This window comes from Patiria miniata, unplaced genomic scaffold (genome assembly GCF_015706575.1).
Source record: "Patiria miniata isolate m_02_andy unplaced genomic scaffold, ASM1570657v1 HiC_scaffold_19, whole genome shotgun sequence".
NCBI classification, from domain to species: Eukaryota; Metazoa; Echinodermata; class Asteroidea; order Valvatida; family Asterinidae; genus Patiria; species Patiria miniata.
In genome coordinates this window covers 16594313-16714829 of record NW_024037057.1, presented here as the reverse complement: position 1 = coordinate 16714829, position 120517 = coordinate 16594313, and the positions used below count along the sequence as shown (strand labels likewise).

Genomic DNA, 120517 nt, shown 5'->3' with positions numbered 1-120517 from the left:
ACAGATGTTTTAGCATTATGGATGCAGGCTAGTAAAATAATAGGCCCCAAATTGCCTACGCCGGCCAAATCACGATGTGCATGCCCTCAATTCCTTTGTTATTAGAGCATTTTGTGGGCCATGAAATTGAAGTTAGTAAAAAGAAGATTGGAAGCCGTGAACAGGACATGTCGACAGCGAGCTCGTGTTTCTGTGAAATTGACATTGGGCCCTAAAATTGCTCTATTTTGCAGTGGAGCGCAGGCATCATTTTTCAAAATGGCGATGGGCTTCAGGATTACTCTTAGGAGTGATCAACTGTGGATGAAATGTTCTCCCACAAATCATTGGGTATCACCCAAAAACTGGAACCCACAATAAAAGACGATGAAATAAGCTTTAAATTGTTGTGTCTCAAACACCTGGGAGAGTTGTGAGTATTTTCCCCAAATTTGGCAGGTGGTCGTAATTATTATAACATTGGGGTCTGTGGCAGTTTGTGTATACTAGGCTGCAACCCCACGACATACCTTCTTTCAGCCTCTGTTGAAATAACCAGCTGGGAAAGGCAAACACTATACCAAGATCGCCAAAATAAGAGCTTGCTCTCATATAAAAATACTACTGAACTTTTACAAGGGGTTTCCATCACTATTTACAAAGTCTGTGTGTACTTATAGTCGTCCGCGTTGAGAGCGTAAAGCAATCTGAGTATTACAGTTCAAGTGGTTAGCCAAACATGTAAACACCGAACAGTTCATGAAACACGCTGCATCTAACAGGGTATTCGTTCCTGAAATAAAAAAACCGCCACTTTTTCTTGTTTTGCCCTGGAACATATCAGTCGGCTATTGGGGAGGCATGTTCATATCTGGTGTTCTGTTTTAATAGCAGGTCTGGTTAGCTATTCCTCTACATCTCTCTATCCTGGGCAAGGCGTTTCAGTAACTGCCACCCACTTCCCGAGTCAGATTGTCTAGTGCTGCTGTTAGATTGAGAGAAATAGATTGAAATATCATTAAACTCCATTCTCTCTCCTAAAATAATCGCCTCTGAAATTTGCATTTGATTTCCATGTGAACATTAGCCTTTCATTTCCAAAACGCTCAAAATACAATTCTACGGCCTGGAATACGCTAAATTGGGCTACAAAATGACGCGTTTTGAACACAATGATGTTTATCTGCAAGAACATTCAAATGAAGGATATAAACAGCCACACTTAAAAAGTGGGCGTTTTATGTTATTCTTGTGTTATTCGTGTGAGAACGAATTTCGGGGTCCACTTTTGCGACCCCAAGAATTCGGGCTGCTCAGTGCTAGTTGTGATACCAGCCGTAATTTTTTACTTTGCCTTCTGCGGACGTGTAAGATACCGTATTTGAGCATTGGTGTTGTGTGTAATTAATGTGACACACACAACGTGTATCGTACATGATAAGAAAACGACAGGAAAAACGAACACGTACTCGGTCATGTCCGATGTAAACAACCGAGTTTTTTATCGTCTTTACTCGGGAACGGTAATACATTAGGTTTGTTTCCTTTCAACTAGACCTTTTAACCCTAAAGGGGCCGTGTTATTTTGACTATCTCTCAGCCGGGGGGGGGGCGGATTCTGCCCCCCCCCCCCTAAGATCTCAGCCATCGAGTTACGAAAATTTTTGAAACTCAGCACATGCATAGAGCAACTCTTCCTAAACATACCCAAGAAATTTCATGACTATAGGTCAAAGGGTTTTGGAATTATGGCTAATTAATTATTCATATGTACGAATGGCAATTCTGCTCTGTTTACACGACGTATATGCGAAAATTCATTTTTCACGGCGTGTAGCGCCGGAAACTTTTTCGCTACGCGGCAACCCGTGGTCTGATTTTTATGTTTTGGGTATCAAAAGATGCGCAAAGCTCGAGGCTAAAAATTCATAAAAGCTCGGGTCGCGAAAAAAAATTGTTTAGAGGCTATCACGGAAAATGTTGAGGGGGGGGGCCGATACCGCCCCCCGCCCCGGCCCCTTTAGGGTTAAGTAGTGTAAGTATAGTCCAAAACATGAAATTTTCAGGGATTTCAGGTCGTTATGCCCTTTAATATGCCATGTAGAATGGACAAAAACTTATTGAAATTATCTCTGCAAATTTGGGAGTCTTGTTTAAAAGAGTGAAAAACTCCGTATGTATTCCTGACAGGTAACGGCGAATACGATATCTGCAGTTCATCAGGTGAAATCATAGTAAAACGTCAACAGCAAACCGCCGATAATTACTTTCCAACATTGAGGGCGCTGTCCTGTTGACGGTGCCGGCGGCCTTGTCAGTAGCAGAAGCGAGGTTTCTTTTGAAGTCTAAGGGTAGGAACGCTATGGCCACTGATAGAAATAGAGTGTAGGAGTAAAAGGTCTCGATGGGTTCTAGAGTTTGGGCTGGCTTGCGCAGATCATAGAGGCCGTCCAGTAAACGGTCAATTTTAGAGTTTTTCTTTATACTTACAAATCATTTGAGTTTATTCACACAACTTCAACACCTTAAAAAGACATCTTGATCTTCCATTTCGCCTTCAGTTTTCAGCTAATGACCACAACCTTTATAGACCTTCTCATCTACGTAGACTGACGTAGAAGGGGCGTGCATCCGCCAGTGGCAGTAGTGTGCAAGCGGTCAATTTTTGACATATTTCTCTTTCCAATCAGGGGATTTATGATATGCTTTTAAAAAGGAACTTTTTTCTTTAAAAATCAATGAACCAAAAATAATTGCATAATTAATCTTTCCCATTCAAGGCTCCCGGATGCGCGCCACCAGGGGTGAACCTCGGGTTCAATGAAGCAGGAGCTAGTGGCCCCTGTGACATTGAATTTCTCCTAGGATGCAGTGGCGTATCCAGCGGGTGGGTGTGGGGGTGGCAAGAATGGCAAGTTCAAGCAATGTTGTAGTCAAGCCCATCACAAGTACAGTCAGAAGTCTTTTATAAGTCCAGTCTCAAGTAACTATGACAAAGGAGTGTTTTTGACAGAGTTAATCTGAAGAGCTATAGTGACTTGACTTGAGACTAAAGGACTTGTGAAAGACTAGTTTGTAGGAAGTGACACCATCAGCTGACAATGCTTAGACGCGAAGATCGTATTTTACTGTGCAGTGGGAGTAGCAACACACACTTACGACACTTTCCTTCTGCGAGACAATTTAAATCCCTTTCATGGGAGAAGGAACAAAATGAGCAAACTAGACATGGTGCCCCCCCCCCCGAAAAAAACATCCCTCAAAACGCTCTCCTCTTTTTCACTTACTTTAAAAAAAAATACATCTCTAAATCTTAATTCAGTTTAGCTAGTTCATTAGCTTTTCAAAAAGAAAAACAAAACAAATCGGAAAAGTATTCATTGAGTGATGTCCAATACTAAGAAAAGTGCCACCTTTCACTTCGTTCACCTGTGCTTTATTGTCACTTTTATAGGAATGTAATGGATTTGAGGTTAAGGGTAATTTTGATTTGTTTTATTTTCTTAATCTTTTTTTCTTGGTTACTTGATAATATGTCTTTTTGGAAGAATTGATAATCCTAAAACGAACTGTTTTGTATAACATCATCGATGCTTACTGTTCTGCTCCGCCTTCTTCCAAAAGGTGGCGGGCTCTTCAAAACCGGCCATTATGCAAACTACGAATTATGTTTGGGTTTGGGGCTTGGTTTTAATATTCCTTGTTCATATCAGAACTCTCTAAAACATTTTGGGAAATGGTAAGTGACTAAAATTATCGGAAATTTTAGGGCCACTTTCGTTTTCATCTCGAGGGGACACATTTATGTTGGGGGCACTTTTTTTCTACAAAAGAGGGGCACTTGGGAAAATCAAGGGTCCCCTTGGGCCCCCCCCCCCTTCCACCGCCCCTGTCCCGTGTTAATTGAATAGCGCCACTTATTGTCTGTCATTGACCATGATGTTAGTTTTCAACTACGTCCCCATGGCCATGTGAATATGGTGTTCCCCCCCCCCCCAACCCCACCTCCCTCTATTCGTGTTTACGGAGGCCAGGTGTCCTGTCTACCTTTCAGGATGAAATTGGCCGCCCCTCACTGTAACATCCAGCCCCCCCCCCCCACTTCCCCACCCCCTACCCCAGGATGAGAAACCCTGGATACTTGCTGCTTGGGGCAAAGCCAGAAGCGAGGAATGGGGGGGGGCTCCCGCTGAAGCATATTTAAGGTGCAGAATTTTACAAAATTGTATCGTAATAATGTCACGATAGGTACACAAGACTCATATTCACTTTACATTTTTTTTTTTTCTTTCTCCAACCCCATCATCAGTAACCAAAGATTCACAATCAAGGGTCAGGTCCCGTAAGGTCCCGGAAATAGCGCGCATGCGCATAACCAAGCCTTCATAAGGATATTTCACTTATACAATTACATATGTTCAATAGCGGCAATCATGGCAATGTTAGTTTATCTATCAAGCGAAAGGGATACAGCATGCAGTCGATAAAGACTTTGTCAAAAAACACCGGTTGTCAGCAAGCCTAGCTCTATAGAAAGCGCATCATGAAAAAATATTGCCAACTGCAAAATTTAAAAGTCAATCAGGCATTTTGCTGGAGCAAATATATTTGAAAATTGAATTTCCTTTTAAAGAATGCGAAGGTTCTTAAAGTGGAGGAGGCTTGTATTCCATTTCCGCAGTGCAAGACTACTCAATGGCTATTTCTGTGATTTTTTTACTCAACAATTTCCTGCCGGATTTCCGCATTGGTTCACGGTTAAACTTTCAATGGTGAAAAAGTGAAGTTACTCGGGTGGCGCTGTTTACCCTGTATCAGCCAGTCCGGAAAGCTCCGCCACAATTATCTGGAGAGAGAGAGAGCGAGTGAGGGAAAAACGATATTATAATGGTGTTCTCCGGCCCAGGGAAAGATGTCGTCCATTGAATTAGATGAAACAATTAACACAGGAGCAATATATTACGCAACATGTTCGATTGAAGTGTACACAAACTCCCAAAGTTCCATTCAAGCCGATTACCGATGGAAACACTTTGAGTTTATTTTAAAACTCCTATAGTCATCTTTTATTTAATTTTTCTCATTTGCAACTCTCTGAAGGCCACTCAAATGTTCTAACTAACCAATTCTACTTCCAGATCATAACTTAAATTGGAGGAATAATTTTACTGTATTTAACCCGATAGCGGGTCCAGCAAACTGTGTATGAGGGGTTAATTCTTAGAAGTACATACTAAGCAGACGTTATCCAACCAGCGAGGACGGTGACGCAGATGGTAATGAGGCCAAAGGTCACTGAGGATGCGCCGTTGCACCTGTCAGATGTGCAGCAATAAATGCAGGCTTCCACACCGGCAGCACTAGCACAACCCTCTGCGCATGCGGGTGCGCAACTGCGGGCAATGACTGTGACGTCACCTTGCGTACCAACGGTTTTCTGTGGAATAAAGAAAACAATTAGGGCTACACAGACAACAAAGATCGTTTAAGAAAAGTAAAAATTTAAGTTCCTATTAAAAGTAAGGTTATCAATCATTGATAAACAATTAAAAAACGTAGAAGAATAGTAAAATGCAAACAAAAAAGGGCCTAATTATTATGTCGCTAGCTTGCAAGCACACCAATGATGCAAACCAACGATAGCAGGAATTCAAGACACTCATAAAAAGTTCAACCATTTTCAAGGGGTGTTGGGTGAATAAGGCTTTGCAGACAGCAGATAAATAGATTAAAGTGCTAAAGCAAATAATCAATTTGCAATACCGAAATGAGTATTCAGAAAACTTCAGGGCATTTTTGATTTTTTTTTATTATGCAATTGATCCGTCGAGGGGGTGGTTGGCAACCCCGACCAGCCCCTCTCATCCTCTCTTAAACACGCATGAGAACAGATAATCTCTAAGCAATCCAAAAAAATATTGAAAAAAACACCGCAACATACATCACCGCGTTCTGACGCTAAAATCATTTTCAAGAAAATTGCATTGAAAGGTTATAATGTTCCCCTGCGCATATTATGAATCCAATGTTCTCCCACGCGTGTTATAAATCGTACGATTTTGATATTTTTCACACGTATCAATCATACGTTTTGGAACAACTCGTGTCAATTTCTGACGAAAATCTTTAAGCTGCATTAAAACAGAGGCACTTTCCTGCATATGCCCTTTTGCTGGGAACATTTTGGTAATTACGCGTTATTGCAGTACGACATATGTACATATGCCCTTCTGCCGTGGCTTGATCAATGTATGGTTTCCACTCCGTGCAATAAGAACTGCCAAGGATCATAGTAAGACGTGCCGGGTATGAACGCTCAAATATGTTATACTCACAGTGCATTCGCCAGAGCAGGAGGTGGTTGGTTGGCTAGTCGCGTTGAACGGATCCAAGCAATTGGCGTCACCGGCTGAGGTAGTCGATGCACAGCTGTAGCATTCCACCGCAAACAGTCCAGCTGTTGGTCCAAACATAGAACAGTTACCGATGAACCACCGTTCCCTTGGCTGGTGCCCAAGAGAAAAGCGGTAAGCAACGGATAGCCTACACACGCCACTCTATTGGTTTGTAGTGAACATGTGACATTTTTAAGATCTAATGTGGCAAACTTTGACTCAATTTTGAAACATTATTTATTGCTTCAAACAATCTACAACATAAAATAAGGGGAGTTTCAACCGTAAAAAAAGTAAAAAGCTCTCCTGGAAGCCAGAAGGAAAACAAAAGCCGTCGGGAGCATCTGCTACATGCCCATTTTGATGACGACAAGGTATGGCTCTACAATCAAACGACTGTTTTGTGCCATACTTCTACATGCGCATAGTTAATGCATATCACACATTTTGATTTACGATTCGCTCGTGTATTGAAACAATTTAGTACTTTTGTCTGACGGTGCTTCGATGGTGTAACAAAGGAGGAGAGCGGCACAGTTTTTACAAAAATCTTCTCCCTGGCAGATTTAATAGAATGTTGGGGAGGTTGGGAATTAAATCTTCAAAATTAGTCAATGTTTGCAGCATTTATGTGAATTAGCGAGCCTCACGCCTTGTTGTTTTGATTCGTGCCGTTTGCCCATATTTATGTTGACATGTTTATTGATCTTTGTTGACTGTTCTTTTTCGTTCTGTTTGTGTAAGTTTGTTTTATTCATCGATGATTCACCCATCGATTTCTTGACGTGCAAGACATCAGGGCATTAATGGTTATCATCGGAAACACTTCTCTTGGGTAATTTCTAAAATGTTTTCTTTGGCCACTTCCATAAGACGATATAGGTTCATTCCTGTTTAGTCTGTCTGAACACTTTGTTAAAGGGCCCATGCAAGGTATTTTTAATGCAATCCTTGAAATGCATCTTTTTTTTCCATTTTGAAGGGTATTTTTGGTGCCTTCTTGGTTTTTATGCAAAAGCAAATTTCCATATTCATGAGCAAAACTGTGATGTCGTATCGCTTAGAAACGTCAATGTTACAGCTATTTCAGCTCAAAAAAAGTCGCTAGAATTTTGGATATTTTGCTGTCATAAATTTTCTTTTCTTTGGGGATTCATTTTAGCGTAAGTGCGTGGCAGTAAACCAATGAGCAACCCTTTCTCGCAAATGTTTTCAATGAGCACATTTGGGTTCAAAATTTGAACAGAAACCCCTAACTGAACAGTGTCTTCCTCAGTAGTCCGGAAAAGGATGGAAACTTTTAAATGTTTAAAGAAGTGTACTTTGCAATAAGATTAACCAAAAAAGGGATATCAAATATATAGTTTTTATACATTTAAGAGGATTAGAAAGTTGAACAACTTCCTAAGAAAAATTGATTGCAAGGAACCAAAGAAAGAGAGGTGTGCATATAGGGATTGATGACGTCATATTATGATTTGCGCTGGGATAATTCAGAATATTATAGGAATACGAACATTTCAGGAAGTCTAAAAAGATGCTTGAAATAATGTAAAACATGTTTGCCCATTAATGAATATGAATGCCCCATCAACCCCTAACAGCTGGTTCAGACAATATTGAATGAACAATATATACGACACTTTAAATTTGAATGTATCCTTTACAGGGACGAGTGAAGCGAAAAGACCATAAAATGCTCGGATAGTGAAATTGAATGATTCTTTTTGATTGTCGAATGACAATGTGCGTGATCTTTCAAGTTCAATCTAAATTGAATGAGCCAGGCGTTAAATTGCATGAAAACTTGGTGAAACGGGCCGGGTGTTTACAGGTACGCGTAAATGCCACAAATCACAAACTAACATGCAATGACTGGATATGCAAGGCCCAAAATTCTGATTACTTTGGGAGTGTTTTCATCTTCCGCAAAAAGCAATATGTAACCTCCATGTGAAAGGAATTACGTATATTTAAACTTGAATAATCCGAAAATTCAAGCACAAAATGTATGGCAAAATTCGTAGGGTGTTGCACTGTATTCAAGGAATACCTGAAATAAACGCGATTCTTACATGTTCATTTTCTTATTTACGGTGGATATTTAAGCTTTTACAACTTGAAAGCATGAAATATATCTGATTCATCTAATTCACCATTTCAGTAATGAAAACTGCCGATACCATGAAATGGGAAACCAGACTTTTCTTTCGAATGAAATAGACAACGCATAACTTTGTTTGTAGGCCAGTTAAGGAACGATTAGTTGTAAAAAAAAAAAAAAAAAAAATCATGCCTTGTAATATTCCCAGTGACATTCCAAGGCTTTGGTCGAGGGGATGTAGGTATTTACTTCCAATTTAGCAGAACTTTATACAATCACCGATGCACAACATCATAATATCATTCCATATTTAACAAAAACATCCACTCAAAGGACAATACTGTCTGTCTGTCTGTCTGAATGACAAGACTTCTTGAGGAGATTGACTGCAAGTAGAATTGGTGTCTAACATAATCCTCTGTTTTACAGAGGGCAAGCTATGCGTTGTATTTCCCATGACCTCGCAGACAGAGGGGTAGTTCTGTGAGCATGGGATACAAGGGAAAGTATTTTTCTGTCCCAAGTCTCGATAAAAGCATACTGATAAACAAATACATCTATCTCGTTTATTGTCCTTGTTTCAACACCGTTCGTAGCATTTTCCCCACTTCTTTTCCTATCAATTCTCTCTTTGCAGCACTTACCCACACACGTTGCCAGAACAAGTGCGCACAGAAGGCCCTTCATTTTGCTGTTAATGATGATAACTGATGAGCTGAGCTGATTGACTGTTAGCTGATCTGTTGATCGCTTGCCGGTCATCAAAAAAATAGCCAGGACCTCGCGCCCAGGCGCTTTTATACGATCGAACAAGGAAAATTAACTTTTGTGGGCGGGTCTGGTCACATGGCCTGCTTTAGCTTTTTGACAACTGTTGCATGTTTGATTTAAAGATGAATATTACGATAACGCGCCTGTTTGTGGTGTACGTCGCGAACGCCTACTAAAACGATGGATTTGCAAGTCGTTCGTTGCAATCATTGTATAAAATGAAGGCAGTGGAATGATATCTACAATGAAGTACATGTTCCACAATTACAAGGACAAAGGAAAGAAACAACCAGCTCGTGTAGGCCTTCTTTTTTCTAACGAATTTTAGAACGTGTAAGCAATGAAACAGTTTCAGATCAATCGAGGCTATAGTTTTCGGGGGGGGGGGGAGTCAAGACCGATGGGTCTGATTCTTGCTTAGATTCAAGCAGATATCAATGTAGGACAAGGTTCAGCTACAAATGCTTTTCTGCTGTGGACAATGGTCCTAGGTTTACCGTCATGCGGATGTTAAAATTCTTTTAAAATAGTCACAGACAATTCTTTTAAATTATGTATAGGCCTGTTTGTAGCTATAAAACAAAAGCCCATGCGTTTTTTCTTTGTGTCTATAGTCCTAATGTTTTGAAAGCTGATGTCTAGCGCACGCTTGATTGCAATAATTTTAAACACGTCGTTCTTGCAACATGTTAAACTTGACAGGGTTGTGAGTGTGATTGTCGTCGTGGATGGGTTCTTGAGATTACCCATGGTGTTTGTAGGAGGGTCTAAATCGGAAGACACGTAGTGAATGTTACAAACCTAGCTCCACATTAGCACTAAAGAAAGGAAAACACGGACTCGAGTCATCAACAGTAATACAAACCACCGATCCAACATTGCTATTCACTACAGGGTGAGTTAAAAAAAAAAAAAAAACCCAAATGTCGGGACTATTGTTTTAGTGAAGTTCTGCATGTAGCACTTTCAAAATCCAGGATATAAAAGCCCATTTCATAAACTTTGTTGTGGTACTAGAATCATTCAAATCACTCATGTACTTTTCAAGTTACGGAATTTTAAACACATCCATCGTTTTAAGGTTCTGTCCACGGATCACAAAAAAAGTTCAGTGTTCAGCAAAACGAAAACAAATCACATAGGGATGTGTGTGAATTGGTTTCGTTTTGCTGAAAGAACAGATACCTTTTTTGTGATCCGTGGACAGAACTTTAAAACGGTGGTTGTGTTTAAAATTCCGCAACTTGAAAAGTACATGGGTGATTTGAATGCTTCTTGTACTAAAAGAAAGCTTGTAAATTGGGCTTTCATATCCTAGATTTCAAAGTACTACATGAAGAACTTCACTAAAACATAAGTGCCGACATTTGGGTTTCGGGTTTTTTTTACTCAACCTGTACAAATATTAATTCTTTTATTCTTGCATTGGAGCACTCTAGCTTCTTTTGAGTTGTAAAAAATAGAATTCATTCGGATGAAATAAACAGAAGGGGAATCAGAAACCCCAAAACCCAAATAGAATTCTTTCGGATGAAATAAACAGAAGGGGAATCAGAAACCCGAAAACCCGCTTAAACTGCCTGAGACTTTTATTCGATTTAAAAGCATGTAATCATTTGCATTAATCCCAAAAGTAATCTACCAAATTGTTATCCAAAAGCTGACTTGAATTAAAGATTGTAGTGGTACTAAACTCCCCGTGAAACTATTCCGGCTGGTTTGTTGTCATTTAGAACTTATGGTGATTTCCAACGATCGGTCAATGGGCTGATTTTGGAATAAGGAGTTCTATCGACGCAATCGTGTGTCGTGATCAATTTGTTTTGCATGGTTTTCACTGTTTTCTTGAAAAGAGTAAATATCAACTGCATTGAGACTGCACAGATTAGCTTTTGATCGCTCTTCTTTGGATTTTGAGTGGTGTTATTATTGCAAATAATATGCATGAAAAACAAATGATCATATATGCCTATTTCAAACAAGATGTTTTTCCTAAACGGAATGATGACCAATAAGCACAACCAAACAAGAAACATCGAAACGTGTGCCCTGTGGGCCGAGTGTCGAACAAAAATGAAACTGTAATATTTTTCTATGAATTAGACAATTGAAAATCACAATTTTACGAGAAGGAAGCTTAATCGAAAAATTGGGCATGAATGAATTTCGATGTGAATTTTACAACTGCACAAAAAGATTTATCTATAGTGCTGGGCAATTGAGCAATTTAGTTATTTTTGTTCGATGCCAGCCCAGACTAGCTTGGCCATACCAACTCTCAGGTGAGAGTAGTTCAAACTCAAAGTAGGTTGCAATGGTCACGGCCGTTATCATGTGAACTTGGACTCCCATGGAATTTGCTCTCATTTACCCCCTATGACTCTGAGCCTCGCACGTGACCCGTTTAGTCTAATTTGTCCACTGAGGCCTAGATATGTGTGAGTCTGTATTTTATAATTACTACACCAACAATAACACAGTCTATGGGAAGTGTATTCAGTAAATTTCATAGGCGCATGTCATTGCCATGTCGCCCGTAATTCACATCCAAGCTGTATGCACAACGTGGCTAGGGTAGTCCACACTCAGACTCGACTCCGGCCTCCAATACATTTATTTTTGACTCATGACTCGGCTCTGAGGACAGAAAGACCGACCGACAGACCGACCACCAAGAGACATGTAGAAGCTCCTGTCAGAGCTTAAAACAGTCCCGTGTCTGTTGTCTAATCGCTTTTAACTCTTGCCTGGGACAATCGCCTTTATAATCGCAAGACGCCAATCAGACAGTCACTAAATGCTCAACGTACTCTTGCGCGCACGGACTCCATCATGGACTCACATCGGAAGACCCGTCTTTCTCTTGTTGTGCCGATCATCGTTCTACTATGGACGGATGAAAATATTTAGATTCTTGCATACACACTTGGTCGATGGTGTTACGACTGCATTCGGACTTGGCTCGGACTTGACAATAATTTGGTCCTGCACTTGAGCCGGACTCGGACAAAAATGAACTCGGATTCTTCTGGATCCTGATCGTTACACTCAGACAACACTTGACTCTGACTCGAGCCTTCGTGGACATGGGCTGGCTCGGACTCGGATGAGGTGGACTCGGCTCGGGGATGTAGTCAAGTCTATCACAAGTCCAGTCACAACTAACAGTTGATAAGCAATAACAACGGAATTCCGTTGCCAAATCTTATTTGAATAGGTTGTGAGTTGATTGGGACTGGAGGACTTGCGATAGACTTGCAAGTACTTGTGATGGACTGGACTACATCTCTGGCTCGACTGCGTCACTTGTTCATCTTTTCATTTTCGCCCGTTTAAATCCAGTATTGTTCAATCGAGTTGCTCGCTGGGACTGAAGTCGCCATTTTTTGACTTCAGATTTGACTTGACTTGGAAAAAAAGAGATGACTTGTGGCTTGGCTTGACTTCATTAAATTTCACTTGCTGAAATTAAAACTTTTAATAAAATAGACGCACATTTTTGGGCGTACGCAAAATCGGTTTATCAAAAAGCCAAGGAAATGATGTACGTACATGTATAGCGACCTAGGCTTCCTGCATGGTGAAGAAGGGGCTACTGGACCCGTTAAGCACATTTCAATTCTTACAAATCTAAAAAGGATCCAAGAAACAGTTGAAATCAATCACATTCATTAGACACATGAATATTAAATAATTAATAAATTCAACCAAAAGTAGGCCACTAGCTCCACTCCTGGGGAAAGTGGTCTGCATTATAAAACCTTAATATTTGTCACCAAAAGTGTAAGAAATAAATATACTAAGCAAGAAATGGATAAATAGCAACTGTGAATATCTTAGAAGCGCCAAAGTGTTCAATACATTGTTTAAATGCCATTTGAAGAGTTTCTACTTTTTCTCAGAAAAAAATCCTGCAATAGGCCCCTATGGAGTTGTTTGTCATAGGCATTTTGTATTCACTTAACCATGATTAGAAGATTTTTCAAGTGTACGTATCTCACACGGGCCTCACTTTACGCATGCCTTTGCTTTTGAGAAAATTCTTAAGCAACTGGAGGAACCGCAAACATATTTTTCTGCTTAAACGCTATCTAATTGTATCATAGCCGGAATGAACAGTAGTAAACAACTATACTCTTATAAAGCAAATGAAATAATATGGAATTTCATGTACACCGTGTGTCGGGGCAACTGACCCAGGCGGTCAGTAGCCCCGACAAAATGGCGGTCCAGTAGCCCCAAACATTTCATGTGGAATTAATAAATCAATTTTTCTAAATATTTTAGCATAATTTGCATTCATATCATTGGAAAATAATTCTTAAATTACCTCTGAAACATAAACAAAACTATAAATAAATTGGCTATAAATCCCTTACTAAAGAAAACATAAAAGAGTTTTATAACTCATTACAAATACTGGCAGCCATTTTGTTATCTTAAAACAAAAGAACTTTACGTTGCAACATCCAGTATTATTCATCCAAAAATACAGGCTTCCAGTGCACACAAAATTACTGAATTTAAGGTCAAACTTTCATGTCCTCCTTAATTGAAATGAACGTCTAATTACCTTCAAAGGGTAAAGGTACCTTGTAAATTGTGACGTAATACGTTCACAAGCATTGAAACAATTGACTTGAGATTTGTGACTCGACTCGAAAAAAAATGGACTTGCGAGGGTACTCCGGAGCAATTGACTTCCGACATGACTTGTGAAAATTTGACCTGTAACTTGACTTGTGAAAAATGACTTGGTTACAACACTGTTTAGAGTGCAGGGATATTTGGTCCCTCCCCACTCCCACACCCACTTCTCATCTATTTCAGGTGCAAGAATAATCTTGAGGTTACCTGTCAATATTTTTGTCATTATCCCAAAAACCTCATAGGCAAAAAAATATTCACCCATGCATCTTAAAAAGATTAATAAGAACGATATATCATTAATAAATAAATTTATATATCATAAATCAAGAGAGGAACCGTTTCCGTCTGTGTTATGATGATAATTAAGTTCATAAGACAAAAAATTCTTTTGCAAGATTATTTCCAATATTTTCTTCAGTAAATGCTGTCAAAGTTCGCGAGGTTGCTGCTAGTGTGTTACGCGTTGAACTCGCCTTTTGGCCTCATGGCGATCTAGCATTCCGGCTGGAATACGGCAGGTTCAGATTACAGTATTTCAAGGTTTGATTTCTCGGGTTCAGTAGACCATGCATACAGAGGTCAAATCATCATCCGCCGGAACGTGTATACGTGCAGCACGGGATAAGTGTCATAAAACAATGTATACGAGCTAGGATTTCAAAGTTACTGGGTGCCCATTCTAACAACTTCCATGTACATCACTACAGGATACTACGGAAGCCCGTTAGGGCCAGGTACCTCTTTCTCTTTCACACAGCGGTGCGTTCAAGTTCCTCTCTCTCTTTCATGGAAGCTGGCCTCTCTTCCAGAACGTATGTCTCTCTCTTCCTAGGGGCAAGTCCATTTTCACAGGGGTTGTATTTCTCTCCAAGCTGTAAGATCATTAAGTCGCGGCCGCGACTCCCCAACTCGCGGCCGCGAAATAATTAAGTCGCGGCCGCGAGTTAAGTTGGGGAGTCGCGGCCGCGGCCGCTGTTTCGGAATTTCGTTAACATAAATTCAGGTCATGATATGGACTGATAGTTCGCACATAGCACCAAATGAAACCTGTACCTCTGTTGATACAGGCCTTCCAAAATTACTTGATTACGTCTTGATGACGTCAATGTTCGGCACACATCTTCAGCTGATGGTCTAAGTGTGTGCCAAGTATAAAGGCAATCAGATTAATTTTAGTGCCCAAAGTGCCTTACATGATAAACGTGTGCAAATGCTAAGGGGAATGGCTGAAAAAAAACAGAAACATAGGCTGTTTCGGCAGGTTGCCGAAAGTTGCCGAGACAGCCCCCCCCCCCCAAAAAAAAATGCATGCGGAAAATACTTTATCAACCTATATATATAGGTTGTTTTTCGACTCCCAAAATGAAATAGCAGTAGCGAAAGTTAGAGGGTGACGTCATGTGCGAAGGGTCTATCCCCCCCCCTTAAATATTGGATCTAGAACCGCGCCTGACTTTCCCCCTAGAAAGAGAACGAAATACGTTCTGAAAGAGAGACTAGCTACCTGAAATAGAGAGACACGCGTTATGAAAGCGAGGCCAGCTATCTTGAAAGAGAAACGCACCACCGTGAACAGGCCCGGATTAAGTGTTTCGTACCCTAGGCACCAGTGTTCTGTAGGTAATGATATTAAAATACAAAACACTGTACAAATCAAGCCAGGCCAAACTCAAAAAGCCAGGTCCTATAGCTCTAAAAGCCTGTTGGCACCAAGGGCGTCAATCGGTCCTCAAAAGTGGGGGTGGCCCGGGTGGTATATACATGTTTATCTTGATCAGAACTAATGCGAGTGCGAAGCGTAAACGGAAACGGCGTGGGCTCGGGGCCCGCTTAAGGGTCCCGAAATAAAAATGGAGTCTATGTGGATCTGTGGTGCGATCTGAGGCAATTTCTGACTATTGGCAAGGTTTTAGCAAAGAACATCATTTAGACATTATTTTCGAGTTTGGAGTCATTGAACCAGCTAGTCTGAGCTACAGAATCAAATTTAGGCTACAATGTTTTATTCAGGCGGAGGAAAATAGTTGTGTGGGGGGACGACATGTCCCTCGTTCCCCACCGATCGACACCCATTGGCGCCGTGCTTCAGAACGACAGACTAATACGCGTATACATTTTATACGTAGGGCCTACATGCATACATGTACATGCTGTACAGCGTCACTTGGTGAAATCGAAAATTCTGAGAGAGACTCTAAAACCTTTTTAAAAACTTCCCTCTGTGCGTGGGTGTGTTTGTGGGTAGGCCTATTATGTGTTTTATAGCACACTGCGGTATTTTCGTAGACCCCGAATTTTTCGTAGGCCCTAGGCACAGAGCCTACTGTGCCTATTGAGTAGTCCGGCCTGACCGTGAAAGACAAAATCTTGAGAGAACTCGGTACCTGGCCCTAACGGGCTGCCGTAGGATACGGATATGCCTGCACTCAACTGGCGTAAACGCGTGAAGAAGAAGAGAGCAGGGAAATAGGAACGGCACGAGCTCCCCATGAAACCCAGCAGATCGGAGACTCCTCGATTGGAGTGGAAAAAAAGACTTGAATGAGCATTAAACGAATGCTGTGGTCACTCATGCGGAGCGTATAAAGACATTGTGGCTAGCTTACCTCCACGAAAATTGCGTATACTTAGATCGGATACCTTATGAAAACAAGTTGAAAGTCTTATAAACACTAACTTTTTAGATAAAAGCTTCACAAAACGTCTTTTGAAAAAGTAACAGTGATTATGGGGATGACAAAGCGTATATTCAAGTTAATTCGTGCCATTGTTATTCCTGGGGGAGAGGAGGAAACTATTTACATAAAAAGTCGCGATTCAAAACAGGATTTTACCCTACTCACTTGCACTTTCTGAAGAGTATTGGAATGATTCCTGTTTGACAAAGCTTATTAATTTGATTGATTGTCTTTCGACAACTTGCACGATTGATAACTTGAATTGATTGATATCATTGATTGAAGGCTGGAAATGGGGAATTTTATTGCGGTAAGAATTCCCCGCGGGGTTTACTCACGGCAGTGGCGTCGCCAAGGGGGGCCAGGGGGGGCACGTGCCCCCCCCTGGAAAACCTAGTGCCCCCCCCCCCCCGAGTGCCCCCCCCATCAAATGCTGGTGTCCCCCTATCCTCTGCAAAATTCTGCGCGTTGTTAAAATCATTACCTCAAAAATAGCAATTTCTTGAGATATCTTCAGATCGAATTTAGCATCAAATGTGGCACCATTTTGCATCTAGCCCATCCTCCCTATGCGAAAATTTTCCAAAGGGGAGGGGGGCACCCCCTCCCCTTAGACACCTCCCCAGGACGGCGATCCGTATCCACCTAAGTGCCCCCCCCCCCCATCAAATGCTGGTGCCCCCTATGCCCCCCCCCCCAGACTGAAAAGTCTGGTGACCCCACTGACTCACGGTCGATTTTGAACAAACTAAAACCAATAACTTAAGGACATATTCATAAAGTAAATGTAGAATCCTCTGGTAGCATACAATTCCCCGAACCTCATTATTCATTTTCACTGTTGCTCACTGTAGCTATAATGTCTTGCTTTATTATGACTACCTCACAAGTTAACTGAGTTGAAACTCGGCCCCCAAAATTCATCTTTAACAACCAATAACATGAGCAATATTGCAACTAAAAGCATTGCAGGTGCCGTCATGGGCGTCGCGAGGAGGGGGCAAGGGGGGGCACTTGCCCCCCCCCCCCCCCGGAAAAGCAAAAAAAAAAAAAAAAAAAAAAGGAAGGACAAAGAAAAGAAAAAAAAAGAAAAGAAAAAGAGGCGCGAAGACAAAGTGGTGTAAATTTAATGAGTGGGGGGGGGGAAATGTCCCTGCCCCCCTCTAAAACTGATAAATCAAGAATGTGTTGAGAAATACAAGCATTTTGGGGCAAATTTTTTTTTGCCCCCCTCTATAAAAAATCCTGGCGACGCCCATGGGTGCCGTAGGGAAAAGCAAATATAACATTTGGAATGGATCATACGATTGTTGTGTCTAGTTTTGACATGTATAATACATACTACCCATTATGCCTTCTAATGATTTTCGGTAAATGTGTTTCATAATGTTTTTTTTTAAACTAAACTCACTCTTTGTGAACCTGTTTCGATTGGTTTTTCGTTTTCGTGTTTGTTCAGTACTTCCTTCTGTGGAATGGCCAAAGTTAGCTATTAGTTTGTTGTGGACAGTGACACCTCAAACTGTTTGCAAATGACTACTTCCGCTCCTCAGGGCTACCGAGAAGTTGTATGCCACTGAACCCGGACACAGAGCCTCCTGGACTTCCCAAGATTACCTGATCCAAGCTGACCCATTTGGCAATGCGAAGGCGGAAAATCCCTGTGGGTAGCTCAGAACGCGAGGTCATATTTCACGTTAAGTGAACAAGTTTCCATATTTATTTACCATTACTTTAATTTAAATATTGAAAATCGTAAGAATGTAATTTTTGGAAGCTATTAGTAGTACGTCACTGAAAGTGAATTCACGTCTGTTTGTATAAAAAAATGACATCATTTAAGCCCCCCCCCCAACAACTCAACGAATAAGGCAATGATTATTGAGGATTCCCAGTCATATTACATGTAGCTCGATATTGCTTCAAATTTACATCTTATAATCAACATTAAAAAACAATCCCCCCACTGGGCATCCCCCCCAAACCAAGGGCAGATCTGGCTTTGAGGATACGAGGCGTTGGTATATAAAGGGGGAACATATTAACATTTCATTTATTATTGTTGGCCCCATTTTATACTTAGTATCATTACATTAGTCAGTGGCTGCACGAGGGGAACCCCCCCCCCCCTCCCGATCTGCCACTGCAAACAGCTGATGAGACTAAAATGATCTACTCACCTACACCAGATTGTCGAACTTGCGAATGAGGCTAGAGGAGGCTTACAATAGCCTGCGCCACAGCCGACCGACGAAGATGGTATTCGAACAGCAGCGGCGGAACGGTTTTCAAACTGGGGGCATCACCAAAAAGGGGTTCTTGCTCAGTAAAACGCATCTTCCGTCGGTGCAGTATAGTTGCGTATCCAGCATTTTTTTTGGCAGGAACATCCGTGCTGAAATGTCGACACGTTTTTTCAACCGGACTCTTGGCCTCCGTAAAATCAAAAAGTGTGTGTGTGTGTGGGAGGGGGGGGGGTACCATTTTCCAAAAAAGGGGGGGGGGGGCTCTTCAAAACCGGCCAATATGCAAACTACGCATTATGTGCCCATTTTCAGGGCGCATTGTAAGGTTTTGCGGGCTTGGTTTTCATATTCCTCGTATATCAGAACTCTATATACCATTTTGGGAAATAGTTACTGAAAACAAACTATCCGCAATGTTAGGGCCAGTTTTGTTTTCACCTCGAGGGGGCACATTTATGCTCGAGGGGGCACATGGGTAGATCTGGGGGGCAAGTGCCCCCTGCCCCCCCCCCCCCCCCCCTCCCTGGTTCCACCGCCCCTGACTGCAAATGATTTGATTTGTAGCCATGAATCTTATGATCAGCTCGGAACACAGAATTAATGGTTCTCTAAGATACGCAATGTGATAACAATATGTAAGTTGCACAAAATTCATATTATCTTCCAAAGATTTATTTTTTAAACGCGATAGCACATGGTTTGAGGTGCAGACCAGTAAATAGGGCCAAAATTGCCTACGCGGGCCAACTCACGATTTGTATGCCCTCATTTGTCTTTACTATTACTCTCTAAATTCCAAAGAGTAAAAATTCACTCCATTCGAGTGAAGATTCACTCCCACAGTCGGAAACTAGGGACTAGACGTTTTAGAGTGAAGATCGAGTTTTCACTCGAGCTTCAACTGAAGTGGTTCTTTTTTCAGACTATTTCAATCAAAAATGAGAGTAATTTTCACTCTAAAACGTCTAGTCCCTAATTTCACTCTTTGGAATTTAGAGAGTACAGTATTTTGAGGGCCATGAACTTGACGATTTGTTTAAAAAAAATGGTGGAAGCCGTGAACATGACTGCGAGCTCGTATTTTTGTGAAATTCGGACAAAATTGAGCCCTAAAGTTGCTCTATTTTGCAATGGAGCGCAGGCATCATTTTTATTAAATGGCGATGGGCCACAGGACTACTTTTAGGCGTGATCATTTTTGGATGGAATTTTCTCCCAACAGTCATCAGTTTACCACCCATAAATTGAACAGAAAATGAAACATGAAGAAAAAAGCTTTAATTTCATGGGTGTCTCTAACACCTTGGAGATTTCTAATAATTGTTGGAAGTGCGAGTAATTATCACTGAAGTCCATGGGAGTTTATTTGCTGGTCTGAACCCTTGAAAGTTCTAGCTGATGCAACCCCATCGTCCGATCCGTGCAGTTCAAGTTGTGGTACGTGGTCAGGGAAGAATAGGAAGGGCCCTGGTGACTATTCTTTGCGGAAAGGTGACCGCGTTATTTCACAAACACCTTGATCAATGCTCGTTTTCATTACTTCCCGGATACGTACCTCCGTTTGCCAGACGATCAGCGAAACTTGGCATTTGAACACTAGATTCTATCTTTGCAAAGACTTGAAGGCTAAACTTGCAGTCGGATCCCCCCCCCCCCGCTCCACCCATTGGATGTCGGTGCCTCCTGGTGCCCGCTGTTTAAAATATTGAATTGAAGAAGATTAAAGAGGGATTGCCTTCAGTGCCCCCTTGAAATGCCTGTGCATCCCAGGTGCCCTAAAAGTTTAGTCCTATTCACGCCACTGCTTGCAGTATACTGTTTCGCGTCCTTTTATAGGTTATGTCATTTGTTCATACGTATAAGAATCCAGCTACAGACATTTTGCGTAGCGGCCATCTTAGAGGACAAGTTGTTCCACTGGGATGTCTGGAAACTTTTCTGGAAACACCCTTGAAGTTCAACTCGTTTTCTGGGTTTGATATTAAGTTTGGTTTATACTAAGCACAAAATCATCAGCCTGTTTCTGTCTCCTTAGTTGGAAGAAGCTAGTTCTTCCTACGAAATAATACTGTAACTCAATATATTTCCAATTGTACGCGTCATTATAACCTCACGACAGTGGCGAATCCAGCGGGTGGGGCGGCAATCTGCCACATCCCCCCCCCCCCGGCTTTTTATCACTTTGAAGAACGGAAAAAAGTGGCCACTTTTTCAGGAAAAAAAAACACTCATTTTGCCCCGGACCCAAATCCAATACACTATTGATGAGTTTCTACATCAGCGTGATATTGTTTGTTCTTTTTCCCTGGGTTTTTAATTGGCAATCGACAATCAGGCTAAAATACATTGGAGTTTAAGCCGCATAGCGATCACATTGTGTGTGTTTCGATTTTTGCAAGTCCGGTCTGAAGTGATAATTCGGAATTAATTGAAAAATAAAAAAATAGTTGCACATGTCGCATCGCGCGCCCAAGGCCTAGGCCCATATAAGGATAAAGGCCTAGCGAAAGTCGAACTTTGCCATGGCACAGTCATTCTTTTACAAAGTCAGGGCTTTTGAATAATTCATGGCTTTGACTCGGCCAATAGCAAACCACATTATGAAAATGATGACCCGAGGCTCGACCAATCCAGAGCCCCTATACCGAAGGAAACGGCGACCATACCTAACGGCTGTTGTATGTTTATCATGCGAGACTATAGTTAAGGTATAATCCATGCACGTATCCACGGAGCACACCCCCTTCGAACTCGGAGCTGATTTTATACTATAACGTGACGCAATAATGGTGAGAAAAAACATCGAGGCTGTTGATTGGTTGATACTTGTCCGGCTGTGTTGCCTCATATACCGCAATATTTCAACATGGGAAGGTGTATACTTACATGTGTGTGTTCGTCAGTGTTTATCTCCAAGAACCATTCGACTCCGCAACGTCGAAAACAGCTTGAAAAGGGTGCATGCCTATGTTCCCCAATACCAATGTTCCCCGATACCGATGTTCTCCGAAATCTTTACCATATGACCCGAACCTAACCCTAACCTAACCCTAACCCTAACCCTAACCCTAACCCTGACCCTAAAATCGGAATTCGGGGAACATCGGAATTGGGGAACATAGGTATTGGGGAACATCGGGTAGACCCCCTTGAAAATTATGAAACTCCAAGCATGACTTGGATTAATAACTGTTTCCATTCCCGACGCCCTATCAACCAAAGACATGACCTCTAATTGCTTTGAGGCATCGTTGGATACATTTGGCGACCCAACGTGAGCACTAAAATTATATGGAAGTGTATTGGCTATACCATGTAAGCCAGGGTTCGAAATTAGCGGTAGCCCGCTAGCCAAATGCTAGTCAAAACTGCGGCGGGCTAGTCAAACTATTCCTTAAGTAGCCCGGCTGGCAAGTCAAGAAATTATTGGGATACGACAAAGATGAAAGGATAGGTTAAGGAGAATACACGAGAAAGTGTGGATTCGTAATTTAAGAATTCACGAGGCGCGAAGCGCCGAGTGAATTCGTAAATTAAGAATCCACACTTGCGAGTGTATTCTTCGACTTAAACCATTGCGTCAACAAAGGATGCTGCAACCAGACGCCAATATTCTCTTCCTTCATATATCATCTCAATGAAGGTCATTTGTTGCAAAAATGATGATAGTACATGAATCTGGGACTGAGAAATGTTTCAAATTTTGTTAGGAAATACTTGAAATGACTCTCCATAGACTTCGTACACAAGCGCGGAAGTGGCGTCAGGTTGCAACATTTGTCCCTGGCATGTTTAGCATGTGTATCGCCACACCCGTACAACCAAGCCATTTTGTGTGTATAGGCTCCTTACGACAAAATGGATAGTTCAGACGACGATTTCTTTCTGATTTAAAGTAGTTTTTGCAGTGACGGCGGCGAATGTGACAGTGATGATGCATTGGTAATTTTCGGAAAACAAATTTTCACGCAGACGGTCCTATTCAGGCTCATTATGGGGAACAATTATTGTCCGACATGTTCAAAGTGTGGATTCGTAATTCCGAATCCACACTTTACGAAAGATTCTTCGTTCCGAATCCACACTTTGTGACCAGTGTAAGAGATTCGTAGATCCGAATCCACACTTTTAACAATAGTGTGACTTCATAGCAATGGTTTAAGCAGAAATAAATCATTGGATTCAGAAAGCAAACCCAGTAGCGTATCCTGCTTTGGATGTCGGGGGGGGGGGCAACCGCACATCCGCGCCGAAATGTAGACATATTTTTTTCTCCGGCCTCCGTCAAATCAAAAAGCGGGGGGGGGGGGGGGGGGGGGGGGGCTGGTGCCAACATTCCAAATGAAGGCGCTCTTCGAAACTGACCATTATTATGCATACTGCATTACTGCATTATGTATCCATTTTCACGGCGCATTGTGATGCTTTTTGAGGGGGGTTTCGTTTTGGGGATTTATGTCAAAACTCTTCAATCATTTATTGAAATAATATTGCCGAACAAAAAAAATGTGACAAAAATCTGCCGGGGGGGCAGACTGCCCCCTCCCCCCCCCCCCTTGGATATGCCACTGAGCAAACCTGTATTAATTTGTGTATAATTTTATCAACTCTTTTAAACGGTTAAATGATAAGATCTGTTTATTCAAAACACTGACAAAATTGGTTCAGAATAGATGAGAAATCAGTTGGAAATGGATAAAAACGCATTTTACTTACGACCTATTTTTGTACATTATGTTTCCTTGTTCGATCGCGTCTGTTTTCACATCACGTACTTGCGTGAGAACGAAAATAACAACGACGCGGAGATTTACATACCTACATCGGTTGCATTCTAGATTTGTTCAGGCTCGTTTGGATTACGTTTTAATTCAGTTCTTATCAACGGTCATTTTAGATTCGTTGGTAAATGAAAATAAATCCTTCAAGTTTGTTCAAAAAAATTGTCCGCCACAAAATTATTTTAAACTTTTTCATGCTTGAACGAGTGATAGAGTTCCAAGAGTCCACACGGACGTTTTCGGAAGTGAGAGGTCTAATAGTCTTTCACGTCAAGCGATTTTTCAGTTTCCGTAAACTTCCGAGGGGGATATTTTTTAAAGAAATCAATTTACTCAAAACTAATTTCCAAAACGTTCCTGTTTTGGAGGGGCCTTGAAGCGCGCCACCAGGGGTCAACTTTGTATGCACATTGTTGTTTATGAGACACTCTATAAAAGAAAAAAACATGTGGCTTGTGAAAATGCCCGCGGGCTAGTTAAGAGTCTGTTTCAGCAACCCGACTGGCTAGTGAACAAAAAAGTTAAGATCTGGTCACGTGATCACTGTACGCACATGAGGCCCCCTTCAATGACGGATTATCTGTACAATAGGTAGCACACTACTTTCCCCATTAAAGGAAACTTCGTCAGTTAGCTTATCCAGCTTTTCGGGGGGGGGGGTTGCGCAACTTAAGACTTTCCTGTATCGACGTCTGAACCGTCTTAAAAAAATGCCGCCAAGGGGGCACCCCCCCCCCCCTCCCCTCGCTGGATACGCCACTGGCCTTTGTAATATAGAATTTGAGCTGGATAGGGTTTAATCAAAATTTCGGGAACAAATGCCCTGATTGTCTTAAAGCATACTATCATCGACCCTGATCACAGAATGTAAAGTCTTAAGTTTCGCTAGATCAGACAAAGGCCCATTAGCGCCATGCCAAATGAGGCCAATTTTGCATTTAATCAAAATGTTGTGAACAAGAACGAACCGTATCATTTGATAGCTTAACACTTGTGGAATATGACAATTTAACTTCAGCGTGATTTTAGGTCAGACTATTTAACTAATTAGTCCGCAACCCCCCTCCCACGTACATTTTCGCTTATATCGTCGCAATGCACTTTGTTAATTGTGCCAAGCTTATCTGCCAAGTTTGTTTGATGTATTGCGGTTATTTTGACGCCAAATTTATAAAAATGAGCATACCTTCGTCACAAAACGTCAATTTTTCAACAAGTAGGCCTTAATGTTAACTTTTTTCCATTGAAAATGTACAAGTACATGAAAGCGCGAATGAGAGTGCCGTCTAACAGATTGAAGTTATATTTCACAGATGTACAACATTTAAAATGAGAAAATGCAACCATTTTTGTTGGCGCCTTGGCAACTTCAGGAACATGAAAATATAACTGAGGAGTGATTTAAGGTCAGCCAAATTAACTTAAATAGGCGCGAAAGTGTAAAGGGGGCGGGGCTGCAACCCCCCTCCATGAACATTTTAACTTATATCATCGCAATCTCTTAAGTTTAGCCTGACCTAAAATCACTCTTAAGTTATCCACAAACTACAAGTGACAAGCTATCAAATGATACTGATTTTCCATTTGGCATGGCACCAATGGGCCTTAGTCTGATCTAGCGAAACTTAAGACTGGCCATTCTGTGCTCAGGGTCGGTGGTACAATGCTTTAAGACAATCAGGGGATTTGTTCCTGAAATTTTGATTAAACCCTATCCAGCTCTCATAGAATTGACAGCGTTCCGAGATTAGTATATTTTGTGCGTATGAACGAAACTCGTATATAGCGTGTTGTGTGTTCCTCCAACAACACGTAATATTTCACCAACAGCACATGTAGATGCCTGCTGATTGGTCAGAATCTGTAGAGGTCTACAAGCGACTGTCATGCATAATTCATAGCTGGATCTGCGTGCAGGAATCGTGTTCCGCAATCTGCATGCTTGAACAATAGATGGCGCTGCGTCAGCAACTCTCGAAGACGCACATAACGTGGAACAATGACCAAGGGTTCTGGTCTCTCGTCTGTTTTGGCGCAGAGTACACACTGGTAATTTTAATCCATGTTAGAAATAGACTACAAACACAGAATAAATTGGGGATTGTTTATCCCGTTTCTCCTATTTCGTTGAACAAAACAGTGGTTGCTCAAATAATTTATTATAATGTGGCTTTTGTGCCATGTATTGTTTACTAAAAGTGTCTAAAAACAGTAAAATTCTATAAAAAAAATCTTATTTTGTAAATAGTTTTCAAATTTGCACATGTGTAGATATAAAGAATGACGCACGGCCTGTGACAGGTTCTCGAAAACTTTGCTTCGTCTTCGGCTTCGGCTTTACCTCCGACTTCTGAATCACCGAGAGGCAAACTAAACACAAATATTCCAACTTTTGGCTTCATGTCAACCGATTGAATGTTCCTGAAGCATAACTGGCACCAAAATATTGCTAGAGTTCCAGAAATTGGGGCCTAAAATGTCAATAAGCCGAAAACGAAGCCAAAGCCAGTCGTTTCGAAAACGCCTTCCAGGCAGGTTTGCGAACAAACGCCCTCTCTTGACACGTTTTTAATTTTCCGTAAACTTTGGCTGATGCATTCGATTCAAATACGTAGAGGTCACGGTTGAGCTCTTTTATAGAAGTGCTTATTTATGCTGGCTGTGCTTTGCTGAGTAGTTTTGGTTTCATTCACGTCACCAAACAATCAATAAAACAATGAAAAGAAAATGAAAGTTTCATCACCGGATGTGAGCGTGTGTTCAAACAGCTTCGAGAAAATAAGGAAGTATTGATGTTGAAATCATCGCTGTGCTCTACATAAAGGCTATGGACAAAGAAATAATAGCGACCTATTCATACAATTGGGAATACAATGTTTCCTTTAAACTATAGGCAATGCTATCCTATTTCAAATTCATTGAAAACTGTCTATGAAAAAATCTTAATATTACTGGTCTTTGTGATTCTATTTTCGATGTACTCCTTTAAAAAAAAAAAAGGGTGGGCCCTCCATCATATTTTTTAAATTACAAAGGACAGATTTTAGAACTTGTACTTTATTGTAGATATAGTTTCACTGACCTCTTTAGTATTTTGTGTTGATGCCAAGGGAAAAATAAGAAAAGAGCAGCACGCTGAATTTTTCTTTCAAAAAACCACAAAATCAATGATCGAAGATCACGCCTTCAATGTGTTATAGTTTTGATGTTATTGCGGGAAGGAGCGCACAGTCGTGGTCAATAGCCGGCTAGCGCACGTAAAAGGATATACATGCAGTAAGAAAAAGGCCAAGCTATCATTGGACAATTGCAGAAAACAAATCCTCTTTTTTTACCAGGCGCTATAAATTTACATGATGCTTCAAACTATTCACTTACAACCAAGTAAGTATTTTCATAATACTTTGGGTTTATCGGATTATGCAAAATGTTGCGCCCCTCTGTAAGCGTGTATACTGTTCTACTGCATATAGGATCGAAATAGTCATGCCGTGTGCATGCAAATTAGGTTTCGTACGTAGACGTTTAATAATACATGTAATAGCTTCCTGGCACTTGCTGCACCCTCATGTGTTGTGTTTCACAATGTGTGATTATATTTGGTGGTAATCAATCATTATGAGGTTAACACGCATGCGCGTAACATCAAAACAATCTGGCGATGACAACATTGTTATTTGGAAGAAGTCAGGGATATTCGCATTTGTCACGTCAAGGGTAAAGAGTACTGATTATTACAATAGCATGGTGGCCCTGAAGGGACATCGCATATCGCAAACGTGTGCGCATACGTATGCGATGTCGCGAAATTTATCGCGAATGTGTGCACACACGTATGCGATGTCGCAAAATTTATCGCGAATATGTGCGCACACGTTTGCGATATGCGATGTCCCTTCAGGGCCACCATACAATAGGGAATCATTCGACTTCTGTGGTGAATATGCTTCTCGAGCTTTGAAAGACAGGTTTTCTGTTCCTCTTGCAGCCGGGGAATTCCCCTTGTAAATGAAATGATCGATCATTATGAAAGTAAGTGGTCTGGCAGAGATTGTTATGCTAATTACATATCCGCAGTTAAATCTGACACGGTAGTTGTTAAAATGATTGTTAATATTCTACGCTTCGGTCCTTAATGAATTAGTGCGTTTTCCTATTCACGGACACAAAAAACATTGGATTTTAGGTACCCCGCAAGAGGGCTTTGACATGTTTTGCGAGCCACGATGGGGCTTAAAGGCATGTAAAATCATTTGTACTTCATTCGTTTCCAATAATAACACCACTCAAAACCCAAAGAGGAATATGTTCAAAACCTAACCTGTTGAAGTTTCAGCTCAGTTGATATTACACTTATACAAAGAGAAAAACCATGCACATCCCTTTGATCACGAAACACGATTTAGTTAATTAGGCCCCTACTCTTCAATTCCAACGATCAGTCAATTGACTTCTATAAATGATGACACGCAAGAGGGCTGGGGGACGTGCCCCACGTGCCGTGCCGCCCCCACCCTCTCCTCTCCTCAGTTACGCCAGTGACTTGGACCTGCAAACATGCATGTAAGGTGGTGGATTCCAGTCCTCTGGCAATTTTCAGGGTCAAAGATATCCATGTACTCAGCAATTAAAGCGATCTGCAAATATAGATTAAGGGAAAGTACAGACTTTGCTGATCGTGAGACTGTTTGAAACAATTCAAAAGAAAACAAGGAATGCTATTGCAAAATGTATATATATAGCGCACATTCCTGTGATTGCGAGAGTAGAAACAAGGTGAAACTCTTTGCTTAGTTTAGTTGACGTCAGCAGGGGACGAAACGAAAAGTCCGAAGATGTGCCTCTGCGTTGATATATGAAATTTCATTTGAGATACGGTATACTGATGCTTGGCACATGAATTGAGAATCTCCTCAGCGACAAGGAGAGATCTGCATTAAAAAAGGTATGTTATTTGGAGATTCTTCAATTTCGGAATTGCTGTTGTTTAACTTCTTGTCAAGGGCTGTTTGGGAATTGTGTATTATATTTTTCTTTGAAACTTCAAGCAATTGTGAATGCAACGCGTCATCGTCTTTGCTGATTAATAGGTTAAAACCTCAATAATCCTCAAACGTGCAGTGTGAGCTTCAGGGAATGGATGAGAGTGGGACTCAGTGAGATTGTGATCATATTGTTCTTCACCGGTTAACCCAATCATTCCTTCCCTTGTTTCGAAAAAACTGCGAATATTAGCTGGAAAATTTGGGGAGAGTATTCAGTATTAGACAGGGGCTAAAGTAGGAATCTTAAGGTAAGGGTGGGAGATTATTTACACTTAAGAATTAGTAATTGCAAAATAAGATCAAACTGAAGTAAATACAGCCGGGAAAGAGCAGGGAAGCAATCATCTATGTCAGCGATCAACCAACATGAAATCACTTGCTCTGAGGACTCGATTTTCATAGAATTCGGGAACTTAACGATAAGATGGAAAATGTTTTTAAAAACCTTCAGGGGAAATTGGGAAACTCGTTCACCGGGTTTCCATACAGTTTCTGGTAAATCCGCACATTTTGTAAAAGCACCTATCCCATGTAGAAACCAATTACCCAAATAGCGCCCTCTTACTTCGTTCGCAATATTTAGAAAAAATGCTGCTTACTGCGCTCATCGGGGATTATTAAACAAAACATCACAAGAATAATTAAGAGCTTACTCTGCTGTAGCCTGTAAAGACATTTTAAACTCATTTAAACATGTCTTTTTCGTAGTGCAGTATACATAATCCTTATATGGTCCAACATACTATTTTTACATGTGAATATTTCTAAGACTGAACGTTCATGTCTAAATTTGCCAAGGAGGATCAGGACTAATCGGGGCATCAGCGGTTCCTCTTCATCGCAGGCTTCTTCCGTTTCCTGCAAGTACACTTCACTGTAGGCCTACGACAGGTGGAATCAGAGGGAGTCATGCCATCCCCACCACCATCACCTCAATTCCGTAAGAGACTTGACTTCAGCACCACAAAGGCCTTGAAATAACATGTTTGTCTGGGCTCAAAATGATCATGGGCCTCGCCATGGGCAAGGCCCCCAAAATCATTGTAGCATATTCTCAATTTATCATTGTTTTCGAGGGTGGGCGGGGGGACATTATATTGTCCACCCCACCCCCATTAACACCCCATTTTGTTTAAAAAAAAAAAGTTCCTCCTTTTTTTTTCTTTTTGTTCGGGGGCAAATCGGTAAAGCGTTGCTTTAAATGCAGTGTGTTAGTTCATAGTTATGTGACTTTATTTCCGCCTTCACTGATTTGTCACTGGCTATTCGTCAGTGATCACTTCTCGACAGGATAAAAGAAAATCAATAATTAAATTAAGACATTCTCTGTATGTTTGTTCTTTCTTTGGATTTTTTAAAAGAGGGTGTTGATTTTTTTAAATTGAACTCTACTATCCGATGTTTGAGTTGTGCCATGAAGTTGAGCAATTGTTATTCCCGACAGCTTACAATATGTTAGACGAGACTGGAAAAAGAGACAGCTTACCTAGACCAGGGACTTTCTTCGTTACCACTCTGACCACGCCCACTGGTGACATGAAACCTAGAGACAAGTCAGCCAGTGCAGAGGTAAGCAATGCACACACAAAGAGTGATGGAGCAATAGAGCCCCCCCCCCCCCATAAAACCTTGTCCCCCCAGTCGCCCCCCCCCCCCACTGAGATTTTGAGTATTAAAAAAAATTATCATTGATCTACATGACGCCCCCCATGAAATGTTCCAGCCCCCCCCCCCCCCCAGCGCTCCCCCCCCCCCACCCACTGAAAAATTCCTTGCAACGCCACTGTCTACGTGCCAAAAAGTGAATGTGTTTTGTCTTATTTGACTTTCACAGAGAGACAGGTCGGTGTTAGGGTGTGTTATTACGGGGTCCACCCCTTAGTCCGAACGTTCCATAGTCCAAAGGTTTATTGATCCCAAGGTTTGATGATCTGAATTAAGAATAAAGCTAATGAGTCGGAAGGTTCAATAGTCCTTAGTAAAAACAAGGTTTAATAGTCCGAATCGATAATAATGTTCAATGCTGTCGATTCGGATATCGAACTTTATCGTGTATTCGGACTATCCTCTTACTCTATTTTCGGATTAATGAACACTTCGGACTATCGAGCCTTTGGACTATTAAACCTACGGACTATTGAACCTTCGGATTAATGAACCTTTGGATTATCGAACCTTCAAATAGTGGCGCACCCAGGATTTGGCTTTGGGGGCTCACAATTTTTTTTGTCTTTTTTTTTTAGACATTTTTTTTTTTTTTAAATGTTGCCCAAATTTTTTGGCCGTGGAAAAAAATTGGCGCCATTTACACCCCTATTATACTACTCGAAAATAGGCCACATACAAATCACCACGGTCAAATCGTGGGACTAAATAAATTAATTTACCCGCCCAAAAAATTACAACCTCCTGGGGGGCTCAAATCCCCGAGGGCCCCCCCCCCCCCCCCCCCCCTTTGGGTGCGCCACTGCCTTCGGACTATCGAGCGGTCACCGTAATTAAATCAGGTTTGCATGATACCGGTTTCCCAAGCGCACAACCGGCAAGTCTTTAACCCGCGAGTACAGGGGCGTATGGACTCGACAACATCGTGATGTAAACGACGTGATTCCATGATGGCGGCAGAGTTAGCGTCGCCAAGCTTCTCAAAGGCTACAAGTCTTTCTTAGACTATTACTGCTGTACTTTCTAAATTTCACCTTTTGCCTTTATTTTTTTAGATTTGTAAAATTTTCAACTATATTCAGTTTGTCGTTCCACATTAAACTACTTTCGGTCACGAAAACCTGCCGAACAATATTGCGGAAGCCATTTTGTGGATGACAAATAACACCACGAGCACGTGAATGTGTAATTCAAATGGACATTATATACGCATTGAGTAATGTACCAGTGTGTGAATTTGGTGGACGAAAAAATCCAAACTATACATCTTAATCCAAATTATACATTTAAAATTGAGTTATGAAAGTCAGATCGTGTTTTCCCACGTGCATTCTTAAAGCCCCGTTGTCAAATTCACATTCACGGTAGCCTATCTAGACAGCTGAGAAAACTGGATGGAAATTGAGACTAATTCAGATCGAAGTGTGATGAAGGAACTGTAATAATATTATTATTATTAATCAAATAATAATAATAATAACAATCTGTTTCTCCTCAGTATTAAAACGTATAAAATCCGCCACATTTTTTACTTGATCGTTTGCAGTCTGGTACCGAGGCTGGCTGTGAGGAACCACAATGCGAGATCATCGTACACACGGCCCAGCAGGATCCGCCTCCTACCCAGTATGCCTCCGATCATTGCACACTCTCACTCTTTGTCTTCCTCTGCTGCTTCCTACCATTCGGCTTAGTGGGAATGATCAAGAACCATGAGGTACGCTACCACACACTTAGTAGTCCTGAAAAACTTCCTATCTGCATAAGTTCAATGGTTCGGTCGTTATTAATCGTCTGCGTCATTTACTCACGCGCACTGCTACATTATGTACCTCTTTCTTTGACAACGATCAAGGTATCCGAGGGACATAGTGATGATGTGCACCATGATTAAAGTCGCATGATTAAGGTCGCAGTGGCGAACATCCGTGTCGGCGAGTGGGGGGGGGGATGACCATACGGCGAAATCTTTAAATGCCCTGCCGTGGCAATTCGAAAAGTGGAGGGGAAGGGGGGCTCGACACCTCGTGACACTAGGAGGCGCTGTTCATGATACAATCTAATGTACATGTTGCGCGCTTGAAAGCTTTTGTACTGTTTGTTCTCCTCTTTTCCTAAAACAAAGTAATACATTTTGACCGTTGGAAAGTAACAAGACAATCTTCAAATCATCTTTTTTTTCTCACAACATCAATCTGGGGGATGATTCAATTCTAATGGCCCATCTTCCGGTCCACTTTGGGGATATCACCCTCCCCCTCTCCCAGAGTTACGTCTTTGGACGTTATTGTTGGATGCTTAATTGTGTCGTGTGTCCGCTTGTATCTGAACAGTCTCGTGTGAAGGCCGTTGCAGGTGACTATGACGGCGCTGTTGCTGCATCAAGAGTGGCCTTGAAGTACGCTGTAGCTGGCTGTATCATCGGCACTGTCTGCTACTTGGCATTCGCTGCATTCGGCATGGCTGTCTTGGTCTTGACATTGACGGGTCAGGCTTGATAGCGTCCATAAGTATCGATTCCGAAGCTTGCGATCGCTGAGTATCGAAATCGAATTGATTGCTGTTACATTTCATTGTGCTTTAATAATGCGGTCAAACTAAAGTGAATGGTCAAGACACGAAATTGCAAATAAATTGAAGCGCGCCTAAAGCCCGGTTCGTACTTTATGCGAAAGCGAATGCGAAGCGAAGTTGACGTCATGAAACATTCGCTGCGAAATTCGCCCGAGTTGAAATTCGTTCCACTTTTAAGAATTCGCAGCGCGAATACTTGCCTTGACGTCACAAATTCGGGTTCGCTTTCGCTTTCACGCCGAGCATGAACCGGGCTTAATAACAGTGTTATAACAGTGTGAATTTCAAGTCCGTGGAAATTCATTGCCAAAGTGTTTCAAATACAAATCGACCGTTTAAAAAATTATAGCGTACTGTACAAAGAATGTTTTTGTGATGAAAGTGTGTTATTTTATTTTTTCTTCTTTATATATTTATATATTAAATGACAAGGAGCATATATTGTATTAAGAAAGTTGAACCAAAGAAATGACAAGGCAGCTATCGGAAGGGTTGCGGTTCAATCCCCGCTCCTGTCAATTTCTGTGCTCGATTTTTCAATTATTTTCTCCATTAAACTGTAACATACTTTTTAATCGAATGTTGTTTGAATAAAATGCTCAACTAATCCTTCGCATGTAATAAATGATATATAGGGTTTTGCTCTTCGCCGACGTATTTCTATAAACACTGTTTGTATACTTTGTGTTGTCTCGAGTGATTTTGACGGATGGGACTCGAACCCACCCGAGTGATTTTTTTTCTCACAATCACTCGGGACAGCACTAAGTATCCAGTGTTTATAAAATACGTCGGTGAAGGGCAAACCCCAATATTGAATTTAATCACCCCGACGCACATGCATCTTATGGATAGTTTGACTTATGCGAGCTGGGCGTAGTTTGACTCAAACACGGCGGCTGCTAACGCCTTCCCATAGGGCCTCCTTGCACAAGTGAACATAAATGGTTCATACTCTTATGTGATGTCATTCGCGCTGCGAATTCGCAAAAGTTGAACACATTTTAAGTTGAAGAAAAACTTGAAAACAATTTCGCAGTGAATGTATTGTGACGTTAAATTGGTTTGGCATTCGCATGAAGCATGAACATGCCTCAGGGGGTCTGACGTCTGGTGGCATTTCCGCCATGGTGTTTGGCGCACACGCCAAGACGTATACGGGCTTGATTTGTGCACATTGACATGAAAATAACTTCAAGCGAAAGCGAAGCGAATGTCATGACGTCGACAATTGTGGTTTCATTGCAACGTTTACTGCTTCGCATTAAAATTCGGGTGAAGTACCCATATGGACTGCCCATTGGTCTTGCGTACTTTGCGTCGAACACGCACCATCTATACTGTTTATGCACGGAATCCAAACTGGCATTCAATGCATCAAACACCGATAATCGCAGCACATGGCCCTGTATCAATATGAATTAGACATTTATTGCAGCAAAAGTTCCTTTAATGCAGGAAATGTGAGATGTTGGTGCATGGAAAAATGCTGATTGTAAAATAAAATATATTACCAATATCAATGTAACAACAAACGCTTACATAATATATCTACCATAGGTTTACCGAATTATTTTTTCTTCAAGTAGTTTTTAGAAGTAAGAAACACAACTACATGTATTTTAAAACGCCGTAGATATACATACACAATTATTGCGCAACAGAAACACACCTACCGAATCGATTGAGGATTACTGATTTAAGTATAGGATACAACTTGTGTAAAACCTGCTTGCAATGTTATCTGTCTGCCAAAGTCAGATCCTAATCAGAGTGAGATCCTATATCAGCAAGTTTATACTTCGCCGGTCGGTGCATTAAACTTGTTGTGTACCAAGTAACAGTATATTGAGCTCAATGTCTTCACGGTTCCTCAATCCTATTGGTTTATATGGTGGTAAAAAAAAAGTTTAAAGTTTTAAAGGACATACTGTACAAATTATCGTGAAGGTTACTATATCTTATGTGCATATACGAGGTCCAATCTCTCTTCTTTCAACTTTATATTTGAAACGTTTTGTTTAGAATTTATTAAGCTAAATCCTCAAAATGCGTACCATATTTATCCACGAAACACAATAAAGTGTGAAGATAATGAGTTGAATAAGAGTCTATCTTTACTGCTAAGAGTCTAGATTGCCCCCAGCATCGCTGACATGCAGCCAGTCTGGTTTGACGTCATGCCGCAAGAGGTCTGTGAACACTGCCTTTTTACCTAACGCGCAACAATCTTGCATAAACTTTTCTTTATTTGTTTATTTCACCTTTTCTATAAGGATATTCATAAGAACCGCCCAAATGCAACATATTTCCATGTACAAAAAGGCTGCATGCCCCATATCTGGCAAAACTGCCCTTTCCTTTACGCAAAGCGTGGTGCAGACGAATCCGGGAGGAGGGGGGGGGGAGGCTAGACACCCTCTTTCCAATGGGGCGCTGTTCAAAGCAGAAGATCATGGGCACTTTCGGGCAATAGGTGGCGCTTTTCATGACGGCACAATTGCCGACTTTCGCGAAACGTTTCAAAAAGGGTATTGTTAAAAAGGGCGCTCATGAAGAAAGGATACTCGTTTGAAAAAAATGAAAGCGTTCCAAAATATTGGGCGGGGGGGTAACTACGAGGGGTAACACAACACCCCCCCCCCCCCCCCGATGCTGCCACTCGGAGTGTTAGCGTCCCTGGATTGACCTATCAATCAGGCAACGGTCGCAATGGAAATAGTTTTATTGAAAAAAACATCTCACAACAAAATCCACGACGCGCAAGGTCTGAAGCGATCAACACAAGCGCTGTACCGCATATCAGAGACTTAACGACAAAGATGGCGGAGAATGATGCAGATAGGCAATCTCAACTGAGACGTCTCATGTGACGAGTTTTGACGCAAGAGCGTTCATTCAGGTGTTATTTTTATTTCACTCATCTCTATATATTCAGCTAGTTCTCAATCAGTTAGAATGACTCCTTAGATATTAGGGTCAGGTTCAAGTAAATGGGAAATCGTCTCCGTGTGCATTGATAAATACAGAAGTCTTGAGAACATACTTTTTTGCAGTCTGACTATGTTTTGCATATGAATCGAGGACTCAAATCGGACAATGCTAAACGAAACCATAAGATGGCGCTGTTTCCAGTAAGACGTTTAAGTTTTGGTATGACATAAGTTCATCAAAGTGTGTGTGCTTTAAAACGAAAGGTACGTCCCGTTTGCAGTGATGGGCATGTAATGATCTAGTCTTCCAGTCTGGATTCGAAGTAGGTGCATTTCTGATTAGTGTACTGTGTTGCCGGGTTGTTGATGTTGTAGTAATTCATCTGGCAGTCTAGATTCCTCGCCAAACTGAAGGACCGGCAGTTACACTGCTTAGCACACAACCAGCAGCACTCCATCACGTTCTTCAAATTGCTCACGATTTTGAACGGCGTGGCATCGGAGCCTCAGGGGGCACACCGCCGGCTCTGCTGGGTCCTCGCACATGCTCCACTTGGGGATCGTGGTGTCGCATTCCGTCGAGTCCCAGTCTCCGTTAGCCAGCATCATAGCGCACTGGTTGACCAGGAGGGGCTCCGTAGCGGGCCAATTACGGTACTTGTGTACCGGGGTGTCTCCCATGGATGCCCAGCTCCCAGCGGTGCGGTTGCATCCTAGCCAGAGCTTGTTAGGTGAAGAGGGAATCCCTGCCATGAACTTGGCCCGGATGTACTCATTCTCAGCGGTGGTGTTTAGGACTGTGTAATCCGCGCACAGCACCTTACAGGTGGCCCATCCTCCAGCGTATTGGCGCTTGATTTGGTTGCGCAGTAGGTAACAGTAATCTCCCTCTTGAGTCTATAGGTAGCTGTCCTGAAACCGTGAACATGTTAACGTTGCTGCATGTACATTACCACACATAAACATCCACAATACAGCAAGGCAAAGCATCATGGTTGTTAGGGTACACTCCATGTCATCCAATTTGCTCGGAATACTGCGTGTTTCGTCCCCACCAATACGAACAAACATGGATTTACAACGATTCTTTTACTCGCCAGAATATATATCTGCAAACAAACGATCGCAACTCCTACATGTTGCATCCAAATAAGTAAGTTCAGTATTCCAACTGCGCATGTGCCAACAAGATTTGACAATATTAATTTTCGTACAATCACAAGCTAGGAAGAATGGAATTTAGCTCGTAAAGGCCTACTAAAGAATGTAGAAAACAGCAAATTCAGCAAATTTCAACTAAACTTTTTGGAATTTATTCATTACTTGAGAACAAGATTTTTTCTTCAATTGCGTTACACTTCCCTATGATTGTACGTAGACACATATTTTTTTTACCCCCAAAAGAAAAAAACTTGCGATTTCGCAAACAATGGAGCTAATTATGATTTTCTTCCAAAAAATGTTGTTTTTAATACGAATGTTTACCCAGTGCAGTGGATTGCCGCGATAGTCTCAGAAGACATTATTTTGTTTTCTGGTTGTTTTCGGTACTAAGCGTTTACTTGGTGTTTGGTGGTCTCGCAAAATCAAAAGGTAACATTTTACAACAAACTTGAAATTGATGAGGATCGCTGTACATGCCTCTCAAAGTAGAAAATCCTTCCAACCCTGCCTTGCTTGCGTGTCCCTGCATGTTTGCTTCCAACCCTGCCTTGCTTGCATGTCCCTGCATGTTTGCTTCCAACCCTGCCTTGCTTGCATGTCCCTGCATGTTTGTTTCTTGTCCATGTGTCATTTGCCTCTGAAGAAGTCCTTGCTTAAGACAAAATACATCAGTCCTCTCTAACTTATTGAGAGTAGAAACTAATTTTAGAATCCTCGAAAATAGTTTAATTTCAAGTCTCGGTGGAAATTTTGTTTGAATGTTTGTGAAAAACGACAAAAAGTGTATCTAATTTTATCATTTCTCAAGAAATTCGTTTGGCATTCGCATGTTCGATTTACGAACCGGCCTAAGGGAGTCTGACTTGATTGTATTTACGCTATAGAAGAACGACAATATATGTTTTAAATGTTACTTTTTATCAAAAAAACGTCATTTTAGGAAATCAAATTGGGAGGAAGTTAACGAGGTTTTACGGATCCTTTTCCATCACATGTGAAGGTTTTTTTAGAACCTGCAAAAGGGGTTCGGCAGAAGACAACCTTGGTTGCAAGCACCCATCGGTAACCAACATACGATGTCGCAGGTCGTATATCATCTTTAAAAATGACCAAAACTCAGGACAAATAATCGTTATGTGCACCGAAATAACGAAGTTGTACGCTATTTAAAGTTCAAGTACCAAAGTTAGAGAAGTAAACAAGCATGTGTGGGTTCAGTTTTTCGTGACAAAGTTCAAGTTCCGTTTGATATTGGTACGGTGCTGACGCAGCAGATCAGCTGTAGCGAAGTTACAATACCAGCTACAATTATCACTTGAGGCTCAGCTGACATGGCTTAGGGATAAGCAACCGACATAAAGACAGCATAGAAGTAACTCACAGTATAAAGTAGTCATAAACAACAACTGACTTATTTAAAACTGTCAAGAGATGGATGGTCCTCGAAGCGACACAATGTCTGCGCACAGTGACATATCAGCAAGCAATGTTAACCTGCAACGGAAGGTGACCCTACTGAATGCTGTGACAGTTATCGTGGGTTCCATCATCGGATCTGGGATCTTCATCTCACCGGTCGGCGTGTTGTCTAACAGCGGCTCGGCCGGGCTCTCAGTGTTGATCTGGGCGGCCTGTGGTGTCATGTCCCTGGTAGGTGCACTGTGCTACGCCGAGCTAGGCACCACGCTGACCGCATCGGGAGGAGACTTCACCTACATCCGGACAGCCTTCGGCTCTCTGCCCGGCTTCCTGTACCTCTGGGTGTCCATGATGGTATCCTTTCCATCCCAACAAGCCATCATAGCCAAGACTTTCGCCAACTATGTGTCACTACCTTTCTTCCCTGAGGTAGAATGCCCACCGTCTGAGGAGCTCCGTGGCATTCTGGCAGGGGTCTGCCTGGGTAAGTCTGTAGTGTTATGGGAATCGCAAATCACAAGGCCAAAGGCAAGGGCATGGGCGTCGCAAGCGCCCTCCCCCCCCCTTGCCCCCCCCCCCCCCCCAAACGAAAAAAAAAGAAGGGGAAAAAGGGTAAGGAAAAAGAGGTGCGAAGCCATTTTTCTGTTAATTTGATGGGGGGGGGCAAATGTTCCCCTGCCCACGCTCGAAAAATGATAAATTGAGGCTATGCCTATGTTGAAAAAGTTAAGAAAAATTTGCTTTGCCCCCCCCCCGGGAAAAATCCTGGCGACGCCCATGGCCAAGAGCCAATCTAGGCGGTGACTACAAACTAGAAATGAAGAAGTTATTAATTACAGAGAGACAAGGAATCTGTTAATATCTCGCTATAGGCCTAACATAAAAGAAGGGGCAAGCACGATCTTGGCAAGAAGTTCCACAGTGAGACCTTGAAAAATACTTGACCATATACCAGCCCATTGATCACAATGTATGGACTACGGGAAGTGGTAAACTTAAGACTGCGGAGGCCTACGATAGAGTGCCAAAGAGCATACCAAACAAGGATTTCAAGGGCTTCAAAAATACACAATGAAACAGAGTGGTTAAAAACTACTTCAGTATAGGAAACAAAACCCAACAGAATGCAAGATACAATCCAAACATTACGATGAACAAAAGAAAACAAACTTTTGGCACATCAAGTTATCAGTTCCTCCGAGATTAAAGTCTACTCATAAACAACATCACGACGTGGTGTTATACCGCAAACCTGCAGGCGTTGAAAATCACTCAATTTTTGAATCACAATATTAGCAGCGTGCAGTGTTAATGTTTTGTGCATAATTGGGAGCAATATGGCTTCGCTATTGTGTTGCTACTGTGCACGGACGGCGATCCGGACGGAATGGGGGACCCCAATAATTTAAGGTTGGGTGACGCCAGTGGCGTACATTGCCCCCCCCCCCCGACCCCCATAATTTACCCCAGTGCGTATAGATTTTGGCCTAATTTACCTAGTCGCAAATATCTATACATTTTAGAGAGTATAGTTCATTAGCTTTCAATATAAACGAAAACAATCTCTCCAATCGGGTAAATATTTATTGAGTTATGGCCAATTCAAACTAAGTGCCGATTTTTCTATCTGTCCACGGTTTCAATTGTCAATTGTAAGGAATGTAATGGATTTGGGGTGAGGGTAATTTTTCTTTCTTTAATGTTGAATTTTTTTTATTTATGTTGTTCACTTTATTAATTAATTTGTGGAACAATGGTCATTTATCCTTTTGGATGTAATAGAAAAATTAGTCCTGAAAAGAACTGTTTGGTTAACTTCTTAGATGTTTACTTTGCTGCTCTGTCTCTGCCCTCTACTTGCTAGCCTTTTTCACAAATTCAAGTTTCGGTCCGTGTTCTTATCGCGGCAGTCAAACTTTCAGTCGCGCTTTTTCCAGTTGGCCATAACTCAATATATATTTGTCCGATTTGAAATATCTTTTTGTTGTTAAAAAGCTAATGGACTATACTCTTTAGATATGTATAATATTTTCGCTCTATTTTAAACAAAGCTGTGAAATATAGGATGCTTTGGGGTTCGGTAGCTGTACGATTATGCTTGTGCACCAGTCTTTTCACTGAAATCACCTTCCGCACATATTCACACTTTGTCGAGGCGTTGAAACCTTCGTTGCTCTGACTCTCTGGAAATCAATTTTTACAGTTATTTTCATGATTCGTTTCGACTTTGTCATTTATTCTTTTCTTAGTTACCCTGTCAATCGTTAATGGGTTCAGTGTGCGGCTAGCTACGCGTGTTCAGGATGTCTTCACTCTTGGCAAGATCTTGGGACTGCTTCTCATCATCATCATGGGTATCATACATCTCGCCCGAGGTAAATATGTTCCACTTTTTATAAGTGAGTTAAAGAAATAACCATTCATCAGTAATTCGACAAGAATAAAGGCATGGTCCGCCTCATTTGGTAGACACACACATCAATGGATAGCTACCGTAATCAGCTTTTAGTAACGATGACACCTGGGTAAACATCAGCGAACAAAAGCCTCACCCTGATTCGTGGCTGTTATCGAGGTCCTTGGAAGGGATAGCAGGTCATCACAAGTCAATCAAAAGTTGATCATAAGTCATCAAGTCTTACGTTCATCAGTCACAAGCTATTCAAATAAACTGCGCCTTTCTTTTTCATGATTCATCCTTTGTTTTCTGTGACTGGACTTCTGAATTGAGTTGTGATTGACTTGTGACAGGACTTGTGATGTATTGTGATCCCTCACTAGTACCTAGCCTACAACACTGCCCTGTGATTGTCATCAAGTTGCATTTGCCGTTAGGTGAAGAAGTGTGTGGTGCTTAGGGTAGTACAATCGATAAAAAAAGCTATATACGATATAAACTGTATTCTATAACTATTTCAAAGGTATTCATATAAAATTTCTTCTTTTTTTAACTGCATAAAACTGTGTGTTTATCATACAAATTACTGTCAATATCATACAAGTTACCGAGTTACACATTTCCACAATTCGTTTCCCCAAAAAATGGCAAATACAAGGGTTAATATGTGAATGTACAGCTACATGTTTAGAGCATGCAATAACGACAGAGAATAAAAACCTACCAAAGTAACCCAAGTTTAGGGTTTCTGGTAGTTGTCCATGTCATCACTGATGAAATAGTCCACACCCTTTGTACCTGCAAATGCCCCGCCCTTCCAATCTTATCAAGCGGGCACACTGAAGCGAACCCGCTTGATTCCAACCTAACAAAAACTATAACTTGAGAGTTCAATGTACTTACAACTGGCAAAAGGCAGAAGTGTCGAAATAATGGTGAAGTTGACACACCAGAAAATATACTAGACGGCAACCCAGCAACCAACCCCGGCATCATTTCAAAGGGCAACGTTCAAAGTGCCGCGTGTTTTTCAATATGATGCAATAGTTGGTCAAGCTTGCGCCTAGTGGGAAATGCTAACACTGAGTTAAAGACCAGACATTCATTGCATTGCAAACAAATATAGTTAAATATATTGAAATCCCGTGATTCCAATAGTACCATTTATCATGATAAACAAATCGAAAGCTAGGATTTTTGGTAAATAATATTGATTTTGTCGTAGTGGCATGGGGCCCCTGTCTTTATATCATTACTCATATCATAAATTGCTGGCCCTTCTGTTCTGCTGGCACTGAATGTGCTGTAACCGTGTAATAATGAATGAATATAAGTATAACACCACCTCCGTGTCACCACTATTGGCGATGTCGAGAGATTCATACACAAATCTAGTCCGTGTGAAAAATAATACCAGTCAATATTTCAAAATAGTCACGTGACTTTAAAGAATGTGCTAGCAAAATCATGAGAATTAAAAAATACACTTAAAGTAATCATGTGGCCGATCCATCCAGCTCCAGACGATTATTATAGCACACTTAAAGTACACACTAGGACCGGAATTTACTCGCGCATCTTGCAAAGGTATACATCGAGCCTAATGTTTACCCCACTTCCTTGGCTGTAATATCTGCTATCACATGAGGGTACACGCACATTATTGTGCCTAATAAATAAATTAGTTTGTATAATAAAACCAAACAGTAATAAACAACTGGTCGTCCACCCTTCCATACCATGCAGATAAGTGCCATTTGTGCTTTCTCCTGTAATCAGGCACCACCAGCAGTTTTCAAGACAGCTTTGATAGCGTGCCTGGCCAAGCAGTGTCTCCTACTGGAATCGCACAAGCTGTATATGCTGGACTCTTTGCTTACGGTGGCTGGTAAGTGACAAACTTTGACAGAAAGTCTCCTAAAATTCTCGTTTATCCTTTTTATGTGGCCTTCTTAGTGCCGCACACATTTGCAAATGAAATTGTTTCCCGCATTAATAAATCCTTTAGCCGAATGACCTTTTTACCTTCGAATGTTTTACTTTATTGATAAGTAACTTGAGAAGTTCGAAATCTTTTTATGTATCACCTTTTTATACAAAACTAATGGGAAGCAGAGCAGTGCATGCCATGCTCATGTTTTAATGTCAAAAATATTTGTCCTCATATATATTTGTCCTTAACAGGAACAATCTGAATTTCCTGACGGAGGAACTGAAAAACCCCAACAGGTAGGAAAAGACAAAGAAGTTAATATTATTTAATGTTACAAGTCAAACCCCACCAAGTGACAGTACACACGCAATTTTGTCCTTCACGTCCTCTGAATATATATCGCACACGGCATTAGACCCATGCACGATAGATCCCCAGTTGTAACGCGAGCGCGAAAACGGACTGAAAACACACGTATGGAAAACGGAGCTTGAAAGAGTTATTAATGCCTGCAATCCAGACGATTTGATGTTATGGAGTTTACTTATGTTATTCCAAAGGTCTGGTTGAAAGGAAACTAACCTATTGTCTTACCGTTCCTGAATAAAGACGAAAACAAAACATGTTGTTCACACTGGATGCAGCGGACATTTTGTGGCATATGTATACGTATTTCCAGCTGCATCTACGCTTGGCCCAGGCGGTGGAAGCACGCCTTACGGTGGTAATGTTCTCGTTGTTGACAAGTAAACCCCGGAAAAGACTGACAAAGCTGCTGTAATTTGATAAATTTGAAACAATAGCGGTGTTTTTGTCACCGAAATGAGTTAGTATATTCACTCAACTGATGAGCACACACGCGGTTTTTTTTTTAGAAATGCTTCGAAGAGAATTTGTGCGACTGGAATCACGACTAGCACCCAAACAGCTCGATTTTTCCGAGTCAAAATTTTGACCCCCGAAAAACATCTAAAAAAACACAAAACACCCGGCTTTTAAAGGATGGTTGTGTGGACGTTTATATCCTTGGACTGCTCTTTCCAATTAACATACTTTCGCTAAAAATGCGTTGTGTAGCCCAAGTTTGGCGCATTCCAGGACGTAATGCCCTTTAATAAGGGCTTTTATTCGGGTGATGCAATATTTTGTTGTGGTGATCCAGGTGAATCGCTCGCATCAGTCAGTTGCCGTGTCACGCGTAGCTGCTCTATTTTCTTGTCCGCACAACTGACAGCAACACGAGGCCAGCGAACGATGGCCGTAAAAAGGGTAAAAAAATTCGCAATTTTCATGGCAAACCACAACGATCCAAACAAACAAAGTTGTTTTTAGGTAGTTAAAGATCTACTTCATACATCCATCAAGGTATTTTGTTTTCTCAAAAAAAAGGATTTTGATGCATTTTGACAATATTATTTCACGGACAAATCGACTAAAAATTAGGTCATGAAATTTCCGGTTTTTTTTCGACAACGACGAAAGTCTCCCAAACGTTGAGGTAATCAAAGGAAAGAATGAACCTTCATCTACAAAAAATCTCGTGAACGTGATGTCGTAGATATTTTAAGAATTCGATGTACACCTAATGTTTCCAACAACTTCCATTTTTCACAACGCGAAAAGATCGTCGCCATTGTAAAGCATAGAGCGAAGAACCCACGGTGTGACCTTCTGGCCCATGCGCCCACTGATTGATCGAGCTCGAGCATGGCCTGCTTAATATTCATAAGTCATTCGTTGTTTTCAGGCCAACGTACGTCGGCGTACTTATACTTTCGTTTACACGCGTACATGTGGTTGCAAATCATGAAATCTCGCAAAAGTCTTCATTTTTCAACCGGCGATTTGGACCAAACATTAGAAGTCTCCTGCACGTGTTTCACATGAAAATGAACATTAACTATATATTCCTCTATCTACTGAGCCTTGCCGTTTCTTTCGGCCTTTTTAAGAATCGAATGTACACCTAAAAACTATCGGCCCTCGCTTTTGTTGATGAAAAATATGATTTTGTTTGACAGGCCGTAACAACACTTTGTATTTGTCAAAAGCAGGTTTTTTGTGTCAAATTAAAGCACACAATTTCAACTTTTCACTTATTTAGCCATCTTGGCCAAACAGTGCATGTATTCAGGCACTTTTCGTGTTTTTCTGTAATCTCGAATAAATCTCGTAAAATCTTGCGTGCGCTTTTGGGCCATGCGTGCGTGACCTCGGGACAAGAAACTGAGGTCAAACAGGGCTGTGTGCGTGACAAGGCCACTGTGAGATCCCTTACCGCCCGGTTCCCAGACGGTCTGGGCTAAGCCTCGCCCACTCCGAGAAAGGGATTGGGACTCCTCTCCAAAGTGGGCGAGCTCGGATTAAGAAAACGAAGTACAAGTCTGACTGGTGGGCCCTCTCCTGAACCTAACAAAAGAAGCAATTTGCAAGGCGATAATCCTCACTGCCGGGTAACAAAGACCCGGCAAATCAAAGGGTGCGCCGCCGGTAATCCCTGCCATGGACTGCTATTGTTGGTGACCCTCGCGCAGGCCTATTGAAAAGCTTGAGCGATCAGTTAACAACGGTTTCAATTAGTCACATGGTACGTTTTTCTCCCCTTAAATGTATACAAATGTATACGGACATGCACCGATGAATCCCTGAATCTGACTTTTAAAGCAAACAGGGTTGGTATTTTGTTCAGTATTAAGATCAGAATTCCCCAGTTTGTTCTATTTACGTGCATTAAAGTTAATGTGCTCGCTGCGACATTAGAGTTTCGTTTATCACAAAGTATAGTGAAAGGGTATCAGACTATTATGTTTACAGCGTGTATCACACTTTCTGTCTGACACCCAGTCCTGGCGTTGCAACAAAGCAGTGCAAATGGGCTGTTCCTTCGGTTACATATACCCCGTTGGGCTGTATGTATTCGATATTAAGACATGAGGGAGATCGTTCAATGAATGACAAAGAAGGTTTGCTCTGCGCTCGCTTGACGCCGGTGTAGCATGAATTTAGGTTGTATGAAGTACTGACTCATTGGAGGTGTTGCGCATGCTCTTGCATAGATAATTAGGAGATGGACCGGTCACGTGAGAGGGTTTAACCAATAAAAGGGGAAAAAGAGTCCGATTTCCATATGAGTCCGATTTTCGTATGACACCGGGTCCCGTACACGGATGACGGGCGGGAACGTGGTCCATGCAGTAGTCATTCACAAGTTGCTTTCACAGCTCAATGGTTTGACTATATTAGAATGTACGTGTTCACGTACAATTTTGCAATGTCTTATCTTGCAATTCTAGATAGAAATTAGAATAGTTAGAAAAAATAGTCCAACTATTAATTGAAATGAGTCTCAGGGTGAACAAATAATGTACACATAAAAATCTGGTTTCAGGATTTAAAGTGAATGAAGTTTTTGCGTCAACAGAAAAACTTAAACCTTAAAACAAAGGGGAATACAGAACTTTGCAAACTAGGCAGTTGTATCAAGTTTATTTGTCAAATGATTTCATGCAAAAACAAAATACTTGCATTCTATGAAGCTAGAAAAGAATACAATTCCACAAAAAATAGAATGATTGCCAGTGTATTCCACACCAACCCAACCTGAGTTGGGCACTGTAATCCTCGAACAATAACCACTAATCCGTTGATAGCGACCAAGAGAGTCACTCCAGTCAACCAAGCTCACGCTTGAATAACCGAGCGTTCATACCGATCGGGAGCTACAGAGTGGGTCATTCCCACCTGCTTCTCGAGCATCATGCTTGAATAAAAGAGTGACCAGTATTCATACCGATCGGGGCTACCGAGTGGGCCACTTCATACCGATCGGGGCCCAAGCCCGCCCGCTTCTATTCTCAAACGGGTATCAGACTTTTCTGTTTAAAATGCGTATGAATTAACGTGAATAAGGGGCAAGTGCGGTGTCGTAGTCTAAAATTCAAAAACATCACATTATTACCACACGCAAAACAATTCATGTTCATCATAAGGGGAATACTTTATTTCAATTAATACAGAATGAGGTATTTCGTACATTTGATCAAATCCGAGAATATAGATATCGAAAATTGTATTTCTAAAAATTCAAAGAAAAAAATTCACACAATTGTTCACATACAAAACTTTGCAAACTAGGCAGTTGTATCAAGTTTATTTGTCAAATGATTTCATGCAAAAACAAAATACTTGCATTCTATGAAGCTAGAAAAGAATACAATTCCACAAAAAATATAATGATTGCCAGTGCCTTCCACACCAACCCAACCTGAGTTGGGCGCTGTAATCCTCGAACAATAACCACTAATCCGTTGATAGCGACCAAGAGAGCCACTCCAGTCAACCAAGCTCACGCTTGAATAACCGAGTGTTCATACCGATCGGGAGCTACAGAGTGGGTCATTCCCACCTGCTTCTCGAGCATCATGCTTGAATAAAAGAGTGACCAGTATTCATACCGATCGGGGCTACCGAGTGGGCCACTTCATACCGATCGGGGCCCAAGCCCGCCCGCTTCTATTCTCAAACGAGTATCAGACTTTTCTGTTTAAAATGCAAAACAAATTCATGTTCGCAAAACAATTCATGTTCGTCATATGGGGAATACTTTATTTCAATACAGAATGAGGTATTTCGTACATTTGATCAATTCCGAGAATCAATATAGATATCGAACATCGTATTTCGAAAAATTCAAAGAAAAAAAATCACACCTTGATCATCTAGCTTTTAACCATTGTTCATATATATATAACTTTGCAAACTAGGCAGTTGTATCAAGTGTATTTGTCAAATGATTTCATGCAAAAACAAAATACTTGTATTCTATGAAGATAGAAAAGAATAAAATTCCACACCAACCCAACCTGAGTTGGGCGCTGTAATCCTCGAACAATAACCACTAATCCGTTAATAGCAGCTATTGTTGTGACCCTGAGGGCCACTCCAGCAGTCAACCGAGCGTCATGCTTGAGTAACCGGGCGGGTACAGTGTTCGAAGTGGGCGGCAGCTTACTGGGCGGGCCGAGCTCGCCCGGTTCTCGAACGGTCCCATTCCGGATCTCATTCCTGACTGGCATTAGTGCCCGTTGCGTAGTTCGGCCTACGGTTTAGAAAAAAAACTGTTGAAATGCAAGACGGAAACGAAAAGAACTGAAAACGCTTTTGTGACTTAATGCACGAAGTCCATGGCGTTTCGTAGCGTATCATTGTGAGCAAATAGGACACGATCTCATTCCGATCGCCAATCACGACACGACACTTATTGATCAGATATCTGTCTTTGTAATGACAGGAATATGCCTCGTGCGATCCTCATAGCTGTGCCATTGGTAACTGCCATATACGTCCTGGCAAACATTAGCTACTTGGCAGTAATGAGTCCTCAAGAAATGCTCATTTCACAAGCAGTTGCGCTGGTAAGTCTCCGGTGTGAGTGAAGTGCCATCAATTAATGTGGATGCAAATCGGTTTCCTCTTCGGACAGGTGGTGTAATAAGTAAAATTACACATTAATTTATCAAAGGTGCTACTCCAGCCTTAATCTATCCATGACCTGGGACGTGATCTACGGCATCGTATTCCTTCATGGTCAAACAAATGGCACCTTTATTGGGTCGAGTTGTTAAGGTCTGGAACCCGACCAGATCGGCAAAAAAAGGAAACAATTTCATCATTCGGGAAGAAAACTGTTCATTTTAAAATTGTGATTGCTATGGTTATTCCAAAGTGAGGAAAGCACTTAATGTCCCTCCTCCTTCCAAAAATCTGGTATCCACTCCTATTTTTTAAAAGTGCTTTGAACGTCATGATTCACGGTCTCGAAATAATCGAGCCTTGTGTGCGGCTTGTAAAAGAATCGTCCCAACACGTCCACCTGTCATTCCATTGGTCTGCTCTTAAACAGACGTTCGGCAAGAAAGTCTTAGGAGCAGCATCCGTCATTATGCCCATAGCGGTTGCCCTGTCCACGTTCGGCGCAGTTAACGGTATGCTCATGGCGAGTTCACGGTAAGTAGTCATATCAAGCTTCAAACTATCCAGATAAAACCTTTAAGGAACACCCATACCTAAATGTTGGCTATATAACGAGCATCCTCTTGGCTCCTGAATTGAAGTTGCGTTGCCCGTGCTATAATTTGAGTTTCATCCCGATAACTAGATTCCATTTCTTCATTGTTTTTTTTTATAGCAACACAAACATTTTTCACTTTTGGATGAGACATCGACCGAAAAAAAACCGGCCCGTGTTTAGTTATCGAAATATTTCTTTACGGTTTTGAATTATTGGCTGCCGATAATTCTGTTCTTTCGGGGTAGGCTGGTTCCCACCCCATAATCACAGTATCAATAACGTACGGACCGGGAGTCAGTTTGTCGCAAAACGGATCTGTTTGTGCCCAACACAAAAACCTTTTTTGAGAGGGTTGCAGACGTTCAGAAAGGAGGGAAGTTTTGCTTGGAATAAAACATACACGTTGAATGCTTTTTTAATAGAAAAAAATAATTTGTTGAAGAGCACGGGGAAGGCAACCTATACCTAGTGTACAATAATACCTGTAGCGAGACATAAACAAATACTGTACGAGATGCCGTACATGATTTTTTAACCAAGTTCTGTTGGCTCATTAAAGTTCAAGTAATTTGGGTTCACCGTGTCACCTTTTTTTTCCAGTTGGTAAAATATGAGGTACCTTCAGCCTCATCCGAATTATTTGCCTATGTCTTGCAATACACAAGTGTCTTTGGAAATGCTGGCAGAAGCCACATCCCATAGACATGTGTGTAACTTTTGGCCGCAAACAAAACATAGTAAATCGTGACGTAATAAACAGGACTCGTTTATACTACGCTGCATCGGGAGTCCTGTTTATTACGTCACAATTTACTATGTTTTGTTTGCTGCCCCCAACAATGACTTTTACACAAATTGCATGTTCGGGTCGAAACAGGACCTGAAAAACAGCTCTAAGTACCTTTTGTACTCATTTCATGACAGACACAATAGTCGTTTTTATTTCATCACACCTTAGGCTATATATACCTGAAAAATGACGGAAAAGTCTTCGAGCATTCCACAACCTCTTTAACACGTGGCCTTAAAAACCGCTGGGGTGGATTTTCTTTTTATTTTGAATAAGAACAGCAGAAACACGGATTGTTAAATTCAATGATAGACGTTTTTAGAGCCAAGTTCAGGCGGTCTGCCCTTGACACGGGAATATTGTTCTCGCGCTCGAACGATGGGAACACGACCCACGAACACTACACTCGGCGAACAGGATCACACACCACCAACCTCGTCCCCAGTGCTTACTTTATTTCCGTCCTCGTTTCCAATAGTAAGCCCTGGATAGGAAACTTTCTTCCTGTATCCTGATTCGAAACCGCAATTGGCTAGTAATGGATTTTTATCATGTACTTGGTGTTGTCATTTCCAACGTGCATTATGTGTTTTCACGATAATTGTAATTATAACGTCCAGGCCCTCTCAAAAATACTCCTCTCCTTTCCAATGTGCTCATATTAGTATGAAATGTGATACTGCATATTGGCGGGATAAGATTGTAACATTTTAACTTAAAAAAACAATCGTGTTTTCGTTACTCACGGCGCGACGAATTGATGCTGGTTTATACCCCAGATACCGCATACAAAAAAACGCTATTGTAACGCACATGCAGGCACCAGTCTATTCCTCATTTGCATACGTATTCAAAACTTGTGCACATGCAAATTGTCTAATTAATACCAGGGTGAGAGATCAGTTAGTGGTGAGCGCGTACTGTTCGACACCCCGGGGGACGAGGTTGCACACGCCACCCGTCAGGGTTTTGCAAGAACAATATACCCGCGTCAAGAACAGACCGCCCGAACGCGGCCAAGAGTTGTATGAAAGCATAGAGTAGTCATGAAGTTGACATAAACAAAGCTTCAAAATAACACGCTCAACGCAAGTATGAAGCGGGTATTGAGTTAAAGTGAAGGTAGCTTGGACATCCACTGTCCGTTACTCTTTCCCTTGCTCCCTTGCCATTATTTGGATGTTTTATATTATTGAACGTTTCGTATCGATACAGGGTTAATGCTGAATTATCATGGCAGCCTGGGCTCTGGAAATATACCCATTGTACTCCTTTGCATTTAAACATTTAATGATGCAATCCTTCTGTCATTGGGGCTTAGGTTGAGCTTTGTTGGAGCCCGTGAAGAGAAATTACCACAGATCCTGGGAATGATTCACGTGGAACGAAAAACACCTCTGCCAGCCATTATATTCATGGTAAAACATTTATAAAAATACTCTAGTGTTTTACATCGAAGTATTTGTACCGTTCCTTTTGATGAAAGTCAAAAGCAGAAATGCGGGGCCTACGAAATGATATGCGCCCGATGAGTGGCTGATTTAAATGGCTTCTGTTAATTTATACCAAAACTTAATGACACTACTCACGTGTGGGCTGGGCAGAAGAGCACTTATTTATTTTCTTGAAAACTATTGTAGCAGCTCAAATTCAGGCTGTTAATTACGCGGTATGATAATGAAAAGAAATACCTTTCTGGACACAGTGAAGTGACTTCATTGAGCACCATGATATGTTTTTTTTTTTTCATTTTATCGTTTTGCGACTTTAACGGTGCCATGTAAAATCTATTGCTGTTTATGCAGCATGCTGAACCCTGTTGAATCATTAAACAACTTAACTTGATTTGTACATGTGCTGTGGTTGTGTTCTTTCCCAGTGTTTCATGTCACTGATGTATCTCTTGGCGAGTGACATCAATCAGCTACTGAACTACTTCAGTTTCGTGTTTTGGACTGGTGTCGGGGTCTCGATCGCTGGAATGTTGCTGCTGCGTTGGCGAAAACCAGACCTGGAGCGACCACTAAAGGTAAACTAGTTTAGTGGGGAGAAGGGGGTATCGTGCAACCTCGGAAAACAATGTCTAATTGACGTCTTTAGGCCAGAAAAATTGCGTAGAAAACGATTTGCTGTGTTAAAAAAAAAAATTTTAATGTCCCACGTATTGTTTTAATGCAAATTAGTGCCGCCATTACCAAAAAATCTATTGTTCACTCTATCTCAGCTAATATTGCAGATAACTTAACGAATAAGGTGTCTAAACCCGTGTTTTTAGGGTCAAATATCACAATAAAACTATTCTGGAAGTAGCAACATGTGTCTGTGGCATAGGATTATGCAAATTAGTGCCGCCATCACCGGAAAACCATGTTTTCAGCATATCTCGGCCAATGTTGCATATCACTACACAAGTAAGGTGTTTTAACCCATGTTTTGAGGGTCAAATATCATTCTAAGACCATTTCTGGAGTAACTATGTGTGTCACGTGTGTTCTTGGCATGTAAATACGTAAATTATAAAGTGCCGATTTATTAGACATTTGATTTTTAGCCAATACCTCATCCAATATTGCGGCTAATATTGACAGAGGGGTTTTTGAGGGCGATACTTTCGCAAGGTTATCTTTCATCTCCCATTCTTTTTCCCATTCCTGATAAGCAGTAGTAATAAAAGTTGATTTTGAGCCATTATTTGCAAAAGAAACTGCAATAGGAGCGCAGATGTGCATATGATGTGCATAGATGGCTTAAAATCAACTTTTATCACTACTGCTTATCTGGATTAGGAAAAAGAATGGGACATTGAAGATAAAACTGCGAAAGTATTGCCCTCAAAAACCCCTCCGTGAACATTAGCTGCAAAACTGGCTGAGATATTCACTAAAAAGCAAATTTCTGATAAACCGACACTTTAGAATTGACATATTTACCGTATGCCAAGGACGCATGACACACACTATACTTTAGGAATGGTCTTAGAATGATACCTGACACTCAAAACATGGGTTAAGACACCTTACTTGTGTAGTTACGAGCAATATTGGCCGAGATATGCTAAACAAGTGATATTCCGGTAATGGTGGCATTCCTTCGGTGCACTAATGTGCATATTCCTATGCCGCAGACACATGTGGTCACTTCCAGAATAGTTTTATTGTGAGCTTTGAACCTGAAAACATGGGTTAAGACACCTTATTCATTCAATTATCTGCAATATTGGCTGAGATACAGTGAAAAAAAAAATTGGTAATGGCGGCACTAATTTGCATAAAAACAATACGTGGGAAATTTTTTTGAATTTTTTAACAAAGCAAATAGTTTTCTACGCAATTTTTCTGACCTAAAGACGTCAATTAGAAATTGATTTCCGAAGGTACACAATACCCCCTTCTTCCCACCTAACTAAACCACGTAGAGGCTAGATTTCCAAATGACAAACTCTGACGCGTACGGAGTTCTTCGTGAGAAATGTATTCCTAACGCAAGATATCATCGCCCGAGATATTAATTGCGTGACTTGCTGACATTATTTCCGCAATGTATTTTTTTTTTAATTGACGTTCTTACGTTTTAATCACACTGGATTTCAATTACTTGCGTTAATTTATTTTCGTATTAAGTCTCGGCTGCTGGGGATTTTCTCTTATGCTGGTTCTGTTGCTTCATCTGCAATTCTGGTTGATGAAAATGCTTTACTGGCTTCTGCTTCAATTACTTGAAACTAGCGTACACCTATTTTATTTATATATCCGCCCATCACCCAACCTCGTCCTCAGTGCTTACTTTATTTCCAACCTCGTTTCCAATAGTAAGCCCTGGATAGGAAACTTTCTTCCTGTATCCTGATTCGATACCGCAATTGGCTAGTAATGGATTTTTATCGTGTACTTGGTGTTGTTATACACAACGTGCAGTACGTGTTTTCGCGATCATTCGTCCACGCCTTCTCGAAAATACTCATTTCCTTTCCAATTTGTTAATATTAATAAAAAAAATATGATACTGTAGGTTGTCTCGTTAAGATTGTAACAGTTTAATTAAAATAAAATCGTGTTTTCGTTACTCAGGCCATGCTCGCGCTGCGACGAATTGACTATGTTTTTACCCCAGACACGGCATGAGACGCTAATGTAACGCACATGCAGGCACCAGACTATTCCTCATTTGCATACGTGTTCAAAAACCTTGCACATGCAAATGATCCAATACCAGGGTGAGAGAGCAGGTAGTGATGGGCGCGTACTGCTTGACACCCTGGAGACGAGGTTGCCCATCGCCATTACTGAGGTAGCGCAACCGTTAGCACATCCACGCCGTGAAATACTGCTTAAGTTAGCAAATTTTTCTGCTATGCTAAGCACAACTTTTCTGCTAACTGTTAAGCAGCGCTGTGAAATTTGGGCCCAGGTGGCGCGCTTCCGGACCCCTCGAATAGGAAAATTAGCGTGCAAAAGTCGGAGTTTTTTCAATTATTTTTGGTACATTGATTTCTTAAGAAAATCACCATCGAATAAGGCCTTTGTAAAATTGTTAGTTTATGGAAACTGAAAAATCGCTGACGTGAAGGGAAAATCGTGCAAAAAAATTGACCTCTCATCAAGTTCCGAAAATCTAAATAAACATGTGGACTAGTGGAACTTGGTGAATTCGTACAAAGATGAAAATTTATGAAATAATTTTTTGGGCTGTCATTAGGTAAATTTTAAACTTAAATAGGAGACTAAATGTCTTTTGGGACATACAATTTTGTTTGAATAAACTTGAAGGACTTCTCATTTACAAACAAATCTGAAATGACCGTGGATAAGAACAGTGTTCAAACAAGCCCGACAATATCTAAAACCCATCGGGTGTAGGTAGGTTAATCTTCACCGTTGTCATTTTTGTTCTCACGCTAGTACGCGATGTGAAAACAAAATGATCGAACAATGAGACCTATGCATATATATATACGAAAACGCCGGATGTAAAGGTCGTAAGTAAAATTCGTTTGTACCCATCTCCAACTGATATCTCTTCATTTTCTCTTGTGGAATACCAAGATAAAATTCAAACATGAATGTTTCTTGGGGTGATTACGGTTAGAAATCATTCTTTCAAAAATTATAGCAAGAGAAATGACAACCCAGTGTAAAATGCCCATATAGAAGGGTGAAGCAGTGCAGAGGACTGCGGGCTTGTATTTCTGTGAAATTTGCATGAAATTAGGCCGTAAAATGGATCAATTTTGCGATAGAGCGTAGGCGTCCATTTTCAAAATGGCGATGGGCTTTGGGACTTACGGGTGATCATCTTTGGATGGAATTTTCTCCCAAAAGTCATTGGTACACCCCGCAAAAAATCGAACGGCAAACTTAAAGATGATTAAATAAGCTTTAATTTGATGTGTGTCTCAAGGACCTTGGAGAGTTGCGAGTATTTTAATAATTTTAGGAAGTGCGCGTAATTACCACTGAGGTCTGTGGCGGTCAATTTACTGGTCTGTAACCCTATATATGATAATTGTGGTCATTGGATACGTTTATTTGCTTCAGATGCCATGGATCCTACCCCTCGCCTTCATTCTCATCTGTGTCTTTCTGGTGGTTTTCGGCGCCATCGGCCAGCCCATAGACACGGTGATCGGCTTCGGTATCGCACTCAGTGGTGTGCCCGTCTACTTCATTGGAGTCTACTGGACCAACAAACCCAAATGGCTCCTGAATTTCATAGGTGGGAAATCTAGTTGCTTGTCATATCAAAGGAATGCATAATTATGGCGTTTGATTACCGTAGGTCTGCGCTGCATAAGTTAGCAGAAGATCGTCGATATGAGAAAGGGTCAATCTACATGTAAAATGTTCTCATAAGCTCCCGGGTATCACTGACCATGCACAGCCAATAAGATATAACCTATAAGATTTGATTCACATCATCACACAAACAAGTCCACTTATTATGATGTTGGAATCTCGACTTCATTATTCTATGTGCAGGGTCACTAAGTAACTTATGCTGTGCACGGAAAGTAGAAGGCAATTTGTGTAGTTGATAGTTAAAGTAGCAATCCGTATAAAGAATCTTAAGAATATATAGGTATAAAGAATGGAATAACATAAATAATGACGATGAAGTGGTATAGTTTGTAGGTATACCATGGGATTAATCACTTCGGTTGTTAAGAGTGTTCATCATGTGTGTCGTCCTCACACATTTTGTCCAAAGAAGAGATTAATATTATTGCATGGTGAACCCCCAGATGTATCACTTTATTGTACCATTCCGCATTGTTCAGATGTTTTCTAGCTTTCATGCTTTCATTTTACATAGCCGGTTTTGTCACCAATTGTAACCGATGGACGCGGTTTTTCAAGTATTAATTAGTTTGTTTCTATATATGTTTCACATTTTCTGTCCATATTGGTAGGTGGTAAGAAGTATTCGCTTTTTTTTTTTAACTTAAACTGATGCGCCTCCTTGGGTTTGTTTGTTCCCTAACTTTGCAGATGCTGTCACAGTGATGGTCCAAGGAGTGCTCCTAGTGGCACCGCAGCATTTGACGAAAAACGAATGAAACATCTTCGACCTCACGCGACAATCCCCTTTTGAAGGCTTAAGTTTGGCATTATGTACATTGCCTTTAGTTCTCTTTTGCCTTCTACACATAGGCTTATACATAGCAGACGAAATATACCGAACATCATCATTCAGTGTTAATTCACTATCTAATCATTAAGGGATTCGGAAGCCTTGGCTTTAAACTCCATGGGCTAGGAGTGGCTCTCATGATCACCGATGAACCATGTCATAATATCAGTTGTAGATCACTTTGTTACAGTGTGTTAGGTCCGACATTCATCCATTTTGTGAAAGCTCTTTTTTTGGGGGGGGGGGGTTCAATATATCGATGACGACTTCGAAGTCTGTAACATTTTGACGGATTATGGTTCCTTTGTATCATTTCAAAACTTGGTTTCGCTGTCAGCATTCAAAACTAAGCTACAAATCCGTCGCGGGTTAATGGTTAAAGGCCTGCACGTCCAAGGTGCATAGGTAGGCCTAGGCCTACACCTCACCACATTATGGAGCTAGTCCTCGCCAGCTTGTATCATCAAAATAATGTGTTTGGTCTGTTGATTATATGCAATGTACACGTAGCCTACGTTAGTAAAGAAATGTCCCTACGTTAGGTAAAGAAATGTATGTATTGATTTTTATCTGTTTTTATAAAAGCTATAATTTATTGACACTTATAGAAACATTCACCCAAAACAAAACCGACCAGTGGAGAAACGATTGGTACGAATACCCTTTAAAATTGTTCTGTCTGAGATAGGATCGTTCAGCTGAAAACAATCATTGGAGGTTGTTTTACAATGGTGTGCCTGTATACAAAGTATACTTTTTAATTCGGTGATTAAGGTTAAATTCTAAGAATTACCCATCGACTGGGACATTGACTTCACATACATTAACCTATGGGAGACTTTTGAGACGCTGGTGGCAGCAAACACACCGGTCCGTTTTCCATTGTTTGCATCATAATTGGGCATGCGTGCTTTAGCTTAAACATGACGTAAACAATTAAAAAGGACCGGTGTGCTTGCTGCCACCAACGTCTCAAAAGTCTCCCATTAAACGATAAGCATGTCCCTGATTTGCTGATTTTTGGCGTTGACACGAGAGGGTGCAATTCAAAATATGAATCAGCAACTTTTGAATAGGAAGTGATAGCAATGAAACCAGCATAACAGACCGAAAAAGTGTGCATATATCCTCTGATTTCTCAAAATGTATGAAATAGTATCCCTTGTTGACTCTTCAATAGGTTAGTTGCTATTCACCCCTCTCACGATTTTGAGCAGATATGATGCTTCAGAAGAAAAAACGCACAAAAGTGAGCAGTTTTCATCCTATATATTGTAAATTTGTTAGGACTTATAGCATGAGAGGTATTTTACAAACTTCAAAAGGTTCACGTATAAATAAATGCTACGTGGATCCTGCGCAATTGTATTGACTGTCATTACATCTTGGTAATGCGATAATCGGATGAGAAAGAACCGTGAGGTTTTGTGGACGATCCTGTCAAGGGCTGGCTGTCCAAAGAAGTCACCATCCTCAAACTGACTGATGACAAGATGTCAGCATTAGTACTGACAGATACCAGCGAAACAGAGGTCTTCCAGGCGAAGACGGCGGTCAGACAGGGCCGTGTCATCGCTCTCAGCCTCTTCTCATCTCAGTTATCATCTATCTAGTGAAGAACAAGCTCCCAACTGGAGTAGACATCGAGTACCGAATGGATGAAAAGCTATTGAATCTCGGTCGGTTTATAGTCCAAAGGAAAACAGTGACAACTTCCCTCATCGAGCTCCAATATGCCAATGACAACAATATGCCAGTATGCCGGTGGCTACCTCCGAGGAGATGTGGCAGGCTATCCTTAATGTCTTCGGCGCAGGTAGAGGACCCACATCCTTCATAGTTCTTTAGCCTGCTCTATCCAATGCACCTGTCGCACCTTCCATACGAATCAACGGATATCATCTCAACAACGTGGAGCACTTCCCGTACTTAGGAAACCATCTGTCTGCATGTGTGAAAGCAGACATCGATGCGGAAATCGAACAGCGCCTCCAGTCTGCTGGCAACGCCTTCGACAATCGTGACCTCCGTTCCAAGACCAAGATCCTTGTCTTCCAAACACTCCTGTATGGCTCGGAGATCTTGACCACAAACACGCATTTTAAGGCTTTGGAGGTGTACCACCAACGTTGCCTTCGACGGATCCTCAGCATAAATTGGGAAGACAGGCACACCAACACCAGTGTCCTGGAAGATGCATACAGCATGAGCATGGAAGCCACGGTAATCCTAACCAATGCCGATGGGCTGACCACTTGCTCAGAATCCCGGATAAGCGCCTCCCGAATTGCAAAACATGTGCTCCATTGCCAGCTTCGAGAGGAGTTGCAGTCAAGAAGAGGACGGTGGAAACGCTTCAAGGACACGCTGAAGGCGAACCTCAAGACGTTTTACATCGATGTCAACACTTGGGAAACCCTTGCTCTGCAGCTACCTTCTTGGAGAAAGATTTAAGTTGTACCTTGGGGTAGAACACTTTGAACACTCACAACAGCAAGAGAAAAAAATGAAAAGGGTCCTTAAAAAAGAGCGTGAAAGAATTCAGCTGCAAAGATTACCCGCCCCTTCAGGACTCGCCTGCCATGTTTGCTCTCGAAGATGTGGCTCCAGGATCGAATCATTGGCTACTCAAAAGTCCGAGGGGACCCAAAATTAGGTCTACTTGGTAAACGCTCCTTCCGGCTGACTAATTTGGACTAGTGCAGCAATGTCATTTTTATTGGGGGGTAAAAAGTTCGTGAAACTGGCACTCGCCCATCCGTGCTGAAATGTAGACAGGGGTTTTTTTTCTCCGGACACTTGGCCTCCGTAAAAAAAAATCGGGGGGGGGGGGGGGGGGGGGCTGGTACCATCTCCCAATGGGGGCGCTGTTCAAACCGAACGATCATGCACACTATTGGACAATAGATGGCGCTTTTCAGGGTGACACAATTGCCGAATGTAGCTTGAAATTCCGAAAAGGGCACTCGTAAAAGGCCGCTGGTAAAATAATGGCACTTGTTTTGGGTTGGGTATTTTTTTTGGGGGGGGGGGGCTTTTTGTCTTCGCATATGTCCACTAACCTACCTCAGTTACCCTTTGCAGCCCAAGGTGACGTGTTATCAAAGGGATACTGCGTCATGATAAGCGCCCATTGGGATATCAAACGTGTTGCCCATGAAATGGTATTAGTTGGAAAAAGCTTTCAAAAATAGAATATACACGTTCACGCACCCATACCTTAAAATCGGCCATTTTGGTATTATTCTTGCAAGAATGAAGTTTGGGGGTAAAACATTTGAATGTGTAGCAGTTAAATAAATGACCTCCATCATTACATCTGAGCACGACGCCCTCAAAATTATACTTTTAATAAATTATTAAGGTGACCCAAGATAAATATTTGCCATTAGAAAAGAGTTCCGTTTAATGTACGGTTTTCTGTCAATGAATTATGTGGTAAAGAAATGTAACTACAGGAAAGAAAAACGACATAAACCCTCCACATCACTAAAATCCTAAATCCTTAATAACGATGGTTCTTTTGATTAATCCTTGTCAACTTCCTTTAACTTTAAATCATCAAGAAAAGATTTCATTGGCAATGGCGAATATCTAAGACAACAAAATCAGTCGATCAGTTCACTGCTGAATGAGGACAATTTGTTCTAAATATCAATTTTCGACAATGTTTCTAATTACCAAATTATAGATTTTAAACGCTGAAATGGAATTTTAAAAAAGATACTGAATAATAACATACAAAGAATCAACCGTTTCAAACAATGGCAAGGAATACAATTATATAAAATCACACCACAAGTGAATTTCTATACACGTTTAATCCAATACAGACGCGTAAAGGTTTCCTGGTATAGGTTTCAAACATTCTATTCATTAATTGAAAGTTACGCTTATTCAAAGGAGCCTGAAGACCAGTATTTAAATAAAACAAATGGGGAAATAGCTGTATTTATTAAGTTGCCAAATTTAAGGTAAATTTTTAATGCAAATTTAATGACAACATACGACTTGAACTCTAATTGGGGCACATGACTATCTTTATAGTGTCTATGTCGACACTCGACAATATCCGGATCTAGGTAGCGGCTACCTCGCATACAAAGCAGCGCTTACTGTCGCAATCCTCGTCGTTCCATTTACCTTTGTCGTATTCCATCTCCACACAATCCTCACCCAACAGGTTATTGGGCTCGAGGAACCCCCAGTTGCGATACTCGCCACGCTCTTGTGTGTCGTTCCATTCAAACCAGAACTCCCGTCGCCTGTCGTTGAGGCCAATCCAGTAGGAATCTATGCCCAGTAGTCCGCAGGAGATCAGAGGAGGCTTGGAGTGAACCAGGGTGTTCACAAAGGCGTTCTTCTCAGCTGAATCGATGATTACCAAGTCAGAACCGGAGGTTTTGAAGTCACATTGTCGCCTGCAATCAAATGGGAAAATAGCCTTATGAAGCATGAGAACTGTCGGTTGTTTGTCGGTATACTCTAAACCCTGAGAACAGGGGAAACAACTATACATGGAATCGTGTATTTCATCACCGCTATACTATAAAGAAGAATGGGTGTATGTCTGTGTGTGTCTGGGAGCTGTTGCAAAAAAGATAGAGTATAAACAAAATATCGATGACGAGAAACAATAGAAAAATTCCTCGATTTACACCATAAACAAATCTGGGTGTTTATACTCAACTTTTTTGCAATAGCTCCCACTGGTTTTGTACACGTTTTCTAATCGAGGTCGTTTTCGATCCTGTCCTAATTATTCGATGATGCATCACGTGTGTGTCCTCCATTTACACCATAAATAAAAGACCGATGATGAGGAACAATAGAAAATCCTCGATTTACTCCATAAACCGGGTGGCATGGGTGGCTTGTGCGTAAAGCGCTCGCCTCTCACCAAGGTGACCACGGTTCGAATCCTGGCCGCGGATCACATGTGAGTAGAGTTGTGCGTTGGTTCTCTCCTGTGCCACGAGGGTTTTTCTCCGGGCCCTCTGGTTTTCCTCCCTCCGAAAAATCAAACTCTTTCGATCTCAGGCTGTGCTCCGTGGTCATATATGGGTCGATGTGGCCGGCAGCCATAGGCGCCTTTACGTGCCAGCGGCCCGACCACGTTGTAGCCGCGTCCTTCGCAATTCAGCATACCAGCTGCGAGTAAGGATGATTTAGCCACCCAAATTATAAACAAGCATGGGTTTGCGCTCAAGGAAATCGAAAACGTTGCAATTTCCTCCCTATACGTTGTCCATTCTTTCGATGTCTTTGTAGTCTATGTTAGATGTGTCGTACAATTCACGATAATTCTACACCTTGGTAATTCTTTGTTTGTCCATTGTGTACAACCAGTCTGTTCAGGCACTTGTGACAAACGTATGCCATGTTTTTTGTCGCGCGATTAAATCAAATTTGATAAGTCGCACGACTTTGTCTTGTAAATGTAAACGCGCTCATTTATTTGTTCGTATATATAAAATCGCGCAACATTATCGTGCGACAAAATCGCGCATGTGTAAATAAAATTCAGGGAACACCATCAACATTGGCATCCTGGTGAATCAGGTCTATGTGCAGGCCTGTACCGAGCAAATGCCGACAGCCAGTTCCGTTTGTATCGGCAGAACCGTGTGGGGCCAGTTCTTGCCCAGTTCATTTAAATGTTTGCTGCATGGGATCGGCCGTCAGACACAATAGGTCGCTCTGTCCGGACGTAATCGACCGTCGGACACATTGGGTCGGGTTGGACATAATCGGCCTTCGGACGCAATGGGTCGGACATAATCGGCCATTGGACATAATACGTCGGACATAATCGACCCGTCAGGCATAATGGGTCGGACATAATCGGCCGTCTGACAATAATGGGTCGGACATATTCGGCCGTCGCTCGTCAAACTCCGCCGGCGGACGCAATGGGTCGGACAAAATCGGCCGTCGGACATAATAGGTCGGCCGACATAATGGGTCGGACATAATCGGCCGTCGGACACAATGGATCGGACGTAATAGTCCGTCGGACAAAATGGACCGCGGGACATTATGGGTGGGACATAATCGGCCGTCGCTCATCAAAATAATGGACCAAACGGACACAATGGGCGTGAACATAGGCCTACGTGTTAATTCTCTTAATTCACGAGAACAAAGAATGTCCGCGCGAAGTATGGATAACAACAACGTCACGAGTTGAGGAGCGAGTGGGGCGGCGAAGCAGCCTGCCCCGCCAAGCAGACTGGAAACCTTGTTTCTAAATAAACGAGCCAGTGAAAGACTAGCAAGTTGCACACAAACTGAATTCATGCTGATTGATTAAAGTTCGTCAGTCAGTGATTTCTTGGTTCTGCACGCACGGTGCGCTTTGAAGAAAAAAAATTTAAGTTGGAATATGATTTATGTATTATTTGGTTGGGGTAAGTTATAAGCTTTCTACGAAATATTTCTCACAAAAAAATTGGCCCACAGTAAGTACAAATAGATGAAAAGAAATACTTTCAAATGTTGAATTAAGGGCGTGTTGATATTTATACCTGCATTCATTTTCGCGCGAAGTACAACATAAAAAGGTACGTGTATCTTCGAAGACTGAACAGAGTGCTGAGTGTACTACCAGTGATTTCTTTCAAGGGACGGACAAACCAGTTCTAAAGGAACTTGCTGTAGGCCTATAACGTGATTTACCTGGCTTCCTCCCACGGCTCTTGTCGAGTAAACAGCGACAGACACTGCGTGTTGTTATACATGTGCCAGCCGTTGGGGCACTTAGGCCCTGTACCTCCCCATGCCGACACGGCAGTACCTGCTAGCAACAGCACCGATGTAGTTATCAACAGAACCTTCATTGTGTGACGTGTTACCGACAGTGGCCTTTTGACGAGAGCAAATGAACCCAGCAGGAGCGATCACACACTGTTATATCTCGAGCAACTCTGCTCTAAACCCAACTTCTGTCGTTGTATTTGTGAAATCATGACGTCACAACTTATCTCGGGCTAAATAGCGCTCCAGCTTTTCACACTCAGTATTCAGCAGCCGATGTCATACGTACACGAAACAGTACAGCGCATAACTTACGCTATGCGTACTTGCGTAGGATTTACGAAACAAATTTGTTGCAAAGCTGCGCAATATATATATTGAGCGATACTTACTATTGCTTCACGAAACTTGGCGTAGCTGCGCAACGTTTCAAATACTTTAAATATCTTGGACGACGATTAAAAAAACCTAGCATTTACGACGGCTGTTTGTGTGATTTCGGTTCGATCACGAAGCAGTCGTTGAAAGATAGCAATTTATTTACTTCAAACACAAAGTATAGGACAGGCAAGCTCCACGACGATCACGATAAGCCATAAAATAGGTTTGTTTTCGGTCGGCTACTCCGTGGCGGACCTACGCACTGCACAACGTGAACTGTTGTGCAACTTATATACACAAATGGAGTTTCGTCTTTGCGTAAAGTTTTGTGAAATCGGCAGCAGGTGTGCAACGCGCGCACACCGGCTCCTGCCATGGTTCAAATTTGGTATCAAAAATGATACACGCTGATTTGCCATCAGCATCCTCCCAAGGTCAGCCTTGGCTCACTTCCTCGAAAACGGTTCAGACGCATTCCATAACGACATATTTCGTACGTTTATTAAACACACACGATCACAGACGGCAATTGTGGCCTAACAGTGATGTAGTGCCTTGATGCCAGTGGGCCTTGGCCTTAAGGCACACTTGTGGGGCTAATGAGTTGATCACTTAAATTGCATACAATTATGGAATAGTATCTGATTGGTTGTATGTCTCCCTGATAAGTGCTAAAGATTTGCATGTATCTGTTTTAGATAATGCTGATATTTCTGACCATGTTGGCCCAGCAAATAAAAATTTCCCAAGTCAGTTTCTTGGATCCCCCTTTTGTTACACTCGGGAGAATTGTATGTCAATACAGAAGTAAATGTTTAATTTGTTTTAGTTAAACCATATTGAAGACCTGAACTTATACTTTAATAGATCTAATGCAGTCATAAAACGGTGTATGCGAGCATGTTGATTGCAATTTAAGACATGTTGTTCTTCTTAATGGGCGATTCGTGATGATGAGTCATGTGACTATAATTAGTTCTATATCAGTGGTCATTTTATAAAACAGGGCCTTGGCCTTGGCCTTAGCCTTGAGGGTTAAGCCTTGGCCTTGGCCTCGAGGCTTGAAGGTCTAAGCCTTGGCCTTTGCCTTGGCCTTGAGGGTCAAAGCCTTGGCCTTGGCCTTGGCCTTGAAGGTTTATGCCTTTTCTCCAACACTGTAGCCTAATAGTATTTTTGTAGAACATTATCACAAATTAGTACCCGAGAATGGTTCTCTGCCTTTCAGCCGATTGTCACCATACCAATTACAAGTTACATCCACTGTTGTGCTTATATTGAAACGATTATGTTTTTAACATCCGAGGGGCGCATAGAACCTGCAGCTTCCCTCGGGTGTTAAAACAGCCATATCCCACATCACAGTAGTCAACAGTTTTAATACAAAGTCATGTATATCTCACTTGCAATATAAAAACACCGACAAATGTTAGGCCTATTAACCAAAATTTTTAAAATTTCACATTTATATAAATTATGAAGTAGGCCTACTCATGACTATTTATAAGCGCAAGAACCGCGAATACTTGCAAAAACAAGGAAATTATGAAGAATATGCCCATTTTGATCAGTTTTTACCAAAAAAAAACTAACCTTGAATGCACCATAATGGATGGGGTACTGGGGTCAGCTCATAAGTCCAACGCCTCATAAGTCCGAAATTTCAGACTTATGAGGCGTCGGGCTTATGAGGCATACAATTTATTTATTCCGCCTCAAAGGTCCAACGCCGCATAAGTCCGACGCCTTTGTCCATTGTCGGACTTATGAGGCGTCGGACTTACGAGGCGTCGGATCTATGAGGCGAGATTTTATGCCTCATAAGTCCGACGCCTCACAAGTCCGAAATTTCGGACCTATGAGGCGTCGGACTTATGATACGGTCCCGGGGCACGTACTCTACACCCTTGCAGGAAAATGCTTTTGTTACTGTGCAGGAAAATGTTCAATCGAAATCTGGGGACAAACAGGTACATGGGCATGAAACCAACCTGCTGTCAATCCTCTAGTGTCCCAACTTTGCCAGTGGACATTCCATGCCAGCCCAGTATACTAATCAACCGGTCATCTAGCACGAGAAATCGTATCATGACATCAATGCTGAAATTACCACACAATATGGTGATTCAATAGACGACTTTTTTTCCGAGCCGCGTACATATCGTCATACACGCGCGCACACCACTGATTATAGCGCCCATTGACTGCAAACGCTCGAGCTGCTTTAACTTCCGGTTCCAATCGTGCAGAAAGTGCTGGAGGTGACGTCACACTAACGAACCGGATATGTTGCCGGACGCTGATTTTGGGCGCAATTCAAAACATGACTCGGCAACTTTTGACTGAATCTAGATTTTAGAATATTGTTTTCTCGGAATGTACAGCATTCACTGACCTAAAACTTCATCAGGTTAGTTGTTCAACACCCTTCTTTAGATTTTGAGCACAATTGTTACTTCAAACGAATATATAATGCAGAAATTGCAAATGATGGACTCTACCTTTAAAACCGGCCAAACACAAACCGCAGTAACATTGCAAAAAAGAGAACCTAAGGCCAAAAAAAAAAGACTCCGGTTTCTGGCTAAAACATAAATGACAGAGGTACATCCATTAACATTGTTAATGGATGTACCTCTGTCATTTATGTTTTAGCCTCTGAAGAAGAACTTGCTAAGTTCGCAACGTCAGGCCACATTAATTTTAAGGCTAGTAATTTAGGCAGACATCGTTCCACTGACCAGCTGTTACACGTTTTTCCAACGATGGTTCCGTCTTAAACCATATCGTTGGAAAATGTTGGTAATTCCTTTTTTTTTAAATGATGGTATACAATGCGCAAACAACTTGACAGGAGGTTTGACACTACAGGGTGAGTAAAAAAAACACGAAACCCAAATGTCGGGACCACTGTTTTATTGAACTTCTCCAGGACCTTCTTAAATTGCATCAGCGCAATGATTTTTGCCCAAATAATGTGTTCATTCATGATCATAGGTGCTCCCGTTCAAAAGTTATGTTTTTGCTCTATCGAATGGGGGGCCTTTTTGAACTTCTGGGTCAAAATTATGTCATAGCGTCAAACTGAAGTCGGAATCGGAATCCTCATGGTCGACTTACCTGAAAAAGTGTCTACATACATGATTTTAGGTGTTCTGGTTCAAAAGTTAATTTTTCAAGATGGCGCCGGAGGCCATCTTGGATTTGGCCCCCTAGCGAAAAATGCCGGGATTTTTGGGAGGGACCTGGGGATTGTTTCTTTATAAATGGTCCATAGAAGTCAAATCCATCGTCAAAACATCTTAGCAAGAGAATGGTCACGGAACTTATGTTTTGGACCCAACTATCCTTATGTGATTTGTTTTCGTTTTGCTGAAAGAACACTTACCTTTTTTTGTGATCCGTGGACAGAACTTTAAAACAATGGTTGTGTTTAAAAGTCCCTAACTTGAAAAGTACATGAGTGATTTGAATGATTTTTGTACTAAAAAAACTCATGAATTGAGCTTTTATATCCTAGATTTTAAAAGTGCTACATGCAGAACTTCACTAAAGCAATGGTCCCGACATTTGGGTTTCGTTTGTTTTACTCACCCTGTACAAGCAAATGGTATACAATACCTTGGATAGATACATGTCCAAACTATATCCGAAAAGAGCTGCTGGCGTTGTCAGTATAATGGCACTCTCAGCAAAACCTGCTGCAGTCCCCCCCCCCCCCCCACGCCAATACCGCACACATACCCCCAAAATCCCGAAATACGAGGGCTTCCCCTACCCTTCCACTCAGAATTCGGGGAAGGCAAACTAATGTTTTTATTAAAAAAAACATTGAACGCCACCTCCAGAAACTGTGGCTCCGTGAACACCCCCCCCCCCCCCTTTTACGCCACTTTGACCGATGGTAGGTCTTTTTATTTATCTTACACAATATTTTGTTCTGCAGTGGTAAAGTGATATCTTGATCTAACTGGAGTGATTGATTGATTACGGCTTCCGATAAAAGTGTAATTATCTGACTTTGGCCCTTCTAAGTACTTCTAAATTGAAAGAAACTGCAGATGTTGAGATTAGACAGCTTAAAAAAAAAAAAGAGCTGCGAAATTTTTGAGTAGCAACATCTGTTGAAGTTTTCTCAATAACCAATTTTCAATTCAGCTTTATTCCTGTCAAACAACCTCCATTCCAAACTTCTTTGGGAATTTAATTCAGAAGTTGAAAATTATTATGATCGAAGTTTGAATTGATTTTGAAATTGTTTCGCTCTCTCTCTCTCGTTTCATCGTGTTTCCTTTTGTCTTAAGTAAATGTGCTGCTGCTAATTAGTTTGGAATTGTTCATTAGGCCTATGCTTCATTCGTTTAAGGCGAGAGATGAGGACAAACCGAAATACCTCAACTATTCTGCACAAATTTAGAATGATCGTGAAAAAACAACACGACTATAAGGTACATGTATACATTACTTGTCTTTGTTGACTTGTCTTTGTTGGCATTTCGTCTGGCGATATATTTGTGCCACAGCAGGCGCGGATCTTTGCCCCCCCCCCCCAGCTCTGTCCAAAAAAAAAAATTATCATACAAATTCCTAAAAAAAAAATCGACCCCCCCCCCCTTGACACCCCCAAAAAAATTATACTGGTATAATGTCCGCCTGCACAAAATACGGTATACCATTCTGTAATCTAGTGTTAATAATCGTCAAATTTGAACAGCGCCCCCTATTGAAATATGGTACCAGGCCCCCCCCCCCCCCACCCCCACCCCCAGTTTTTGATTTACGGAGGCCAAGTGTCCGGAGAAAAAACCTATAATAATAATAATAATAACCTATTGATAATAAGCTCGACTAATACAAGTCTTTCTTGTTAGTATAACTCGTTTTAATACTACGACAAAGAGAAACAAAGACCAAAAAAAGACACTAGATTCTAGATTTTCTAATTACTTCTTGGCGATTTTTTATTATTCAGTTTTACCAACGTGAAATTGGTGTGTACATCAATCATTACAAAGACACAACTGGTTTGCTTGGTTGGTTCGCACTGGCACAAGCATTCACATAATACGGGTAATAGCACTGGTTCACGAAACACTGAATATGAACTCGAGACATGGTACTAAGTACACATCATGCACTGACGAAACACGAGGCTGCCATCTTGTGGAAAATGTATATATAGATCATAAAAATACGCACCACGATTTTAAGTATACAAAACATTGCATGCAGTATTTGCAGAGAATATTAAGAACAAGTCATTGTGGGCTACTATTTTCCTCAATAGAATTCATTTGATGTAAGCAACAGATTGAACACTAAACATCTTGATATTATCCTCTTGTTACGACACACCTTCAAGATTTGTTGCGATATAATGATCCTGTGATCCGCACAGTTCAATCCATAACTTTGCTCAAGTCTTGGCTGTTGCTGAGGGGAATAAGCATCCTTCTACCAAGTAGAAGGGAGTATTGATCTGGTTTGAAACAAACTCTACTTGGTAACAAATCTTCAAGATGAACCAAATTACCAACACTCCATGAACGTGGGTCTTTTGCATTCCAAAGGAGAGGTGGTTGTTACAAATACTACTTGCAGTGCCCGCATCATATTAAACAAAACATTACATTGTAATTCATTTCCAATCTTGCTCTAAAACACTGATATATTACAAACACTTATGAATGCATTTTATTTATCCTTGACGCACAAGATACCACAAGTATCTGATAACCAGACCTGTCAGACTTTCCAAACACACAAATCGTCCCTCGCATTTCACTTAAGGCCACCTTACGCTGTTTAACAGAGAGGCGATCATACCACAAAATGTGTCATTGTACATGCATAAAATATTGACCAATCATGGGCTAAGTTTATCATTAGCTTGTTCTTACATTTATCACAAGCCGTTGGAAGTACAAACTCGCAAATAAGTTTAATATGAACCCAGGAAGAAAACGATGGAGAAGAAGTATTTCATTTCACATTGAGCAGATGTGATCTGGGCTGGGGCCAGCTGATGAGCTGTGCAGTGTACAGCCGCCAGCACCGCTATTAAGTGCAATGCTTATGTGGTACTACAAAGCGCACTAGTGAGCAGAGCATACTTTGCACGAAGTACATGTTTGATGAGTGCAGAATGTAAATTACAAACACTTATATCGCCAGACAGTTCAAGAAACTGAAGTGAAGTTGGCATATCTACAGTCACATCTCACACGATGATTTTCAAGAATTTTTTTTTGTGACATCACTTCAAAGCTGCTACATAGACTTAACACATAATTTGGAAGATCGGTAAAATCTCAACAATAAGTAGTATGGCCACACAGAAATTGTAAAATCAGAAGACCTCATTAATATGTATCAATCAACACATACATCAGCTAGCCTAGCATCCAAACTTCCTTTGCTTGAAAAATGCTCATAGTTTGAGCAAAGATGTGTTACATGCAAAAAAAACCTGCAATTTGTTATCTATATTGGACAAGTCTTTTATTTAACACTACAATTGTTGCAGTGTAAATATAACACTCTGCACCTATAATAATAAAGTCTCTGAATTTCAGCAAAATAACATCTTTTAAAAAAACCATTATGTACATAAAACACTTGTTTTATAGCTCCAAAAATAAAATGAAAGAAAAAAATCACACATGTACACACGTGACAACAGTGCTCTCAACTATAACTACGCATCTCGTGAATTATGTGCTGCTAAGATACTAATATCTAATGTTTGCGCTACCGTGTAGTAAAAATAGGATTGAGTAAAAAAAAAAAAAATTGTTTCGATTTTTTTTTTATTATTCTAACTTTTTTATAACTGCTGTCAGAAAGTTTGGTTGTATAACTTAAAGTCATGGCAAAAAAAATCGCCATCAAGTAATTAACAAATGAGAGGCCTAAATCTTGTTTGCAATTCACATCGTTTTTATCCAAAATGTTGTCATTGTCATAATGCATCTATAAAAGGAAACGATGTCATTAAAAGACCATCACAAAAACATTCCCTAAGACAGTTTTATTATGTAAAATAAATGACAGTCCTCAGAAACATTGAGAACATCACTTTTCATAAGATGGAATTTGGGTCGGGGTGATGTACATCAAATTAGGTTTTGCCCTAGTGATTTTTTGCCTGAGTGATTTTTTCCAACTTTCACTCGGGAGGTTAAACACACTGACTATAGTGTTTTTACGTCGGTGAAGGGCAAAACCTAATTTGATTAACATCATTTTTCTTTTACAGAATAATTACACAACTGCATATAACACATGGCAAGAAAATGGATTATCAAATAAACCATAGAGGAAAATCTCTGGCTACTTCATAGTTCCAAATTCCATTGCAAGACATGAATATCTGGCTTGGGATTAATATAATAAGGTATATTCAGTAGGATTTCCATGCATGAGTACAACCTCTGATGAGTGAATAATTACTACTTGATGACTGATAGCCTTTGCACTGTACACTGTACCTTATGTGCAAAACCAATTGAAAAATTGGTCTAGCACACTGTGCTTTACTCTGATGGTTTCATTGTAATTTGGACAGGTTCTGTCAATCAGATTGTAAGAGAAGTGGTTTTGTGTCAAGAATGAGAAATATATTATGAAGTCTGCTACATGAACACAGATAAGACTCTACAGATATTGATCACTTCAGTCCATTGCCCAGGACGTTCCATACGCTTACATGTACGTCTTACACCATTATACAATGCTCACATGATCCACAGCATAGAGACATGTTTGGCTTTTGTGACACAACACAATGGGGACAAAGAGATTGTATAGTTCCTAATCCAAGTTATGTAGTCATGAATGTATACCACATGTAAATAAATGTACATGTATGGTACTACAAGCGGTGGGCAGCCGTGTTACATGTATGGTACTCAAGGAATTATTCAAGTCAATGTTTGTAAGAGCTGGACCGCTTCCAGGGACTGCAATCTGCATGGACTACATTACAGTTTCCCAACAAAAACACAATCTGATTAACATTGATCCCATTTTAGCTTTAGAAGAAAAACAGTTCCCTTACTAACTGCAATGTAAAGATGATTATGATCCATACAATGTTACGTTGTTGCTCCTTTCCATCATGATTACCATGGTTACACATGTAGACCTCTCAGACGCAAGTGTGGCATTCTTGAAGGTTGACTACAGCTGTGCTACCATGCCAACAGAAACAGACAATCTCTACGGTGGCTTGTGCCTTAAAACTGGATGCTGGACTTACCCCCTGGTGGGGCCAGAGCCTTGTGTGCAGCTCGATGGGGAACATTGTCATCAATCTGCCGTCCTAAGGAATATCAATGAGAATTGTAACAATAAGCTACGTTCATATCACAATGCATTACAATATCGCTGATTCTGCTGCTAAACAGGTACAAGCAATCCTGCAAACAGCACATACTTTCTGTTATACATGTACATGTATGTGTGTAAAGATGAGTCGATACAGCCAGCTAGGCAATGTCCCACAGATCATGTACTGACTTGCAAATGCAAAGAGTTGTACACCAATTCCTTCAAGACATTTCTCAAGATATATACCTGGTTCCACTTCACCTTCCCAAACTCAAATATTCAATTTTTTCTTTTTCCTTTCCCTTGACCAAAGACATTGACAAAATTGGGAACCGCCAACATAGGGCTGAATAGCTCAGTTGATAGAGCACCAGAATGGTAATCCTGTTCAGGAGATTGCTGGTTCAAACCCCACTCCAGTCAATTTCTTTGTTCAACCTTAAAATACTTCAATGTTCACTTCAACATTTGTTATAATATTTGTCCCATGGTTACTGCATGGCCATTACAATGGGGGTGAACAGCAACAAATCCCAAGGAATACCCAGAGTCATGTAACCCTCACACACAAGTGCACACACTTTGATTTCAAGAACACATGCAATATGCGCACAAGCGTGATTCCTCTTCAATATGCGCACAAGCGTGATTCCTCTTCAATATGCGCACAAGCGTGATTCCTCTTCAGAATAAATGCCTTCTGCTATTATTTGTCGGATCAGTCCATAAACAGGGTAAGAACCTACCTAGGGATGAGATTGTCAATTTTAAAAAAAGTCTGTAAATTAGACAAAAGATCTGAAAAATACATTTCTTTATTGGGGAAACTGAAAATTCAAAAAAATATTCGACAGAGGGTTTGAAGGTCGCCGAGGGTCAAAGAGCAACGTAGGGTCTATGGTACATGTTTAAATTTAAAATACCACTTCTTTTGTCCTACATCATTTTGTATTGGTAAAAACCTCAGGAATTACAAATTTCAAAAGAGATTCTTTAAAAATCCTGAAATCAGGACAAATCCTGACAAAAAATCCTGAAATCAGGACATATTCTGACAAAAATTCTTGAAATCAAGAAAAATCCTGACAAATCTCACCCCTGTGTATTTCTCTGAGATTCAAAAAGTCTGATTCTAGACATGCGTGTGCTTACCCGAGAGACTGAATCCAGAGCGATGCAGGTCCCTACCGCCTTGCTTAGTGGATGCAGCACTGTGGCTGTTAAACTCCTCAGCAGGAGCTACAGGCACACTCCTCGGCATATTGGACTGCTTCTTAGGACCATCCGGTGTCCAGATTGGACCATCATACGGCTCACGCTCAACTTTGATTGGCTGATTGACCTGTACAGACAAGAAAATAATGGGACTGGTGGGGATGTCTACTTGATCTACTCTTCTTTCAAGTCCTCCAAGTATCTTTGAAATGCTCATTCAAACCTTTGCACAATGAACAACATTTTCATGTGCCATCACTAGGGCTTACTGAGTACTGTTCCACAAAGAGTGGACACCTACAGAGGTGCGACATGGGCATTTACACGGACCTACTCTGAATTCATTCACATTGACAAAGCTCCATCCACAATGTAAGTTAGGGAAATCTTATGGAAACGATAACACTCTGTCCTTACCTTATCCCGGATCAAGATCTTATTGTAGGCTTCAGGGGCGTGCAGTGGGCGTGGAATAAAACGACCTGCTCCTTGAGTCACATGTAACTGTGAAAGGATGATATTCAAATAGCATTATGTTAATAAGACACTGTTCCTATAAACACTATGTACCGTAATTTTTAGTTGTCTTTTTTTTTTTTTAACAGCAAAAATATATTTGTAATTATTGTTCCCACGAAAGTACACCCCTTTGTTACCACAAATGGTGTGGTCCATGGGGAAATGCATGCAGCCGGCATTGAGCAGTATCACGTACAGCCAGGTTGCAGTTGGTTGTCGAAGACAGCTTTCACCATGTTTTCACCATGCTTTCACTCACGCATGGTCAGCCGGCCTGCCGTACTTTTTCCCGCTCGGTATATTTTCGTGGGACGTGCTTTCGGTTTGTTAATGACTTTCTTTATTGATAATTCATTTCAGCAACAGTCTTTTCTTATACCAGTACATTAAATACATTTGAATCTCATTTTTATTCTTTAAGGCTTGGCGTATAAGCCGCCCTGTGTATAAGCCGCAGTAAACATTTTCATGGGCAAATTCAACGTATAAGCCGCGGCTTATATTCCGAAAATTACGGTAACATACTAGGTGATAGTGTAATGTATTGACATAAGTGTCTTGTTACCAGAAATTCAGAGTGTCGCATCATGAATGCATACTTTAAATCAAGATTCTTTAGGCTAGTCAACTACTACATGTACATGTACTAATGAGTATGATCTATACCAAGCCCATGTATTCAAGAACATTATGAAAACAACTAGAGATATGAATACAGCATCACTTTTGTGAAAGTTCTATTTCTTGTCCAGTAAGCTTCAATTTGCTCAGTTCTGAATTCAGCAGCATGCTTCCATAATCACCAAAGGCTGCATAGTTTCGGACCCTTCAAAGATTTCAAGTCTCTCTTTCAGAAACAGTTTTTTGTAAAAGTGAGGGAAATACAAACTATACAAGACTTGCAGAATGATTGAGGCTTCTCAGTTTCTATAGCCAGGGAATACAAGCATGCCTGATACGCAGTGCTTAGGGGCAAATGGGATGTTACCTCTCCATCTTCCCAGACTATCCGCCCTTGACTGATGGTGATGACAGGAACACCATGGCACTCCATGCCCTCAAAGATGTTGAAATCCACAGCCTATTTGTAAGCAAACAAACAAACAAACAATCAAATCACAGCTCATCAGTACCACTGCACACGGTACCTGTATAAACCTCTGTACTGATGACGTCACGCTTTGTTTACCCGTGTGCTTTCCTATGGTGTCAGGACCGTGGGCCCCCACTGGCTCCATAGGAAAGTGCACATGTAAACAAAGTGTGACGTCATTAGTACAGAGGCTTATTGAGAAATGTTTCAAAAAGGAAGCATGAAAGTGAACAAAGTTGACCTCTGCAATAATCCCAGCTTTAAACTTGTCTCATACATTTGTATTACAATGTATCATATGTACTCCTAGATAAAGTTACAAAACCATGAACACCTGGGGTGGTTGGGGGGTATAAGGTGCAACAGGCGGGGCCCTTTGGGTTTATACCAGAGTGTGAAATGCCAGGGCAGTGATGTTTAGATGATAGTCAGTTTCAGTGAAAGGCAAGATGTCAAGTAACAGGTCAGTAATGTTCTCACCTGGTGGTGTGTATCTTTGGAGATGACGCGTGTAGCCTCAGGATCCCAGATGACTATGTCAGCATCGGAACCCACTTGGATGACACCCTAGATACAATACAAGACCTCACTTTAAATGTCTCATTCACTCATTCGTTTACTTGATTTCTTTCTGGTAATCAAGCCACCATTGTCCTTGGCATCCAGGAGATGGCTCCGCCCACTCATGTATCCCAGTGCGTAGAGATTTCATCCCAAGATGCTTTTATTTAACCTTCCCAATACTTTGTCCTTGTTGTGTAAAAGCTGTATAACGTTGTTTGTTCACTACTATGTCACAAAAATTCAACAGCATATTACCAGGGATGACATTGTCAATTTTGAAAAAAAAAGTCTGAAAATTGGATGAAAGGTCTGAAAGATGCATTTCTTTCTATACTGATGTCTTCCTCTCAGACTCAAAAAGTCTGATTTCAGACAAATGTCTGAAAAATCTCATGCCTGTTACGGGGAATGGGCCTTATGTACATCTGCACATACATATTTGAGTAGCATCATCTAGGGCCATTGGTGTCTGCCCCACCCAGTGTTACAGAAGCAGACAGACATTGACAGCCAGTAAAAAGCAAGTGTGTGTCAGAAATGTCATCATATTGCACAACGTCAATTACAAAGTGTCCATGAAGGTTTCCTAACTTGGTATCATGACATCGTTTAAAATGTACTGATCACACTGGGTGAATGTATGTCTTATGAGAAGTTGCCTTCCTATAATAATGTTTGACAACTTTGGCTGTACTGCAGGTTGAGTCAAATGTCCTTAATCTGGTAAGATACCTTGCGTGGATACATGTTGAAGATCTTGGCTGCATTGGTGCTGGTCACTGCTACAAATCTGTTGGCATCCATCTTGCCAGATATCTAGCAAATAAAAAGAATATTGTGAAAAGTGAAAAGTACAATTAATCAAAAGGAAAGCAGGCAGGAACCAGTGAAGTGAGTTATTGTGCCTCGATGCTCCACCAACACAATAATGACACCTTGATATGTAGGTATCATTGCAAAGAAAGACGTATTTTGGACAGTGATTGATTTGTTCACATTTGTCCTACTGATAGGCATTATTTGTGCATGAGGTCTTGAGAGGCGTGTCGGTGAGTAACTTACCACACCCTTCTCCCATATAACAGACATCCTATCTTCCACACCATTGACTCCATTAGGTATTTTGCTGAAGTCGTCTTTGCCTAGAGCCTTTTGGTCAGCGTTGAATGTGCAGTTGTCTGTCCCAGTCAGCTGAAGGTCACCACTGTGGAATCAAACAATTAACACAACGCTTCATGTATGGACTAGCTGCACATTAGATCAGGTCTCCCATGGAGGGACATATTGCATCCCCACCATGGCATTAGTTCTTGTGCCTATATGTATGACACCCAGTACACACTGTTACTTTCATTCCGACTATCTACAAGCCCCTATCATCTTGACGTGAGCAATGGGAATATGATGGGCAGAGTTCCTCTTAACTCTCTCTAACCGACAGAGGGGGTACTTGTGCACTCTGTCTAGGGCAGGCCCAATATGTCTGCAACAGATCCAGCATTGAAGTCTGTCACTTTTCAAGGACAAATAACTTAAAAAGATTAACCAGCAAACCACGTAATAGAAACCCCTACATAATTGCAACATATCAAAAGAAACCTCACTAGTACATATATATTGAGAAATAAATACAATGTATGTATTTTCTGTGTCCTCAAAAACGAAAGACCCTTGGACAGACTGGCTGCCGTGAAGATTTGACAAGACATAACAGACTTTCAAAAACCAAAAATACAGCTATGGCGTTAAGTGGCTCATAATGTACTTGTCAATAGCAAGACCGACCCCATGACACACAGCAAAGGTGCATGATTGTCCAATTGTCATTCAACCTTAGCTGACATCTACATGTGTGTACCTTGTGCGTCAGAATAGTAATACATTGTTGGCCAAATATATACTTCACTCTTTGACAGTCTATAATGCATATACATGTACTGTAGACAGGTGATGCACTAAAGGTAAATTATGTAAACTGTTTGACACACAAAATCATGACCATCCCCCCCCCCCTCGTATCACAGTGGAGCTACACAAGATATAATGCACCCTCCATTCCCAGGGGGAGGGGAGGGGATGTCATGGGGTCCGTCCTACAATTGACAGGTGTATAAGTAATACTGACTTGGCCAGTAGATCCATCAAGTAGCCTGGGGTAGTAGGATCAGGTCGTAGTGGAGGTCCCATGACATGACCAGCTGCATGACGCCAATTCTTGCAGAAGTAGTGAGTACCATCTGTACCCAGGGAGGCTGCAATGGGCTCACCAAAGACTACCTTACCTGAATCAAACAAATACATGCACATGACTTCAATTAGTCTAAGTCTCCATACACAAACGGGTCCACAAAATATTGTTTCTCATAGTGGTCAGTCGTTATAGCCACTAATGCTCAGCATAATTCTACATAAGATTTGAGAGCCAAAATGAATAATTGATCTTAATGTGCAGTACAGCCATGTTCTTTGTCGCAGCGTTGTACTGTACATGTATACAAATGTATGTACATGTATATAATATGGAAAGCTCATGCCTTATAAATGCTAATTGAAGAGTGGACCAAATTAATAGAAACTCTTATACGATATATGAGCACTGCAGAGGTATGTCAAGATGCACACAAATACATGTCATTGAAACTAAAGCAAAAATGAAATGAAATAATATGAACACCACCAAGGAAGTGCTAACTTGTTTGTAGTGTTGGGTATGTATGTCCTTTCTATTTTCATAATTTCATAATGAAATGCTCTACTGTCACGAGTATTCAAAAGGTTTCATCAAGCAATTTTAAATGTTCCTTTGTCTGAAAAATGGCTCTTCTCACCCCTAAATCTTCCAAAGCCCAAAACTTTGTGTTGTTTAATTTTGAGAACTTATAGATAGTATAACCATCCCCAATGACAACTGTTTCAGACTGGCGTGCAAGGGTTTGATGTTTGGAACAGTTAAGACAGACAACAAGTGTAAGGTGTTACAAGATAGACTGCTGTGTCTTGACCAGAGCATCTTAATATATTCAGATATCAGTCTAGTCAATGGGAAATGAATGCATTCAGTTTGTTTTGGTTCAGTGGGACTCTGGAATGCAAGTCTGAAATGGCTGTTACTTCATACTTGTGCATGTAGGCTTGGATGTCCCAGTCTTCTTGAAGCACAAAGACTATAATGTGTCATTGTTTACATCACAGAGTTGATTTCAGGAAGTATTTGGGCAACAATGTCTATTGTGGGGCTTTAATGCTGTTTTTAATTATAAACAAGTATGATTGAAAGGTTGAACAAAGAAATTGACTGGAGTGGGGCTTGAAAAAAATAAACAAGTATGAAAAACAAACTGAAATACATACAGTATCTAACAAAATTTGGGAACCACATTCACAACTTCTGAATCAAAATTAAAGCAAATTTCTTCATGCAACTGTTTAACCACACATCACAGATACATCACCAATGCCACCTTTTGTGTATGTTTACCATTGGCCCTAGCCTTAGCGATGACCTCAGCTGACCCCTTGCTCATAACCTTGGTGATATACACAGGGCATTGTGTCTGTGTAGCTATGCAAATGGCACGGCTGACTGCATCAGACTCCACCTGGTTGCCATGGTAATCCAATGATTGACAGATTGGGAAAATGAACATGGCAGGTGAGTTTCAATATTGAGAGGAAAAAATGTATAAAATGAGTTGCAATCTTGCAGTAAGCGATGACTAGTGGGCCTGAGGAAGATTCTGGACAGTTTCATAGTCTAATGCATGGTACCGGTACATGTGGTTCAGACTTTTCCTTTTATCACCAGGAAAGATTCAAAACACAAAGGATTATTTGCACTTCATTATTTGTAACTTCATTAGTTTTGTAAAGTCGTATTGAGTGATGTGGATTTGTTCAGACAATCATAAATGTTACAATGATAATGCACTACAATGCACATGTACCACTATGACGGTACAGAAATACACTAATGCTGTCATCTAGAGCAGACCTTTGAGCCATCGCCTATACATGATGCAACTCTGACTGGCTAGCATACTACTCAATGGCTACCTTCACTCCTGGCCTTTCGTATAGCATCAGCAGCACTACGGCTCATGACATGTACTATGTACAGGGGGCAGTTAACCTGATTGGCTATGCATATAGACCTAGTCGTAGCCTCAGCCTCAACCTGGGAGAAACAGTTCTCAGTTTAGAATCATAATTTAAAAGATTGAAATGTTAAATAATCACAAGGTGAATTCAAAGGAATATGGCATCTGGGCTGTCCAGTTTACCTTGCCAATTTGTGAGATATGGCAGTCACAGCAAGAGGGCACTATTTGGATTGGGTAAGCTTTTTCAATTCACATTGTACCCAAACCAAATACATGTTGCTTCCTCCTACTGTTGCCACCATACATGTATCTCTAACAAGCTTCCAACATGTTGACTGCCCTTGGCTACCGCTATGTCTTTACTGGCAGTTACATCAACTACAATACAGCATCCTCACACATGTACATGTACGTACCGGTACATGTATCTATAGGTCTTGAAACTATTGATATTGCCAGCAAGTTTTACTGTAAAAGAATATTGGACTTGCAGTCAGTGACTTAATACGTTTGCAACTCAGTTAAAAATGAAACCTTCAAACGACACTTCTTGAAGATGAGGCTGTGTTACAGAAGGTTCCAATGCTTAAAGTGCTCTCCATGTGTTCAAGGCTAGAGCACATTGTTGTAATGTACATTGTAAGCATGCATGCACACAGACCAGTGTGTCCTATTCAGAACAGCTGGTTTCCCAGCCTGCTCTGTTTATCACCAATCAGGATGAGTTGCATTGTTCCAATCTGAAACAAGTGCCTGTTAAAACGTTCCAATGGTTCTGAATTTACAACCACTCCCGCAAATTCTTTATGCACATGTACAATTCAAAAGTCATTTTAAAGACAAGTTTTCTATTTCATTTTCCCATGTTTCCCCCACTCATGCTGTACACAGAGAAGATATGAGTCATAGCTCAGCAATGTAGCAGTCATTATATCTGATTGTCACCACTTCTCATCAATGTCATACATACATGAAACAGTACTTGCCTGAGACGAGACATTAAAGGCTGTCCCAAAAATGAACAACTCCAAAAAGGGTCAAGATATGCAACTGTTTATCCCTGCTGTGATGATGTTACCTTGGTAACTAATACACTTAAATGTTGTGATTTATCCTCATGTTCAAGACTTCTTCTCATTTCATATTTTTCTTGAAAGTTGGGGGAGGAGGTAGCATACACAAACGCCTTGGGTTTTTCTTCCAACACATTTCCTGGAGTTTTCCCCACACTTATCTACACATACACACATATTTGATGACACATTATATAATGGCTACTTGGTTCAGACATGCAAATACTATGGTACTGCATTATCACAGGGACTTTCTGTTTGTTTGTTTGTTTTTTAACTAAACAGCAGTCTTGACAGCTGACCACTGCTTTTTGACAGTGGTTTGGAACTGATTAGGTAACACAGAGGATCGAAGGCTTCTAGTTCAGTTCTAAATCAAGTCCATGGTTCCTTCCATCACAACAAAAGGCCAAAACAAAATATGCATATGACCGTTGAATTTGAATGGGTTATGTTAAAAGTCAATTTGGTTTTAGAAGAGTCTTGAACTTACATCTTCCGGTCTGCTCTGCAGGTGGCCTTCTGGGCCAGTGATGCCAAGCGAGGCCATCTTTTTGGTGTTCTATGGAAATAAAACACACACACAATATTTTTGAAAATTAATAAAACTGCTGCAAACTCGTATAAATGTATAAATACAAACATTAGAGTGGCCTGATATTTCAGCCTTAGCAAGAGCCTCTGAAGAAGGCCATGCTGAGGTCGAAATATCAGGCCACTTTAATTGTTTGATTTACAAAATATTGTTATGAATAATCCATTTTCTTTTCTGAAGATATATGCTGTAGTATCTATCACATCCTGATAATGTTGAACAGCTATTGAGTAAAGCACTGACCCACAAAGACAGGTCAACAGAATCCCATCTCCCATCTTTTCAACTATTTTCATATTCTGTTGTCTGAAGGATTTGAGATACTAATTGCATTTGTTCTCTGGTGTTTTTCCTTCTGAACAAAGGTGTTCTTTCCTTCTGAACAAAAGCTCTTTCAAGAATTGAAGACACAACACAATTATCAGTTACGTAAACAGCTGAATTCATAAATGAGACAATAAAGTCAACAAAGTACACTCTAACTAACAAAGTGGTTGTACCAGTTATGTAAGAACTGATTGACCCTTCAATCTGGACAGTCCTACCTCTTCAATGATGTCTCCATTCTCAGCATGCATCATAGCGAGGGCGCCATTTTCCTTGATTACACTGTAGGATTTGTACAACTGTTGGACAAAAAAAGCATCCAAGCATTAGTTCCAAGCCTACAGGGTGCCACAGTGCTCAATACAACAAAGCAATGAGCACGCTCAATCAAGCACCATTGGTTGACTGGTGGTTACTTTGTGATGTAGCTTCAGACTCACGTTCCAGAGTCGTATTAAACCAAAAAAGTATGTGGAGTAACTGAAGTTGACCCAAACAAATATTGGCTTCAAATATTGCCAATGACCACAGTCACATCAAGACACTGTATAGTCCTACAGGTACCTTGTTGATCAGTTGATCTTTCCACGTAGTCACTAGTTACTGTTTCAAACATTGACCTCTTCATGGACTCCATTCAAGTCTTGGTAATTGCTTGGTTTGGAATGCCTCTGCAATGCCTGTCTGACATGGGTATGCCTGTATTACCCACTGCACCCCAATACAACCAAAGCTCAGCCCTCATACCTTCTAATCACGCTCAGCCAGAAGGTTGAACTGCCATTCATTTTTAGATTTTGGAAGCAATGTTGTGAAAAGTTCATTTTTGAGGGACTGCAACAAACATCGGAACATTCCACATTTTTTTACAAATTATCATCAATTGTATATTATTTTTGTTGTTCGAAAAAACTATGTGACTAGATTCGGCATATCTTTCCACAGACGGCAAATAACAAATTGTTGTCCTTCAAGTACATTTAATCACCTTCTGTATAAAATAAAATGTGATGTTCTCATAATGAATTATTGTAAAAGGGCACTCACTTCATCATCCGTAAGCATGAAGAGTCCCTTGTACGCCATAAACATCTTGAAGGAGTTCACACCTGTCAACATGAATGAACGAGTTACCATTGGTTGACTGAGTGGGATGTGGTAGGAGTCAAGACACTTTCTTACAGGGGAGGTAGGGCTAAAACATGATGCTGCAAATTAGTCATACATGTACATGTACGTACATCAGTGTTAATGAGTGATATCATACATGTCATAGTTGATTCATAATTATTGCAAATACCAAGCAAAATGGACCTCACAAAATGTTTACATGGGAATGTGCCAGGATTAAAATGGGTTCAACTTTTACAAATTGCATTGCGAAAACTTGCCACGGATATTAACTGGCCATAATATAATACCCAAATCAACACCAACATCAACACCCAAATCCTGTGCATAGAAGATGAATCAATGGACCGATCCAGTAGGCTCCACCCAGTGCGCACGTGGGCAAATTAACAAGTGCTCCTCTCCAATGCCACGCTGCATTTTCCTTCCGCGCGCATCATACACGCGTACACGCATGTCGGACTTTAGTGCACGCACGTCGGACATAAATCACGGCTGTGATGGGTCAGATTACATGGGGCGGTGCTTACTGGATCGGTCCATTACACATAATACAAGGTTGGATAACCATTCATTTGGATTGTTGCCATCCACATACCTTTCTCCTGGCATAAGGTAGTGATATCGTCAGGGACACCATCCCCCCACCAAGTCACGCCCACATGGAGGGAGTAGTCACAGCAGACTTTGGGGTCTGCCCAGCCACGCCATTTCTCATAGGCGTCCATGAGTCCTTCACCCTTCTGTGGAAGGCAGTGATCAACTGGAGAAAGGAGAATAAATAGGACAGGCATTCAAGCCTTGCTCTACCGAACCCTACAAGACCAATACATCTGTACATGGAACTGTTTAAATTGGCAAAGCAACCTGGTCTGTTTGAGAGAATGTCAAACATGGGTGTCACGACTGTGGCTATGCCTATTGTCTGTTTGTGCTCATGCACTGACATGTACACAATAGCCCTAGACAAGAGATTCTGATGTGGCCTTTTACTAACTTCGGATTACCAGGCATGCCAGGTGATCCTATTTGTGAATTTATCTATCTGTGTGCTAAGCACCGTCGACATCGGAATATTCAATAATCGTTACATCTGAAATGCAATATCAAAAATATTTGATATATTGATTACCTCATGTAAAATTTAAAAGTCCGAAAAGATAACACTTTGATTTATCAAAAAAAATTAAAATTTGTAAGTCCCAATTTTCCCCGGCTTTTCCTGGGGCTTTTTATTGCTCAAACTTTGCTCAAATATTTTCAATATGATTCCTCAATATCTAAAATTTCGATATTTTAATATGATTAAGAAATTGCTATCGGCGATATCTATATCGAAATAATATCAAATAATCGAGTAATATTGATATATCAACAGTGTTTCCTGTTTGCATGGAAACTAAAGAGGAGCCGGTAACGACATGGACAATTTGACAGTCAACAGTTTTTGGTAAGCCAATATTTTATATGCCCATATGTGGTAAGCCAAGCAGCCCCATGAATTTGGAGTCGGAGTTGTGTGCCCACATAACCCCCCTTGACCCCCTCCCCTCCCTGTAACCTTACTGATCATGGTAGTTCCACCAGCCAATGCAGCCCTTGTGCCTTTGTAGAAGTCATCCACAGCCACTGTTCCCATGAATGGCATCTGCATGTGAGTGTGTGTATCAATGCCACCAGGAATGACCAACATGCCCTTAGCATCCAGCACCTTAGCACCACCGGGGGTGATGAGGTCCTTGCCAACTTGTCTGTAAATACACACATGGGAGACAGGCACAGAGGTCAGATAGTCACAAACACCAATCATAGGGAGGACAGTACTTTGAAGTTGCTTCCCAATTCCCCTAACCTCTTATGGAATATTCCTACTTCCATAGTTCACGGGCATGCAACTGGGAAGTCACCAAAAAGAGGAAATTCAAATCTTTGAATTCTAATGCTAGACATACATGTTTGTTGATTTCAACACAAGTAGGTGGGATGATAGTGTGAAAAAGGCCTTCAAGCTAGTTTGTGACAACTTGAAAGAACTCCAAAGAAAAGTCTGGTACTTTTTTTATTGGTCGCAATCTTATTGCACCAATGCAAGTTGTCTTTTCATCAAACTATATCAGAAATGTGCAGTCGCAATCATGGATAAAACATGAGGGATAAAACATGAGGGATAAAACATGAGGGATAAAACATGAGGGTTAAAACTATGGATATCAGTACAGAAGAACTTTACTATGACATAAATGTACCACACACAAATGACAATGGGGTCCTCAAGTATCTATGGTTAGTACAGTGGTCATTCCTAATTGTAGCCATTTGTAGCTACCAGTGCTCTTTATAACTGTTAGGAGCCAATGTCATAGCCAAATGTTTGGTTTAGTGGTGTGTTATAGTGGCATTCTATTTGTACTTGTAGCTGTAACTAAAAATAGGTATGAACTGTTGTTCTTTCTTTTCTCTTGGGTAAATTCTAGAGCAGAACCATGAAGATCAATGGCCACATGCAACATAATTTGTGTAGGGACAGAGCATTACATGAATGCTTTTGTAAGAAACAACTGGGCGGGCTCCTAAGCCACTCGTCCAAAACTTCCTTTTTGTTTTTAACTACAAAACACTGACAGCTATAAGTTTCCAGGTAGCTGACTAAACTTACCGAACGGTCCCATCCTCAATGTACACATCAGCATAGAAGGAATGGTCCGCATTGACCACTTTGCCTCCCTTGATCAGGATACGAGCTTGTGCCGTCTGAAAATGATGAGAAGAAACCTTAGAATACATGATTTGCACTTGGCAAAGAACAGCAACCAAAATACAACACTACAGGGAGACGGTAGGCTTTTTGAAACTAAAACCCCTGTGTGTACAATGTGTGGATGTGTTCTTGCAAGTTCACAGTAGTGTACATAGTTGGTCTATGCTTTTCCTGGAGTGATAAAAAGATGACCGTGGGATGTTTCAGTTAGCGGGAAAGGGGAGGCCAATACAGAATAATGAGGACTTGTCAGCAGAAAAAGTTTCTACCCTTTTAAAAGTGGACTGATCCATTATTTTGCCAACAAAAGACTCTTCTGCTTAGATTAACCAACTCAATATCAAGTAAAACACAATCTCATACAGAGAACACACAAAGTTGAAAAGTTGCTAAAACAAACAATGAATTTTTGGATGGAAAAGAAACTGGCATCCTCCATTTCTTGCCCAAAAAGGTATTTGTGGACTTACAGGGTGGGGGCTTGATCACGAAGGGGAAAGGGGAAGGGGAAATTGAGACTAAGTGAAGGGGAAGATGGCCGGTCATGTGACAGGAAGGAGAATGAGTGTGCAGAAATCTACACTATGTATGCAACAAGGCTGACAGGTAGAATCAACCCAGACTAAAACTTGAGGCTGAGTAAATATCCTCCAATGGCTCAGTGTTTAGTTTCACAATAGATTGTCCCATGCAAACTAGCACTTGCTAATACAATTTAGGTGTTTCTGTTGATTGACGTTTCTGGTTCAAAATGATGGCCTGAATATACACGTGCAAGCCATGCAGGTACATGTACATGTACGATACATGTACATGTACATGTACATGTAGTGTGAGCTGTTGTCCATGCCATGCAGAGTGCACAATGCAATGAGGTAAGTGATATTTTATCTATGTACTGTATACATGTATTATTATTATTATTGTTATCTGTAAATGGCATGTGGATCACAAGCCTACAGTACAACAAACTACCAGTACAGGTCTCTATATCATGCAGTTGAGTGTATCCAAACAAAACAAACATTCTTGTTCCGTAACTGTGTGGACTACATGAGTTGTCCCATGGTACTACATGTATGAGGACCAAAGATGCTATGGGGACAGCAGAAAGTCCCAACTACTCGGTCCTAATTACCCTAACAAGGAAAACTTCCCCATAATGCGGTGACGGCTCGCCCATGAACATGTACATTTTTGTGCACACATACGTAAATGTATGTACACGTACATGTGCCTGTTCTAGATGGAAATTGTACCCATGCCCATGTACATGTATGAACGTTTCTGAAAGTGGAGGGAGGGGGCTACATATGTATACATGACCCCGGTCCATTATTTGTGTGACAGTCATGAATGTACATTTGTACCTTCATGATCGTGTATTTATTAAGGCATTTGACATGTATTTGCTGAGCACATTCATGTTTCTGAAGTGCAGTGCATGTGTCACACACATGCATGAGCTAAAGTCCCTCAAATTTAGACTTTAATTTACAGTAAATACCATGTGTACATGCACATGCATGTACATGTATACGCACATGTAAAAATGTACAACATTGATAAGTACATGTACGGTATATATACAAATGTACCACAAGTTCAATGGACTTTTTGTATGGCTTGAAATGAACAAAAAGGTTGTTTGGGGAATTTAATAATCCACTACCGGTACTTTCTACCTAACAAAATATTCATGTAAAGTACAAATCACAAGCCAAAACAAGTTATTGAAGAAAAAAAAAAATGAAAAGTCCACCCCCCCCATAAAAAAAATCTGCCTGAATAGAAACTTAATATTAAAAAGTAAAATACAATGTAATTAAAAATGTATTTTTAAAAATCTAATGAAGTTTGCCGAAATGCCTGGTTCTGGTCTTACACTACCTGATCACTAACAAAAGATTTCACTCAGTACACTTGGAAAAAAAGAAAGGTTAAATTTCTAACAAAACCACCCAGAATTGGATGCGCTGTGACTGAGGTCTCCAGGGGCCTGACCCATCCATAATGCACACAAGAGCAATATGGGATGGCAGTGGTTGTGTCAATAGATATGCATGGTCAATGGCCTGTACATTATACACTTCATAGGCCCAGTAGGTGATGACTCATACATGTGCCTGTACAGGACTCTTGCATGATGTACATGTACATAATGTATACACATGCCATTTCATTACCAATGCAGTAAAATACTCGTTAGTGTACAGTCTTTAAGGAGCCAGCAATGCAGTCAGTGCACTGTCATTTCAATCCAGTCACAATGTGAAAACAAAGAGATTTACAAAAATGTGCACTTATCAGACAGTAGATGCAGAAATTGCATTATTTTCTACTGTAGTACAGATCTCTTCTGCATGGAAGACAGTGAAAGGTTATCTAATATAATCAAATCAAATTCATAATATTTACCAGAATGATTTGCCTTTGACATAAACTATTTTGGTAAGTAGGCGTGTAATGTATTCCTATTTATGTGATTTGTGGGTGTACATGGACATATACATGTATGCATTGTTTATGTACATAGTCTACGTGTATTTTGAATGTATGCGATGTGGCTTACAATGTACGCGTGGATGGTAGCAATGCAATTGTCTTGCTTGCCTATTATCATAGCAGACAATAGCACCTAGTACTGAACTGATGAATCACAGGATATAATGACCTGTCAATTATTTATCTGGGTCACTCATGCATTGGACATTGTGAAAACCACACAACCCTCATGTACAAAGTGTTCAAGTCACACATGCACATCTGTCAAGTGACAATGTACCGTAGTAATAGTATGCATCTTGACTGATGTACAATATTGCATACATGTACGTTTATACAATATCGTCAGACAATATTGCTTTCATTCATTCTGTAACATGCATTTATTTAAAGTTTAAAAATAACAGCATTTCTGAAATTTGTATGCACGAACTTGAAGACTTTTTAACGAATCAATGTACATGTACACATAGTTTGCAGGATGTTTTCTATCATTGTACATTATTACCTGCTATTATTTTTCACATTTCACAAGAGCTCATCTTGAATTGTGTGCTTGGTTTCTCAACCTTGCATACCTGATCATTGCCAGATTGAACCTACCTGTCTTTTAGTGTCAACAATTACTGACAATTGTTTTCAATATACAAATAAATCATTCATGTACATGTTTCATTGAAAATGTATTTTTTTCTGACTGTAATGTTCATTACATGTATGTAAAACAAACAACAAAAACCTGCTGTTGCGGACAAGTAAGCTTGTCACATTACTTTATTTGCTGTTTGCTTGTTAATATTCAACTAATGCACTTTTCTATTCCAAAGGTCAAAATTGTGAACAAATACTTTCATACAGACTTTAATTCATGCATAATGTAAATTGTAATGTAGTGAAAAAATTTGCATGACGTTCAGTCATGTTGGTCACATAATAACAGTCTATGCATGAATGAATGGCAGAATGAGACCAAAGACCTACTTGCATACTAGCGATGTATATTTAATGAGCTCTATGGGTTGTGTGTGATATTATGCTTTGGATGCACGTCTCTCATCCTCGAGGGTCTGTCACCAATCCAAGACAAGGAGCTTTGCTGTTCTACACTTGCTGCAATTCGGCAGGTCTTTGCAAATATATATTCATGTATATCATTTTGGGGAAAGGGGAGGCTGTGAGAAGATTTTGATGAGAATACACACACATGCCCTCATCAATGGTACCGGTACCCATGTGTAAGAGAGGTGGTATGATGAAATCCCCTCTCTCTCCCCCCCCCCCCCCAAAAAAAAATCAATACTAGTGCAGCTGCATGTCATATAATACATTTTTGATTTAAATGTGCGAGTAGAAATATTAGAATCTTACAATCTTACAAACCTGTGTAACCTGCAACGTCCATGTAACTAATATGCTCATTATCTTAATTTTGAGGAATTGTTGAATTACAGACATGTATGTTACAATTTTAACATCAAATAAAAAATTCATAACTTTTTATTTTGATGAGGACTGTATTTGATAAACTGTGCATATATTGATAATTTCTATTGAAAACAAACAGATAGATGGCCATGTCTGGCTGCTGTTATTTGTTCTCTTAGTCAAAGCATGGTCATACATGTATGTATTGATCATATTACCACCATCTTCCCTTTCCTAATGAAATGTATCTGTGCATCCAAATAGCAGTATATTGCCTATGACTGGAGCAATCTTCAACGACTCATACATGTACGTGTACATGTATATGTACATGTATCTCAGGACAGTCATGAGTATAGGTTACATGTTGGTATCAGTATGTACAATGTACCAGTATGTAATCAATGCACTTCAATCGTCATAATGTATGAAAGCATTAGACATGTTAGAACAGCTCGATCTTCTGCAGTTACATACTTTGAGCTGAGAGCATACAGATATTGATCTTGGTCCAGGCTGCTTAGCATTACTACATCAATCTCTATCCAATTATGGCGCTCTGATTTCTGGCATGGACATTAAGTGCTGCCCTGGGTTTTTTTTCTTTGTTGTATTCTCTTGTTGTGTTCCAATTAAAACAAGACGTTTCCTTCCTGTGGTTGGCCTACATGTCCTTGATAAGGGCACATCTTCATAATTCCTTTCAAATTGTTGAGAGAAATTTCAATTACAGTAGGGCTGCAATATAATCCAGGAGGGCTACAAAAATGTCAAGGGGGAAAACTGAAATATGTTCAGTGCAGTGAGTGCACATCTGTTTGACGTGAATGCTCAAAACTTGGCAACCTTGATGTTGATTTGATAAATTCAACAAACACTTAGGGTATTTTTTTGGGGGGGGGGGTAATCTGACAGTATTTTCAATCCAATTTTCCAACGAATCCTGAGATTTGGGTAATCTTTTCCAATATATCGCATTACAAATAGTTAAAGCAAATTAAAGCAGTTTATTCATCATACTCTTTCTTAGGGTCATTCCGTGTCAAATCACCCAATGGGTTAAACCCCAACCCCTTCAAATTTGCTCATATTTAGTATGCTGGGTAATTTAGACTAAAAAAGCTCAATTTTAAGTTTTAACTCCATCGGATGAACTGTTAACCGTCATGCTACCGCCCGCCATTGTTTGGCAATTTTGGTCAAAATGGGTGTGGCCGCAAATTTTCAAATGACCATATTTCCATAGCCTGTGGCCAAATTTGTTGACCGTGGTTGCTTTCGAAAGGTAACAAAAAGGAATCCAAATTTAAAATAACTTTTCATCTGGGAATAATTTGAAGTATGCCAACTTTGAGATGAGCTACATTGTGCAGAAACCAAACAAAAAGTATTATACCCCCAATTTTTGTATGTTTTGTATAAAACATGTTGGGGTGTAATTTTCATTCAAATTCGTCTCAAGATCACGTGATCCACAAGGTCAAATTCAAGGTCAGGAAGAGGTAAAAAAAGACATCATACCGGTACTTAAAATTACTCCGACATGAAAAATAATGCTAAATTTGAAATTCTTATGATGTAACCTTTTCAAAGAAACCAAGATTAACAAATTTGGCCCACAGATTATGGAGATATGGTCATTTGAAAATTGGCCGCCACGCCCATTTTGACCAAAATTGCCAAACAATGGCGGGTGGTAGTGCGAAATCCGTTTGTCAAACAATGCCAAAACGTAAAATTTCAGCTTTTTCATCCAAAATTACTCCACTATATATCAACCAATTTGAAGGGAGTGGGGTTTAAACTTTCAATTTTTTTGGGTGATTTGACACGGAATGACCCCTTACACAAATTTCACTTGAGAGTGGATTCCATCGTTGTTTGAATCTACAGGGCATAGGTGGTATCATAACGGTTAAGAGGCTCTTCTGTCTTCACTATTGTGCTATATGATGTCACAAAGTGAAAAGCGTAGATCATTTGTACATGTACGTATGTATAGATTAAATCACCAAACAAAATTAGACGTCATTTTTCGGTTGAACCAGGCTCGCACTCAGGTACATGTACAGTGTAGTTAAACATGTACATTGTACGCACGCACTTTTGGTTCTGGTACATACATGTACATGTATTCATTCTGGTATTCATTCCAGCAAGCAAAGACTATGATCATATTCAGTATCAGGACTTATTTCACCAATAGTGTGGAAAGACCTTTACGCATTCTCAACAACCTTGGTAGTTCCTCTTGACAGTTAAGCTATAAAGGATGTTGTTCATTGCAATAACAGTGTCTGGTATCAAGCAATTGAGATTCCAGATTGGCTGTACCGGTAGCTGTACTGTCATGAAATGAGGCACTTCTATCTGATCATGAGTGCAATTCTCACGGGCCCACTTCAGTATTCTGCATTTCCCATTGCCATATTTCAGGTATCCTGGGACTTTTGTGATTGTAAGGAACCAAAGGAACTACCAAATGTGAATCACGCAGCTCTGGGATACAATGACATGTGATGTATTTGACCTCAATGGAAAGGACAAGTGTTTATAGTTAATATATTTCTAAGCTGTTTGGTTAGAATCATTCTGGGATGGTTCCATATGATGCCGAAGCATGCAACACTGTTCCAAACTTTCATACAAAAACAAGTACATGTACATGTACATTGTATGATACAGGAAGAGGATGTGGATTAATTCTCCAAAGAAGCAAATACATGTAGGCCAAAAAAAAATAGTTCTGCTTCCGGTTTCCCTACCTACCCTCTTCTGACGGCCCATACCCTATTTTATCTATTGGGAAAAATGAGGGGAAAAAACACGCGGAACCATCATTTTTTACTTTTTTCCCTTGATTACGCGCAGACGCCTCCGTATGATCGTACACAAACAAAATTTGCAAAATAAAAGTTCCCTACCCACCTACCCTATTTTCAAATGCCATGTAATCGGAAGCGGAAGTTTTTTTATTTATTTTTTGGCCCTATAATAGGCATATGCCAGAATTCATACAAACTACAAGTTGGAAAAGAAACAAAATTTTGTAGAACAGAGACTTGTAAATCTAGAGCAAAACATTCACTTCTTGCTTCAGTCAATGTCAGACTGAATGGACCAGATACAAGATAAGTCATTATTTTTTGAAAATGCAGTGCATGCAATATATTACAAGAATAGCTTGAACTCAGCCAAGCATAGCCAGTACATTATTGTATGTAGCTAGTGCATTACACATGTCTGATGATGAAGACTGGTCATATGATGTGACCCATGCAATCATATCCTGTGCATGAATGTAGCCATGCATGCATGCATACGGTACATACCCATCATGTCTGACCTGTGTTCAACCTGATAATGTGACATTCCAATACAGCAGGTTAGCAATGTTGAATGGTTATGAGCCTGTGATGCAAACATCAAGCATATATGTACGCATGGTGTCTGTTTTTATTTGAGTCTTACTTTTACTTGTTCAAACCTGATAGAGTACAAACGTACCGGTACCTGGTGTTCACAATTAATAAAATCAGAACCAAAATTGTCTTGGGGTGACCCAACAAATGTCTTCACAGACAGAATTGTAGACCTGTCCATGATTTATACTGTCTATTGTAGCAACTTCAGACATTTTGTTCCAAACAATAACATTTCAGATATTGTAGATCTGGGTCACCATGCCATAATCACTTATTATACACAATGCCAAAGCATAGTACTGTACTTCCATTTTTTCATCACATTACACATCATGTGATGTACCAGTATGGCAATCAGCACTGCAAAAATAACTTGGCTGCAACAAACAACTGGCTTCCTGATTAAATGCATTACAAATCAGGCAGGGTACCAGTGCATCATCATGGGATGCCAGACAATCCATCACAAGTCTCCTCTCCAATTACATGTATATGTCTATATGTCTTGGACTCCTTTCTCCACACACTGGAAACATGTTGCATCATATCAGCAGCAATGATGAGGACTTGTTATACAATTGCACATGTACATGTACATGTGCTGAACAGCAGGTATTTTTGGAAATTGCAAATGATGGGCCATTGGGCCAAATTGAATTAACAGCAGCCAACAACAAAACCGCTTGATCCAAAAATCGTCTGTCTATTTCTCAGATTAACAAATCCAACGCAAACAGTTGAATTAAGCACTGATCATTATTTCCATGCCTTGACATTGAGAATTACGAAAAGATAGATCTTTTAAATATGTACATAAAGTTCAATCTTGCTTAACACCATGCTAGTTCGAAAATTTGGGACTCTGTATACCATGTACAGAGTCCCATAACTTAAGATAGTAAAAACATGCGATACAACTACAAGAAAATAGACTGGCACATGAACCAACCAGTCCAACACCCCTTTATTAGTACTGCCAGAGATGAGATTGTCAATTTTGACAAAAGTTTGAAAATTGATATATATTTCTATACTACTAATCTTTCTCTTTGATTCAAAAAGAAAAAACTCAAGCTTTAGTTACTGCTTCCAATCAACTGTTTCAAAAGAAACATCTATAGAACTACATAATTCTTCATAGTCATGCCACCAGACTACTTGAATGGTCATTCTTTCCATAAAGTTGGATTTTCTGATGGAATTGGATATGTACTAGTATACAATGTAGTCTTGGGCTTCAAATCGAAATCAATTTGCATCACTCCGAGGTGCAAATTGTTGAAGAAAGGTCTCCTTTAATTTTATGAACAAAACTGAGACCTCAAACTTGGCCGGTAAAATACTGAGGACCTTGTCTTAATTAGCCTTATAAAAATTTTGGAGAATTTTGTTGGTTAAGGCCGAAAAAAAAATAGTTCTGCTTCCTGTTACCCGACCGACCATATTTTTAGGCCGCGACCCTAACAATTTTATCAAAAAAAGTCAAAAAAATATAATAATAAATAAATAAATATTTATTTTTTTTAAATGCCCCCATTTTCTTTTCTGTCTCCACAAAGCACCTCTCAACAACCCTTTTGCGAGGAAAATTGCTTGCATTTACGTATTTGTTTTCCTACTTACATTCGCTATTTTTTTTAAAGAAACCGCCATTGTTTTTACCAGTTCGCTTCGTGAAACTAGTTTGCAATTATCGATGTCGTGGTGACGATAAACACATGCGTGATGCTAGCTCTATGCAGCGATGACTGGTTCCCGCCGCACTGCGCAAGGGCCAATTTGGAAGGCATGATGAAAATGCGGTAACCAGTCTATGCATCATGCTATGCTGTATCGATGGCCACGGTGCATGCACTGTACGATGTCGGATTCAACATCATAAAAATGCCAAGAAGACAACAATGGAGAAAGAAAAATTGTGCAAGTTAATTCACAGAACTTGATCTCTCTTGTCTGTGTATGTATTTTCCGTGTTTATCAGTTCATTTCGAGGTTGTACTACTCGTATTTGGAGAGATACGATGCAGCCTGTTTCCCGAAATTTTCTACCGTAAAAACGAGGCTCGTGGCTCGCGAGCTTCCCGTCAGTGTCGGCCAGTTTCCCGTCTTGACAAGCGTTGTGCATATGGTGCGCAGGACCTGAATTTTCCATTGATTTGAAGACTTATCGACCGTAAATATATTGACAATAAATAAATAAGTTTTAATGATTTTTGTGGCCATTTTTTGTATAGCTTTCGTAGTGCAATGGAAATAGTGAAGGCTGAAAATTCGCATAAAATTGAATACCCCATTCATTCAGCACAAAAAAAATTGGGAAAAAATAAAAATTTCCGACTGACCGACCCTATTTTTGAAAGGCATGTAATCGGAAGAAGTATTTTTGGGGGGGCCTAAAGGGAGAGTAAAGTTGGCCTGATTTTGTTTTGCAGTTTTTTCTGCACTCAAGGTCCCTGTCTGGCACTGTGCATGTGTACCGCATCAACAGACACATGTACTGTACTGTAGGGTGTGTATACTGAAATGTTTTCATGTAATGTTTCCAGTACTACTAGCACATACATGTACATATTCCAGCAGTTTGCATAATTGCTGTGAAAAGCTGGGACAAAGACCAAAGTTCCATCACCCATAAGAGTGAGGCAATATCTACCGGTAGCACGACAGTGTACAAGGCTAACATTAGTCTTTGGTCAAGATGTTGTATAGGGCCTACTGGATATGATCACTTGCCCAAAGAGGGTGTTACTGTTATCAGAACGAACTGCAATCATCAGCCATGAATTGCACAATCACAATAACGTCTTGGGAATCTTGTAAAATCTCCCCCTGAAAAATGGGGAAACTAGTGCGCATGCACTACTTCTGCAGGCAATTACGGTCCATTTTCAGTCACAGCCAACCACATACTACATGACGAAAGAGCTGCCATGAATTTGCACAAAGTGCCGTACGTATCTTGTATGCTACCGGATGAAATTTAAGAGCTTTGTTTGGAGCCAATATGCAAGGTGTTTAATGCGCGCTGCATTCATATGGCAAAACATGTGCACACGTTAAACTGTAAGATTCCTGAGACATTATGATAGCTGTTCATAGGTGATAGTGATTGGTGGTGATGACACCTTCTGGCAGCAGGTGATCACATACTATCCAATAACAACAACAATGTCAAGACCCAAGACTAGGATAATGGACAATCTCTCTCAACAATTCAAGCAGCTAGACCATCTGACCATGGCATGCATGGAGGCATAAATAAAAAATACTTGCTTTCCAGGCTACCTCACGAAAGAGATACATGTACATGTACATGTAAATAAATATGTGAACCAAATAAATTAAGAAACTATAACCTCTTGCACAGTGGACCACATGTCAGATGTCAATGCACTCACCTTGGGTACATTCCTAAATTTAGATGGTGTCGTCATTATGCTAACCAGTCTCTGCTACCTTCGCATGTATAATGTCACAAATAATATACAATGATGGCCGTCCAGCCCAGTACGGAATAAAATCTCTCCTGATATCAAGGTTGATCAGGATTTACAAAAGAGGTAGCTGGGTGCACTGGCAAGAAATCAGCACCAGAAGCTGAGCATGTTGAGTAGATACAAATCGCATTGCTGTGTTGATACAGCACATGGAGCAGCTCAGGTGTGTCCAGTTGCAGACCACATGTACACAGGATAGCCCAAACAGTGTGGTGACAAATCCAGATGAGATACCAACACACCTCCTTGCCCTGTGACCTTTGCACCAATACCTTGCCTACGTTGTTGACCCTTTGCAGATCTGAGGTGTCAACAAAACCTTGTTCTTGCCACAAGAATCATGAAAGACAGGTAGAAAATTGCCACAGTAAGCCGGTTATACAGCCTGTACAAGCATCCACACAGACATGACACTACTGCACACAAAACTGCACATTTGGCGCTCTTGGCAAAGTGAACCACCCACTTTGCATGATAATGACATGATAAGCAGGGCCACAAGAGGGAATGGCCCCTGAACATGGATAGCAATACTGCTCAGTGCAAACACACACTAACTGGCTCTACCACTATGCTAAAGGGGTGTCTATACTTTATGTATTACTATTAAATGATATGGCACATTCCTAAATACTGTCAGTGGCATGATATATAAATTGTTAGTTACAAGCATTAAATTAACCATTAAAACAATACACTAAAAGATAATATCTTCTAAAAAAAACTTGTTTTCACATGGAAGACCCAGGAAGGTTCCATTGTTAAAACCCCCACTCAATCAAAATCCTGATCTTAATTACTAGATCAATGATAAGATGAAACAATCTGATATAACAACCAGTTACTTGTAGCACACATCTGTGATGTTCAATTCTCCCAGGGAATTGCTGGTTTGTAAATTGGAAGCATCTTTTTAAGAAAGGAGAAAAAAGAAAACTAAATGAAGGATCTAGAAATTCTTCTCCTCTGTTAACCCCGCCCCTTCAAACCTGAAAGCTACATCTTAACAAAAAAGGCAAAACAAAAGAAACACTTGCCAAGGTGGCTTGATATAAAGGTACATGTGTATGTATGTATTTACAAGGGAAACTGTCCTATCCAAAGTCAGACATGTAAATTGATACTTCACAATTTGCACATCCTTGACTTGTTTGCAGATGCTGAGCTTGTGGATGTAATCAAGTGGAAGGATATGGATAGGATTCTCAGTAGCAGGATATTACTACAATGTATTAGGGATGTCTGCTGTATTCACATAGGTGTGATTAATTCCAATCATCTATGCATCTTCAGTAAGAACCTGGTATGCCTATATGTACAGTACATGTATTTCTGTACTTTGCCAAACATTTGTGATGACAATTTGTCTTTGTACATTACATGCTCTTGTTTGTTCCAGATAGTGAATTATTTAGAATGTTTTCCACAAATTATGAAAATGCATCATGAAATTGGCCTGATTTTTTTTAACCTATAATTCCAATTTGAACACATAAATAAACAACGGATTTACCAGGGTTCATGCGGGAAATCAACGGTTATTTCCAGCAAATGATGAAAACTGAGTAACTACATGTAAGTTATTACAATATAACGTGTTTAACCTTGCATGGGATGATACTGACCACAGATCTGAAGACACAATGATGTCTGGTGGGTGATGGAGGTGATATAGCTACCTAATAAACCACGGAGACTAATAATAAGATCAACCAAAGAACATAGCAAGGTGCCCCCCCCCCCCTCTGGATACCCCACTGTGTTTAACCATGCATAGGGTGATACTGACCACAGATGTGAAGACACAATGATGTCTGATGTGTGATGGAGGTGATAACCACCTCAACCAAACAACATAGCAAGGTGCCACAGCAAATGGATCATGCCAGTGCAAAATACAAAACTCGCTGCACTTTTTGGAAGGTTGAACTTATTAACAACTGAATACACACACATGTACAAGGACAGGCCTTGTTTTCTTTTCTTTGGAACATTTTGCACTTTTCAGGACAAATACAAACTGTGACACCACTATGAAAACATTATTCCCTCCGATAGATTTGAAAATCTCAGACTAAATATCAACACACCTTGCCCTGTAATTGTGGAAGAAAGCAATGTTTGCTATGTACAGGAAATGTATAAGATTAGTGATTGCTTTCAAACAAGAGTACATGTATAGGAAAAAAGTACACTGGTGTTCCTGTCAAAGCTGAACATAATGTGTCAGAATTTTTAAAAAATATTTGACAAAGTGTGAAATACAATAAGACCAAGAAAAATACTTGAGACTTCACCAATGTTGGCAATAAGTCGCAGGCAATGAAAACAAGACTTGAAGGATTGGCATATAATTTTTTTTTTCCCTCAAAAACACAAATGTTGTTCATGGTACCCAGTTGTATGAAATTACATTTGAAATTGAAATTTGTCACTGGGTTCTGTCAGCTGTCTCCTATTGTGCCAGCCTCCCAGGGCAGAACTGAGTGGGCTCTATTTATGTCAGCTTAACATCACGAAAATCATAACTTAGCATGATTTTTATGTTTTCCTTCACATGTGAAATACATGCGCACTCCTTAAACCTACCAACTTCAATGCAGCAGCCTCAAGAACCATCTTGATAATAATCCCATCAAGGGTGCAGCAAGTATTCATTTATCTGATCAAAGTTCTTCAATACTCACAGGAATCTAGTTACAGGGTAAACTTGCACTATTTCATGGCATGGATGTATCTGATTTAAGCAACTTTTTCCTCTGAGGTAAGAATACCTTTTGCTGTGCTTATGCTTACGGTCTCCATGAAATTGGCGGAGGCTCTGTTAGCAGGAAATTGTGTGCTTAGCAGCGACATGAAATTTGGACCAGGACTGATCATTCAATACAGCACCCAGAAATGGCTGACCGAAATGCAATCAGCCTTTTGGGAAAATTTCCCCCACAACTTTCTGGGGATATCATTGACATCCTAATAAGGGCTTTGGGAGAAGAACAGCAAACAGGGGGCGTGACCTTCCTCCTCCATGGTCATCTACCGGTAGGGTCATTTCAAGGCAATCAGTTGTCAGTGGCTCTTGAAATCAATAAATACTATTCAATATGCACCAAATCGCCTCAGCAACTGGGCTGAACTCCCAGGCCTGTAGCAGTAGAGACTGGTAGCCATCATGGAGCCTGTAAGTGCACTTGAGGATCCGCAGTTGAGCAGTTGGGCTCTTCACTGTAATGTGAAGGTCGAGTTCACGAGGTCAATGGCAGGTACTTATTGCTGTTCACATTAAGGTTAATGAGTTAAACGTTGAAAGTTCAGGTGATCATTCAGTAACTTCTGTTAGTTATAATGTTAACCACAGTTCCAACCCTCACCACAATCTGACCACATGAGACTATGCAAACTCACAAAGTAATCTTGTAATTCAAGTTTTGGTCTTTTATTTTGACTAAGGCCCCCCAAAAAAAGTCTCCGGTTTCTGGTATGGAGCTTGCCCAAAAAGTGGTGCGGCGACGCGGCTTTTTTTTTTTTTTTTTCCTGACTTTTTTGCTTCAAATGTTGGCTGATGACTGCAAATGGTGCCCGACTAAACTTAGTGCAAATATATGGGAGTCCAGAGAGGCCACATAAAGCTTATTCTCAATCATAACCCCATCTAAAAACACGTTAAAATTGTGCAGCAGCAGGATTCCAGTCAAACCAGTGAGTTTGGTGGTTTTGAGACATCATCTTTCATTGAAAAAAAAACTTTTTCATTTTGCCGACTCGCATGGCTATGGCGACACGCGCGCATACCAGAAACCGGAGACTTTTTTTTTTTGGCCCAATACAGAGTTGTATTCATTTGTTCTCTTTTTCAAGGGCAAGTTTTCAAGGGCGATTTTACCAAGAAACTTCCCAAATCTGTCACATTTTAGGCATCCAACCCCATGCAAATTGAAATGGCTGGCAGTACAGCACAGTGCCGAACAGGTGGCAAGGGGGAGGGGCTGTGAGCCCAGTGTCTACAATGGTCTATGTTTCTATTCCACTTTTGAAAAATTGGTGTGCAAAATATCCCTTTAAAGTCAAAATCTTCACAGTTTCTAATTTCTACAAACACTATTTAAGTTTTTTTCCATCCCAAACGTGTATATTTGTCTACTTATACTATTAAAAGAAAATTCTAAAAAACAAACGTTTTTAGTTTTGTTCTATCATACAATGAATCTTGTCTGCATACATGCATGGCGGCGTTTGAGAATGCACTTACCGTGTAGTACATGTTGTACATTGTAGCCTCTTCAAAAATTATTGTTGGTGTGTGCGTGTCTGAAAATGCTTTTTTAACATTTTGTTTTTATTCCCACGATGTGTGCACGCTTCTGTCCATGAAGGGAATGAGAGACATCCCAATATCGGTTGCGTGTTCCTGCTACCCCCCTCCCCCTTGTTGGTGTCGTGTTTCTAGCTGTTTCCGTTCCTCCCCCCTCCCCCCTCCCCACCAAAAATGTCAAACTACTGCAAAACCAGACTTAGATTTGGTTGGATGTACACGTAGGATAGTTCAAGTTAGTTCTGTTGTTTCCCAATCCCCTTACCTTTACATATAATAGTCCCTCTCTCTCAAGTCACATCATTCCATTGAATTTCACATATCATAAAAAAAACACAACATACCGGTACAAACACCTCAAACAAGACAGAAAAAAAATGACATTAAAATCAGGAGGTAACATCCAAACCAAGACACTATACAAAAGGTGACAGCTTGAAATGAGAAAGACTTCAGCTTGAAAAATGTGCAAAAATAGGCAGAGCAAGTTCACTTAAACAGCTCGGGCATCTATAACTTTCCAAGGGTATATATTTGGTTGGGTGTTGTACATTATTAGCCTAGAAATCCCTGGGTATCTTTTCTAGATAATCGACTGCTGTGCAGGCCCCCTGATGCTTCTACTCTCCAGTTCCATGTGAAGTAGTTGCCATGTTGCACCTACACCTACAAAATCCCGGCAAGCCTACAATGTACTGATGGGGAGCAAAGAATTTGTCCTATTTTTTATGTGGGGATATAATTGTTGGAACACAATGTGTGGTTTAAATCATATGTAAATGCATCTATATAAAAATACGCAATTCTCTGTTTGTTTGGATGTTTGTCTGGGCTTATTCTCAGAAGTGCAGGTCGCACGGCGCTCCAACTCGATGGGTGGGTGACGCTTGGTCCTACTTAGATTTGTTCAACCTTTCTTAAAGGGAAAATACAACATTTGCAAACATCAAAAAATAAAACTACCAAATCATTTTGAAATACCTTGCTGGACTGTTAGTGAATGACAGTGTAAAGCATCCTATAAAATCATGGCACCTGGTATACTGTCATTTTCAAGAAAAGTGGTATTTTTGTATCAATTTCCAACGCTGATCGGCCGATGAGCGTTGGAAAAAAACTGGCTTTTTTTTTTTAAAAAAGGCCCCAATTGACCATCGCACTTGTTTGCAATCGATTACAAACCGATGAACGGGTACGAGCCAGCTAGACTGGTTCCCTGTTTCTTCTTATATGGAGTCAGGGAACCAGACTACAGGATAATGATTGTTTTTCTTGGTTTTTATAGCATTTTCGAACCCAAAACCTCAAAAAAGTCAGTGTAACTATATTTGCTATATATTTCCAACCCCCCAATTCCATCCATTTCTGAAAATTACAGCAAAAGCAAATGATATATATTCCCTTTAAGCGAGATTGCGACCCGGGGGGGGGGGGGGGCCGCCCGGGGTCCTTTCTCTTACTACGTATGGACGTTGTGTACATGCATACAGTAACTTTTTAGCAACAGCTCTCGTTGGTTTTGTACACGAATCTCAATCATGGACCTTTTGTCAATCGTGGACCCTATTGTCCTATATCATTCAAGGTCCTCACAGCACTGATTTCGGTCGCAACAGCGAGAAATAGGCCAGCACAACAGGGACTCATACATCCAGCAACTCTATGCCTCCTACGAACCGCCAAAGCCGGGTTGATTCTAAGTCCCACTGAATATCTCTGGTTTATATGCTGAGATTTGCCAAAGAACTTGAAATCCAAAGAAACATACATAAATACAAATGTATTTTGCAAGCAAAATTTGCAAGACACTTTGCTGTTCTGAATTCTGAATGTGCATCAGACACAAATTCCATGCCTTGTACAAGTATAATACAAGAATAACTGCAATTTTCACTTATTGCGTAACTACCGGTAATGTTCAATTTCCATTTGAAATATAAAATATAAAACTTACATGGACAGTATGCACTACAGTCAAACGTCTTTAAAAAACAATGTGCATGTAAACTAAAGAAATCACAGACAGGTGTAAGATCTTGGACACAACAACAGGTACATATGAACTGTTCTCTCCAATAACACAAACACAGCTGATTTGAGCATTTTCAAAGACATACACAATAGATGGACTTTATTGCAAGTGTTATTTTCTTCAGCGTTTTACACAACTGAGCACTGTAGATACATTTATTTTAATTTAAAATAATCTAAATACAGCAAGTTTGCAAATAATATTTTTGTCTTCATTGCTTTAATATTTCATAAATCAATATAGAAGTATTGCAAATGAATGCATAAATTCCTGAGCAAGTAACAAGTACAATTCACAATCAAGCACAGTAAAATGGAACCAAATCAAATGCTTCTCAATTCATAAGCTACTTAAATGTCCATCACACTGCATTTTGTAAAATAATTGCGGCAGGTTGAGCTATTTGTGATAATGTGGCATTTATGTGAGTACATTGTTTAGAGCATATGCAGCCGGCACACGAGACAGGAGAGGACTGCAGGGAGACTTACCGCAGCCATCTCTGAATCCAAATCACAAAGTGACTCCTTCAACAAAGCAGACAATAAGGACAGTTAACAAAGGCATGCTGGGATAGCCCAAGTGAGGGGCACCCTGGGAAAAACTGTGTCACACCCACAGTAATAATCTTGATGAATAATTCCACGTATATATGTCTATATAGGCATCGTCGAGATGGTGAAACTCAAGTACGGTATGGAATGATGCCGCCTTGAAATCGGCACTGCTACATGAACATGTACACATTGTACATGTTCAAAGTTCAGGCCATATACGTTTACGCACCAAGTGTTGTACATTATGTACAATGTAGATCATAATATGTTCCTAACTTTTAGTGATTTCCTGTACATTATTCAAATTCAACATAGTCGGGCATATCACGTTACATTGTCGAGTACATTACGATAATGTTTGGCTACAATGTACATACTGGGACACACAAAAAAAGGTGAACATGTAAAATGTTTGTCTGTCTGTATGTCATGACTGTATTATACAATGCAGTATTATGTCATTTGCAGGCCATAATACATCTTGTTAAACAATCATGCATTTTAGATGTATTTTTGATCAAACAATATTGTAAAAAAAAATGAAAGAAAAATCTTCAAATTTTTCTTAGCACCTCATGAGCTACACATGGTGTACATGTATGTAACAAGTGCGTCTTTACTGCACTTGAAGCAAGAAATGTGATTCATGACTCATACGAAGCCTGGGTCCATGATAGAACGGGCCTGAAGTACCAAGAGATGCATGCATCTTACTGATGAGTCATATCATGCAAGGCAGTCTGGTGGTCTGAGATCTCTCATGAATATATGTATACATGTACAATATACATTACACTATATGCATGAATATTCAGTTGTTTTCAACAGGCTCTGAATAATGACCAGCAGTGGACAAACCCACTCATAAATGTCTGGTGACTGAATGATCAGTTGGAGAGCTGATTCTACACAGAGCACAATGGGCTCAAATATTACCGGTGAGCACAATTATTCATACCAAATGTGAATACATGTAAATGAGATACCACGAATAACTTATTTAAATTTTAATATTACAACATTTAGTTCAAATTAAATTGTAACACCAGATGAGTCAGCTAATTGCAAAACAAATTGCAATAGGAAGGAGCTAGCAAATCCCTGCTGTACTGTAAGGATTGGGATGAACATGCACATACCGCATTACCGGTATGATGAAATGTACCATTTTAACAGGAAACAAAGTAAATACAAAATATTTTTTTAAAAAGGCAGCTTTTTAAAATTAAATGCATGCATTTGACATTGTTGTTTCTCTCTAACAAATCATCTTTAACAGACTAATGATGAAAAAATAATCAACTACAAATTGCATTCAGAAATCAAACAAAAATCAATTTGTTTATCACATCAATCCAAGTTTACTTTTCATCCTACAGTACATATCTGATTTGATGGGACATCTTGTACGTGATCATGCACAGAGCAATGTCAGTGACTAATTATCTGGATCATATGCTAGATTTTTGTATGTAGTTTAAAAATTAAACATGGAAATGAGTTAATTACTTAAAGCAGTAGTCACTCTTCTGAAATGTTTAAAAGATTAACATAAACATGTATATCATGTACGTGAATCGTACATTGTATGAACAGTAAAATACACAACATAAACAAATTGATGCTAGCTTACCTTAATTTATGGGCTGTGTTTGTGTTTGTTTTCTTTCTATTTATATATCTGGCTGAAGAGCATTGAATGTAGGAATTCAATGATGATTCATCCAATCCATAAACTCATGGGTGCGTTCCTTGCATTCTCCCTCTGGATATTAACACGTGACATTATGCCTGAATGTTCTTGCAACATTCAGTAGCCTGCCTGCATTCTAGATGCCGCCATATACATGTCATGAAGTTGCTTGCTGAGTCCCAATGATTCAATAAGCCTACTGGTACGTGTATCATTCAATTAACCCTAACATTCCCAACTCCATCAAAATCCATCCCCCTTTGTGGGGATTTTGACAGACAAGCCATCTGTACTAAGTCCATCAAAATACATGTAGTAGTGGTGGTCTTGTGGTGGATTTCAGCGGATTTGGTCCTGAAGCGTTAGGCCTATATATAGCAGGGTCAGCGATGAATTTTGGCGGACTTGGTCCAGTGCTTAGTAAAAGGAAGGAAGACAGCATACACAGGCTATATGAACGATGTTGAAAGAGAACAGACGAGCGTGTGCTTAACAGTCATAACATGTGTGAAAGAAACAAGTTTGTTGCGTCAACAAATAATGTTTGATGTTCCCATGAAGGGACAAAAACGGTGTGGAATGTAATGGGAAAAATATAGGCCTCTGCATTTTCTCACGAAGTGCAAAAAAAAGTTTTCTTAATGAATTACTGTTTATTTAAGAGAGATTTTTAACAAACAACTGTGAAATGAGCAAAGCATGAGCAAAGCATGCATGCATGAACACTGATGATTGCCAAAGCACTTCCAGAGAGGGAGACAGTACTATCCAGAAAGAACATTTCATACATTACTAAATATGTCAAAACACAAATGTACTGTTGCAGCAATAATGTTCCAACTTGTGGGCACTTTTTTTCAATACTGCTTTGTTTTAATTTTTTTTAAATTTGCTGTTAAATATTGATTGATTATTTTTTAATATTTTTAGTACTGATATTGTTTTTATTAACACTGATATACAGGTGCATATACATGTAAATGATATCAGAACACTCATAAGAGTCTAAATGTAAAAGAAAAAATGTGAATGAAGAGGCCCTGGAGGAATATACTTATGAAATGTAAACAATGAGTCAACAGCCAGACATTCTTATCAGGTAGTGTCAACAGTTGCATCATGGAGAATAGATGTACACTGTACAGTAGGTGATGCTGCTAGACCGAGTGCCCAGGCAATGTAATGACTCTTAATAGTTTTCGACTATTTCCAAATGAACAAGTTCCACAAAATATTAATACTACTCTAACACAGTATTGTGCTAATTAATGCAGAATCAGCAATGATATTTGACCCTCAAGAAAAAGCGTGCAATAGACCCTAAAAGTGTCATGTCTACAGTACAGAATGGACGAAATAATAGCTAGGATATATATAAGGAGACAAACATTTGAAATCCCATTAAAATAGGAAGACTATCATGTCTGAATTGTTTGTGTTTTTGTTCAAACACATGTTCGTGTGTTTACTTCTCTCCTCACTGGATTGAACATGCATTTGTTCTGTTGTTTAAAGTGACAGCAAATTATAACAAGCACAAACTGTGCACAATAAGCATTGGCCCGGTTTCGGAATGTCTCGCTTCATATGCAAAATAGACGCGCATGCGCATCAATCGAGACATAGGGGCATGTTCCGAAAACTTTCTCCACAATGAATGGAACCGTTGCTCAACTACATTTTACAACCTAAAATCCGTACATGACCAACATTTCGGCAAGTCTATGTAATAGACCACGGAAATTAATGCCGTGGTCTATTATGCGCGAACAGATTTGCTGATTAATTAGGCAAGACGCCGCATCTTGACTTTCTAGATTTTGACCAATCAGCGGGTGCTTTCTATAGGCCTATCAGATCTTCGGTCATTCACCCGCTGCGCGTCATAGACATGGATTAAAAAAACCTGTCACAACGCATGATGCTCGGTATCATGTTACGCGAATGCGCTCCCGGCTGTTGTTGTATTACAAAACACTGCATTCGAATTGACCAATAACAGCGTTAGTCCTGATTTGGGAATGAAATGTCATCACGATTTAGTAAAGTCGACTCCGATTGGCTGGCGCGCGGCTTGCATAAATTTGCATGTCAGGAGATGTCAGACGTTTGACCGGAGATAGATACATGTTGGGCTCCGTGCAGAACGGGTGATATTCAGACTTTATTTTGGCAAGGTCTGACAGAAACATCTAAGACCAAGACACGACTGGAACTTGTTAATTAATGCACAGGAAGCAATTCAATAAGTTGTTGACTGATTCAGTTGGAGGAATGAGTGGCCAGGCACCATGAACTGTGAGCTTTTCAATTACTGTATGACCAATAACTAGCTTGAATTGTTCCTTGAATGTGAAGAGGTTGAGGAGTTGACAAATGAAATCAATCATGATCAGGATGCAGGAATGTAATAATGACTCCACACTGATTGAATGAGTTAAGGCAGAATGTACAATGGACCATGTAAAGTACTGGTACAGGCTAAAGTTGTCATGACAGGAATGTTTTCTATCCACATGTACATGTACATGTACATCTGAATAAGTATTATGAAGAGCACAGTCACTGACAAACATGTTATACTGGGAAGCTGAGTTGGTAGAAAGATCCAAATATCACAGACCTAAATCCTGATCCAGTCAATTTCAGTGTAGACTCTCTCTCTCTCTTTACATTATCCAAAAGTGCCGAGGACATGTACACCCAAGTTTCCTAAGTAGTGGTATATTAGACGACGTTTGCACATTTTACATAAAAGCAACTTATTCTCAGCTTCAACCAACACATCCCTCCAACATATTGCAAAGTGCATACACATACATTGTACATGTACAAACACATGTCTACCGGTACACACGTGTTTGTTAAATTTTTACTAATGATTAAACTTGGGGAGGATCAAACGGCAAATGGAATGGAAAGACCGAGTGGCTTGGGAGCTGCATTTGTACATGTACATCTACGTCTTGAAAAGCTCTAAATCAAAGGTCACTCCATGCCAACTCATGAATAAAACATCCAGGAACAAACTTCTATTCCTTTTCATTGCTTCTAATCCTTGCATCTTGCTCCTTTGAACCCATAGAAATTGTGCATAAAACAAATGCTTACAATTAGCTCCCTTGAAAACACAGCCTTCCTTTTCCCCCCTTTCTCAGCAATGTACAATTTTTTCTTGCATTTGGGCAACTCTAGCATTTTGCAAGAAAGTGTAATGTCCGTGACGGAGCCATTTAACCATGATATCTAATTAATGATTCAGAAAAATGATCCAAAACTCCTAGTCTGTAATCTCCTTGACCATTACTAGATGATGTATAAGATTTGAAAAATGCATTTTCAGGTTTATCCACTGAGCTCTTAAATGCTGTCACCGCCTCACCGGCATTACATATGCCCCCCCCCAAAAAAAAATAGTTGGTCTCTGGTCACACCAAAGTTCCGGAATTGATGCGGCGGTGCAGGGGTTTTTTTTGGGGGGGGGGTTGCTTTTTCTTTTTTTTTTCAAGCTTGGATTGTACAGACAAGGTGGGTACTATTTTTATTTTGTTGTTTCCTCATATACATTGGTGTCCACCATCATTTGCCTTGGTGCCCTCCATCACTTGCCTTGGTGCTCTTCCCCATTCCTTGCTGCTCCTTGGTACGAAAAGTTGAGGCTGTGCAGCGACAGAGGGCGCTGTTGTAGCTACCGCAGAAATTTTGAAGAAAAAAAAAAATTAACGTGCATGATCAAAATCGACGCACGCGCTGACCAGAGACCGATTACAGTTTTTTTGGCCTAACCTTAGAAATGCCATTTGCATATTTCTATTTTTCAAAATTGTTCTGAGCCTTCCCCGATTAGTGGTACAAAGAATGTACAGCTAAGACTGTTTTTTTATGAACCGTGTGCTACCATAATTCCCTTGAACTGAGTTCTAAACTGAGTACTGGCACAAAGTCTGCAAAAAAATAATTCTCCATAAACTCTGTATCATCAGTATAACTCAGCACATAGAATTGTCTTGTTTTGATTGATAGCTGTTATTAAAACAATTTTAATCTGCTTTCCATTCCTTTCAGGTAATATATCTCTGGCTATTCCCATCCTAGCAATACATCATAGAAATATGTGTACATTTACAAATAAACACCTTGGAAATATGATAAACTGGGCACATTGAATATGAGTCAAGAGAGTGACTTGAAGAAATGGCACTGTTTATTTGCTTTAACATCTGTGGCCATAACAGGCAGCTCAATGGCATGTATTTGTTAGTGTAGTACCGACACTTTATTATTTGACAGGTTCGTCATCATTTGACAGGGTTTTCTCTATCACTTTGAATTTGGAGCACAATTACATGTACACATGTACACTGTATGTCAAAATCATTCCTACAACTCATGGTATCGGTATATTATGGAGCTACCGGTACCGGTAGCTCTAATGACTGGTATGAAAGGATAACTTTCACAGATAGACACTGTACTTTTTTTTTTTAAATAAACATAACTTCTTCAAAGTGTGTTGGGTGATGTGCGCATACAGCCAAAGAAGGACACAGCAAGTGTGCACACTGGTACATCGCCTTGGTTTGTTATGGGGCAGTAAGCTCAATAGGGACAATAGACTCCACAAGTCAGGATATTCACTGAGTTCCCATGCTTCTACAGAGAGACAGTATAATGTTCAACTTGTACATAAACTGCACAAAGTATACCTGTACAAAGTGTACATGCACTGTACATGTTTGCTTACATGTACATGCCCATTTACATACATGAACTCATTGTATTCTGTCACAATGTTCTCATACCAGTAGGTAGTCTACTGGAATTCGCCGAACAAAATTAGAAACAGTGATGCCACCTCACGTCAATGCTGCAAACGTTCTTTTTGGTAATCCTATTGGTCGAAGGAGCCTGGAGTGCATGCGTAATACCTGAGCGCAACTCGCACAAGCGTGGTGCCATCGCAGCAAATGGCTGCCGCCGAATTAGTCTATAAATTTAACTGGATGAAAGAGTGTAATTAAGCCAAAAGGTTTTCAGTTCAATTGATTTCCAGATTAGAAGAACAGAATGAACCCCTTCTCACTGCCTCAAGCATACGTGCCAGTCTTTCTCTCTTCTACTCTACCCTTGCTTCTTGCTTCATTCATTTTCTGGTATTCGTGCAAGTGGTAATGGAAGGAATGTCTCATACATGTATGTAGAAGAATAAGTTTGTGCCTATGGGATTCCTGTCTCAAATTAAATCAGCAAGAATATCAGACGCCAGAAAAAGCTCCGTCTAGTGGCCTAAGGTTCAGAACTCTAACATACATGTACATGTAAGCAGTGCAGGGCTTACGTGTACACGTACATTGTAAGACAGGGGCCTGGCTGTACATGTATGAGTAAACTGACTCTGTTCAGTGTTCACCTTATTTCTTTTCAATCAAGCTGAGTCCTTGGCACCTTGCTACACATTCTGCTTAATCCCCAAACACTACAATTTGTACTTTCTTTACCAATCTGGTATTTGGGTCAATTCATAATTTCAAACTCAGTGATGCATGAACAGAGGAATGAATCCAATATATCAATGGAAAGCTTACATGTACATGTACCGGTAGTACTTGCCCCTATAGTTTATGATAATGATCATTATAAAAGTACATCTGTTGGTTATATTATCCCATGGTTTGTGGGTTACGTGTTTATTGGGACACGCTGTATAACTCACAAACTAGCCAAAATTATGTTCTTGAAATTTAAGTACATGATGCGCAGTACATATCTGCAAGTGCACTGTCATGACTGTTGGAACTTTGCACAAAGACAGACCACTCTGCATTATGTATGTACTTAAAAAAGAGTATTAACCGTGGGAATATCAACACAAATACATGTAGAGCAGTTTCCAGTGTCAAGCATACGTACTTACTTTATTGTGTGTAGGAAACAAATGATGATTACTCAAAACATGTATATGAATTATCATGAGCAAACTGATCAACACAATAAACGAGACTATAAAAATTCAAGACATAAATGAAAAATAAATGAATGATCTTGAAAGCAATCAATTAAAAGAAAGAGCAATAACATACATGTATATGTCATGAGGCCTTTAAAAGGTACATATAGATCACACAAATCATAAGTAGAAAGTTACACATTTCATACACAAATACAATGTAGCAGGGAAAAATATGTACAGATGAGACTGCAAAGACAAAGATGGTATCAAAAAATCAAAAGAAATTTCAAAATAAAGGGGAAAAAACTCATTTTCGTGCATACAAATCAACATTGCTTATACACCAACTACACATATAAGAACCAAAAATTAAGAAAACTCAAACTTGCCCTTCAACTACTTGAAATGATTTGATACAAACGTGTCATGCCTGACACACACCAATAATCACAGGTTACAAGTGAAACTGCAGCTAGGCAATGAAGCATATCAGTGATGGATAACACTTGAGCAAATACCAATAGTCCAAGATACATTACCGCATCTTCATCAACCGGCACCATGCTGAGGGTCATATCTCGAGGAATGGTCCCTCCGTCAGTGCTCTCAGGACCACCGCCGCATGACCTGCTCTGGGAAGGTGTGTTCTTCACCCGTGGTGTTCTCTCAAAGATTGGCGATGGGTCACGCTTGTGATCCTTCCCTGCTTCCAGGTTACCACTGCCCTGCTCCACGATGTTGAAGACGGCATCTGGAGGGGTGTGCCTAGGAGAGTCGCTCATGTTGCTCGTTCTGGAGTCACTCCGCTGGGCGCTTCCAACCTTCCGTTCCGAGTCAAACTGGAGTGAGTTACCTCCCCCTTCCACTGCCTCAAACATGGAGCCCTTGATGCGGCTACGCCCATGGCGAGGTGAGGAGTAGGCAGAGCTATCCGTCTCAGTGGAGCTAGAATCTTGACGACGCTGACGTCCCTCACCACGCTCAGAAGGGAACTGGAAGCTATCCTGGTTGGCCTCAATGGTAGTAAACATGGAACCCATTGGCTTGCGACCATGTTGCGGTGAATCTAACATCTTATCCTCCTTTTTCATGGACTGAGAATGGGACTTTTCCTCGGAGAACTGCAGTGAGTTTCCACCACCAGCAACAGCCTCAAACATTGAGCCTAGCTTGCGGGGGACATGACGAGGCGACTCACCCAACGTTTGGAAGACTGCTCCAGCATGGTCAGATGTCTGTCTCTCAGCCATTGCAACCGTCTGAATACTGTCCTTCAGGCCAACTCAAACTTTCTGTCTCTCAGTAATGTCTACAGGCCCTTTTTAAACACACTACCGTAGCTGTGGCTTGTTGGGATTCACTCAAGAACCCAGCACAAGTGGCAGTCACTCTAGATTGTCCCAGGACCCAGCAAGCTATTGTTGAGTTGCATTAGTTCAGAAGATTAGGCGGCAATTAGATTGGGAAGAAAATTCAGAAGGGGGAGAAATATGTTACACTTGAAAGCTGTTGAAACTTGTTCTGACTGAGCCTTAGTGAGTACGGAATATTTCTTTCAAAATCTTGAACAGAAGCTGTTCTTAAAGGTCAGGGTCATGCAGTGGCAACTTGGCCAAACAAGACTACAAGCCTGCAACTGCTAACTCACAGAAAGCTTAATGCCTCATGTTGGCAATTTTTCTCACTACAATGGACAGATTTTGTAAAGAAAGTGTTCATACATGTAGGAAGGCGGTTTAAACTGTTGTGGTGTGCAGTGGAGTGCATTTGTCTCATTGTTCATGCATGAGTTTGCAGTCAGCCTGTTCCTCAGCATTGTAACATGCACCACATGTACATGTACAGACACCCAACAAACACACACGTTGTACATTCTGAAAACTCAGGCCAAAAAAAATAATGTTTCTGCTTCCGATTACATGGCATTCCAAAATAGGGTAGGTAAGTAGAAATTTTTCTTTTTTGGGGGCCAATTTTTTTTGTGTACGATCATATGGAGGCGTCTGTGTGTAGTCAAGGTAAAAGGTAGTAATTGATGGTTTTGGGTGGTTTTTTTTCTTCTCATTTTTCCCATAACAAAATTAGGGTGGGGGCTGTCAGAATAGGGTAGGTAGGGAAACCGGAAGCAGAAGTTTTTTGGTTTTTTGCCTCAGCGGTATGAACATGTAAATAATGTACACTGAATGCCGACAAATGATAAAGCACTTAAAAATTAATCAAGGGACATCAAAAGGCCAAAAAGAAACCTGATTTAAAGAGGACAGGAAACTTGCAAGTGCATACAACTGAGAACACTTCTTCAACGGTATCATTCATTATTATTTATATCAGGCTTCCAAGCAGTAACAATAAATCAGCATATTGTACACTTTCGGAAAAAGTACCCAGATGACTATCCAGGCAGTTTATGGTATCGACGTGCATTTTGCTGATTGCCGCTTAATAATCCAGAGCATACAAACTCACAGTTGTCAACAAGTCAATAGAGCATAGTGCAGTATTGTTGCCTGTGCACACAGTATGAGTATACGCACTGTTGTCAACAGCCAAAAATGCCAGCTTGAAAGTGGCGCGAGATTCGCTTCAGTAAGCGAAGAACAATTCAACAAAATTTGAACAATAAAGACGCTGAAAATACCTTGAAAGCACGTTGGAAACGTGTGAAATGCGCTTTAAAAGCACGAGTTATTTTATTATTATTATTGAAGATGACAGTCAATATTCTGCGAGCGCATCTGGCTGAGCGTAAATGCTTAGGCTAGCAGGTTTGTTGAAGTTGTAAGTTGATGTTAATGTGAAAGTGAGGAAAGCAGATGACGATTATTCATGTCATTACAAGACAGCATCATGACATTTATTTGTTGCGGATCAAGTCAGCCTGGTGTAAATAGTAGTAATATTGGATGGCTTTATTTCGGGATACCAGAATATATTGCACTTGCTATAACAATACCGCACTCATCTTTGACTTGTGCAATAGTGTTATACATGTACCGGTAGCTCGTGCAATATATTCTTGTATCCCCTTCAAAGCCATCCAATACTATATAATTATTTTTGTTTCGAGTTGTTGTGATTTTTCAACAAATTTTCAATGAATTACTGTAAGTTCACTCCATGCTACAGTAAAAGCACAATGTGAAGAGATGTGTCTGGGGGGGGGGGGGGTACACAAAGGTAAACATACATTATAATACAGATGTAGACTACAGGTTCTGACAGACACAGCAAATGCTTAAGCCACAATTTCAAGACCAACATGCTCCTAAAAGTCTCTTTTCCAATACTCCAGGTAAAGTTCAAAGAGGTGAAAATCTTAAAACTGTTAAATATTAGATACTTACCACCTTATTATCCAGGAAGAATTTATCCAAGAAGAATATATCCAGGAGAATGAACAGGAAAAAAGGAAAGGAGTGAGTTTACATTTGACCACATGGTGCAAGTATTTGTGAAACTCTACTATACAAACTGTAGCCATGCACCAACATTTACATTTTGTTGTACCACCCTGTGAAACTAGAGCTCCCAACCTACATGTATGTACTCCTTGGCAAATTTTTATTTGTTGGGAAGCACCACCCTCACTGTTGAGTTTACCTGTGTAGCATATTTGCTTCACATAATTAGTCTTGGAGGAAGAACATACCAACAGGGGTGTGAACAATCATACTGAAGATGGAGAATTCAGGACTGTTAGGGTTAAGGAGTAAGGTGTGCATCCAGCATTTCATTACAACTGTTAATGCCAACCTCAGAAGATGAGTACCACTCTGCCAGAAATGCATTAACCTATTTTAAAACACCTGTACATGTACATTGTATGTACATTGTATGTACACATGTACATGTGCCTGTAACGCACATCAGAATGGATGGTGATGAGTTTTTCTCACAATTAGGGCCTGAACTGAAGTATACATGTAGGACTATTTTGTTTTCTATTCTGATTCATAGACCCTTTTACCATAAAGGTTTCAATAAATCAGTCTAAATATTTTGCGCACAATAGTTTCACAAATCACCTGGCCAGCTGTCATATTTTTAGCAGCAGAGACCAGCAAGCATGGGTTTGTCCCCCTAAAAAATGAATAAAGGTACATAAAGTAGTCCAACCTCCATGTGATCATTACTGACTGTCAAGATAGTCAAGACTACCATGTCTTTGCAATGCATGTCAGGCACCTGTTTATTACTGGTATCGTGGTGCCATTCGTGCCAACAATGGAAGTTTCAAGTACCTTTGTCTTGACTATTTTCAGCAAGTACATACATGTATGGTACATTGTGTCTGTGTTCTTCTTTTACTATTTTTTTTTTGGGGGGGGGGGAATCCAGGGATAAATGTGCGTGATGTTGTACCTTCAGAAAGGAGACCTTCACTTTTAAAAGTGGTTTTTGATTAATCAAATTGAATTTTTTTTTTGCAAATAATTGATACAGCGATTAATTTATTGATTAACCAAATAATGGTTGCGGCCCTACTCACAATGAACTACTCCTGTTTGTCAACTCCCCCTCCCCTCCCCTGAACACAAATCAGTTATAAACATCCCCCACCCCAACCAACACCACCCAAAAACATCAGTCTTGAAAAAGAGGAATGAATATTGAATATTAAATGGAAATTAAATATATACATGTGTATAGCTTTAACTATAAAAACACACATGTACTGGGTAAAAGTAATCTGAACGATATTTCAAAGGAACACTTTTGAGAGAAGGCGCCCATTTCAGCTCATACACGCACAAATTAACAGGTGGGAAGGGGTGAGGAACAGAGCTCATCCTCCATGCTGCCATGGCATAATATCATGCAACTAAACATGCAAGGGTCTTTACACTAAATGTATCAACACAATGATGACATTAGTATAATGTATTGGATTCATTTTAGTTATTTACAGCTCATTGACATCACAGTTTTATGTGCACTAAACACAGGCAGGCTACAGGTAACAGCTGACACTGAGACACACTGTACATGTAAATACTCACTGCAACCAGACAAAATATACAAAGTGCAAGCATCAAGACCATCCAGTTGATACAATCAACTTTAATTAAGGCAGCAAAACTCAAAACCAACTCACCAATGTGGTCTGGTAGACACGTAGACTCCTACTCAAGCAATATGGATTCAGAGTTCAATGCAATGGATACCACACACATGGTCTGGACAGCGCTAGAGCACATGGGGGGTATTCAGCCAGTTGTGCACATCTTCTATTCAGCACAGTAATGATATTATAACACACGCCTGGTGGAGCACAGGGCTGGACTGTCAATTAGCATAATGTATTTGTATATGAAGCAGAGTCCAGATGCCTGGGCTATGGCTAGCAGGCTAGCAGTAAGCCACATGTCTATTGCCTCCATAGGCTCCAGTTATTGCAAGCCCTAGCCCTTTGATTAGGGGACTGAGTCAGTGTTGAGGTCTAGTGGGCAGCGTTATTATGATTAGTCATGTACTCATGGTCCTGATCAGCATAATGAGGCTGCCACAGTGTGAGGAGGCCCATATGGCCACAGGGTTCATCAGTACATGCTTGGCTGATCAGCACAGACTCACCAGATGCACTTGTTAAGATTTGACACCACACAGTTGTGTTGCTTGTATTTAAATTTTCCACAGTGACTGCACTGATGCACTCAATAGTAACATGAAAAAAATATTATGGTACAAGAAAAGTATGCACAATGATACAATTGGGGAATTACCGTACAAATAAACAGACTGACAGATAGACCAATAGACAGACAGCAGGCAAAGCATACAATTGTCTCAGGCATCAGTTCTCATGACAAAAGAAATCAGTCATTTTTTTAGTGCAAATGATTTTAAAAATAAAATTCAATTTACAATGTATAGTGGAAAAAAAATATAATTGAATGCAAAAAAAAAATCTATACCTGAAAATACTACGTGTACATGTGTATACATGTAGTACACGTGTTTATGATGTTCGTGAATTTTACATTTCTTTCCTTATTTTAAGGGTAAGGCATTATAACAGAGTAGCATAACAAAGGCAATTAGACAGCTGTCACTCACCAGATAGGATGACTCGTATGCAAACACAGAGCTGCATTATGCAAAGTACTGAATATTCATTTGCATTTATAACCCCAATCAGATCATGGAGCTACATGTATAAACAAGATGTAAAAACTGAACTCGTACACATGAATGAATTATGACAAGAAACAATCTCTTTTCTACCACCTTCTGTGACAATTTTTGTCACAAATACAAATTTTATCATCTCATCAAAGAAGATATTTAATCATGATTGGTGTAAAATTCCAAAAGTTTTAACACAGCATAACAATGTATTTTTAAGTTATGTACATATGTACAGTACATGTTGCGCTCTGCTGCACATTACCGTACATAACCAAGTGCAGTCAAGGGAGGAGATGATTAGAGGACTAGGGAACAGCTTGTAAATCATTTGAGAATGGTGTTCTCATTAACAGTCTGAGTATGCACATGTAAAGTCCTGTTATTAATCAAAATGAATTGGTGCAAGACATTAATTAACACAACCTTTGTACATGTGGGTATTCATCAGTCTAATAGTAATGCATTAATTATCACTCAAATTCCTTGATTTATTATAAGCAGTTGTTCTGCCACCAAAGGTTCAAGAATTTGCTTCATGTGTGCAGTAGACAGTACACGTTATGATTCACGTACATGGATGCTGACATGAACAAAAGATGTATCATGTATGCAATCTAAATATTAACAACTCCTTTAATTAACTGAGTACCTGTACAGCCACTGATTTTGTGCTTACCAGATACAAAATGGAATCAACAGAATTCAATTTACTGCATTCAGCTTTTTGGAAACCCTGTATAGTGTGTAAAAAAAGAAATCTTCCAAAATTGAAAGTTACCGGTAGCTCATTTCTGCAACCATTTTCAATTGGGCACTTTTGCTCATTTAAACTCTGTGGCAAAATGTTTGACGCATAACTTTGTTTGTTCAGTAGTTTTCAGTATTGATGAAGCGTATGATGAATGGGCAATGTTAAGCGGGAAACTGATTTTCATGCGGTTTCACACAGTTTCACGCAGTATGAATCATCCCTAGTATATTATTATTATATGCCAGTCACCTGACTAAACTAATTGGTTAAGGTATTGGCCATTAGCGTGTCACTCCATTCTGCATTGCTGTGTCTCGCTCTTTGTCTATCCATCCATGCAGCAAGGGCCCCATCAACACCTCTAAGAAAACCCTGTAATTAATAATGGCCCCTGAACCAGCACAAGATCGAAGACCGCCTGTATGGCGCACAAGGCAGTTCAGCCAATCAATGGCCAGGGAATATATGTCATTTCTCAAGCGCTTGCCTGGGCACGCTCAGAAGAAACTGGCGGCAGATTTCATGCATAATTAATTATTGATTCACTGTCTGGATTTGGATCCTTCTTTTTAAAGTCTAAGCACTTTGTGTACTGTACGTGATTTTTTCTTTTTTATTACATAAACATGTATCGTGAAACAAAAAGACATGCATGTGTTCATGTAAATGGAGCAGGCCTTGCTACGTATTTGCAGCCAATGATGTACGTAAATGTAGTAATAGTGAAACAATGCTTTCTTAGTTGTTCTATAATCCAAGTAAGCATCCCAAATCCTTCCCAATCTATCAATAGGATTCAACCACTGGGAACTGGTGTTCCTTGGAAGCTTGGCACAAATGGCAGAGAACTAGTACCGGTACATACACCGGCATGTATCATTGATACAATATGGTGCATCAAGAAGAATCCAGAATCAAAGGGACTTCCATGAAGAAGACTTGCAAAGTGCCGGTATTTGCCACAGATGGGCGCTCATAGCGCTTGCCATAATGCCACATGCACGTGTATGTAGCCTGAGGTTACTGGACCAAAGCATTCTTTTCATTCACAAAAGAAAGTTAGAGCTACCCAAATGGTCAAAAGCTTGGTCAAAAGCTTCTACCCAAATGAGTTGCAGCACTGACATCATAGTGACTAGCTTAAGAATCTCCAAGGAATGGCTCCACTTACATGTAAATGAACATGGACAATGCTTATTGGATCAAATAAGTTCGTGGATATGTTTTACTTCCAGCCAGATTTTTATTGTTAGGGCCAAGAAAACGGAAACAAATGTACATGTACATGCAGTTCTTAAAATTTACCATCAGCTCATGTGTACACCTCACAAAAAAGTAGGCCTACCACATGTTTACCTGTTCATGACACAGATCTTAAAAATCCAATTATAATCAATTTTATTCACATGACTTGATGTTAAATGTTGAATTACACACGTGTATGGACATTTTATCACTTTCCAAACATTAAAAGGGGGAAAATTATAAAAAAAACATAAATACGAGCTACGTGTTTGTATGTATCACCATTACTGCACTAAGATCTCAAGTTTGTTACGCTTCAACAGTATATCTCCATAGCCCAATAACTGCACACCCCTTTTCAATGTCGTTCAAACCTTTTCAACTTCACTTCGAATTTTGCACACAATCACTGAACTCTGCAGTGCAGATCATTCTGCCTAGGGGACCTTTAGTGTCAATACTGCAGACATTCCACCGTTTGCCACCAGCAACAAAAGGCAATCCTGGGGCCTTTATTGCTCCAGTCCTCATATCTAATCCCATTTCTAAAGCCTGGTTGATCATGTGGGGTAGCATTTATTTTTCTGCTGCAGTCAGGCAGTGGAAATTTAAGAGGCAAACTCTGTAGAGTTCATGATCGATAAAAAAAAAACAGAAATAAGCATCTGGAGGTACATGTAGGTCTAAATGTTTAACACCATATAAACAAAATTAACCGGTTTCTCCTCCCATGCTGTGGGTTTTTTTTCAGCCGCTTCCTTTTATTTGTTATTCATACATTTGCAATATATTTTGCACATGTATGTATTGTCAATATATTGTCTTTTTATTTGTTTTCAACACAATTTTGTATATCTGCAAAATAGTTGAGAAAACTGAAAAATGCATCCACCATCTTGGGGGGAAAATGCATGCCTCCTTCATATTTTTAAAAAGGCCCGACAAGAAACTACTTATTTCTTTTCTGAAAGAAAAACATTTGTAAAACCTTTTCTTTTCATTTGGTTTTTTAAAATACCAAGCAGGGAAAAGGAGTAATTTTCATCAGATTTTAACAATAACACAATAGCCAAGATATTTTTCATTTGTTTTATATTTCAGTGTATACGTGACGTACTATTTATAGTGCCAGCTTCACAACATGCACAGGGTTACTATCAAAATGGATATATATATTTTAAAAAATTATTCTACACTACAATGTAGAAAAGGGTTGTACCATCCAGTGAGGGCTTCATCCTTGCCTTACAAATTGTCTTAATTAAGTGAGACGACTCACATTATTCTTTAAAAAAGGGGCATCATTACAAATTTATCATTACTTTATGAAATGAATTATCAAAAGACTCAATCCACTGACATGGAGGAAACTTTGTCTTCTATTGTGTGACTGTGGGCATGGTGTGAAAGGGTTGAAATATTCATCTCAGTCCGTATCAAGTCATGTGCACATGAGATTTAGAGTCAAGTATTTTAACTGTGCAAGGACATGATGGACTATGAGTATGATTTACACACATACACACAAATTATAAAACCCCCACCCTTCACCGAAGTGCAAAAAGTAGACATGGTCATGATGGTACTTTTTCCTTTATATAGGCTATTATTTCATGGTCAGATATTGCAAAAATGTTGAAAAGACATTAATCTGGGACTGAGAAACATTTCCAATTTTGTTATGTTAGAAAATACTTTGAAAATGCACTCGACTCTCCATAGATTTTGTAGTTTTTTTGTACACAACCAAAGTGGCATACTACTAATCCCCATTCACAGAAAAAAATGCCCAGCCAGGGGCCACTCGGTGAGATTACCAGGTCGATTGAGGTCACTACGCATTGGTATGTAAAGTCTCAAGTTGCATTTTGGGCCGGTACATGTATTGTACGTACGTAGGTACATGTACATGTACAATACATGTATACGTATACGTA

General features: G+C 40.3%; 5 protein-coding genes across 6 annotated transcripts; 2 read left to right on the top strand and 3 right to left on the bottom strand.

Annotated features, from left to right (window-relative positions):
* Nucleotides 1-4238: 4238 nt before the first annotated feature.
* On the bottom strand, nucleotides 4239-9243 carry LOC119725927 (ly6/PLAUR domain-containing protein 2-like). Its single transcript, XM_038197541.1, has 4 exons — nucleotides 9123-9243; nucleotides 6315-6436; nucleotides 5214-5416; nucleotides 4239-4825 (listed from the first exon to the last, which is right to left on the bottom strand). Coding segments are annotated over exons 1-4 (444 nt in total). The 5' UTR covers nucleotides 9241-9243; the 3' UTR covers nucleotides 4239-4824.
* Nucleotides 9244-28426: 19183 nt separating this feature from the next.
* Nucleotides 28427-33034, top strand: LOC119726107. Of its 2 annotated transcripts, none has more exons than XM_038197720.1 (5): nucleotides 28427-28549; nucleotides 29451-29589; nucleotides 30094-30218; nucleotides 31861-32031; nucleotides 32648-33034. In XM_038197720.1, the coding sequence occupies exons 2-5, from the start codon at nucleotides 29559-29561 to the stop codon at nucleotides 32810-32812; spliced, it is 492 nt and encodes a 163-aa protein (XP_038053648.1). In that variant the 5' UTR covers nucleotides 28427-28549; nucleotides 29451-29558; the 3' UTR covers nucleotides 32813-33034. The 2 variants fall into 2 exon arrangements, with proteins under 2 accessions (XP_038053648.1, XP_038053647.1); XM_038197719.1 differs by having other exon boundaries at nucleotides 29448-29589.
* Nucleotides 33035-38440: 5406 nt separating this feature from the next.
* Nucleotides 38441-56769, top strand: LOC119725494 (large neutral amino acids transporter small subunit 1-like). The gene is made up of 10 exons (XM_038196899.1): nucleotides 38441-38888; nucleotides 40654-40779; nucleotides 42582-42690; nucleotides 42987-43031; nucleotides 48026-48149; nucleotides 48638-48741; nucleotides 50917-51013; nucleotides 51475-51624; nucleotides 55130-55307; nucleotides 56081-56769. The coding sequence occupies exons 1-10, from the start codon at nucleotides 38441-38443 to the stop codon at nucleotides 56146-56148; spliced, it is 1449 nt and encodes a 482-aa protein (XP_038052827.1). The 3' UTR covers nucleotides 56149-56769.
* Nucleotides 56770-59438: 2669 nt separating this feature from the next.
* Nucleotides 59439-63177, bottom strand: LOC119725926 (C-type lectin lectoxin-Lio2-like). Its single transcript, XM_038197540.1, has 2 exons — nucleotides 62901-63177; nucleotides 59439-60643 (listed from the first exon to the last, which is right to left on the bottom strand). Exons 1-2 carry the CDS (start codon nucleotides 63059-63061, stop codon nucleotides 60301-60303), a joined length of 504 nt encoding a protein of 167 aa, XP_038053468.1. The 5' UTR covers nucleotides 63062-63177; the 3' UTR covers nucleotides 59439-60300.
* Nucleotides 63178-68291: 5114 nt separating this feature from the next.
* Nucleotides 68292-111870, bottom strand: LOC119725924 (dihydropyrimidinase-like). Its single transcript, XM_038197538.1, has 16 exons — nucleotides 110995-111870; nucleotides 84961-85055; nucleotides 83871-84055; nucleotides 82903-83067; nucleotides 82221-82282; nucleotides 81392-81472; nucleotides 80745-80813; nucleotides 79132-79252; nucleotides 77204-77360; nucleotides 76141-76282; nucleotides 75811-75894; nucleotides 74995-75081; nucleotides 74410-74502; nucleotides 73320-73406; nucleotides 72840-73029; nucleotides 68292-71679 (listed from the first exon to the last, which is right to left on the bottom strand). The coding sequence occupies exons 1-16, from the start codon at nucleotides 111703-111705 to the stop codon at nucleotides 71594-71596; spliced, it is 2415 nt and encodes an 804-aa protein (XP_038053466.1). The 5' UTR covers nucleotides 111706-111870; the 3' UTR covers nucleotides 68292-71593.
* Nucleotides 111871-120517: the final 8647 nt, after the last annotated feature.

Bases quoted from the DNA above. Each gene is read 5' to 3' on its own strand.
- LOC119725927 (XM_038197541.1), bottom strand. From the start codon at position 9,240: ATGACCGGCAAGCGATCAACAGATCAGCTAACAGTCAATCAGCTCAGC. The intron at 6,437-9,122 runs GTAAGTGCTGCA...TTGGACCAACAG, and splicing joins TGTTCTGGCAACGTGTGTGG to CTGGACTGTTTGCGGTGGAA. The intron at 5,417-6,314 runs GTGAGTATAACA...TTTATTCCACAG, and splicing joins CCTGCTCTGGCGAATGCACT to AAAACCGTTGGTACGCAAGG.
- LOC119726107 (XM_038197720.1), top strand. From the start codon at position 29,559: ATGCCATCCCCACCACCATCACCTCAATTCC. The intron at 30,219-31,860 runs GTAAGCAATGCA...GATCGTTTGCAG, and splicing joins ACAAGTCAGCCAGTGCAGAG to TCTGGTACCGAGGCTGGCTG. The intron at 32,032-32,647 runs GTACGCTACCAC...GTATCTGAACAG, and splicing joins GAATGATCAAGAACCATGAG to TCTCGTGTGAAGGCCGTTGC.
- LOC119725924 (XM_038197538.1), bottom strand. From the start codon at position 111,705: ATGGCTGAGAGACAGACATCTGACCATGCTGGAGCAGTCTTCCAAACG. The intron at 83,068-83,870 runs GTAAGGTTACAG...TCCTTTCTCCAG, and splicing joins TGGTGGAACTACCATGATCA to TTGATCACTGCCTTCCACAG. The intron at 71,680-72,839 runs GTAAGCACACGC...GATATTCCTTAG, and splicing joins CTCTGGATTCAGTCTCTCGG to GACGGCAGATTGATGACAAT.
- LOC119725926 (XM_038197540.1), bottom strand. From the start codon at position 63,061: ATGAAGGTTCTGTTGATAACTACATCGGTGCTGTTGCTAGCAGGTACT. The intron at 60,644-62,900 runs GTAAATCACGTT...ATTTGATTGCAG, and splicing joins GAGCCGTGGGAGGAAGCCAG to GCGACAATGTGACTTCAAAA.
- LOC119725494 (XM_038196899.1), top strand. From the start codon at position 38,441: ATGTCTGCGCACAGTGACATATCAGCAAGCAATGTTAACCTGCAACGG. The intron at 48,742-50,916 runs GTAAGTAGTCAT...ATTGGGGCTTAG, and splicing joins ATGCTCATGGCGAGTTCACG to GTTGAGCTTTGTTGGAGCCC. The intron at 55,308-56,080 runs GTGGGAAATCTA...CTAACTTTGCAG, and splicing joins ATGGCTCCTGAATTTCATAG to ATGCTGTCACAGTGATGGTC.